The sequence below is a fragment of the Nicotiana sylvestris genome, chromosome 1 (assembly GCF_000393655.2).
Source record: "Nicotiana sylvestris chromosome 1, ASM39365v2, whole genome shotgun sequence".
NCBI classification, from domain to species: Eukaryota; Viridiplantae; Streptophyta; class Magnoliopsida; order Solanales; family Solanaceae; genus Nicotiana; species Nicotiana sylvestris.
Genome location: NC_091057.1, coordinates 100,234,795 through 100,378,973, shown reverse-complemented (window position 1 = coordinate 100,378,973; position 144,179 = coordinate 100,234,795). Strand labels below are relative to the sequence as shown.

Below are 144,179 nucleotides of genomic sequence, written 5' to 3'. Positions count from 1 at the left end.
GTCATTAAATAATATATTTAGTGCAGAAGTCCCCCAATTCTTTTATATCATTTTACAACGAAGAACAAGACTAGGAAGATTATTATTTTTTTTTCAAAAAAAGTTTAAAAATCGACATTAATTTGCTCATAGAGAAGTGGAAAAAGCAACACGGAAAATAAAAACCTAAACCTAAACCTAAACGAACCTAAATCAAAAGAGAGCCTAAACCTAAACACGGATCAAATAATCTTTACATGGATTAATCAAGTCTTCTAAGGTAAGACTATGAGATAAAATCTATGAAGTGCACTGCCACTATATGGCAGAAGTTTAAAAAAAATCCTATGGATAAATTAAAGACAAGTTTCTATAATTAATTATATTCATGGAGGAGTGTAATGGTGCATAGAGGAGTAAAATAAACTATTGGAAAGTATAATGGTTGCATGAAGGAGTGGAAGGGGCTACTGGGATGTGCAATGGATGCATGGAGGAGTGGAAGGGGCTGCTAGGATGTGTAATATCCGTATGGAGGAGCGGATATGGCATTGAGAAGTGTAATGGTTGCATAGGGTCTTTACAAAGAGACTTTAATTCCTATTGGAAAGTGGAATAGCTATTATAATTGAGAGATTATAATCCTCCCTACATATTTTTCATAAAATATGCTAGACCTACATAAAACAATCAAACTGAAAATACTACTACATCTAAGCATAACGATGGATAGGACTCCGACCAAGAAAGCTGTTGAACAACCGCTCCATGGTTCACCAGTTAGTCATAATATTTTGTACCAAGATCTTAAGAGTGACTATAGCAAGCTGAAGCATGAGATTAATGAATTGATTGAGAGGGTGGTTCGTGATTCAAGCATTGATTACCTAAAAAGTGTGATGTTGGAGGAGCATCCCCTAACTTCACTCTATACTATGCTTGACGATATGCCCACACCATTCGTCCAGAATGGAGCTAAGAGCAAATCTATCATTGTTATCACTAGTGATACCGAATCCGCCTCCAAGACCTCAAAGTCTCCTTTCGTGAACCAGAATATTGAGTAGTCCATGGATTATGAAGTTTTATCTCATGTTGTCTTTTTGATTATGGTGATGTTTTTCTAATAGTCTATGAAATTGTCTACCCCTTATGGTGATGTTTTTATTTTTCTTGTTATGTTTTGGTGATGTTATCATGCAATCTAATATTAATGAATGAAATTATTATTATGTTTTGAATCTTTTTTTAATTTTTATATTTTTTATGATCTTTTTCCAGATTACCTGGGGTCTTGTATTAGCAAAAATAGAGTTTGATGATACAACAAAAGGGTATAGAAAACCCTTCAAAAAACAGTGAGGCATAATGATCGTTTGATTCAAGTTAACAAAACAGTCCTATTGTCTTCAATATTGCAACTGTTCGTTTGATGCCTAGAGAAATGAAAGTACTAATAGTAACATTTACATTGAACTACTTAAGTCCTCTAAAATTGGTCAATTTATTTTCCAAATTAATATAGCACATTTAACCTATGACACCAATATTGGACAATAGGAAAATGTATTGTCTATAAATATGAAAATAGTTTAGTACTTCAAGATGCAAAATATAGCACATACTGAACTTATGAAGATAGTTGATGAGTACTTGAAGATAGTTGAGTGCTTATGAATCAATGTGGTACGGATTAAAACAATTTCAAAATGATCACACTTTGGCACTTACAAAGTTCCAACAATATAGACAAATTAAAACATTCAGTTCAGTTCAAAATATATTTTTTTAAAAAAAATTCAAGAGACATATTTTATTTCATTCCAACATGGAGTACAAAAGACAAAGGCTTTGGCATCCTAAATACTCTATTCTACTGAGATTGAATGCGGCAACCAGTAACAAATCAAACTAAACAATCAAACTGATAATAACCAAACTAAACAATAATCAAAAGCTGAACAAAATACTCTTATCAACAATCAAACTGAACAATTTTTTGAAATCTTCATCCCTACAAACAATTCAGCTAACAACACAGATGACATAGCACTTGCTCCAACATCACTTTCATCAACACACAAACTTAAAGATTGTTCTTCACTGTAAACATTTTCTTTTTGGAATTCATTGAATGTTGCTACTGCTTCAACATAAGATTTGTAAGACTTGAAGATGCTTCCTTTGAAACCTATAACCATAGGAGCACATTCACACCAAGAGTTGTATAATCCTAACTTTTTACAACGAAATACCACATACACCTTCGATGCTAATATATTATCAGCTTGGGGTCCATTTCTAAACTCATTAAAAGCTGCTATGGCATCATCATACGTTTTGAAGGCCTTGAACATGCTGCCCTTGACACCAATAACCATAGGAGCACACCGATGCCAAGAGATGTACAATCCAGGCCTCTTACCACGAAACACTACATAAACTTTTGAAGCATTATTCCTCTTCCCGTGGTCCATTCCTTAATCTAACTCTAAGAAAGATAAGAGATGAAGAAAGAGAAAACAAAGATAGAAAAATGGGGGCTGGAAAAGCTTTTTAGGTTTGGCCAAATATATTAAGTATTTAGGGTTAGAAAGTGACCACTTTAATCATAAATACCAGTAGTTTAATTTTTATACGTATTTCCTCTATTATATTATCTGTATATTTTAGTGTATTTTAATTAATTGGTATATTATATGTATATTTTAGTGTATTTAGTATAGTATATGTATATGTGCTTTACAGAAAATGATGAAGCATGCATCTTAGGAAGGTAAGACAATTAAATTAGTGAGAGAGAATTATTGAAAAAAAAAAATTAAAACGAAAAATCTGCCAAAGGGTATATATGAAAAACGAAAATGCACAAATATCCATTATGCCCTCAAAAGCCGTGCGAAGTTACCATTATATCCCCATTCTAGACATTTGGGCCATTCTTGGTTTGTCCAAATATATTTTTCATTTCCCAAAACTAATAAGTAGGCATTTGAATAATTTTTGCATTGAAAAATTAGCATTTGAAGCTAAAATCGAGGAAAACATTATCAAAGTGAAGTTGTCTTTGAACATTAGTTTTACTTGGAAAAAAAGTTGCGAAAGATAAAATTTGGGAGAAAAAACAAACTACTCCCTATGTCTCAATTTATGTGACACTTTTGTTTAAACACAATCATTGACTAATACTTTAAAATATATTTTTTATGATATTGACATGAGAAGAATTGAAATTTATAGTACTTTTTTTTTTATAGTTTTGAATATTTAATTTTAAATTTTAAAATATTGAATTGATCTAATCCAATTCAGTTTCGAAGATTAATTAAACCGACAAAAGCAATTTGAATTGATCTAATCTAATTTAGCTTTGAAGATTAATTAAACTGACAAAAGCGAAAAGTGTCATATAAATTGGGACGAAAGGAGTAGCATTTCACCTAAAATGTATCTTTAAACCAATATTGCATATAACACTTCATATTCGAATTTCAGTATTTGCAATACCGATATACAAACTAGTGTTTACAAATATTGAAATTCGCTATATGCAAATATTAAATTCAGTATATTATTCATGTTCCAACCTGTCTCTTATATAATACAACAACAGAAAAAAGAATGGCTCAACTATGACCAAAATGATTGAATTCTCCTCATTCCATCTCCTTAATACTCCTTTCTTTGACCAAAATGTGTTGAACCTTTTCTGGTAAACTAATTAAATAAATGATAATGAGTAAATTCTAGTTAAATATATTAAATTCGGGATCCAAGATTGGTGGATAGAAATAATATAAAAACCGCATTCAAAGTTATTAAATACTAAGGGGGTATTTAATGATATTGTTATGAATGAATGAGAATATAAGGACAAGCAATAAATATGATGAATGGTAATAAATATAAATAGAGAGAATGATTCAGCCAAATGTTCAGTAAGGTGGATGATTATCCCTCTGACCGTGATGTAAGGTAATCAAACGTGCGAATATAGAAAACTTTATCGGATCTGATGTGAGAAAGCTTGGGACCAACAACAAATCGGATCTTGTGAAAATATATTGTTTGTAGTTACTTCCGAGTCAACTTTTCTAGAGAGAGCTTATCATACAAAATATTACATATCCCTCTCTCTCTCTCTCTCCCTACTTATATGGAACATATCCCTTACCTACTGAAAGTACACGTGCAATTAATATTCTGCAGAATATTCCTTTAAAATATCTTATTGCTAAACTAGCCGTTTTGGCCGATCTGAATGCTCGACCTCGGCCTTAGCTACTCGGCTCGCCAACGTTACTTCTTAAGCATGACCTCGGCCTAATTGATTCTTGATTGTTCCCTTTCAGGCAAGGTCCCCTTAATCAGATTTTGACCTATACAGTTAGTCCCTCCAGCCGTAGGGTTTGTCTTTGGACGAGCTCGATGGGCGAACTTCGCCAGTTGCAATTTTGAGAAATCTGAGCATGTCGGCCGAGAAGTGACCTTTTTATGGTGAGATGATGACATGGAGCTTTAAGAGTCTTATCTGACCGTTACGTCAATCTGAAATGACGTCATTTCATCATGCGTTATTACGACGTATGTTCCTAATATATTACAGCATTTGAGCTTTCTCGATCAGGGTGCCCATATTCTTATAAATAGGGATAGGTATTTCTTACTTGCGTTGTTGCATTTTTTGAAGCTTTTGAAACCCATGCTTTTCCTTCTTTAAATTTCCGGCACCTTTGTTTTCTTTCTCCCTTTAGCGTTTTCTGCCATTGTCATTTTTTTCACTTTTGCATTTCCTTTTCACATACAATCAGAAAATGGCTAGTGCCCCCTCTGATCCTGTAGCTTTAGTTGTGGACATGCCTCCTCGTGAAGAAGGAGCAGCCATGGTAGAAGACAAGAATTTCCCCACCGTGGATGAGATAATTCAACGTTCTGGAAAGGCCAGGTCAGATTTCAAGAACCCACCTGAGGGTGAGCCTGAACCCATCGTTTCTGAGATGGATACAACAACGCTCGTTGCATTTAGGACTAAGTGGCGAATTTCAACCCACGTCGAACTTATCCCTGCTGGTAGCGATGTAGTGCAAGTACATCGCCCAGGGTATGACTCATTTTACGCGTACCCATTCGTTGTCATCTATACACTTCCACTTCCTTCCTTGGCATAGGAATTTTGCCATTATTACGGTGTATGCCCGGCTCAGCTCTCCCCGTACATATACAAACTTCTCCTTATGCTTATCAAGTACGCAAAGCTGGCCAACCATGGTGTTTCTCTCCGCCATCTGTTTCATCTCTTCACCCTAAGTTTTCATAGAGGCACTGATACACCTGCACCACCGTGGGACCAAGGGATTGGTGGTGAAGATGGATGATAAAACCAATCACCATTTTTGGGACAATTTCTTCTATGTGAGAACCGAGCACGTGGTATTAAACCCCAGTGGATTCCGCGAGGAGTGAAACTTTGCTCGTAAGTGTTTTTCTCCCAAATGACTTTGTTGTTTCTTTTTGGTGATCTGATCATTCTCCATTACTCTTTTTGCAGTCGAGGGACCCTCCTTCGTTAGTTGTTGACATTCGCGACTGGGTGAGTTAGATTTTGCCTCACACGGTAGGGATTCACAAGTGGTCGCAGTTTAATGAGAGGTTCGAGCGCAGGCCTGCGACCAGTGAGTCACCTTGCTTTGATCTTATTAATTTCGACCATGGTATCGTCCTTTCTTTCCTTCTGTTTTTAATTTGTCTTTCTTCGTTGGTAGGTTGGAGATCTTCAAGGAGGGCGACACCTCCTACGCTTGATTTTTGCCAGTCAGGTATTTCGGTCGGGCATGTACTCGTTGTGGCTGCAAGTGAGCCTGCTCAGACCGTTGTTACTCCTCGATTCTTGACCTCGCATGGTCCTAGTCGCCAAGATGCTACCCCGCTGGCGGAGGTTTCGGTTTCTACAATGCTTCACTTAGTCGATTAATCGGACCAGGGCGAAGACAAATAGGCTCCGCTGAAAAGACAAAGGATAGAGGTCGATGGAAGGGTGGTTGAAGAGGAGCCGACGGGGGGTGAAACTGAGTTGACCGCAGCTGAGCTGAGGGACAATACAGCCTTGGATGCAGAGACCGTGCCTCCTTCAGACGTGGAGATCACCTCTGTGGAAGAAGGGGAGCAACCAGAAGCGGCTATGATCATTCTTAGGAGAGATCCGTCGACATCAGGGCAGGCCAACATTCCTTTTCGGCTGAGGAGAGGGCAAAGAGTGTGATAGTAGATGATTACGAATCCAGTTCTGCCGTGGACCCTGAGGAAGCGAGCATATTCGACAAAGGGCTTACTCGGGTTGAGGTGAGAACGGATGGGTCCTCTTGTTCGATCGTTATCCCTTTGGACTGTGATCTGTTGGAGGATACGTTGAGCATGGTCCCCTTCTTTGCCCCTCTTTGCTCTATTGCCGAAAATAGGACCCTTCAGGCGCTTCGGGATTCTGACCTGTCATCGGGTATATCTGGGATGGCTTTGAGGGTGAGTTTCTTTCATTATTTCTATGATTTGCATCTTTTTCCTCTTTCTATCTTTACTAATTTTCTTCTTATTCTCTCTTTTTTTAGACTTTTGTTTTGGAGATTGAGAGTTCCTACTGAGAAGAGAGGCGGAAGGTTATTTTTCAGAAGATGGTTTCGAAGTACGTCCGTTATCGTGACAAGTACCGTGAGATGCGTGCATGGTTTAGAGAAGGTGGTAACCTTCAATCCCTTAGAGACAAATTGGGTCATAAGGACGAGGAGCTTGTGCGAACTATTAGTAGATGCAGTGAGCTTGAGGGGTTGCTTAGGCCAAGGATGACGAGCTCGAGGTGAGCAAGAGGGTCGTGGCCGAGTGCGTCGACCTTCAAGCGCAAGTGGCGACCCTACGGGCTGAACTTGAGCAAAGATCAATTAGATTTGTCGGCCTAAGTGGTAAGTTGACTGAGAAAGTGGTAGAGTTGGTGGGGTCGAGGAGGCTTGAGTAGCGGTTGTGGCAAAGGCGGCGACATTAGAGAGCTCTATCCGCGTCCTTAGTTTTGAACGTGCAATGGTTGGGGAAACGGTCGCGCTAAGGGAGATGTGGCTTGATGAGCGAATTGGTGGGCTTGAGAAAGAAGTTCTGAGCCTAAGTGAACAGGTTGCCGCTCTTGAGGCTGAGAAGGCACGGTTGTTGGCTCGACATTCTTCCTCTCATTCTTCTGCTTTCCCCAATGTTACTTGTGATTTACGCGATATGTGGATCCATGATGAGGCAAAGCTAGACATATACAAAAAATTGATGGCGGCGAGGATGGTTCCTGAGGCAAACTTCGAAGATGCCCGTGTTAAAGCACGTGATGCCAGGTGATCGCTGCCAATTCCGCACCACTAATAATTAGAGAGAGAGGGTCGCAATAGCTTTTACCCGATTTGTGGGTCGGGATCGATTTACATAGAGAGCTAGGAATGGAATTGGGTGTCTAATTAGCTTAAGATTGCGTGATTGTTCCAAATTGCACTTCTATTCATTTATGGGTTTTCTTTATACTCTATTATTATCAAACAACAAATTACAGTTGCAACTAGGTTAAGCTAAGATTTAAATGCTACAAGATGTATCTAATGGTTTAAAAGGCACTAGGGTAGTGACTTCCGCCTAGGTGGTCAATTGATGGGTAATTGCATCTAAGGCATGATTGACATGATTGGGGAATATATTATAACTGTTGCTCTATACTACCCACTCTACACCTCTCGGTATAAAGAGTGATTTTGCCCAATTGACTTTCTCAAGACCAATTGGGTATGCATATTTGCCCAAACAACTAGGGTTCACGTCGGGTATTACTCTCTCGAGGTTTAACCCTTTAATTGGGACTATCAAATCTCTTGAGTCCATCCCAATTCCTTGTTGAGTCAATTTCAGAGACTTAGACTCTCTTTCTCAAGAAGAACCCAAGTCAACTTAGCACAAACTAATGTTTGCAACCACTAATTCATAAATTAAACCATGAAATTGACCCAAATAACAAACACTCATAGTCAATCTAGCTCTAAATCACAACACCCATCAATTACCCACACTAGGGTTGAGCCACAACCCTAGCTAATGGGTCTAGCTACGCATGCTTGAAGAGAAAACGGAGATATAGATGAAGATGAACACATATTAATTAATTGCTAAACTAAATACAAAGCTTCAATGATAAAAAGTAAATAAAAATGCCCAAAATGGCTACAAAAGATATTCCCACGAGCGCAGCTGTTGTTCTAAAATGTGTGATACCCTAAAAATCGAAAAAGGATCTATTTATACTAAACTGGAAAATCTGGACAAAATTGCCCCTGCGGGATTAGTGCGGACCGCACAAAATGGTGTGCGGCTGCACTAGGCCCTTGAACTTAAAAAACTTGACTCTCTGAACTCAGACTCCACGGACTGCACAGAATGGACTGCGGTCGCGGAGGCTTCTAGTGCGGTCCGCACAAACTGGACCGCGGACCGCACAGGCTTGAAAGCTCCAACTTCACCCTCTCTGAACCTTGGCTCTGTGGACCGCACAGAATGGTAGTGCGGCCGCATTGCCGTCAGTGCGGACCGTACAAAACCTTCTACGGCCGCACTACCTTAATGCCTGAAATACCAGCTCTCTGAATCTCCCTAGTGCGGACCGCACAAAGTGTAGTGCGGCCGCACTAGGTCTGTTTTTCCTGAGTTTGTCTTATCTTTGGTACTTGTGCAAGTTTCACTCCTTTTGAGCTGATCTTTGACATCTTGTCACTTTGTTGATCCTGCAATCAAGCACAACTTATGAGCCTTTTGGGACTATTTTATATGAATTTATAATCAAAGCAAAAGCAAGAAGGAGTATAAAATGCGTCAAAATCCTAGTTATCAACTCCCCCAAACTTAATCTTTTGCTTGTCCTCAAGCAAATAAAATAAGACCCACCCCTTAAGGGAAAATCCAAGAAATTTTCAGCTGTCCTAAAGCAACCTCAACTAGCATCAATTGAGACTAACAATTGCCCTCAACACACATGAGTCATTAACAACATTTAACCTTTGAAACATCATGGATTAAGTGCGACACAAGAGCATCAAGAGTTGACTCAACACATCAAGGAACTCTTTCAATTACTTTGGTCATTGTGGAACCCAAACTCACACATCCTCAACTCTCCCTAAGCAAACCTTACCTTTAGAATAGTGGCACGCAAAATGAGGTTAATGGAAATTCACTCATCTCTCTCAAGAAAAAGTCACAAGCCCGGCTCTAAGCACCATATGCTTGCCCCTTATGTGAGTATCCACTAATGTAAGCTTCATTCAACTAAAGATCATATAGGACTTTTGTGGAGACATTGTGAAGGCTTTTGGTTCAGGGTAGGAAATGTTTTGGTCTAAGTGGGTTCCATCTTCCTTAAGCACTTCTTTTGATTCATTTGGCATCCATTCACTTGACTCTTTGAGTCATTTTCACTTCTTTCTAAGGGGTTAGAGAGACACATTGTCACTCTTTCTTATGCATTTCAAACCTTTTTCTCCTCTTTCAACTTTCCACACCTTTCATTCTTTGTTTTTCTTGAATCCCTTTTATTCTTTTTCAATTTGAACATTCTTTTTGTCTTTTTGCTTTTCTTTCTTTTTCATTGCCTTTCCTTTTCTTCATTTTTGTGCCCTTTTACCACTTTGTTGCAATCCTCATCCCTCCCCCCAACTTATACTTTTATCATGTGCTAAAGGAAAGATCGGGTGCCAAGAGAGGGTATCTTTTAGAACGGGTATATGCTTGTATCATGGTTCTTGAAAGAAAAAGGTCTAAGGCTCAAAAGGGTTAACTAGGGATCTTATCATTGGTAGGCTGTGGAATTGTTCAACTATCATTTGGATCAAGGAGAGCCTATAATCATGTCTTTAGTCAAAATTCACTTAGGATTTCGCCTCAACAAACATTCAGGGCAAGTTCTAGACCAATGGCTCGGGACTTGGATTTGCAATTCAATTACTTACTACACAAGCTAAGGGATCGCTAAAGACATAGAGTCGGGGGGCCCACAACGACCTTATATACGATTTGAGAACATAATGGTCCTAAAAAATCACTTGATGATTATAGGTCAACATAAGAGTCTCAAGGTCACAACTTTTACCATCCTAAACACAATAATTTGTTTTTGACCATGAGATCAAAGGCAAATGTGCTAGGCCTAAGTGAAGCTTTGCTTGAGGCACCCTTAACTACTAATTACTAAAAACAAAAAGAAAAACAGACTCAAACCCTTAAGAAGGTTATCACGCCATCCATCATTGCGAAGAGCCACCCGGTTCACACAACACTCCACTTTGGAAAGAACCGTGACATTAAGAAAACCAAAGGCTTATTGAAAACGTCCAAAACAAAACAAAAAGCTACGAACATCAATAAGAAGCTAAAAATGAAAACTTTTGCGGAAAATAGAATGAATATATACAAGAGGGGATTTGAATATACAATTGATGGGATGAATATGTACAATGAAACGTAACTTTATATATAGACCCAAAGTAAAATAAAAGTGCGATAAATGTAACTAAATATCAAATTATATACATACCAAAGATGAAAAATCAAGAAAGCATAAAAATGTATCAATATATATACAGTCATCCACCAAATGAATAGTAGGGCCTACCCCCTCAAATGAAAGCTGGCATTGTCCCCAATGACAACTAGTCTAAATAAGCACCAAAAAGATAAAGAAAAAGGATATAGAAGACTCCCTAAGCCATGTCTGTTTGTATAGGATCATGGGTGGCCCCTGGGTCCTCTGTGTGCTTGGGAACCTCAGACTGGTTCCCGGTGGTCTTCTCCTCTGCTACTAGGACCTGGGCCTGGACCTCGACAGGCTCTGGAACTGGTACATCCTGTGGCTGACGGGAGGAAGTCTCCGGTGGGTCCGCCAACTGGATGATAGCTTCATCAGCTCTAGGAATCCTCCTCTTCCTCTTCGGAGGCCTCTGTGACTGCTTCGACTGTGGGTGAGTTGTTGGCACTAGGTCATCAAGCAACAAGTCTAAAGGCAGCTGATCCGCCTTTAGTCTATCTATATCAGCTCGAAACACCTTTACTGACTCTTTGGAGGCCCGTGTCTTCCTTAACTTCTTGTGCTCCTGAGAAAGCTCTTTGAGAGACTTGCTATGTGAATCAACTGCCTTTGAGAGTGCAGCCTGAGTATCGAGGATCTTCTTCTGGTTGTCAAGTATCTCCTTGAGCGCATCCTCTATCGACTATGGCACCTGTGGAGCTGGGGGAACCGATTGAGCCTCTATAGTGGTAGTCAAAATGGATAACTTGGATGAGGCAGACTGCATCCAGTTGTTGATACTTAAAAGTGCCTGGCTCAGACGGTGGGCAGTAATAGGATGGGCCCGGGTAGATGGGATCACCGGGCCTGCTGATGTGGATGGGCCAGGAGGAATGGCTGAGGATATGGATAGACCGGGATGGATATCTATAGATGTGGAGGTATGCTCAGCAGAAGCCACTACCTCAACTAGCTCCTCAGACTGGCCAATTGGAGCAGTAGTTGGTACTTTGTAGTTCTTGCTCTTGGGGTTGTCATCCCCCTTCATGCTATACTAGGAAAATGGGTCTGTTGCCTTGACCTTGATGTCATATGTCCTCTTGTCCACTTCTAGGTCCTAGAAGTACTCAATGAGGACATTGGGGAAAGGGTAGTTCCGGTCATGCTCCGCACCCACTATCGTGATAATCCGGGATATCACATTCCCCACATTTATGGGGTGCCCCGCCATAATCGAAGCAACTAATACAGCCCGGTGGAGAGGAAAGGTGTTGTCATGAGTGGTAGGGTCCAACCGGCTGCAAACAAAAGTCTCCCATCCCCTCGCTTCAAAGTTCAAGGTCCGTCTCAATATTTTGACCCCAGCAGTCAACCAATCGGGGACGGTACCTGGGATTGCCAGGTACTGTGCTAGCCATGGATAGACCTCCTCGCCCATCTCCATATTCACCATATACAGAGTCTCATCCTCCTCATTGAAGCCTAGATATTCATTAATCGACTTTCCATCAAATAACACCTTGAGGTTCCGAACCTTGGTCACTTTGGAGCCCTTTTGATGTGGGCTACATTGCAATAAAACTCCTTGACCAAGTGTTCGTTGGAGTCCACACAAGAATCTAGGAAGTGATCCCAACCCACTCTAGTTCTAAATTATCTCTGCACGTTGGGGTTGTGGGGTAGTAAGTCTGTGTCAATGAAACTCCGCTCCAGTATCAACTTTCTCACCGGCCACCACTCCCTAAACTTATGGTATGCCACTTCACTTACAAACCTATCCTCCCAAGCTTTGGGTTTCCTAGTTCTAGCAACTCCTCCCACCTGAGGCACACCCCCTCCTTCTACTTCCTCATCTCCCTGTATATCCTCCTCACCTCCTCCTGCACCCTCCCCGGATAATGAAGCTGTGGGAGAGGTGGAGTATTCCCCACTACCGACTACTGATCCCTCAGACGACCCAGAAGAAACATGTGTTGGTGCTTGGTATGTGGGTGATGGTGGAAGAGTCTCTCAATCGATGCCTCTCCGGCCAGTCATGGATGTATTCAGGTATAGAATCTGAAGAGATTTCCCGAGAGGGCTCGTACTAACTCCCCGACATGTCAATGGCCCTGTCAGCTGCTTTTATGGCCTTTCTCATATTCTTGATGTTTTGCCTCGCTTGGGCAGTGAGTCATACCATTTTCTACTTCCCACCCCGGGAGGATACACCTCTGCCGGGTTGTTTCGAGCATTATCCTCGTTGTTTAACCATGATCTACAAGCACAATCAAATAAACTTGTTAGTATCAGTTGTAGCATTATAGAAGCAGTGAAAATTCAGTGTTGCAGAACATGGGAACATAGTTGCAGAAGTCCTCAGAAGTCCCCAGTGCGAACCACACAAAATGGAGTGCGGCCGCACAGGAGCCAGTGCGGTCCGCACAAAATGGTGGTGCGGTCCGCACAGATATGGGGTTCAGACTACCCATTCTCTGTATCTAACCAGTGCGGGCAGCATAAAACAGTGGTGCGGCCGCACAGGGGCCAGTGCAGTCCACACAAAATGTAGTACAGCCGCACTGTCCAAGGTTCAGCTTCCCAGAAGTTCATTAGTGTGGTCCGCACAAAATGGTACTGCAGACTATACTAAGGCACCGCGGACCGCACAAAAATGACTGCGGTCCGTACTGAGTGCCCAGAAGTGGCACTGAGTTAGGGTTCATGAGTTTTTTCCTTTACGTCCATTTTTCAACCTAATTAGAGTCCCTAGATGATTACCCAGCCTATTACACTAATTAAGTCCTCATAAATTCAAAATTTAACTACTCTAGCCTAGGCAATTGAAATAAATACGGGAGGAAGAAGAACAGAAGCTAAAAAACAAAAATTAAACAAAATTACAAAATTAAACAAGGAAAAGGAAGATTTTGTTACCAGATTATGAGATGAAGTGAAACTAATCAATGACAAGCAAGTAATTACGATCAAATGCAAGGGATGAACATTATTAGTATGCTCTGAGAGTTAAAATTTCGAAAAGGGAAACAGGAGACCCTCAAGGTCTATTTATAGAAAAGCCCCTGGGGCCCAGTCTCACCTACCAATGCGGACTGCACAAAATGGACCACGGTCCGCACTGAACTGTTTTGTTCAAGTTTGAGAAGGCAACACTTTGCGGTCCGCACAAAATGGATTGCGGCCGTAGAGGTCCACCGCGAACCGCACAAAATGTAGTGCAGCCGCGGTGGCAAACCTTTAGAGAGGCTGCATTTTACCCACACCAGTGCGGTCCGCACAAAATGTACTGCGGCTGCACTGGCAACTTTAGAGACCTGTGCATTTTTTCCACTATGTCTTGCACTGCATCAACACAACACTGTAACATCTCACAACCAGTTAGCCCAAAAATTAATACTATACTTCAAAGAAAATCAAAGAAAGCAAGAAGAAAAACACATGGGTTGCCTCCCAATAAGCGCCTGATTTAACGTCGCGGTACGACGCAGGTTACCATCACATCATTTGAAATGAAGAAGTGCCACCAAGTGGCTGTCATTAATTTTCCCAAGATAATGCTTGACCAGGTACCCATTAACTCTAAAGACTTCACCATTTTTGTTCTTTAAATTAAGAGCACCAAAAGGGGTTACAAACACAACTTCAAACGGTCCACTCCATTTGGATTTGAGCTTTCCCGGAAACAGACATAATAGAGAGTTGAACAAGAGAACTAAATCACCTACTTTTAACTCCTTTCCACGAGCATATTTATCATGAATGTACTTCATCTTGTCCTATACAAGGACGAACTGGAGTAGGCATGGAATTTAAATTCATCAAGTTCATTAAGCTACTCCACACGAAGATTGGCTGCAACATACCATTCCAAATTCAACTTCCTCAAAGCCCACATGGCCTTGTGCTCTAATTCAATCGGTAGATGGCAAGCTTTCCCAAACACCAATCGATACGGAGACATACCAATAAGAGTCTTGAAAGCCATCCTATAAGCCCATAGAGCGTCATCCAGCTTCTTCGACCAATCGGTCCTATTTGCATTGACCGTCTTTGACAATATGCTTTGATTTCCCGGTTGGAGACTTCCACTTAACCACTTTCTTGAGGGTGATAGTGAGTAGAAACTTTGTGATTGATACCGTACTTAGAAAGCAACGTGTCGAAAGCTTTATTGCAAAAATGAGATCCCCCATCACTAATAATCGCACGAGGAGTGCCAAACCTTGTGAAAATGCTCTTCTTAAGAAATGCAACAACACTCCGGGCTTCATTGTTAGGCAAAGCCACGGCTTTAACCCATTTTGAGACATAGTCAACTGCCACGAGAATGTAAGTATTCCCACAAGAGCTAACAAATGGACCCGTAAAATCGATGCCCCAAACATCAAAGATATCCACTTCAAGAATGGTATTGAGAGGCATCTCATCCCTTTTTGAAATTCCACCCGCTCTTTGGCATTCGTCACACCTCTTCACAAAATCACCCACATCTTTGAACAAGGTTGGCCAATAGAACCCACAACTAAGAACTTTCGAGGCGGTCCTCACCCCACCGTGATGGCCACCATAGGGTGAGGAATGGCAAGCGTCTAAGATACTCAATTGTTCTTCCTCCGGGACACACCTACGAATCACACCATCCGTGAAAATCTTGAACAAGTATGGCTCATCCCAATAGAAATCCAAACTATCCCACTTGGGCTTCTTCCTTTGGTCAAAAGAGAGCTCACACAGGATTATTCCGGCCACAAGGTAATTGGCAGCATCGGTAAACCATGGCATATCATTCATTAACATCGCAAGGAGTTGTTCGTCGGGAAATGAATCATTGATCTCAAGGCCATCACAAGGCCTCCCTCCTCCTCCAAACGGGACAAGTGGTCCGCCACTTGGTTCTCACTACCTTTCCGGTCCACAATTTCTAGATCAAACTCTTGAAGTAGTAACACCCACCGCATCAATCTTGCCTTAGAGTCTTTCTTTGCCATCAATTACCTAAGAGCGTCATGATCGGTGTACACTATGACCTTGGCCCCCATAAGATACGGTCGGAACTTTTCCATTGCAAACACTATGGCCAACAACTCTTTTTCGGTAACCGTGTAGTTCCTTTGAGCCTAATTCATGGTCTTGCTTGCGTAGTACACCGGATGAAACATCTTGTTAACCTTTTGACCCAAAATAGCCCCAACCACAATGTCACTTGCATCACACATGAGCTTGAAAGGCAAGCTCCAATTTGGTGCGGTAATGATTGGGGTAGTGGTCAACTTAAGCTTGAGAAGCTCAAATGCTTGCATACATCCCTCATCGAACACAAACTTTGCATCCTTTTCTAGTAGCTTGCATAAGGGGTTTACCACCTTTGAAAAATCTTTTATAAACCTCTGGTAGAACCCTGCGTGCCCAAGAAAACTCCTTACCCCCTTGACGGAAATGGGGGGAGGAAGCCTTGAAATTACCTCTATCTTGGCTTTGTCAACTTCAATACCACGCTTTGAAATCTTGTGGCCCAACACTATGCCTTCCTCCACCATAAAGTTGCATTTCTCCCAATTGAGGACAAGATTGGTTTCTTCACAACGGGCCAACACCCAATCAAGATTCTTCAAGTATTCATCAAATGAGTCCCCCACAACACTAAAATCGTCCATGAACACCTCCAAAATGTCTTCCACCATATCGGTGAAAATGGCCATCATACACCGCTGAAATGTAGCCGATGCATTACACAACCCAAAAGGCATCCTAGAGAAAGCAAATGTTCCATACAAACAAGTGAATGTGGTCTTTTCCTGATCTTCTGGAGCAATCAAGATTTGATTATACCCCGAGTATCCATCCAAAAAGCAATAAAAGGCACGCCCGCAAGGAGATCAAGCATTTGGTCAAAGAATGGCAATGGGAAATGATCCTTGCGGGTCACTTTGTTCAGCTTCCGGTAGTCCATGCATACCTACCATCCAGTAACTATCTGAGTGGGAATAAGTTCATTGTTGTCATTTGTCACCACAGTCATACCACCCTTTTTTGGTACACATTACACTGGAGAAGTCCACGAGCTATCGGAAATGGGATACACAACCCCGGCATCCAACCACTTGATCACCTCCTTTTTCACAACCTCTTGCATTGCCTCGTTCAATCTTCTTTGATGCTCCAAGTAAGGTTTTGCATCATCCTCCAAGATAATTTTGTGCATACAGAAAGCGGGGCTTATTCCCCGAATGTCAGCCAAAGTTCATCCAATTGCCCTTTGAAACACCACCAAAGTGGCCTCAACCTACATGTTAGTAAGGTAAGAAGAAAAAATAACTGGTGAAGTAGAGTGTGAGCCTAAGAACTCATACATGAGGTGTGGATGAAGTGGTTTCAACTCCAACACTGGTGGCTCTTCAATTGATGGTTTTGTTGGTGGAGTTTTCCGGTTTTCAAGATCCAAAGACAATTTTCTAGGCTCATAGGAATAAGAGCCCATCCCATGTAAGGCATTCACGCACTCCACTCTGCTTGCATCATCATTGACATCAAGATTTAATAGCAAGACCTCAAGGGGGTCCTTCACGTTGATTATAGCACTGGTGTCATCCATAATCATAGTTGTGACAAGGTTTACAAATGAGCACACCTCGGTGCTATTGGGTTGCTTCATAGATTTGCAAATATGAAAGACGACCTTTTCATCTCCCACTCGAAAAGTGAGCTCACCCGCTTCAATATCAACCAATGCCTTCCCTGTCTCAAGGAAAGGCCTCCCTAAAATGATAGGGACCTCATAGTCCACTTCACAGTCCAAAATCACAAAGTCGGCTGGCAATATGAATTTGTCCACCCGGACAAGCACGTCATCAATAATGACCAAAGGTCGCTTCATCGATCGAACCGCCATTTGTAACCTCATGGAAGTCGGTCTAGGTTGCCCAATACCCAAAGTTTTGAAGACTGAGTAAGGCATCAGATTGATACTAGCTCCCAAGTCACATAAAGCCTTGGCAAAATTCGCACTCCCAATGGTACAAGGAATGGTGAAAGCACCGATATCTTCAAGCTTCGGGGCCATTAAATGCACTATAGCACTAACTTGGTGAGTCATCTTTATAGTTTCACAATCCATAGAACGTTTCTTTGTGACCAAGTCTTTCATGAATTTTGCATAGCCCGACATTTGTTCAAGTGCCTCCACCAAAGGCACATTAATAGATAAGCTCTTCATCATGTCAATGAACTTTTTAAACTGATTATCATTCTTTTTCTTCGTGAGCCTTTAAGGATAAGGTGGAGGTGGCCTTGGCAAAGGTGCCTTGGTTTTAGGTACAACCGGCTCCGACATGTCAATTATCTGTTCCCTAGACGGGTTCACATCATTTTGAGTTTTCATCTCGACTTCTTGAATATCATTCCTAACTTCATTGTTCATATTTTGATCAACCACTTCTTCAACTACCAAAGGAACTTTGTCATCTTGCAACTCAACATCATCATCTACGACTTGCTTTTGCTTAGAGGCATTCACATCACCACCTCTCCCGCTTCTTGTTATAACCACCATAACATGATTGTTCCCACCCTTTGGGTTCACTACCGTATCACTTGGTAGAGCACCCTTCGGGCGAGAATTCAATAACTGAGAGATTTGGCCTAATTGCACCTCCAAGTTCCGGATAGAGGTATTGTGAGAAGCTAACTGTGCATCAGAATCCGCATTCTTCTTCATCATCTGCTCGAACACCATTTCAATTCTACCCATATCATTACCCGAAGAACTAGGACCTTGAGATGGAAATGGTGGTGGATTGTTCGGTTGTTGGTACATTGGGGTCCTTTGAAAGCCTTGCCCCCGGTTTCCTTGGTTTCTATTGTTCCATCCTCCTTGATTATTATTGCCACCCCAATTATTGTTATTACCATTCCAATTCCCATGGTTGCCTTGATTGTTGTTCTTATTTCCCCAGTTGTTGTTTTGATTGTTGTTCCCCTAATTACCACTGTTTTGTTGTTGATTGCCCCAATTGCCTTGAGGTCTCCATTGTTGTTGGTTAGAAGAGTTGCCCCGTTGGCCTTGATAGTTGTTTACATATTGAACCTCTTCACTTTGGTCATCATAACTGTCATTTTGAAACCCATCACATCCATTATCAAATTGCTCATAATTCCCTTGGTTTTGTTGCCTTCTTTGCCTTCTCTTGTTCACAAGCATATTAACACCCTCCATGGCATTCACTTGGCAAGGATTTTTGGACTTGTTGCAACTGCACCTTAGCCAATTGATTCATAGTATTTGTCAACTCCGCTATAGCTTGCCCATGGTTATGTAATTCCTTGTGCAAATGAATAACCGAAGGGTCACCTTAAGGTACATTGGCTCTACTTTTCCATACAGAAGAAGTGTCAGCCATCTCATCAAGTACATCACATGCCTCATCATACGACAACTTCATAAAGTTGCCCCCGGTAAGTTGGTTCACTATGCATTGATTTTTTGTATTGAAGACCCAGTAGAAAGTTTGTTGGATCATAGCGTCGGTCATATCATTGTTGGGTCATTCTTTCACCGTCGTTCTATACCTCTCCCAAATCTCATGCAAAGGTTCCGTAGGCTCTTGCTTGAAAGCCAATATCTCATCTCCAAGTACTGCCATATGCCCGGGTGAAAAGAATTTAGCAATGAATTTATCCGCCAACTCATCCCAAGTTGTGATAGAATGGTTGGGAAGTCTCTCGAGCCAATCTAATGCCTTCCCCCGAAGTGATAATGGGAAAAGTCTCACCCTAAGAGCATCGTCGGACACATTCGTCTGTTTGCTCCCCCAGCATGTATCCACGAACCCCTTGAGATGTTTGTAGGCATTTTGATCCGCAGCGCCCGTGACGTACCCACGCTGCTCAAATAAGGTCAACATCATATTAGTTATCTGAAAGTTGCCCGCCCAGATTCTGGGTGGGACAATAGCACTTGCATAGCCTTGGTTCGGTAATACTCTGGGAGCCACTCTTGGAGGTTGCAAAGGAGGGTCTGGAATATTGTCATTTGGATTAGCATTGGCATTTCAGCCTCTACGTTGTCCTTAAGGTACAAGAGACACCTCATCTTGTTCAACATCATCTACCTCCTCCCCCATAATCACGTTTCCAAGAGAGTCATTAGCATTGTTCAAAGCCATATTGGTACCCAAATAGTGACACAAACAAGTAAGTAACAAAGAAGGAAAGAAGAACAATACACAAAACTAACTAAATAGATAGCCAAAACCGTTAGCTCCCCGGCAACGGCGCCAAAAAGTGATCGATGCCAACTCTGCACCACTAATAAGTAGCGAGAGAGGGTCGCAATAGCTTTTACCCGATTTGTGGGTCGGGATCGATTTTCACAGAGAGCTAGGAATGGAATTGGGTGTCTAATTAGCTTAAGATTGCGTGATTGTTCCAAATTGCACTTCTATTAATTTTTGGGTTTTCTTTATACTCTACTATTATCAAACTATAAATTACAATTGCAACTAGGTTAAGCTAAGAGTTAAATGCTACAAGTTGTATCTAATGGTTTAAAAGGCACTAGGGTAGTGACTTCCGCCTAGGTGGCCAATTGACGGGTAATTGCATCTATGACACGATTGATATGATTAGGGAATATATTATAACCGTTACTCTATACTACCCACTTTACACCTCTCGGTATAAAGAGTGATTTTGCCCAATTGACTTTCTCAAGACCAATTGGGTATGCATATTTGCCAAAACAACTAGGGTTCAAGTCGGGTATTACTCTCTCGAGGTTTAACCCTTTAATTGGGATTAATGCTGTATGGTGGGTCGGGCTGGGACCAGGATCGGGCCGGGCCCGCGGTCCTAACGGGATAAACGGGTCTGGCGGGCCGGTCCCTAATAGTGCAAAAAGCCCGTGGCGGGCCGGGTATGGCAAAAAGGCCCACGAGCCCGGGACCGGCTGGCGGGCCTGGGCCGGTCTTACCGGGCCTAACGGCTACTTTTTTTTAAAAAAAAATTTAAAAAAAACCAACGGTCAAAAATTAAAATTATAGCCGTTGGGCTGCAATTTTGACAGTTTGGAAGTTTAAAAAATAGCCATTTGGCCCCCAAACTTTATATAATTACACTTTTTCCCAATTCTCAACTATAAATACCCCCTCATTCTTTCATTTTTACTCACCAATTCATCAATCTCTCTCAATCTCTCTACTATAATTGCTTATTTTATTGTTGAAATTTCGTGAAAAATTGTGAAGTTGGTGAATTGAAGTATTCAAGTCTTCAATGATTTTCAATTTTCAAGAAGTTGTTCGGCAATTCGGTAAACGCGTTCCAACTCTTAAGTTTTAATATTATAGTTTTGTTAGTTTTATTTAGTATAATTATAATTAATATGGCATTTTCTTTGAAAAATATTTTTGGTGGTAAGGGTAAAGCTAAAATTGGTGAAAGTAGTGGCCAACCTACTACCCTTCCCCCGGCTCCCCGACCCAGACCTGGTAGACGTCCTGCTGCTCCTATTATTCTTGATAGTGATAACCCCTGTTTTCAATTTTTCGATAGTCAATTTTGCCATAATGTTGCACCAGGTGAAAATTTAGATGATGAAACTATGAATGCTCTTTATCCTAATGAAACTATCTTTGAAAATGAGGATGAAGATGAAACCCAACCGGATTTAGATGATATACCTACTAGTCCTTTTAATAACCCAACTGATGTACCACCCGACCCACATGTAGAAACCCCTAGTTTTAATAGACAACCTCCTAAACGCCTAGAAACATCATTAGTTTGAAATTTTTTTACTGAAGTAAGAGAACAAAATAAGGCTAAGTGTAAAACATGTGGGAAATTACTGGCACATAAATATACTGGAGACCGTAGCGGCACGGGTAGTTTGACTAGGCACATAAAAACACACCCTAGAGATAAAGCTAGATATTTACAAATGAAAGCGCAACTAGAGGGAACACATGTAGATTCTGATGTTAACCCTAGTACAGGTTCAAATCTAGTTCAACCGGGAATTAACACTGTGACCGGAGGTATTTTATATTACGATCCAAATAGAGATCATGAAGAATTAGCAAAGATGGTTACCGTTATGTCCTCATTTTTGATACTCAAATATTTATAAGGCATTAGATCTTTCAAATGAGGAATTTGCTACGCTTGCAGATGCAAAAGCCTCAATTAAAATTAATGCTCAAACAATTTATAATGATTATCAACTTGCCTTAGAGCATGCTAGGCCAAATATTCCAACCCCTACTTCGTCTAGTTCACAATCGTCTAAAAGAGCTGCGGGCTTAAAAACACTTAAATCCTGGACGGAGTTCAGGGGTTCTCAAGGTGATAATTATGATGAAACTTCACATCTAAATGAGCTTCAAGTTTATTTGACGCAGGGACTTGAAAAGGAGAATCCAGACGACACTTTTGATCTTTTGGAATGGTGGAAGGCAAGAGAAAAACATTTTCCGGTTCTTGTAAGGATGGCTCGGGATATTTTATCTATTCAAGCTTCAACTGTTGCATCAGAGAACACTTTCAGTCAAGCAAGACTTCAAATAGGTGATCATAGAGCGTTAATGAGGGAGAGCTTGGAAAAATCTGTACTGTTCAGAGATTGGATCCGCTCGGAAAGAAGAAACTTTGGAATTGCGGAATCACAACCGGCGGTAGATGAAGCTTATGAAGAAATGATGGCAGAACTTGCGGAGGATGCTGCTTCGCCCGGAAGTGGTGATGAACAAGCTTCTTTTCCACCACCACCAACGCAACCTCCTCCGAACCTTGAAGGATTTATAAAATTTGTTAGAGATACAATGTAGATTATGGTGTACCTTGTACTTTTTGGCATATCTTCTTTTAGTTTTTTTCCCTTTTAATGGTGGTATTAGTACCTTGTTGTGCTCATTCCATTGGGGGGAGGAAGACTAAGAAAGATATACCATTTTTGGTAATAAAAATTATAAGACATGCCCTTGAATATCTTTTTGCAATATTTTTTTGTCTTTAACTTGCAATTATTTATAAGCTATAATATATATACATAACATACAATATATACTACAAGAAAATATATAAGGGAATATATATACATAACATACAATATATACTACAAGAAAATATATAAGGTAATATATATACATAACATACAATATATACTACAAGAAAATCTATCTATCTATCTATCTATCTATCTATCTATCTATCTATCTATCTATCTATCTATCTATATATATATATATATATAATAAGAAATTATATTTGGAAATATATATACATAACATACTATATATAGTATACTATACTAGTATACTATATATACTACAAAACAAGATTTTTCAAAATTCAAAATGAGGGCCCCACCCCCAATGACCACCAACGGCCATATTGCACAAATAGCCGTTTTTTTTTTCAATTTACAAAACTAACCGTCTCTAATACTATAAATACCCCCCTCCCTCTTCTTCATTTCAATACTCAATACTCATTTCTCAATCTAAATTTCTCTCAATCTCTCAATCTCCAATTTTCAAGACTTCAAGTCTCAATCTTAATTTTCAAGTTACATCATGCCTCGTTCGGAAAGAGTGCGCTTATTTGTTTCGCACTACTATGAAGTGCTTGAAGAAAATGAAGAAGGCCAAATATTAAAATGCAAGAACTGTGGAAGAGTCTTAAATTTTCGTTCAGGGTGTACCACAGGCATTTTAAGGAGGCATATAACGTATTGTGTTGATGGTATTTATCCGCAAATTCGTCTTTAAGATATTTCAACAATTTGTGTTATTTTACAATTATTAGACATATTTATGCTTCATGTTGTACTTTCTTATTAATTTATTATGCATGACAATTTAGTTTTACTATTGTTTTATTATTTTACTTTTTCGTCAAGCACTTTAATAATTAGATTTCTACATATATATTACATATATATTATTTATATAGCCATGATATGGTTTACAAGAAATTGCCTTAAACAAAAAAAAAATTAAAAAAAAAGCTCGGAAATAAAAAAGCCCGTTAGGCCCGCTAAGCCCACGAGCCCGACCCGTTTAGCCCAGGACCACATGGGCTTAGGCCCGTCACGGGCTGGTTCCACCCGTTGAGCCCACGAAGCCCGGGACCGTGAGGCCCGGGACCGCCAGAGCCCAGGCCTGCTAAGCCCAGACCCGTTAAGGCCGGCCTATTAAGCCTAGGCCCGTTAAGCCCTGCCCGTTTGGCCCATTTAGGCCCGGGACCGACCCAAAATACAGCATTAATTGGGATTATCAAATATCTTGAGTCCATCCCAATTCCTTGTTGAGTCAATTTCGGAGACTTAGGCTCTCTTTCTCAAGAAGAGCCCAAGTCAACTTAGCACAAACTAGTGTTTGCAACCACTAGTTCATAAATTAAACCATGAAATTAACCCAAATAACAAACACCCATAGTCAATCTAGCCTAAATCACAACACCCATCAATTACCCACACTAGGGTTGAGCCACAACCCTAGCTAATGTGTCTAGCTACTCATGCTTGAAGAGAAAAATAGAGATATAGATGAAGATGAACACATATTAATTAATTGCTAAACTAAATACAAAAGTTCATTGATAAAAAGTAAGTAAAAATGCCCAAAATGGCTACAAAAGATGTTCCCACGAGCGCAACTGCTGTTCTAAAATGTCTGATACCCTAAAAATGGAAAAGGATCTATTTATACTAAGCTAGAAAATTTGGGCAAAATTGCCCCTGCGGGGTTAGTGTGAACCGCACAAAATGGTGTGCGGCCGCACTAGGCTCTTGAACTTAAAAAACTTGACTCTCTGAACTCAGGCTCTGCGGACCGCACAGAATGGACTACGGCCGCGGAGGCTTCTAGTGCGGTCTGCATAAACTAGACCGCGGACCGCACAAGCTTGAAAGCTCCAAGTTCACCCTCTCTGAACCTTGGCTCTGCGAACCGCACAAAATGGTAGTGCGGCCACATTGCCTTCAGTGCAGATCGCACAAAACCTTCTGTGGCTGCACTAGCTTAATGCCTTAAATACCAACTCTCTGAATCTCCCTAGTGCGGACCGCACAATGTGTAGTGCGACTGCACTAGGCCTGTTTTTTCTGATTTTGTCTTGTCTTTGGTACTTGTGTAAGTTTCACTTATTTTGAGCTAATCTCTGACATCTTGTCACTTTGTTGATCAAACCTGTAATCAAGCACAACTTATGAGCCTTTTAGAACTATTTTGTTTGAATTTATAATCAAAACGTAAGCAAGAAGGAGTATAAAATGTGTCAAAATCCCTAGTTATCACCAGACTTGCCTGTGATTATGACCCCGCCACGCCGGGGAACGAAGATGATGAAAATACTTGGACAGGCTTTCATATGATTCTTGGTACGACGATGAGTATGTGGATGGCACGGGTGATGGTATAGAAGGTGCTGCTAGGCCGGGTGGTGAAGGTGGCGATGGCACAAGCGGAGATGATGTAGTGTGAGACTTGTGTACTTAGTTTTTGTTCCTTTTATTTATTTTTTTCTTCTTCTCTTTTGTGTGTGTGTGGGGGGGGGGGGGTATTTCTGACCCTCTGTAAGATACTCTATTTTTTGGAATGGAATGACTTTTTACTGTATTTTCGCTTTTCTTCAAATGCTTTTCCTTTGAAAGAGTTCTCGACTCTTAGTTAATTCGAACGAGGTCGAATGTTAATTAATTCGAGCGAAGTTGAACGCTAGTTGATTCGAACAAGGTCGAATGTTAATAACTTCAAACGAAGTCGATCGTGAGTCTGTTCAAGCAAAGTCGTATGTGAGTTGATTCGAGCAAGGTCGAATGTTGATTAATTCAAACGAGGTCGAATGTGAGTCGATTCGAGCGAGGTTGAGTGTTGACTCTTAAGTGATTCGAACGAGGTCGCATGTTAGTCGATTCGAGCGAGGTCGAGTGTTGACTCTTAAGTGATTCGAACGAGGTCAAATGTTAGTCCATTCGAGCAAGGTCGAATGTTGTTTAATTCGAACAAGGTCAAATGTGAGTCGATTCAACCGAGGTCGAATGTTGTTTAATTCAAACGAGGTCGAATGTTGACTCTTAAGTGATTTGAGCGAGGTCGAATGTTGTTTAATACGAACGAGGTCGAATGTTGGTCGATTTGAGCAAGGTCGAATGTTGGTCGATTCGAGCGAGGTCGAATGTGAGTCGATTCGAGCGAGGTCGAATGTTGACTCTTAAGTGATTCGAATGAGGTCGAATATTAGTCGATTCGAGCGAGCTCGAATGTTGGTCGATTCGAGCAAGGTCAAATGTTGATTAATTCGAACAAGGTTGAATGTGAGTCGATTCGAGCGAGGTCTAATGTTTACTCTTAAGTGATTCGAATGAGGCGAATGTTAGTCGATTCGAGCGAGGTCGAATGTTGGTCGATTTGAGCAAGGTCGAATGTTGATTAATTCGAATGAGGTTGAATTGTTACACCCCATTTTTTCGTACGTGGGAGTACGTCGTAAGTCAATTAATGTAAGCTCAGAAATAAGATTATATTTGGAAGCATATAAAGTAAGTTAATTGTGTTACCTTGGAGGTTACAAATATTTAAGATCATGAATAACGAGTACCAAGAGGGTTGGAAAGATTAGAGGCTAAACCAATTGAAGAAAATAAGTTTCGTCGAAAGTCGACAAATTAAAAATGTTATAACATGTACATTAGGGCGAGACTATGGTTATTAACATGCTAAGGAGGTTATGCTATTAGTAATTTTAGTCGTATGATAGTCTTGTGCTATATTTTGAAGTCAAGCAAGTTGTGGAACAAGAGTATGCAAAGGTCACCAAAAGTTACATTCATAAATTTACTGAAAATTATGTCAAATGTAGCCGAGCGTTTCTCCAAATATACTTGGAATTATGGGGATATCTACCTACCAAATTGAATATATACGAGTCTAGTTTCTAAAACATTTAACCGTTCGTCGATATGACATTGGAGTAGATAGATATTCGCATTTTTGCGACACCGCGCAAAGAAGCTCCCATGGGACCCACAAAGTCGGTGTAAAACTTCAAGTTGTATTTAAGACAATTATATGCCGTTTTAACTCATTTTTCTCATCCATAATAGTTGCTAAACCCTCCTAATTCTCTCCAAGGGTTCCTCCATGATTCTAGGGTAAAAACCTAAGATAAAAACATTAACCCAACGCTAGAAATCCCGTGGTGCTTGCTAGATCGTAGTTCTTCATCTAGTGTTGTTTTGGAGGGTTCTTCAAAGGTAAGTAACCATAGATTTCGTGTTTTTATTTATGGTTAAGATAATAATAAGTCCCTCCTTAATATATATTAAAGTTTCAAGGCTAAATACAAGTGTTTACACACCAACTTGAACACAAAAGTTTATTCAAGAAGAGAATACAACTCTTATAGTGTTATGGTGTGATTAAGGGTTGTTGTGAGGACACCAGCTGGGGATTTCAAGTTTTATCTACTACCTAAGGTAAGTAAATCATGTTCTTGGTTGTTCTTAAGGTCAATCATGTGTAAGTTGAGTTGTTTGAGTGAAAATCTACAAGATAGTAATTGACATATCATAAGGAATCATTATTTTTTTGTGGCCTGTGTTAGAGGTTATATATATGGTCTGTTTTGACTGAAAATTGTTATAAATAGTTTTATTATGTTTTGGCTACTGTTGTTAAGCTTATTTATGTGCTAATTCAGTGGATTGAAGAAGATAACATGAAAAATAAGATGTTGACGATAAAGGTTAAGGTGCTAAGTGTGCGGACTATATTTGAAGATTATGCTTACAATGTTTTGGGTTGAAAATGATATGGTAAGCATAGGTATGATGTTATATATGTTGTAGGATGATTCATGGAAAAGGAATTTTATTCAAACCATATTTTGTTAATCGTAAATGGAGTTTGCCGCTCCAAAATGGTTGTTGACTTAATCAGAGAGATTATTGTGAATTATATTATTGTTGTTTGGGTTGTTTGGTGATTTTTGGTAACATATGGGATGTAGCACAAACATGGGAGGTGTTGTCCATTTTCTTGTAGAATATTGGTTTCCAAATATAAGAGTTACAACGTTTATATGATGACGACGAAGTCGGTTTACTCATTGTAGACGTAAGAAGATCATATTGAGCTTGCTTGACGATTGGATAGAAGATTTCAAAGGTATGTTAAGGCACTTCCTTCTTACTTTTGGCATGATCTAGAGTGAAATGAATACGCTATTTCATTACGGATCTACTCCTAGCAACTAAGGTTGTCCATATTATTCTTTCCTTATAAAGTTATTTTAAGCAAGTGTGTATGATACTTGAATCCTACTGAGGTTCATATTGAGGGTATGGATGTCCATAATGTTAATCGAAGGTGCAGCGAACTTAAGTCACTCCGAAAGGTTTAGAAAGTGATTCCATGAGTCTAGCATGCATTATATATAGTATCTATTTTACTCTACCAAGCCGTGCTATAATCGGTCGGGTACGACACCTATTGTACAACCACTGATTAGTTGGGTTTATCGAGCTCTACATGGCCGGGTACGATTCTACTAAGCCCTATGATGGCCGAGTACATTTTTATCGAGTCTTTTTCGAGGCCAGATACGATATGATGATGATGATGATGCCCACAAATGCGTACGTTTTTAAAAGTTTATATATATATGTATCATGCATTTCATGTCAGTAGCCCTTAGAGGCACTCAGATGTTACAGGTTGTGTCTCCTCTATCTCATTTTACATTACTGTTCTTATTTTTTCTTTCTTGCCTTACATACTCGATACTTTATTCGTACAGACGTCCCTTTTTCCTAGGGACGTTGCGTTTCATGCCCCCGGGTCCCGATTGACAGGTTGACAGCCCTCATAGTAGGCTATCATCTCAGCGGAAGGTGTTGGTGCATTCCACTTGCTCCGGAGTTGCCTATTTGGTTGGTATGATTTGTACATGCATTGATTGGTATGGGGGGCCCTATCCCGACCTTTATGATGTGTATGTACTCTTAGAGGTTTGTAGACAGATGTTATGTATATGAAATATTGTATGACCTTGTCAGCCTATGTTCAGTGTACGAGTGTTCATTTTGGTTTTATAGGACCATATGTCATGTGTATAAGTTTGTATTACATGTTGGGTCATCCTATGTCAAGTATTCCCTTATGTTTTATTCTGGTTATATCATGACGGTCCTTCCGGCCCATTTACCCATAATGGTATGATAAGAAAGATACGTTACGTTGGTACTTGTTTAGGTAAGGCACTGGGTACCCATTGCGACCCTCCAATTTGGGTCGTGACAAAAGTGGTATTAGAGCAGTTCTTTCCTAGGGAGTCTACAAGCCGTGTCTAGTAGAGTCTTATTTATGGGTGTGTTGTGCACCACACTTATAAGCAGGAGGCTACAGGGCATTTAAGACTTTCTTCTTATTTTAGATCGTGTGGTAGAACTCAGTTATAAGAATTCAAACTCCTAAATTTGACTTTAGTCATAATACAACGATACCTACATGCACAAAGATAGTTTGTAAGAGATTGAATGTGGCTCTAGAAGAGCTGAGTTAGAGGAACTCGATTTTGCATCATGCTTATGATGAGTAAATGTAAGGTTTTCAGTAGATTATGTGTGTACTAAGACATGTAAGATTCTTGATAAGGTTCCCTAAAGGATGAATATCTATCCACTCATATGGTAAAAATCAATAAGAGAATCAGAAGGTAGATACAAGTTTCAACAAGCAAAAAAAGCAAGGTAAAGAAGGGTACGAGGTATCCAGTTAGTGAAGATTATCAGATTTTACAATTCAGGAAGAGAAACATAAGTATTATAAGTTACCTTCAACAATAATAGAGATCTATACAATTGGCCACACCCATCTCAGTTATGCCCTATGGGAGTTGACAGATATGGTTTAAGAGAAGAAGGGGATAGTAAGATCCAATTGGGGTTAGAGTAACCCAAAATGGTAGATGAATTATTATCATTAACTAACATTTCCGAAGGATATTGAAAATGTGGTAATAGTTCTCCTTGTGAGACACCCCAATAGTGCAATCTAGAATAGTATATTTAGATATGAATACTAGAATGCCTGGAAAAATTTAGAAGATTGGCACTGGAATCCTAAAAGGGATAAATATTTACCTTTGTATGACTCCCGTTCCTAATAAGGAGAGAATGCTAGGTGACCTGAAGAGCCAGTGAGATGAATCAAGGGGAGCTAAAAGTGAAAAAATATTTTGTTGAAGTTATCATAATAAAGTGATAGATAGAAATATTAGTCGGAGAATAAGAAGAGAGTAATTGAAGCATTAAGAGTAAGATGTGATAAATGGATGATACCGGTAAATTAAAATATGAGAGAATGACAGAGTCTATAGTCAAGTGAAGGATGACATGCCTTGAGACGATAAAATAGTATAAGCCATAAAGTCATACCTTCACTTCGAGAAATAAGTTGGTGACTCGAACGTGATTACCGAAAGGAAACGTTAAACCCCCTGAGTAATAGAAATCATCATGGGCTAGTGAGCAAGATATATTGAACATGAATTAGGGATTGGAAGATTTGATAATAGTCGACATCGTGAGAATTTCAGAGATTGAGTTCCAGCAATAATAGAATAGACAACAAAAGAATAACCTTTAACGGTCATTCATGAAGACGCTTCCCTAAATCAAGCATTGTGAGTAGAGTTAAATTTAAGGGACTAATTGTGCCAGTTACACTGGGTGTCACCTTCATGCGTAAGAAATTCAGTTATCCCTAGTATAGAATGGTTACTGCAAGGCAAGTAAGAGCCCATAGAGTCATGAAAAGATGCCAAAAATGAAAAGGTAAAACATTCATAGGTAAATCTTCATAGCATTAAATGTTAGTACTCCCCTAAAGGGGGAAGATAATGTGATATGGTATTAAGTCGGAGATATGTGGTTCAGGTAACTATGGAATAGTAAAGGAAGAATGTGTTAGAAAGGCGAAAGGAATGATATTGAATTTATTCAGACCCTATAGATATGTTACAACTCCAAAACATTATGCAAGCACACCACCAGGGAGAGGCAGTAAGGGTTCCCACACCAGATGTCACTGATAAATAAGTGTGAATGAACATTTGATACATAAGGAGCCAATACGAGTGGTAAGTTACGACAAAGAAAATAACCCAAGAGAGATTACGCGGAATATATATATATATATATATATATATATATATATATATATATATATATATATATATATATATGAGAATGGACCAACGAGTAGTTAGTAGTTGATTCGGGAAGAGTCTATTTATGGAAAGACAAGAATATACAAATTAATCAACAGATCATGCAAGATAAATGCAGTGAACCCCAACACAAGGAATTTAGTCTCACAAATATGACATCGTAATCTTTGAGAAATATTCAGATAGGAGTTGGGGTAGTTAAATGTACCGTATAAGTGTTACATAAATAAAAGAGAGTGCCACTAGGGAGACAGTCAAAAATTTCATTTCAGAAGCAACCCTAGGAGCACAAGGGCGCGAAGGTAAGTAACTAAGGATAATTATAGGCGAGTGAGAACATCAAAATTCGAGTATACAGTGTAATAAGCTTGCAGCTTTACAAGAGTTAGAGGATCTCCCCCAAGTACTACCATGAAAGGCTAGATGAGGAAATAAGGGAGAAGGCTTCAACCTAAGCATATTAACTTGAAGAAGAAATGATCTTGTAACAACAGTCTCACTACAATATTGTCTGTGTGTGTATATATATATACACACACACACACTCCATTAGAAAGTGGCACCTATCATGGCTAATGAACGGGAAGTAAAAACCAAAAGTGATATTTGAGATCATATGAGTTATAGGAAATTCAAGTATTCGTGAGCAATAAGATAAGCCAAATATTCACGCAACAAGTGGTAGAACGATCAGGAAAAGTATTTGCTTACATTTAAAGAAAACTGAGAAGACATAAAATGAAATCTATGGTACTAGCAAGTTAAAGGAAGGTTGCGAGTAATATAAATAGATATGTGTAAGTCGCAAGATAAAGTATCGTAGAGCGACAAGATTTTAGGTAGATAGGTAAGGATAAGAAAATGTGAGTGAGATGGTGACAAGAATATGTAAGGCTTTGAGATTAAGCCCATCAAAAAAAGAGAAATGCTGCCCTGCTGTAAGAACAAGGGTGTAATTGTGATAGATAAGTGGATGATGTTTAGGCCTTTTATTGAGTAATGATTTAAAGAGAATGTATTTCATGAATTGCACAGGATTAGAATACCCCCATAAGATGAATCATGTTAGGATGCTATGAAATACGGTTATTGAAGTTTAGTATCATCCCTAAGTGGATCAAGCAAATCACTTAAGATGTTCCCCGATGAGACGTGAGCCCCAGTGACAATGTATTATGTAAGAGGTTTTAAGTTATGAGTAGTAGATTAAGATCAACATTAAGCTTAATCAATTATGGATGGATAAAAGTTAAAAAGTACGAAAGGATATTAGGTTGTCATTCTTAAGATGAACAATAATGAGGAAGTATTAATGGACATAGATTTATACATACAGGATAAGCAATGAGAGAGTAACCTGAGTTGGGTAGCAGACCTTGGTAATTATAAACCGAAGTAAGAGTTATGGTATAGTATGACCTACCTACTTGTAGTAAATCCATAAGCATAGATAACTGAGGCTTTGAAACAAGATATAGCAAAAGTTGTAAGTTCGACAAAGTACCGTGCAAAGAACTTTAGTACACCTATAGATGCCCAGAGGGACAGCTTGTCATAGTACTATATATGTTCACAAAGTGAGGCCTGGAGATTGGATAAAAGATGGTGGAAAAAGAAGAGAAGAGTCACATAGGCGCACATACAAGGTCATAATCATACAGTCTGCATGAAAGAAGGTACAAAGAGTTACGAGATTGGAAGAATTTCGACCACAAGTCGTGGTGTGGGAAAGATGCCGGAAGGGGGGAATGCCCTAGCCTTTGGATTTATTCGCCGAATAGCTCCCTAGATGGAAAAGACAATATAAAAGTATTCGTAAGAGCTATTGCTTGAGAGACATATAAGTGCATTAATCAACATTCGAGGACGAATGTTCCAAAGGGGGGAATGATGTTACACCCTATTTTTTCGTACGTGAGAGTACGTCGTAAGCCAATTAATGTAAGCTCAAAAATAAGATTATATTTGGAAGCATATAAAGTAATTTAATCATGTTACCTTGGAGGTTAGAAATATTTAATATCATGAATAACAAGTACCAAGAGGGTTGGAAAGTTAGAAGCTAAACCAATTGAAGAAAATAAGTTTTGTCGAAAGTCGACAAGTTTGGAATGTTATAAGATGTACTTTAGGGTGTGACATGTTAAGGAGGTTATGCTATTAGTTATTTAGTCGTATGATAGTCAATGTGCTACGTTTTGAAGTCAAGCAAGTTGTGGAACAAGAGTTGGCAATGGTCATCACAAGTTACATTCATAAATTTGCTGAAAATTAGGTCAAATGTAGCTAAGCGTTTCTCCAAATATACTTGGAATTATGGGAAGATCTACCTACCAAATTGAAGATCTACGAGTCTAGTTTCTAACAAATTTAACCATTAGTCGATATGATATTGTATTAGAGAGATATTTGCATTTTTTGCAAGACCGCACAAAGAAGCTCCCATAGGACGCACAATGTCGGTGTAAAACTTTAGCTTGTATTTAAGTCAATTATGTGTCGTTTTAACTCATATTTTTCATCCACAACAGTTCCTAATACCTCCTAATTTTATCCAAGGGTTCCTCCATGATTCTAGGGTGAAACTTAAGATAAAAACATGAACCAAACGCTAGAAATCTCGTGGTGCTTGCTAGATCGTAGTTCTTCATCTTGTGGCTATTTTGGAGGGTTCTTCAAAGGTAAGTAACCTTATATTTTGTGTTGTTATTTATGGTTAAGTTAAGAATCAGTCCCTCCTTTACTATTCTTATTTATGTTTTCCTGCCTTAATACTCGGTACTTTATTCGTACTGACGTCCCTTTTGCCTGGCGACGCTACGTTTCATGCCCTGCATGTCTCGATCGATGGGTTGACAGCCCTTTTAGTAAGCTATCAGCTCAACGGAAGGTGTTGGTGCACTCCACTTGCTCTAGAGTTGCCTATTTGGTCAGTATGATTTGGACATGTATTGATTGGTATGGCGGGGCCCTGTCCTAAGAGGCTTGTAGACCGATGTCATGTATATGAAATATTGTATGGCCTTTTTAGCCTATGTTCAATGCACGAGTGTTCATTTTGGTCTTATAGGACCATATGTCACATGTATAAGTTTGTATTACATGTTGGGTCGTCCTATGTCAAGTATTCCTTTATGTTTTATTCTGATTATATCATGACGATCCTTCCGGCCCATTTACCCATGATGGTATGATAAGAAAGATACGTTATGTTGGTACTCGGTTGGGTAAGGCACCGGGTACCCATTGCGGCCCTCCGATTTGGGTCGTGACACGAATGTGAGTCGATTCGAGCGAGGTCGAGTGTTGACTCTTAAGTGATTCGAATGAGATCGAATGTTGACTCTTAGTTTGGCTCGATGTATGAATTTGGTAGAGATGAAAAACTCATGTATTTGCGTACTTCACTTTGTTTATACATTCATTGGAAAAGTTTACATGTTTTGACTATATTCATGAATACGTTGAAGAATTTCCATACATTGGAGAAGTTTACATGTTTTTGCTATATTCGTGCATTCATTGGAGAAGTCCAAGTCTATCTAGTCCCTTCATTGGTCGACCTGGAAAAGTAGTTGAGAGGACGAGCAATGAACTTATATTTAACTTCGAGATGCTCTCTTCGTCTCCTCGTTAAAAGCTCCCCGAGAAAACCCAACTGGGACAAAACTCGGGTAAGGGAAAAAAGAGTACGACCCGAGAGACGTCTATCCTTAGAAGTTGAAGTATTCGAGATGGGTGATGTTCCAATTGTTTGGTAGTAGTTTTCCCTCCATTGTTTCTAGCTGGAACGACCCTTTGCTTACCGCCACCGTGATTTTGTATGGGTCATCCCAATTGGTTCCAAGTTTGCCTTCTCATGGGTCTTTGCTTGCTTGTGTTTTGGCTTTGAGTACATAGTCCCCGACTTTGAGTGGTCTGATCTTGGCGTTTTGGTTGTAGTACCGCTCTGCCTGCTATTTTTGAGCTATCATTCTTATGTAGGCCATGTCTTTCTGCTCTTCGGCTTCATCGAGATCTTGCCTTCTGCTTTCATCATTGTCTAGCCCGCTCTCATTTGAATATCTTAGGCTTGGTTCACCGACTTCGACCGGTATTACTACATCACTCCCATAGACTAGTGAATATGGTGTTTCTCCTATGCTCGTTTTTGGCGTAATGCGGTATGCCCATAGCACTTCCGACAGTAGTTCTGTCCACAGTCCCTTGGCATTCTCGAGCTTCTTTTTCATGATGTTCAATATTGTTTTGTTGGAGGATTCTACCTGACCGTTTGCCTGCGGGATGATATGGTGTGAAGAGTATTCTTTTGATGTGCCATTTTTCGAAGAACTCGGGAGTCTATTTCCCAGTGAACTGGGGACCTTGTCGCAACAGATTTCTGTGGGGATGCCAAAGCGGCATATGATGTTTTTCCATATGAATGTAATTACTGCTTGCTCGTGTATTTGGGCGAATGCACCTGCTTTTACCCACTTGAAGAAATAGTTATTTAAAACTAAAAGAAACCGTACATTACCTCGTCCCATTGGGAGGGGTCCGACGATGTCCGTTCCCTATTTGAAGAAGGGCTAGGGCGAGGTGACTGAATGGAGATGCTCGCCCGCTTGGTGGATCATGAGGGCATATTTTTGGCATTGTTCGCACCTTTTGACGAAGTCTGTGGCCTCCTTTTTCATCATGGTCCAATAGTAGCCTGCTCGTATGAGGCATCTGACGAGAGCTCGATTACCGGTGTAAGCCCCGTAGTGGCCATTGTGTACTTCTTCGAGGACGCGCTGCGTTTGATTCAGTCCTAAGCGCTTTGCTAGGGGACCACCAAATGTTCTTTTGTACAATTTGTTATTGGCGATGTTGTACCTAACCGCCTGCATTCGAAGCTTCTTGGATTCTTTTTTATCAGGTGGGAGCACTCTGTCCTGCAAGTTTGAGATAATACGATTGTGCCAGTCCCAAGTCAGGTTTATAGATCATACCTCGATTTGATATATTCATAAATGGAGTAGAGTGACCACGTCCCCCTCTCCGGTTATGCATTTAGTGGCCGCTGCCAGTTTGGCAAGGCCATTCGCTTCAGTGTTTTACGCTCAGGGTATTTGGTCGAGCTGGCATTCGTCGAACTCGGGTAGTAGTTTGCAAATTTCGGCCTGATATTTCTATAGCCATTGCTCTTTAATTTGGAAAGTCCCTGTGATTTGAATGTTGGCGAGTTGCGAGTCGCATCAGAGGATGACTCGTTGTGCTCTATACTTGAGTGCTAGTTTTAACCCTACAATCATGACCTTGTACTCGACCGCGTTGTTAATCATATCAGGGCATCGTATGGACTGGCGAATCATTTCGCCTGTTGGGACCATGTGCACGAGTCCCAGTCCAAATCCTGATATTTTAAAAGCGCCATCGGTATACAAAACCCATTGGCCGTGTATGTTGGCAAAAGTACTGGAGGTTTCCCTTTCGACTTAGGACATTATCTTCGCACTAAAGTCAGCGACGAAGTTGGAAAGAACTTGCGACTTTATCGTTGTTCTCAGCTGATAGGTTATATCGTGTTTGCTTAGCTCTATGGCCCACATGGTCAATCTGCCGGACAGTTCGGGTTTGTGCAGGATACTCCTTAAAGGAAAAGTTGTGACCACCGAGATAGGGTGGCACTGGAAATAAGGTCTAAGCTTTTGTGAAGCTAGGACCAGGACCAAAGCTAACTTCTCGAGGTAGGGGTACCTCATTTTAGCGTCGACCAGAGTTTTGCTAATGTAAGAGATCGGAGATTGCATACCTTTATTTTCTCGTACCAGGACTGCACTCACTGCTACATCGGACACGACCAAGTAGACAAGGAGGCATTCATCGGGTTCTGCCTTAGCGAGCAACGGTGGTGAAGACAGGTAGGCCTTCAGTTCTTTTAAGGCGCCGACGCACTGAGAATTCCATTAGAGTCTGTTATCCTTTTTGAGTACGCCAAAAAATTTATGGCACCTATCAGAGGACTGCGAGATGAATCTTGACAAGGCAGCTATCCGGTCAATCAGCTTTTGCACTTATTTTTTACTGGTTAGATTTTCTGGGATTCCTTCTATGGCCTTTATTTGGTCGGGATTGATCTTGATGCCTCGTTGTAATACCAAGAAGTCGAGGAATTTTCTAGATGTCATACTGAAAGCACATTTCTCAGAGTTTAATTTCATGTCGTACATTCTGAGTATGTCGAAGGCCTCCCTCAAATGGTCGATATGGTCTTCCTTTATTTTTGACTTGACCAACTTGTCGTCTATATATACTTCCATGGTCTTGCCAAGTTGATCTTTGAAAATTTTGGTCACTAACCTCTAGTACGTTGCCCCCACGTTTTTAACCCAAACGACGTCACCCTGTAGCAATACGTTCCCTAGTGGGTGATGAAGATGATTTTTTCCTGGTCTTCCTCTTCCAAGTGGATTTGGTTGTAGCCTGAGTAGGCATCCAAGAAGCTCAGCAGTTCATGCCCGGCCATGGCGTCGATGAGTTGGTCGACGTGGGGCAGCAGAAATGAGTCTTTTGGGTAGGCTTTGTTCAAATATATGAAATCCACGCACATTTGCCACTTACCGTTCTTATTTTTCACCATGACCACATTGGTGCCCCACTGAGGGTACTTTGATTCTCTAATAGAACCATTCACTAACAATTCTCGACCTCTTCACGAACTGCGTCGCTTATTGCAGAGTTGAACTTTCGTCTAATTTGCCTTACTTAGGGTAAAATGGGTCGACGTTCAACTTGTGAGTTTCTATCTCCTTTGAGATACCTGGCATGTACGCATGGGAAAAAGAAAATAGGTCTATGTTACTTTTTAAGAATTGATGAAATTTACATGGATCTTGAAGTTTATGGTCGATGAAAGTTTTCTTGTTGTGGTTGTCGTCTAGTTGGACGGGATCGAGGTCCTCTACGATTGACCCCATAGACTCTACGATTTTAGGGTCGCTGATGACGTCTCTCTTTTCATCACCATCTGACCCCGACTTTGTTAATTGCTATGCTTCCTCGACTTTTCCTTTCAACTGTTGTGTGTATGTGCAGTCTTGGGCGATGCAATAGAATTCTCGGGTAGTGCATTGCTCTCCCAGATGTAGAATACTCCCCAGGGGGTGGGAAATTTAATAACTTGGTATAATCTAGAGGGGACGACTTTCATGGCATGTATCCATAGTCAGCCTATGATGGCATTGTACGTTGTATCCTGGTCCATGATGTGGAAAGTGGTATCCAATGTGACGCTGCCGGCTAGGATAGGCAGTGTGATCTCTCCAGATTTCCGCTCAACTACATTGTTAAAACCCGTTAGTGTGATGCAGCGTGGCACTATCTTGTCCTCGAGCTTCATTTGGGTGAGAACTCGAAGATGGATGATGCATGTGCCGCTTTCATAATCGACCATGATACGTCTTACATCAGTATCAAAAACACGTAAATTAATGACAAGGGCGTCATAGTAAGGAAAGACCAAATCGTGGGTATCTGACTTATCGAAGATGATACTTTCTTCGAGTTCGCCATACCGTTCGTAAGTGATTGAACGCTTGAGTTTGTGGGTGGTGGTGAACTTCACGATATTGATAGATGCGTCGTCGCCTCCTCTGATGATCATTTGAATGGTCTGAGCTGGGGAAGGTGGTTTGGGTGGCCCCTGGTGTTGTTCTCGCCCTCGGGCTAAGTTGGCTCTCCCACGTCGCTCATTAGCTTTTTCCGGTGCCCTTGGTGAAGCATGTTCACGACCTCCTCTTTAAGGGCGAAGCAGTCCTCGGTCCTATGACCTTATTCCTGGTAGAATTCGCAGAAGACATTTGACTTTCTGGTGTTCGGATCGGATTTCATCTCCTATGGCCATTTTACCTTTGGGCCGAGCTTTTCTAGTGCGTAGACTGTTTTTAATGGGGAAACATAAAAATTGTGAGCTGATAATAAGGGGGAATACCTCTTTCATTTCAGTGAATTCCCGTTCGTGGACTGGATGGACCTTCATCGTGGCGTGGAGACGACATGAGGGTGCCTCTAGCATAAGGCTGATGTCTTTCTCAATTTGGTCGGGATTCTGCTAGATCCCTCTTGCTGTCGTTTCTCCGATCTTTTCTAGACTCTATTTGGACCGAGGTCAGATGCTGGGTAGGTCCGTTGAGATCATCCTTGTCGATTCTTACCTCGACATAGTAGGCGTTATGTATCTCATCCCAAGCGGTTGAAGGGTATTTCATGAGTCGGCTCAACAATTTTTTCGTCGCCCGCAATCCACTTCTACTTAGCCTATTCTGGAATGCGGCTGCCGCCATTCCTTCAAATACATTCGAAAGGGTCATTCTTACACGATTGAACTAGGCGAGGAAGTCCCTGAGCCCTTCGTCAGGCGATTACTTAATGGAGAATATGTCGTTCACCCTCGCCTCTGCTACTTTGGCCTCGGCATGGGCGGTGACGAACTTGTCGGCCATTCCCTCGAACGTTTCTATGGAGAGCATAGGTAACTGCGAGTACCAAGTCAGGGCTCCGCCAGTCAGGGTCTCTTCAAACTTCTTTAGCAATATAGATGATACTTGTTCTTTTGCGAGGTCGTTTCCTTTCACTATAATAACATAATGGGTCACCTGGTCCTTCGCGTCCGTCGTGCCGTCATATATTTTCAAGTATGGCAGCATTTTGAAAGTTTTTGGTATGGCGTGTGGTGCAGCCTCGTCGCTATATGGTTGTTCGACAAATCAACTGGGGTCTATTTTTGGCAGAAGTTTTGGGGCACCTGGTATTTTGTCTACCCTTTCTTGGTGCTCTTTCATTTGGATACGGAGCATTTTGTTCTCGTTATCTATCTCCTCCATTTTCCTCAAAATGGTTGTGAGGGTGTCATTACCTGCATCACTAACATTTTGAGTAATACCTGATGCGGGGGAGCGTGTTGTTCGTCAGTCGTTAATGTGACTTCATCTCTTGTTTCTTCCCTACTCGACCTCCGAGTGGGCTTGTCGATGAAGCCGGTTAGCATATTTGTCAATCATGCCTCAAATAACTTTTTCACTGATGGTGGTGTTTCTTCTGTCATGGACGTAGAAACACCCTTTCCGTGCGAGGTCGTGACGCTGTCGGGAGGTGGAGGCGAGTTGTTTCGCCTAGGAGAAGTGTTTGGTGTTATGTCTTCACCCTCTGTTTCGTCTACTTCGTTAATGGTGTTGAGGAGATTGGCGGTGAGATCGGCTATTGCCTTTCTCTTTTCCTCTCCATTGCCTGCCATGTCAGATTTGTGCAAACAAAGAGATACGAGATTTTGAAAAGTTTTGTGCATTCTTTTTTTAGATGTAGAAGAAACTAAAATTTTAATGAGAAAATCCCACACGGCGCTAAATTGTTTGACCAAAAAGTGTTGAACCTTTTTGTTAAACTAATTAAATAAATGATAACATGTAAATTCTAGTTAAATATAATAAATCCTAGATCCAATATTGGTGGATAGAAATAATATAAAAACCGCATTCAAAGTTATTAAATACTAAGGGAGTGTTTAATGATATTGTTATGAATGAATGAGGGGATGGGGACAAGCAATAAATATGATGAATGACAATAAATGTAAATGGAGAGAATGATTCACCCAAACGTTCAATGAGGTGGATGATTCTCCCTCTAACCGTGATGTAAGGTAACCAAACGTAGGAATATAGAAATTTTATCGAATCTGATGTGAGAAAGCTTGGGACCAACAACAAATCGGATCTTGTGAAGAGATAATGTTTGTAGTTACTTCTGAGTCAACTTTTCCAAGAGAGAGCTTATCATATTGAGTATTATATGTCCCTCTCTCTCTCTCTCTCTCTCTCTCTCTCTCTCTCCCTCCCTACTTATATGGGACATATCCCTTACCTACTGAAAGTACATGTGCAGAGAATATTCTGCAGCAATATTCCTTTAAATTATCTTATTGCTAAACTAGCCGTTTTGGCCGATCTGAATGCTCGATCTTGACCTTAGCTACTCGGCTCGCCAACGTTACTTCTTAAGCATGACCTCGGCCTAATTAATTCTTGATTGCTCTCTTTCAAGTGAGGTCCCCTTGATCAGATTTTGACCATACATCCCTCCCTTCGATGTTAACTGATAGGATTTGGAGTATGAGAGTCAAACTATTTAATTTCTAGTGTGAATTCAAACATAAAATTGTTGGGATTTTAAATAACGAAACAATTACACTTAGAATCGCTTCCCTGGACCACATAACGCAAATTTCCCCATATTTCAAATCTTTACCTGGCTTGGCTCAATGTGTATATGATTTGAAAAGAAATTATTGGAAGCTACCCGATTTAGTTGTTTAGAGCTTCTGCTTTACATTTTTTGCTACCTTTGTGTGAAAAAAGTAGTTGATTATGTGGGGAAAAAAATCTTTTTAAATCCTTTGACTATTATCTTTTGGGCTACAGATTTGCAATATTATAACTGTATTATCTAGTTGCAATGTATGCGTATGGATGATAGAAAATTGAAGAATAGAACTCCACCGTTGAAGGCCACTCAAAGCTTCGTGATCACGCCCAATTATGACTTATAAAAAGGAGTAAGCGGTCATTGCAAATATAATCCGGTTTACAAGTTGGAGTCGAATCCCACAGAGAACTAAGGCCTAGCTACAACTGTTCACTATCACCAAGACGACAAGCTTGAACAATTCCTAACTTATAGATATTAAGATTCTTGTGTTTAACTAATTAACTAACAAATTAAAATAGTAAATTAACAACTAAAGATACTAAGGGTTAAAGACAAGATTAAGTAGGTCTAGAGTTATGATTTCCCCTATTGTCGGAATCCTTCCCGCTACGTTTTCTATAAATTCGCCTAAGTAATCTCTACCGATCATGAGCGATCTGACTGTCATAACTCTCTTCCGAATAATTACCACAATTTACTAGACATATTCTCCCGAATTACGCTGGCTGGAATTAATTATGGCTCACTCAGATCGCACTCAAGGTTTCGTTATCCTTAATCCCACCTTTAAACCCTCTGTATTGATCACTCATATACATTAGGAGTGATGTTGTTCAACAACTACCTAAATATGTACTCTCTTCCGAGCAATACCTACTAAATAGGCACAGTCGATTAAGAGCTCTTCAACCAACCACAATAATAACGTAGTTGAACAAATAGAGAAAATACTATGGCAAATCTATATTAACGTAACAAGAAAATCATCCTTCAATAGGTTCCATCAAAACTCTAGATAACAAATTAGTTATTCATAATAGTATGCAAAATTACAATACTAGAACAATAATGAAAATAGGAAGAAGGAAGTGAAAAACTCGTAGAAGAATTCTCCGCCTTGCTCCTAGTGTGTTCTTGCCTCCTTAGGTCGAATTCCCGGTCTCCTTAGCCTCCTTAGGGCTAAATTATGTCAAAAGTCCTCATAATACCGTTTTCCATATATATATATACCAAGTAGGGTTAAGCCCCCAATAAAAACCATTCTCCTACGCGAAAAAGGACACTTTTCCCGGATAGAACTTGCGCGGCCGTGGATCAAACGCGGATGGGCTGCGCATATTGACCAGTGTTCTGCCCCATTTGCGCGGCCGCGCATTTGATGCGCAATTTTCACCCTGTTCTGTGTGGACTTTGGAAAATGTAAAACATGAAAGTTGTATCCCTTTGAATTAGATTTCCAACAATATATTGTGGAGCCCAAATAGATTTCTGAGCGAAAAGTTATGTGCATTTTACTAGACAGTGCACAATATGCCTACTTGATTCGTCGTTTTTGTTGCTCTATCATCTGTTGATCCCCGAACACGATCTCGACTTGATTCCTTGGGCTTTTACTCAGACTTGAAAGCTCCAAATCACTTGAATTCATTCCATAACATCTACATAGCTCGGAATCACTCCTGCAAGGCATAAAACACATAATTAGTGCAAAACACTAGCGATTAAAGCTCAAACTCAATTAAAGTGCAGTAAATTAGAGTGTAATAAGCGAATAAAATACGTAATTATAGCCTATCATCACTTCTCTTTCGAAAATAGTATTTTTTGAATTTATTAGTTGTTGGGTGTTGTTCCAAATGATTGAAAATATCAAGAAGAGTTCAAAATTAAAAATTGAAGTGATTTGGAGTAGATTTGAGCAAAATTTGAATTAAATTTCAGAAAAAGACGCAAGAAAGAAGACGAAGTCAGTATTTATATAATTATGTATAATATTGTGTAATGGTGTATATGGGTATATAAATACCTCTTATACACTATTACACACTTTTATACACCTTTATATAAACGTCTCTAGTCGAACTTCTTCCACGATTTTTAGTTGTAATTTTTGTTCAAAACCATTCCAAATCTCCATTAAATGACTTCAAATTTTGTATACAACTTCCTTATACTATTTCTAATAAGTCTATAGGATACCCACCCCAAATTTCTCACAAAACCAAATTCAAAATTTAAATAAACTTATTTAAGCTTGTTCAACAACGGTGGACTAGTCTAAATCTTTATTAAATGACTTCAAATTTTGTATACAACCTCCTTATACTATTTCTAACAAGTCTAAACAACATCTACTCCAAATTTCTAAAAGACCATATTCGAAATTTAAACCCACTTATTTAAGCGTGTTCAACAATAGTGAATTATCTTAAAAATCTAATTCTTCACCACCTAAATGTATTTGGTTTGTTGAACTAATATTTGAGTCACAATTACAAATCGAAAATTAGATTAAAGCTTGAGCATTTAAAAAAAATGAATACTAATTTCGAGAACCTATTTGGAATTGACTGTTGAATCTTAGCCTATTAGATTTAGGCTACAACATTGCAAAGTTAAATATATGCCACTTAGTTGCAATGTATGTATGTGAGTTGTATTTATATGTAATCCCCCATTAAATAACTCTTACTTATTCAGAAATCACATAAAAATTATTATAAATCATAATATTTAATACTTAATTCAAAATATATAAGAATATTTAAGAATAAAAAATATCTCTAGCTTCTTAAATTGTAATAATACCACATAAAATGTGGAAAAAGTGGAGTACTAATTACTTACTTCCAACATGTTGGTACAAAAGTACCCGCATTGGATGTTTTGGCCAAACCAACTCAACTTATCATACTTAAGTGATTTATATAGTAAAAATATGCATTAAATACCCATGGAAAAATGAGTATTTACCATAGGGCTATCAAATAATTGTTCACGAAATAAATGAGTATTTACCGTAGTAGGGCTATTTCTTTTGCACATGCAAAAAGTACAAAAGTAAAATCTATCCATCAAATTAAAAAATCAGACAAATAAAAAGAATTTACTGTAGAGTTCCAACCCTATGCCATAAGTTGTTGTTACTTCAACGTAATTCTCGAATTAATAGCATTAGCTCAATTTCGGAGAACTAATTTCCATTACCGAAAACAGTAATTCCGGTGAATATTTCACCTAGGGGTGTACATAGGTCGGGTTGGTTCGAATTTTGCAATTATCAAACCAAATCAATTGTGTCGGGCTATTAAATCTAAAGACCGAACCAAAGCAATAAAACTTGGGTTTTTCAATCTCGGTTTTTCTCGAGTTGTTGGGTTATTCGGGTTTTTTCGGATTTTTTTTTCCGGTAAAATCTTCATAGCACAAAACATATAACTTATGCTTAAAATATTTCGTTAATCCTAGTAAGATACAACTATATAAAGTGTTTTTCAAGAAAATAATACAAAATATGAGATGTGTCATGGCATTATCCTAAAATATTCAACAATAAAGACATAAAATTATGTAATATAAATATTGCTAATTAAAAAGCCATAATAAAAATAAGCATAATCTAAAAGTACTAAGTCATGCAAAAATAAGTAGACTAATAAGGGCGTATTAATTACATGACTAAACGCTAAATAAAAAATAAAAATAGATTATGCATTTTTATATGAATTATTACAAAACAAAAATAGATATTCAATACATTGTCGTTCGTAGTATTGAATTGAATGTCTTTGTTAGTATGAGTATTGATTTGATTTTGGTTTGCGTTTTTGTTAGCATTATTTAAGTTGCTAATATTACTGGCTATAAAACTTACTGGAACATTCAAAAGTTCTAAGTCCAACCTTGAAATAATATCTTAAAAGATAAAATTATGAAATTTTTTAAGAAATATTTATAAATTACATTACAATAAGTATATTTATATATTAAATATATCTAAAATTTCTATATATGTAATGTCGGGTTGGTATGGTTTCGGGTTGACTTTCTTTAGTTAAAACCAAACCAAACCAATCATGGTCGTTTTTTTTTCCAATACCAAACCAAATCAAACCAAACCATAGTCGGTTTTTTTTTTCTCGGTTTGACTCGGATTATCGAGTTGGTGCGGTTTGTCGGTTTCCTTTGTACACCCCTAATTTCACCAATTAACTGAGCAATAATTGAAGAATAAAATATTTATGGCTAATAGGATAATTGGTTGCTGTCTTGCTTATATTTCCCCTTAGCAAGCCTCCTGCAGTTTAACGTTTACAATAGTACTCGTATAATTTGATGCCATGGGTAGGCATTGATGAAGCATAACAAATTAGAAAAAGTTTATGATTTATGTTCACTTAATAATTCTAATATGAAGTACTTATCTTTTACACCCAAATTTGATAATGTTGAATTGTTAAAAAATAATAAACAAAATTGGCTTTGAGGCGTGAAAATCGACTGTCCTTAAAGAGTTATCGTCTGTATACTAATTTAGGGAAAATACAAAACGATTCTCTTCAGGATACAACAAAGTCTGCAATAACACTTGTGATTTTCTATACCATTTCATTGGAATTCTTGTGTATTTATAGGCAACCAACAGGCTCTTTCAGAAAAGATGTCTTGTTTCACAAACAGACACGACTATTTATTCGAATTTTGAATTTAAAATTCAAATAAATTTGATTTTTCTGTTAAAAAATAATTAACTTTAGGATCTCGTGCCTGTTGAGTCAATTTCGTGTCTGTTGAGTCAGTCTCGTGCCTATTGAGTCAATCTCGTACCTGTTGAGTCAGTCTCGTGCCTATTGAGTCAATCTCGTGCCTGTTGAGTCAATCTCGTGCCTGTTATGTGCTATTTCATAATGATCAGTTCCGAGGCTAACAAGCACGGTACGAGTAAGGTCGGTCCCGGGGTGTTTCACATAACATGCACGAAACTTCTTTCTTCCGATGTGGGAAGAATCCCACTTCCAACTTGCCAATAACAAACTATCTTACAATAGTACCCCCAAAAAAAAAAAAAAAAAGAAAAAGCAACGATAAAATGAAAATTGTAGGATCATGATAAAATTTGTTACCTTATAAAAAAGAGAGTAGAATCATGAATATCAGAGAGTTACCGTACCTCCAATATAACATCGATAATACTCGTGGGCAGAGTATTATCTACTGGTACGGGTTAGTACAATCCACGGCCTGAAATTTGTTTCTTTTTTTAAAATATGTCCATTTTGCGAGGCTCTACAAAAAAAAGCAAAATAGTACTGATAAAATGTACACATCAAAGTGTTTCTCTCGACTGTATATCTCCATCATGTTTAGTGTTAAAAGTATTCACATTCTTTATTATAGGAATGAAACGTAAAACTATGGCTATTACAGACAAAAAAGAAGAAGAATAGTATTGACTGTATCAACTAAGATATGAAAATGATACTAGTATCAATGACCCTAAATTGAAATCATTAGGTTAATGCCCAAAAGTAATTTAAATTTAAAACTATATAATTAGCTTGATAAACAAGACATGTTTTTAATGGAGGCCGAAAATTAGTGAAACTTCAACTTTGCGATAATATATTTATGGTAATATATACAGAGTAAAAACAAGAAAATTTGAATCGCCAATATTCTCGAAGCAGCTTCTTTCATGTGGTTAAAAAAGGTAAGTTATTATAACCATTGCTTAACAAACTAAATACTAACAGAGGAAACGAGAGTACTCATTTTACCATAGTTAAGTATTCAAAAAAATTAAGGTGAAAAAAGCATGAATTAACCATGGTTGAATGATAAAAGTGTATGTAAAAGCAACGTGTCGTGTTATCATTGGTTCAGTAATACAGTAACTTTTTGCAATAGCAGAGAGGGAAGCTTCATTGCATGTTCCGTTTACCCCTAAAAATGGAATTTGTGTTTGACAGTCCATCCATTCATAACAAAGTTTTCTTTAGGGACTGGAGACGTTTCTTGAGTTTCAAAAAAATTTCAGAGGCAACCTTCACTTATACTGTAAAACCATTTTTCCTTAACTAGAACATGTTTTCGCTTTTATCTTCCTTTTCTTTGGTGCTATTTTGTACGATTTCTTTCTTAGCCTTGTAATTTTGGGGGGTGTGTGTTACAGTGTGTGTGTAGAGAGAGAGGTCAAAGAGAGAAGCGTGAAATGCAGAATCATTTTTCTTAAAACCCTGCAAAGAGCTGTGGTTTCGTCTAAGTTTTGATTCTCTTTTACATGTTCATTTGTATTTCGAAAAAACCAAAAAGGTAGTGCAAAAACCAAAGTTGGAAGAGACAATACTTTACAAATTGCAGAGTCTGAAATAGTTTGGTTACATGGGTAATATGTTTAAAAAGGGGGCTTAGTTTACATTTTATTCCTCTGTCCATGTTTGGTTGCACCAGCATTTTAATGTATCGAGTGGCTGAATGTTGAAACTATTATAACCAAAAAAAAAAAAACAGAATGTTGAAACTAATATCAGTAACTTGCTCTCACTGAAATGATCCTTTATTTTCTTTATTTCCCATTCAGTAGTTGTGTATTCTTGTCCTGTTCAACTTTTGCTTTGTAATTTGTCTACTTGTCCATTTTGAGAAATTAAGATGATATTTTTTTGTTGTTGTTGATAATGTAATGTTGTATGTGCATTTTGGCGTTTAATTTCCTGACTTTACTAGCAATCGTGATTGTCGCAATAGCAGACCTGAGTAGTATTTCTGCTACTCTTTAGTTTGATCTGTTGTCATATGAGCCAGAAGGAAGATTTCTGGAGGTATTCTGATTTAGAGAGAAAAGAGTTCGGAAAAACACTTTGGGATAAGTTAAAACTTGATCTGTACTGAAGAGGAAAAAGGTATTTCGAGCTAGACATCTGCCGGCAAGTTTGTTTGCTTGGTAGCCGTATGACCAGCCTTTTGCTGATCATTTGATGATGCTTTGTATGTGGCGGCTTAAGCTTGTTGAGACTCTGTCTCTTTGTCTTGAATCTCTTGATTGGTATTTTGCTGCCAGTTTTTCTACTGTAAAGTCTGAGTAAAATATATATTATGAGATATCTAAACGGTTTTTCCTTCATAAACTAGAAATTTAGTGATGCATTGTTGAGAATGTTTTATGTTGTAGTACTCTCCTTGGCTATTTTTCTAATAACTACTGTTTTGATCTATTGTTATGAACCTTTTGATGAACTTTTTTGTCTGTGTATGGTGTTGTGGGTCTTGACAACCTCTACTTTCCATGTTAGGAAGATCAAAGAACTGCAATTCTGCAAACATGTGGTACCGCGTCGCAAGGGCATCTGAATTCCTGGTGATTACCGGGATTGGTATTAATGAACTGAAGATCACAAAAAAGGCACTAGTATGGCCTTTGCAGAAATGTCGGGTCATTGATGTTACTCCTGTGAACTATACTTTTGAAGTCAATGCTATAAGTGCTGAGAAGCTGCCCTTCCTTCTCCCTGCTGTTTTCACTATCGGTCCTTGTGTAAATGACCCTGAGGGACTTGTCAAATATGCTAAACTTCTTTCCCACCATCAACGTGATTCACACGATGTGAAGGACCTTGTTCAAGGTGTCATCGAGGGAGAGACTCGTGTTTTGGCTGCTTCCATGACCATGGAGGAAATCTTTAAAGGCACAAAAGATTTCAAGAAGGAGGTGTTTGACAAAGTTCAGCTTGAGCTCAACCAGTTTGGCTTGCTGATTTATAATGCTAACATTAAGCAACTGGTTGATGTTGAAGGCCACGAATACTTCTCTTACTTGGGGCAGAAAACCCAAATGGAAGCTGCAAACCAAGCAAAAATTGATGTTGCTGAGGCCAAAATGAAGGGTGAGATAGGAGCTAAGGAGCGAGAAGGTCTCACACGTCAAAATGCTGCCAAGATTGATGCTGAGACAAAGGTCATATCCACACAAAGGGATGGTGTCGGAAAGAAAGAGGAGGTTAAAGTCAAGACTGATGTTAAGATCTATGAAAGTCAGAGAGAAGCTGAGGTGGCTGAGGCAAATTCTGTCCTGGCAACCAAGAAGGCTCGGTGGTCTCAGCAGGCAAAAATGGCTGAGATCGAAGCCCAGAAAGCTGTGGCACTTCGGGAAGCTGAATTACAGCAAGAAGTTGAGAGGAAGAATGCATTGACTAAGACAGAGAGCCTCAAAGCACAACACCTCAGTAAGGCTACTGTTGACTATGAGATTAAGGCAAGTTGTTATTTCCTAATACATTTCTGTGAGTTCATTTCTGCCTCTTTTTAGAGCCTGTGAAACAAACTTCTGGAGTTGACTTTTTCTTTTCTGGTCTATCAAGAGTAGGTTAGATTGCTAGTGATCATCAATAATTTTGTTATTTTATCAAGGTAGAATTCCGGAAATCAGTATAATGTGATGACTTCAAGTTTAACTGTTATGTGAGTTTGCTAGTGTCTCCAATTACATTCTTTCATTGTGGACTTTATCCAATAGGTATATTTTGTCAGGAGTATAAAGAAGTGACTCTTTTCCTTGTCTATTTTCAGTTGTAAATCTAAGACTTTATGCAGTCATATGAATCCATCCTTTATGCATCATGCTATTACTCATCCAAAGTTTTTCATGTAAACACTTATTCAGGTGCAAGAGGCCAACTCGGTGCTGTACAAAAAGCAGAAGGAAGCAGAAGCAGAGCTTTATGAAAAAAGAAAAGCTGCAGAGGCTAAGAAACTAGCAGCAGATGCTCAGACGTATGCCGTTCAACTAGCTGCTGATGCTGCACTCTACGCCAAGAAGAAAGAGGCTGAAGGACTGGTTGCTACTGCAGTAGCACAGGGAGTCTATGTCCGCAATCTGCTCTCAGCTTTGGGAGGAAACTACAACGCGTTGCGAGACTACCTGATGATTGAGGGAGGAATGTTTATAGACATTGCCAAAATCAATGCTGAAGGGATCAAGGGACTTCAGCCAAAGATCAGCATCTGGACTAATGGTGCCAATGCTGGGCAGATGGTAGATGGAACCAGTAGCGGACAAGCTGGATTGCAAGAGTTGGCTTCTGTTTACAAGGCATTGCCTCCTTTACTTGAGACTGTGCATGAGCAAACTGGAATGTTGCCACCAGCATGGATGGGAAGCCTCTCTGTTTCTGCTGCTGATCCAGCCACATCCAACCAATCTGCATAGGAAATCTTATAGAACTATCTAGTAGGGGACTCCAACTACCAATAAGCTGACATGACTAAACTTTGCACTGAACTATTTTAGAAATAGTTTTAGTAGTATATTAGGCCTTTTTGTCTTTGCACAAGTGATGCTTGCAATGCTTTATTACAGACAGATTAAATATCTTGTTGATGTTATAGAAGACTGATTGTTGAAATTTATGGGTGTGACGGCTCTGTGATGAGTTAGTCTCCTAAATCTTCAATATTCTTTCTCTAACAGGCACCTTTACGGCAGGAATTCTTCGCGTAATGTTTTTGTTATGGGTGCATATATATAATTAATCAAACTATTATTGTAAGTGTAGTTGTTTGATCATTCTAGATCACTCTCTCAGTCTCTCAAGTGTGATTAGATAAATAGTAGAGTATATCATTTGACTCTTTTACTAAACTAGTTTGTTTAACAGCAAATGTGCATTTATTTAGACTAAATTATAACGTAAAAGATGAAAAAAACTTACATTTATGATTTTTTTGATATTTTGAAGTATTTTAATATTTTATGATTTAGATTAGATATAATTTGCGGATAACTTATCCAAAACTTTATTTTAGTGAAACTTTTTATATGAGCGCGAAATATAAGAACACTTTTAAGTCAGTGATCATATTAGCTTGATGAATTGTTATTGAAGCATAAGGATTATGTTTGCATTTCAACCTTGAAATTCATTTCCTTTTGTGGATTATCTAATTTATCCACCATGTAACTAAAATGGGATAATTTCTTTTTTTTTGCTGCTACTATTTAATTGCATAGCAGTAAGAATTTGAGCGTACACAAGTACTCTCAATTTCATAAATCTATAGTTTTATGAAATATTCAAATATAACAAGTCTTTTTTTGTACGTCGTCGTTTTGCCCTTTTTGTTACCTTCTGTTTTCCGACATTTTGACTGGCTTTCGGGGACCGATAAAAACACAAACGTTAAGTTATTCAGTTTCTCTCTACAATGGCACGGAAGTCTGAGAAATTGTTGGAGCTTTATGGTAAAATTCTTAGTTCCATTCCCAATAATTATTTTTCCGTTTTGTTTTGAACTTGTAATTTATTCGTGAAATCAAGTAGTAAGCCTATTGAAACGATCTTCTTTATAGGCTACGATTTGGTATTGGGATCAATTGCTGCATTCTACGTGTTCATGGTACCTTACACTAAGGTAGAAGAAAGTTTCAATGTCCAGGTACTACCTTTTTAGTCTCGATTCATTTACCGGTGATTTATTATTATTTAGATGAATTGGATTACTGCTATTTCTCTTTAAAATCACAAGATTGCGTAATTTTGGTTACTTTTGGTAAATTCCTTGTGTATTATAATGGTTTTAATTAGGAGGTAAACGAACAGAAGAATGTATGAAGGCTAGAAAAAAATATTTATAGTATAGTTTGAAGGCTATCTTATATCCTAGAACTGCATAGTTTGGAGGCTGTATTTTAATTCTTTTCTTCACCGTGCTTGCTGACTATGCTCCCCTATTTTGTTTTCCTTTTTCTGCTGAAAAGTGTTGTACCGTCAAGTGGTGCTAACATTTTCTCCTTCTTTGAATAGGCTATGCATGATATTTTGTACCACAGGCATCAGATAGAGAAGGTAATGATCTTCTATTTTCCTATTTTCCCCCTTTAATTTTATCACTCACACTTCTGGTGAATTTCCTATACTCATTGGGTTTTTCTTTTTTTCTTCCCTATCTTTGTTCTGCACCCTTAGTACGATCATCTGGAGTTCCCTGGAGTTGTACCTCGCACATTTGTCGGCAAGTTTTCTACTTCAGCTAAGCTTATCAAGAGATTATGGTTCTTATTTCTACCATGTGATGATTTGGCATGAATGTCCAATTTGAAATAGTTATCAAAAAAGAAAAAAAGATGGCCAACTTGAATTGTCAAATAACTGCAAAAGATTTTTAGCTTGTTGCTTGTAGATGCTCCTAATGTATTGCTAGACTAGAGATGATAAATAACACTTTAAGCTTTTAGATTGCCTAGTCGTTAAACACTTTATGTAGCCTGTTCAAGTCCTCCTATCAGTCACACACTTGTGCAGATATTGTATGTGGGTTTTCTTATGATCTAGAAGATCCCACCCCAATCCTCACCTCATGAGCTAGCTTTGGGTTGAGTTACCCAAGGTCCATTTTCTTATACATATAATTGCACATTACCTTGTCAAGAAAATAAGAAGAAAAGAACAGGTGCTGATCCTGTTATTCCTTTACTTGGATAAACTCAAGGCGCGATACATGAGGCAAAAGATTTATCTATCAGAAGGAATATGTGTAAAATACATAGAGTGTCTAGTCTTAGATGCATATTTATATTTCTAATACCATTTTAGTCAGTTAAAGCACAGTCCGGTCTTCAGGTTTATTTCCGCTCATTGTCTCCAAAATTTAACTTCTTTTTCTGCAAATTCCATCTATATTGCAGGGGCTTTTCTTGTATCTATTTTGGCATCTCCAGCTGTTCTCTTAATGAATTTGCTACACTTGCCAAAGCTGTATAGTCTCTATGCAGGTATGGTATTGTGAGGGAACATTTGTGTGGTTCGAGATTATAATTGAAGCTTGAATCTAATTTGAAGGTGTCTGGTAGTCTAAAACATGATGAGGTTTGACTCGTCGAAGCGTGATTTTTATGTATGAACTTTTGACCGCGTCTGTTGCCGTGAATGTCTTTTTCATCACTTGAAACTCAAAAACATCTCTGTTTTAACTTGGCATACATAAAAACCAGAAGAAATTTCACATTACATCCTACAATTTTTCAATAACATATTGGTGATCTCCAACTTATACTCACATTGCCTTGGTTTGGATGCCAAACGTAAAAATATGTTGCAATCTTCTGCTTTACCATTGTCTGGGATGTCACCTTTTACACAACGTAACTTACTCATAGCAATTAGCAGGTTACGAGTACAAGTTAACTGGGGTGTTGCTTTGTGGGAGGAGGTTGGTGATATAAGCTGGAACTGTGAATAAATGAACCGTAATCTGAAAAGCTGGACTTGATGCTAAAGTAATTAGCTGCTTATTGTTAAACTCAATGGTTCTCGTGTAGTCATATTTTGATACAAGTAGAAAATGTCAAGTTTAATGAATGACTTTGTTAGAGGAAGTAAGCACTAATAACCTGAGAAATGAGATCACTAATGCGTTTAAGCTAAAATGACAACAGTGAGTTGAGTTATTGCTGGTAACTTAATCTACTAATATCCAATAAATAGGCACGTGTATATTCATTTTCCCGGCATTTGATACACAATGGTCATATGATTGAACATGTTACATTATTAGTGAATAGTCTGGTGTAGAAGTTTTAAAATGGAACAGGGCTTGCACAAGTCTTGGCTACTGTAAAGTGATCTCATGTCTGCTTTCCTTTCTTGGATTCATATGAACAATGAAACACAATAAATAATTAGGATGACATGTTTTCAGTTTAAATTTACAACGTTTAGGCTGGAAAGAGACACTTTCATATGAACATTGAATGGTGTTAATTCTCTATGAGTGCTTTGTTTATTTGACCATTAATTTCTGTTTATAGTGAGCCTAAAAGCATCTGACGTGTTATTCCGTTATCTGCTCTGTGATTTTTGTAGTGACTGACTCCGAGTTTGTTTGTGTAGTACGACTGGTATTGGGTGGTATCGTTCTGTCTACGTTGCGATTTTTTCGCATTCAGGTATCCGATTGTATACAAAGAATATAGCGAATTGCTTTTCTATTGGAACTCTATCCATCAACTTTGACATGTTTTCAGATAGGTGTTGGGCTGAAGTATTTTGGTCTCTTATGAATCTTCCATTTGTTTGTGATAAGTATGAAATTTCATTAAACTGCACCAGGAAAGTGCGGAAATATCTTCAGCAAAAGGATCTTAGCTCCCCTCTAAAACTTTAGGGAATCTATGAAGTCCAGAAAAGTGTTAGCATCGTTTTCAAAAGACATGTTGCACGATAAATTCAGAGTCTCTACAGTATCTAATATGTATGTCCAGGATCCATCTGATCAAATGTAGCAATATTTTTTTTGTATTTTTTTTCCAGCATTATTTAAATTTGTTTTAAGTTATTATTCCCTTTTTTCTGTTTTATATGACACTAGCACTATCTGGGAGTCAAACAATTTTTCATACATTTTTAATGTATTTCGAACTTGGTGTCTGTGCTGGTGGAAGGTACCAGGTGGAATACATGTTGGCCTGGACATCGCTGTCATAAAAAAAAATTGTGACATAGTACTTGTGTAGTTTCAGAATGTAATTTCTTTTGACAAAGGGAATTGTGTTTTTAATTGAGAAAATTGAATGGTTTGACTCCCGTACTCCGAAACTTGCCCCTTTTTTTGAGCTGGAGAAGTAAAAGGTGCCAGCTAATGATGTGATGTTAAATTGGTTCTGCAGATCAAGAAGAAGTTTGGATCTCAAGTTGAAGCATTCTTTGTTATCCTGACAGCATCACAGTTTCATTTGCTGTTCTATTGCACCCGTCCTCTTCCAAATACACTGGCATTTTCTTTAGGTAAGTATTGGTAAATTCATATTTTTCACTACTAAAGTAGCTAACTATTTCTCCTTTCGAATTGAATGTTATCTTTCTTTTTGATCAATCCCAAATTTATGACCATACTTCCTGAAAAGAAAACTAGTAAGCTGCTGCTAGATAATAGAAGGGGCCTACTTCTACGCTTATTTATAACCTTTCCTCTTCAGTCAGTAAGGCCCATGTGTTTCTTTATTAGTATGAAAGGATCCACAAAATTAACTCAGCGCTTAACAATTGTGCAAAGTAAGACTATGCTTGGCCTCTCTGCATGAATGACTTTGGTTTTTCCAAACAGCTTAAATGTCCTGCCATTCTCTGCCCTTCATCACTTGTAGGCTGATGATGGTCTCAAGTTGGATCTGAAGATCCATTCCAAATGCACTAGTCTTGCTGGAAATAGAGAACAATCATGTTCATCAAATTATGAATGTAACAACTCTATAATTTCACAAAACCTTAAAAAAAAGTTTCTAGGTAGTATTAGATTTCCCCCTAAAGCCACAAACCTTAAAGCCTCAAACCAGAAAGGATAATTAGTGGCCCAGGAGATTTCTAATGGTAAGGCGGCAACTAAACTAAGCAGTGGCTTGCAGAGTTTATAATCGCAAGCATTGTATTACACCTTATGTAACAAGGTTCTACTTGTTCCATATTGTTTCTTGTTGATATCGTGCCTATGTTTGTGGTGTCTTGTACAAATGGATCATAATACACACTATTACTGAAACCTTAATACCTTCTACATAGTCACTTCATGCTATATGAGCATTGATTCTACTGTCACTTTACTTCATGCAATTTGCTAGTCTCAGTGAATTTGAGCATTGATTGAACACTTTGTTTTTTTCCTAGTGAATTTGGCATATGGTTATTGGTTTAAGGGGAGTCTATATGCAGCATTAAATTGCATGGTAAGTTTGCCTCACCATTTAACTATCAAATCATTTTATGTGACAGACATATTTAACAATGATTAGTATGATTTCGCTAGAAGCCATGTGTTGGCAGATCTTCATGTTAAATGATTAGTATGATTTCGCTAGAAGCCATGTGTTTGCAGATCTTCAAGTTATGTAAATGTGCCACCTTCAGTACTTTGTACTGTCATTATCTGTTTAAGTAACTTATTCATTGTCAGCTATATATTTTGGGAACAGAAAAGTAGAAAAAAGGAACTAGGAAAAACAGTGAAGTAAAGCCTCCTTCCACATTCTCTAAGTGGTGAGCTTTGTGGTATTTGGTGGGAAAACAAGCTTGCTGGAAACAATGAAAAAAGCTATTTGTTTGTTAATGCAACTTGTGAATGATCCAAAAATTGAAAAAGTAAAAATAATAAAAGAATTGAAAGATGTATTAGGCACATTTATCTGGGCTTAAAATACTTGTGGGTTATTATATAAACAATAAGTGTATTCTATTTTCTCTTTCTAGGTCTTTGTATCCCCTTTCTAGGCTCTTGTAAATATAGCAATGCTCCTGAGTGCTCTTTCTTGTGCAAGTTTCACAATTTTCTGTGTTACCTATTAAAACATCTTAGACACCTGCCAGCCAAACCTGAGGAATTGGCCAAGAATGAGCAAGGCCAGAATAATTAGACAATTGATCACGTCCAACTACACCCTAAAAAGAATAAGCTGTCGCTGCAAAATATAATTTGACTTTTGAGTCCGGGTGTCAATTCCACAGAGCAAGGAATTCTGAGTAAAATATTAAGTTTATACCTAGTTTGACTAGTCCATACGGCTGTAATGATTTAAAAGATGAGTAATTATTCTGTGTTATCAAACAATAATTAAAATTGCTAAGGCAAAAAACAAAATCAACCATAGAGAATGACTATTTGTAGTTATCACATTAACTGTCTGTTTTCTGGTTCAGGTGTTTGCAACATTAGTCTTCAGATGCGACATACTTCTGCTCATTGCTCCTTTGGGTTTGGAGCTCTTGCTGGTGAGCTGAACCGTTGTCTACTTAAGAGTCATTACTTGCTCTTTTGAGTTTTATTTTTCCTTTCTTTTTGGAGCAACACCCGAAATGGCTGGTTGGATAGAGGAATGGGATCATCACCTGAACTTAATCTTGATAGGAAGGAATCTTATCATTTGAGCTCATGTGAGTGATGCATAATGTCATATGTATTGTTATTGTCTGCTCAAATTAGTTTCCACAGGACCTGGATTTTTCCTAAGAAGAATTGTTTCACTTTATAGGAATCTTGACTGCTTTACTTCTTCTGCCAACCCCTATATCGTCAAAGCCCTATCTGACCTTGAAAACTAGCGCACAACATTGAGTTCTATTCGAATGTTGTTAAAACGCTAACTGTTAAATAAATAATTACGACTTTAGAGCACAAGTCAAGCTCATGATAGGCGAGAAATCACGCGCACATGGTTTAGCGGTTTGCTTCTCTTGTCAATTTAATCTCAAATATTTTTGCAATACTTCTAAATATTTCGGTCTCAATTGCTGGCAAAGCTTTCCTACTCTTTGATACTGATCCCTGCTTTTATTAGTCTTTTTCATCTCCTGCATTGAGAATTTTTGTATAAAGACTTATTTGTCCACTTACACCGAGAATATGACGTTTATTTCTTATTATAGAGTTGCATGCACTTGATGCATTCACGTCACACCTGATTGCTTTGACAATTGTTCGTATGGGTGAAAGGTACAAACTCAAATGAACTTTGGATGACCAAAAAGAAAGAAAGAAAAGATATCCAGTGGCGAGTACTGCATAATGAAGTGGATAGATTCTTTCAGAATAAATTTCTTTGTGGAATTTGTTTCGTGACATTGTTTTGTAATTTTTGATAACCTTATGAGGTGTATGCTTATGCAGCTTATTCTGCTTAATATGGATATTTATTTCTTATGTGTAGACTAAATCGGTTTCTTTCTGGAAAGCACTGACATCCTGCTTAGCTGCTGCTTTCCTCTCTATAGGTTCGTAAACTACAATATTTAAGGAATATCAGTTATTTGGTGAAGTAACTTGTGTAATTACCAAGTTTATCTGCTATATACTTTATCAGGAAAAAAGTCTTTTTTTGAAATACGGATGTCATGTTATCTGAAAGTTTGAAACAATAATTTGTCTATATTACAGGCCTTACTGTTCTTGTTGATTCAGTCATGTGGAGAAGGTTGTTGTGGCCTGAGCTAGAAGTTTTCTGGTTCAACTCTGTTTTGAACCGCAGTTCTGAATGGGGTGTATCCTGCATTGGTAAATGTAATTAAGCATTTAGTTTCTATGTATTTCCAAGGTGTTCTACTGGATAACCCATGGTCTTAGTATCTGTCGGCACAAATATGCGTTTTTTCCCCTTCCCAGTAAAGGAGGTCTTGATATAAAGCTTTGCCTGTTCTGGCTAAAGGTTTCTGTGTGCATTTCCTGTGAATTCCGTGATTTGCCTTTTTATTTTATATTATTCTGATAGATTTGATTTTATTCCTGAAGCTTTTATTTGTGGGCAGCCTTTTTTGTTTGATAGATTATGCCATTGATGTTAACTTTTGAGCAGAACTCTTTTAACTAGACTTTTTGTTACCAAAGGTTTCCATATCTTTTGGTGTTCCTTAATAAATGTGAACAGACACATCCTTTCCACTGGTATTTCACATCAGCGCTTCCCCGCTCACTGCTTGCAGCATACCCACTTTTTTTGGTATGTATGTTTTTCATGTAACAATTTCAGCTTATGCATGCCAGTTATAAAAATGGTGGGATTTGTCAGGACCACCATTCTATAAATCGTCAAAGAGAAAGCCAGAGGTATCTGAGAAGCAGCAATTGAGGCCTAAATCCCCTTAAGAATGCAATGATAAAGTTAGCCCCATTAAATGAAGTTCGAGGTAGTCATAGCTCAATAGTTCCTGGAACTTTTGAGTAAAAAGCAGTCTGAAGAGAACCTTTTTTATTCGTCCTCAGAGATGTTTAGCATGTAAGGATAGCCACAAATATAGGGAAATGACCTCTTGCTTCATGTAACAGCAACAGGAAGGTAGCCATCGTGCTGTTAAATTTCTAGGCAGTGCTAACTGCTAACTGCAAACTGTGCATACCATTAATATTTTGGAAGCAGTAATGCTACTTTGCTATTCTAGGACTGAGGTATCAATTATTTCACTTGGTCCGATTGATTCTTTTCTTGAATTTGATCTTACTTTTTTCCAGTTTGGGGTTTTACTGGACAGAAGGGTTTTCTTCTACATCCTTCCAGTTCTCTCATTTGTTCTACTGTACTCGAAGCTTCCGCACAAGGTATAGCTTAGTAGCTCTGTGTTTGAGTTGTATAGTTGATGTTAACATTGTGGTAATTTGTTCATTTGATAATCGTCAATGCTGCAGGAGCTCCGCTTCGTAATTAGTTCCATTCCCATCTTCAACTTCGCAGCAGCTGTTGCAGCTAGCAGAGTGTATGTTGTTTCTTATGCTTAGCATGATCTCACTTTAATTTTTACTGAGTTCCAAAAGACATTTTTATACGAGTATATACATGTGTAGTCGTTCTCTTTAGAGTAGCATATGGCCGGTCCTGTGTGAATCTTATTTCAACCATAAATGATTGGCATTATAAAATATTGAAGAGTGGTTGGTTGCGCCTTCAGAACTTTGGACTTCGTCCTACATCTAGCATTTCCTAGTTGCACTCTGAAGTGGAGATCTAGGATTTACTTAAGCAATCAGTCAACCTGTATTTGCCACCATTGTGTCATTGATGTTAGCTAACATGTATTGTTGACAAAATCTAGGGAAGTCTTTCTCATGGTGCTTCAAGTCTTTGCCTGAACTTTTAGTATGCTGTTGTATCAGAAGAAGTTTTCTTTTCGAATCTCACCAATATTGCATAAGGTTTTTATTATTATTTGTGTAGATCGTATTCTGTTGCATTATCTCAAGTCTCAACTTTATGCAGGTATAATAACCGGAAAAAGAGATTCTGGAAGTTTCTGTACATTACTATGCTGGGATTAATGCTTGGCAGGTATGATGGGGATGGACTTGCTCGTACTGCAGATTTGATTATTTGGGTGTATTCTGACACATTTTTTACTTTTTAGTCTAGCCTGCACGGCAGTTTTTTTCATGGCATCATATGAAAACTATCCTAGTGGTTATGCTCTAAAACCTCTGCATAGGATAGGTGAGCGCTCTCTCTATGTTTTATTCACATTCTTTTGAGATTGACATGAGCCATGGACTGCTTGGTCCTCTTATACTTATGAGGTTCAAACCAATAAAAATCACAAAATAATGTCCTGTTTTTTCCTCTTCCTTTTCATTTGTTTAACTACATTTTTTATTAGGAAAAAAAAAAGGAAAAGAGTGGAAGTGGTAGTCCCTGAAAGTGCCCGGTACCTTAGTGTTGGGGACAAGTAAGATAGCAATGTACAATATAAAGGTACTCAATTTAAAATGGATTCACATGATTATAAACGCTCATGGTGTTCTTGAGGATTGAAGAAATGTGGTCCTTTTTTAATGCAAAAAAGCTGTTTCTTTACTGGGTTCTTTTCCTAACAGCCTTTAAATCTGAACAAGAGATCTTGGTCTTGCATAATTAATCTGGAGGCGCTAACTTTATAGTAATTTTGTAGTTCTCAAGCAGTTAATTGGAGCTCTGTTAATAGCTGGGTTATATTTTTAACTTTCCAGTGATCCTGCAATGCTGATCTATTATGTACCTCTATTAGTCACTACTCCCTCGGTTTCAATTTATATGACACATTTTCCTTTTTAGTACGTTTCAAAAAGACACATTTTAAATTTGGAAACAATTTAAATTTACACTTTCCGTTTTACCTATTTTATCCTTAATGAGAAGCTTTTATAGCCACATAAATGTTATGGCCCCATAAAGCTTTTATCCTTTAAGCTTTTAGGACCATAAGTTTCTTTTTTTCTCCTTAAACTCCCTGCTGAGTCAATCTATGTCACATAAATTGAAACGGAGGGAGTATAACTTATTAGTTCTCTCATTCGTTTTACTTTATGATTTTCTCCTAACTTTTATGTTTTTCTTGCTTACAATCTCGAGTTGAATCTTCACCTAGGTGGTATAACAAAGAACTCGGATGAACTCTGGGTTCATATTGACACTTTCTCAGCGATGAATGGAATATCCCGATTTTGTGAAGATAATTATCCATGGAGGTATGCTTTATCATCTCGATGCAATTCACTTAGTGGTCTTTCCTGGGAGGAGATCTCATTTGAAGAAATCGTTTGCAGGATCTCCTTTCCCAAAACTGTGTACTAATGCATATTTGTATCTGTTGAAAACTCGAGAAAAGACACTTAATTTCTTACTAGAAAAGCTACTCCAGATAGCTGTCTGAAAGTCCTTTGAGTACCTGGGCTTTCTGAAAAATCCAATCTTTTGAAAATGCTTCCCTAGACTAAACCATAAGTTTTATCCCTTTTGATTAGAACTAAAAAGAAGCAAAAATTGGAACATTTTTACCAAAGAAAAATTATTGAATTTAGGAATTGGATGATCTGCTTCACTGATACTCCTTCCGTCCCAATTTATGGACATTCTTTCCTTTTTAGTCGGTTCCTAAAAGAATGATACCTTTCTATATTTAGTAAATAACTTAACTTTAAACTTCTCGTTTTACCCTTAATGTAATGATTTATAGCCACATAATTTTTATGGCTTGTTTTAGACCACAAGTTTCAAAAGTCTTTTTTTCATTCTTAAACTCCGTGCCCAGTCAAACACCATCCATAAATTGCGACAGGGAGAGAGTACGGCATTTGATTAGTAATTGAGAAAATATAGATTTTTGGTTTGCTTAACTGAAGTAATAGCATTTGCAAGGATTATGGCTGATTGATACTTTTAACCTTCAACAACTGCGCATCTTTCAAAGTTTATGTTATTGTTTCTCTTTTTTTCCTTCCAATTTCATTTAGCTTCAAGATTGCTATGTTTTTGGGTTCAGGTACTCTAAAGAAGAAAATATTTATCTGGAAGACTTTCAGATGAGAAATTTCACATATCTTCTGAAGTGAGTTCTTTGCAATTTATTTATCTTAATGGCTGTGATAATTCTTGAAATAGATTGCAAGACAGTGTTTTGGGGAACAAAAGAAACATTTCCAGTTTTCTCTATATCTTAGAGGCTAAGCCCTTATGATCAGTCGTTAGTGGTTTGTTGGCTGATGCATGTAGCTTCTAAGTTAATGAGTTGAAGTGGTATTCTGAGTCTAAATAAAGACAATGTAGAGAGTGTGAAAGAGTGAGGTGATTGTTGGGAATTAGAGCTTGATTTGATCATCGGGTAGCTTGAGCGCTTTGGTCTTCAGACTCCCCAAACACTTCCGCTGCAAGTTCTATATAGCTGTCATCTTTCTTTGATTGCAGAGCTGAAGTTATTTCCAAGTATGCTTGGTATATTTCAGTGTCATCTGACGGAAGATACTTTTGCTTTCAGTGACACCACTGCCCCTCCTCCCCGTTATAGGATCCTCATTAACCCATGCATGATTTGCAAAACTAGGGATTAGTTCTAAATGAGCAATGATGGACCTTAGCATGACCCAAATGGATCACTGTACTTACCTTGGAAAAGAAGCACATATTTGGTGGTCTTTATCTCTGGAAATATGGTGATTAAGCTTCACATACCAAAAGAATAACTCTCGATAAAGGATGACATTGAATTTACAGAACATGATATGATGAGTTCGTTAAAATTTTGAATTGACTTTGTAAATGAGTTGATTATCACCTTGCCAAGGATGACGCTTTATTTTTTTTTCCGGTGCCTCCTTGAGAAATGTTGATATCTATAATGGAGAGGCATTGCTTGTGTGACATTCCGTATTTTCCATCCTGGGACCAGACTCTTAAAAAATCTATCAGACAAACAAATTTGCATCTGAATTAATTGACGTCTCTTTTATGATGCGTAGATGCTTTAAGGGGCATGGATCCCTGAAGTGTAAGGAGGCTATTGCATTATTGTTGTTAAACTAATAGAGTTGGTGTTACTGATGAAAACTAGGTCTGTTACTCTAGTATTAATTAGGAATTTATTTTTTCACTTCTTGGTTCATTGGTAGATCGAAATCTTGCTTTACAATTATATAAATTTATAAGGTATTATGGTTGTCTTGACCATATCTAGTTCGGGGGTTTCGAAATACATGGACCTATATTGCCTCTACATACCTTTGAGCTGTCAATGGGTTTGAATGACTTGACAATATGGATTCAAAGGCTTGTTTTGAGCCTTTCAATATTCTCGTGATTGGTTTTTGGCTGTAAAAACATAAGAATTTTACTCTATGCCAATTGCTGAATCAGAATAGTAGCTGTACCTCGTGTCTTCACATTTCTTTCTATTCTCTTCAGCTTTAAAGGCTTAGCTTTTAAGCACAATCAAGCCTCGTTCTTCACTGATAGCGTTTTAATTAAATGGATTTTACTTATAGTAAGTACATCAGCCTCATCCCTGCCAATCCTGCTGTTACAGTGAGAATTTTTATATCAAAGGATTCAAATGTCTGATGAGCGTGGATGGTTTTTCTCGGCTTCATGTACGAATTGGTTTTCCTTCAATATCACTGGTAAGGATATCTTAGACGATGTCAAATGATAATTGTAATGTTCTGGGAAGCATCCTTCTTACCTTAACCTGTTTGCATCATGTAGGTAAAGGGACCGAAGGTGTTTATTCATGGTAACATAAGAAACACGGATATCACAAATAGAAGCTGGCCAGGATGCCCGGTTATTCCCTGAAAGCATCCAGTAGTGGGTCAGAAAATTTTGATGAGGCATAATATCTAGTCTTATCACGATTCCTTTTTGCAAAAACTGAATGGAGAACGAAGGGTCAGACATCAGCCGTGCTCGTTACATGTTATGTAATGAAGCTGGAAATTTCAGCTGGTTGCTGACATTGGATCATCTTTGCAGAAAGGTGTGTTTCTTCTGGGTGGTCACAACAAAATAGTTGACATGTTCAAAGCTTCAGTATATCTTTTTGAGAAAACTTGGGACGTGGATGTAAAATGTGTTGTCTCTCTGGGAGAAAGTCCAAATTTTCTTATGGCACTCTTTCATTGAAATCCAACATAGAGTTCAAACACTGTATATTCTTGTCACATTTTGCCACTATATGTGTCACTACTCTGGTATCAACCAACCTACTAAACGGGAGAGAAAATTAAAATTTGTTCTTTGTTTCTACAAGAACTTTGAAATCCCCCCCCCCCCCCAACCCACCCCAAAAAGCCTTATTTTTCCTTGACATCTGACGGAGCTCAAACTTGAGGGTAGTTCTAAACCATAATCAAAGGTCAAGTCATGTGATGTGTGTATACCTAATAAGTGATGGTTTTATTGAATGGCCTTGATACAAGGGGTCAAAACAGGTTCAGTCATAGTGGTGACAAATAGTATTATTGCCAACTCAATTTTGCCATGTGTGTAGTACGTACCAATGGGATAAAAGTCATGATATATGACCAGGTCCAAGACTAATTATTCTCGTATTTGATTTTCCAAAGTCTATGCTTAAGTCAGAGAAGAAAATTCATAGTATTGACTTGGACAATGGCTCGTTTTTACCTTATATAATCAAGACTCTTAATCTCCATACTCTCACTCACACATTCATTTCACCAATGGAAAGTTATGGTCCAGTGCAAAGGTCATCAGCCACTTCTGCAAATCCTCCTTCCGAAACCAAACCTTATGAATCAAAAGAAAGCTCGAATCTTGAAAAAAACCAACCATTTTCCTTCCAAATTACATGTCCATTTAGTATCCCTTCCACTCCTGAATCAGCTGCAGCCCGAATTATAAGAAACTTAGGCAAATTCGGGCTCTACTATGCTGAATTTGTGTGGATAGTTCTTTTCATCGCGCTTATTCCTGAACGTAAGGTTTCATTAGTCTATTTAGTTGCCATGAAGGAAGTGACAATCTTGTACTTGTTATTGCTTCGAGCAGTGGCTAATACAGTTCTGTTTCGTTGGCTTTTCGTGTTCGATACTAAGCCTATTGTTCTGCCACTTCTAGCCATTGGGACATCCCTTGCTCTAATTCTTACTGATGCTGGAATCCATCTTTTGATCACTTTGGCTGCAGCTCTGCCTATCGTTTTGGCTCATTCAGTTCTGTGGATAGCTGAGGATTATGGTCTAAATGAGGAGATTACTCAAGAATCTGTACCCCTTATCTGTACTGTGTAAAATAAGGCTAGTTTGCTGATGATTTTCTGAAATAAAGCCAAGGATGTTGTCATGTTGAGTTTGTGAAATTTTTCCCCCCCTTACCATATAGGGAAGATTGGTGCTACATGATAGTTGAAGTTTTTCTTTTGGTCCTTTTAAATGTTGTATTTCTGTTTTGATATATGTTCCAGAAATTGTATGCTACAAACTACAGTCCAGGGGTTCAATCAAATGATGAATGTTGAAAAGAAGCATTTGGAAAAAAGATATTGTGAAACGTAAACACGTTTTGTTGTGTAATTAATCATCTTTGCTAGAGAAATAGTTGCGTTTCTAGGTCTAGCTTGGACTTAGTCGTCTTCTTGTTGTTTGTCTCATTATACTTCTTTATCAAAAGAAGTAGAAGAAGAATGTTGATGCTAATATCCTTACAAATAAAATTGAAGAATTCAGATACATGCGAATTTTTCTAAGATTTTCCTAAATAAAGGTGAAGATCTTCTTTAACTCTTAACTACATCTTAAAACAAAAAGATTTACTATCTAATCTATAAAGGTAGTCACCAACCAGATCCTATCTCCTTCCAGGAACTTGATAAAGTTGTAATTTATGAGCATTAAAGTTGATATTTTTACAGTTTAATAAAAATTCAGAGATGAATATTAGGATTCTATTAGTTTTACGAATTTATAAGGTAATTACAACTAACTTTATATATGTAATTTAATCATTAACATAAAATAAATAATAAGTAAATATGATGACAAGATTTTTACACAATTAGTGAACAAAACCTAAATTCAGTTAAGTTATATGCATTTTGTTTACCTGTAAAACGGTACAATTGAAAGCGAACTGATTTGATCCAAAACGATAAATAAATAAGATTAAAAATAAGACTTAGCGTTAAAACCAAAGGAAATGACAAGCCTAGCTCCGGGAGTGATGCTTCTAAGAACAGAAATAAGAGCTATATAAAATAGAAAGTAATGTTGTATTATTTAGCTTGAGAATAAAATATAGCATAAGTTTTGCCAGAGATTTTCGTGTCCTTCCAATGGTTGTTGAAACCACTATTTATAGATATGCCTAAGAAACAAGATCCTAGGATCAAGCCCCTCTTAAATGACAATAAATGGGCCCATTGATAAACATGTAACGGTAGGCCATGAATGCCAAAATTCTCTGCGACGACTACCTATTTCATATTATAGAATATTCCTCATTAAATGCCATCTAGTGACAACCATTCGACCTGCTCAACATTGGTTATGCTCCCTTTGGGACTTATCCGATGTTAGCTGCAGCTGTTGCTCCCGGTCTTAATTCTTACTTGATTTATCTTCCGCATGTCTCCGGTTTCACATATCACTCTATCATTCGATCATTCAATATAAACTGATTTTACCCTATACAGATAGCCCCCCTGCTTTTTGGTGGCACGTCTTTGTGTCATCGGGATTGGTGAAGATTCCTTTCTTGGCGGAAAATTTTCTGAAGCCTTTTGAGTAATCTCTGACGCTTGATAAAACGTATGTCATCTAGCGTTTAATATCCCGAACAGTGTTGCCCCACGGTTAAGCAATATTTTCGCCGATTTTCGAGGTAATCATAACCATGATTTTTGCCATCTATATCTTTACTTATAATCATCATCTTATCTCTTTCACTTCCAAATCCCTCATAAGTTCATTACCTTCTTTGATCTCAATCTTTTTCTGCTTTCATCTCTTTATGACTTTCTTCAAAACTCAGTCATATTCCAGCTATTATGGCTTCTTTTACTGATTTTTTTTGAATACTCTGGTCTTCTCTTTGATGGAGGCCCAAAGAGAAGCATGGATAAGGAGGTTGATGTTAATGTTGACCCCCTACAGTATGCACCATCACACCTAAACACTTGAGCACTATTAATAATTTCCAAGAGAAGTTCCCTTCTGCAAATCCTCGAACTTGGGCTATTAGCAGGTATCCCTCTTCTATTACCCCGTCGAGTATTGTGAAGGAGGATTGTAACTGCCATGACCTAAACATCATTACCATTGACCTGGTAGAGCGGGTTACCTTTACCAAGAATTTTTTATGCATATCTATACGTACCCCTTCACTTTGGGTCCGTTTTCTTTGAGTGGGGGACTTGACCCCGTGATCTTGGAGTTATGCCACCGGTACCAGGTCTGGTTGGAACAAGTAAGACCTTCTATGTGGCGAACGATGGCTTGTCTACGCCAGCTGTGCACGGAGACGGGAAAACCCCTAACCCTGGCGCATATTATGAACCTCTACTCCCCCAAAATCTTTCATGGGGGAGTTATAAATTTTAGCAAGTGCGTACACCATGCTCTGCTTACCAGCATGGATGATGACAATGATCGTGGGTGGATAGAGCGGTTTCTCGTTATTGCTACCAGGGATATCATCCCGGCCACAACTCTATCTTTTCCCAAATCATGGATTCATTCACGTAAGTTTGTAATCTATCTTTTTCCCCGTAAAAAGACGGTTTCCTGTCATTCCTAACCTTTTTATTTCCAATATTTCAGCCACTCGGTGGACACTACCAAGGATTGAAGGCCTGAACTAATGGATTTAGAAGATTCTAGATATTATTACGCTAGAGACCCGTCAACAGAAGAAGATGGCCCCTAAATACGGATGGAAGGCCAAGAACCGCGGTGTTACATCTCGTGTTTTCGTACGTTAGAAGTTTCATCCTCAGTTGATCGATGTAGACTCGGGGATGAGATTATCTTGAGGTTAACGTATTTATGCTATTTATAATAAGCGATAAGTAAGTGTTATGAAGGATAAAGGGTACACGAATTAAAGGAAACGAGTTTCGTTAAAATTGGCCAATTTGACAAAAAATACGGGTCGAGCGATAATACCCGATAATTATAAACTAGTACATGCAAGGTACCATATGACCACGGTAGTATAATGTATAAAGTATATTAAAAATAAGTAGAATTTTAAGAAATTTTTGGTAATTTTTAAATTATACGGGTAATTGGTTAATTACCAGATAACGGGACATTACCCAATTAAGTAATAAGTGGATAATTTTTTTTTATAAATTATCCCCCAAACACGTGGCAAGAAGCCACCATGTCAAGAAGTGACTAAGTAGTCATTTATGCCTAGGTGGCGACCTAGGCATAAAAGAGCATGGATGACTATCCTAAATTGTCTTGTCACAATCCAATATGAATTAAAATTCGAAGGAACCAAAAGCGTACTCCTCTCAAAATTCCAATTCATTTCATTTGAAGGCTTTGCAACAGACGTTGCTTTCTGAATCTCAAAATTCCAATTCATTTCATTTGAAGGCTTTGCAACAGACGTTGCTTTCAGAATCTCAAAATTCCAATTCATTTATTTTGAAGGTTCTACAATAGAACATTGCTTTCTGAATTTCAAAACAGTAGTAGTGAGGCTTCTTCTATCAAATTCAACGAGAATTATTATTAGAAGCTTAACAACGTAAAATTTTTTGCAATTCTAAAGGAGTACGGTGCAATCTTTTCCAAAAATATCATACGGATTTTCCCTACTCCAAGTATGTGAAGGCCCTCCCTTCTTTCTTTTGGCATGATACAAACTATACTGAAGAAACGAGCAAACGTACAGTTTCCATAAATTACTCTATTCATAGAAATACTCGGGGTGTCTATATTCTTAATTCCCCATGTGAATTTTTATTATCTTCTGTTCATGGGTCTCAGAGTAATACACAGTTGGAAAAGTTTATCTGGAAGGAATATTGAGATTTTTACATATTTTAATGCATTTCACCCATTCATACATGTGCATTGACCTATGACCAGATGACGTTATATACGCGTACATATGTAAATATATGTATATGGGATATGGGAAAAGGTTACGGCGTTATATACGCACCACCACCTGATCAGCTGGTATATGTTGATGATGTTGCCCACGGTGGCCGAGACGATACGATAGGATACCCTTAGTGGCTTGATGATATAATGTACACCCATACTTATGCATGGCATGACATTTATACGCACGTACATGACATTATAAGTGTTTTAGAATTTAGAAAGTTATTTAGATTTAAAAACGTGTTTCTATATTCCATGTTTCATCTATGTCTTTTATGTACTAATTTTCATGCCTTACATATTCAGTACATTTTTCGTACTGACGCCCTATTTCACGGGGCCTGCGTTTTATGCTCGCATGTGCAGGTAGGCAAGTTGACGGTCCCCCTTCTTAGGATCCTTGATCAGCGTGTGTTGGCGTGCTCCACTTGATCCAGAGCTGCTTTTGATTTTGGTACGATACGTTTTTATATATATATAGGAATGACGTAACTCAGTCCCGTCTTTGTACAGTTGTGTTTCCATTAGAGGCATGTAGACAATATGTCTAGTTGGGTTGTATGTGGCCTTGTCGGCTTTCAGTTATTAGATGTATAGTTGTCTATTGCAGCCTTGTCGGCTTTCAGTTATTAGATGTATAGTTGTCTATTGCAGCCTTGCCGGCTCGTCCACTGTATTCTGCATATATACGTACATATGCCTTGTTGTAAAGTTTCCTTCATGTATGTTATCTTCGTAATTCAACAGATATTATACAGGTTCATACCCTAGACGCATGCTTAGGGGTGTTTGACAGGTAGGACTCAAGCACCCGTCGCGACCCATCGGTTTGGGTCGTGACACACGGTATGCTGATTCTTTCTACTTTCCGCCTTTGTATGTACATAAGAAAACTTAGTAACCATATCTTTTTGTTTGATTCACGACTCCCGCAGGGTTGTGTCATGTGCCTCGAAGTTGCAGTTTTGGCCGATCCAGCATATGCTGATCCCTTGTTGCAAGAGGCTCTGAGATAATAGATAATGCCAATTCTCGCTTTCCGATCCCTTTTGCTGTTACTGGTCCTGTGAGGTAGGAAATCGGCCTTCTTCTGCCTTTGGTTGGTGAGCAACCAATAATCAGCACTGCCCCTATCGCAGCTACTTGTCAGCCTAAAACACCATCAACTTCATTCCCCTCCACACCAGTCGCGCCTTTATCACCAACAATAGCTACATCTCCTCCACCAGCCATCAATGTCCGAGAAGAAGCTGCTTCTCCTCCTTAGTCTTTCGATCACGGGAATTTGGGGCACAATTATTCACCCTCTTCTCCGGATCCCCGAGGAAGGTGGAGCGTTATTCTCTCAATTTTGAAGGAGTGCCATCTTCTGTCTAGGCCAGTGGAGCTTGACGATTACCTGAAGTCACTGGCTTCAGAGAAAGATAAGAAGAAGATACATTCCCTTTCTAGGGAGTGTATGTTGAACAACTCCATGCACAATGCAGCAGCAATACCACACTTGTTCTCCTACTAATATTTTTTGTTGATCTGTTATACTGGGGTTTTCTAACTTTGATATACATTTAGCAGGCAACTTCCTTACTTCCGAGGGCCTTCAGAGACTGATCCTCGCTAAAGAAGGACTTATGTCCGAGAGGGATCAACTATTTTCCAAGAGTAACCAAAGAGATTGATCCTCGATAAAGAGGGAATTATGTCCGAGCGGGATCAGGTGTCGTCCGAGAGGAACCAAATTGTTGCTCGCCTCCCGGTGCTGGAAGCAAAAGTTGTTGAGGCGAGTGAACTAGAGGTTCGGCTGCAGTAAAGCGAGCAAGAAGTGATGGCCTTAGCCAAGAACCCACTCAGCTAAATGTACAGTTTCAAGAGGCTAAAGCTAAATGGGTTGAGGTCCAAGATGTTATGCTACTGCTGCCGAGCGCGAGTCTGCCTCCATTGAATGAGTGAATAATTTGGAGGCAGCCTTGAATTCCAAAGTCGAAAAGGTTGCTGCTACTGAGGAAAAACTGTCCTGGGTGGAAGAGAGGTATAAGAAGATCATGGAGAAAAATCGGGTTCACATGTCTACAATCTGTGATCTTGTATTTATCCTTGGCCCACAAGATCCGTGCGAGATGGCCTTTTAGCTGAGGTTGACAGACTCAAGGTAAAGCTCCAACACCAAGGGGATTCTCTCATCTTTGAAAAGACATACTCTATGTATCATATGTAGAGGAAAACCTTGGAGGAGGCCAAAGCAGTCATCATTGATATCGTTGATGAAATCACCAAGGCCCGAGCGTTGGAGTTAACTGCTCAAGAACGTCTCTCGGCTCAGGATGATGCAACTGATTCTTCTAGTACCGGCTCCAAATATTCAGGAATCGAGGAGAAACTTGAAGAAAATATTGATGAAGGCCAAGATCCTGCACCGACGCTAGATCCGCCCACTTCTCCCTGGGGGTGCGTAGATGCCTCTCTCCACCGAGTTTTGATGGCGATGAAGTTGACACTTTTTTCTCTTTTCTTTGTTATTTTCCTTTGTCTTTTGTACAATGTTGATAAATAAAGAAGACCTTTATTTAAATAATGCACAAAGTTTATTCTTTTTGCGTTGAATTAGATAAGGCTTCAGATGTATTTTTGTCTGATAGCTTTTGGGTTCTGGGCATAAATTCTTCTGGAACCAACCCTTTACTATGAGGGTTTCATAAGAGAGGGCCCTCTTATGTTTACGGTGCTCTTGAAGAGGATGTCTCCTGTTAATTCTGACACAAGCATTTGAAGTTTTTTATTAACTTTCAAATGATAAAATAAATTTCATCGTTTGGACAAGAAGCACGATAAAAATAAAATAAATTTATTTTATTCCTTATATCTTTAAAAGTATATAAGCATTTGTTTGCTTAAAAAAGAAATTAACAATACATGTGGCTTACTTGTACAACTTGTTTGTGCGGGGCTGGCTGTGTAGTCCCCGGTCTCGATGAGACATTATTGTTCCCAGGTATTGTAGTTTCGATTTTTGTGGCAATCACGTTGCCGTATTCTCATATTATTCCCTCCAGTATTCAGTGCGAAGTATGCGAATTGGAATACTAAAAGTCTTGCTCCGTTGAGAAAAATACTTGTGAATGGTTGAATAATCTTTAGTTCAATGGCAAGCTTTGCTTCCCATTAGGGACTTTGCCATCGAGCCAAAGATTATCTAACCATCACATAGTGGCTTATCATATTGATGTCTTGTCATTTAAAGGTCTTAACTTTGTTGATGAGGCTCCCGTCGTAGTTTGCTTTTCGTTGTTGTCCTGTTAAAAACTTTCTAGAAAAACCCGATTGGGACAAAAACCGATCGAAGGAAAAAAGAGTAGAGCACATACTTTCGGTACATGTAGGATCTATCAGTAATAATACCATTTGAGATGAGTCATGTTCTAGCTGCTAGGAAATTTGACTCCATCTTGATTCTCCAGCTTGTATGATCCTTTACTGGTGATAGCTGAAACCTGACAGAGGTTGTCCTACATCGAACCCAGCTTCCCAGCGTTGATTTTTTGAGTGTTCTAACTCACTTTTCTCAAAACCATGTCTCCTACTTTAAAGTAGCAGAGATTAGCCCTCCGGTTATAATATCATTCCATCCTTTATTTGAGCCACCATCCTCACATGTGCTAAGTCCCTACGCTCATCGAGCAATTCCAGCATTACCAGCAAAGCCTTATTATTTGCTTCTTCAATTGCTCGGAAGAACCGTAAAGTTGGTTCTCCTACTTCCACTAGGGTCAGAGCTTCTGCATCGTATACGAGAGAGAAATGTGTCATTCCCGTGCTTCATTTTGTCATTGTTCGGTAACTCTTCGGATCACTTTCCTTTAGCTACTTCTAACCTCTTTTTGTGGTTTTAAATAGTTACTTTATTGGTTGATTTTTCCTACCCATTAGCGCTCGGATGGTATGGTGAGGATGTAAACTGTGGTCCATTTCACAGGCAATCTCCTTTGGTATTCTAAACCGGCAAATTTTGTTTTACCATAGGAAGTCGACCACTTCACGCTCACCAATATTTTGGTAAGGACATGCTTCAACCCATTTAGTTAAGTAATCAGTTAAAATTAAAAGGAATCATACTTTTTCAGGACCCAGTGGCAGTGACCCAACTATATCCACCCCCCATTTGATGAATGGCCATAGGGATAGTACCTAATGTAAGAGTTCTGCTGGTTGGTGCACTAATTATGCATGACGCTGATATTTGTCGCATTTTTGAATGAACGCTTTTGCGTCCTGTTCCATTTGGGCAGTAGTATCCTGCCCTTACCATCTTTAGTACCAACGAGTCAGTAGCGGAATGGTTCTCGCAAATTTCTTCATAGACCTTTCTCATCATGTATCCTGCTTCTAGGGCTCTTAAACATCGGGCTAATGGGCCTTGGAATGATCTCCTATATAACTGTCCACCTAAGAGGTTATAGCGAGCTGCTTTAGTACATAGTACCCGGGATGCCTTCGGGTCTTCGAGCAGTTTGCCATGCTGAAGATAGTTTATGAACTCATTCCTACAGTCCCATAATAGGTTGGTCGTATTTACTTCGCAATTGTCGTCCACATCTAGTACCGAATGGAAAGTTGACCGACAATACCATAGTCAGTTCCTTTCATCTCCGTGTATGACCCTAAATTGGCCAATGCATTCACTTCTACATTCTCTTCTCTTGGGATGTGTGTGATCGACTACTCCCTAAATCAAGCAAAAAAAGTTTGAACTTTAATCACATGTTGTTGCATGTGTTCCTCCTTTGTGTCAAAAATCCCATATACTTGGTTTACTACCAGTTGGGAATCACATTTAGTCTCTATGATCTTAGAGCTAAGTCATCGGGCCAGTTCGAGTCCTACAGTCAAAGCCTCATACTCGGCTTAATTGTTAGTTAAAGGAACAATTTTTATGGCATGCCTTAAAGTTTCCCCCGAAAACGTGATTAGGACCACCTCGAGCTCGAACCCTTTCACATTGGAAGCTACGTCCGTGAACAATGACCAAACTTCTAATGTCATTTCTGACACCGTCACCGCTTTTTTAGCAACTAGGGGTAATAACCCCGAACTGAAATTAGCCACAAAGTCGATCAAAACTTGTGATTAATCGCAGTCCTAAACTTATATTCAATATCAAACTCACTAATTTTAATTGCCCATTTAGCCAACCGTCCTGACATCTCAGGCTAATGAAGAACATTCCACAAAGGGAAGGTTGTCACAACGACTATCGCGTGGCAATGCAAATAAGGCCAAACATTTCGAGAAGCAACTACAAGAGCTAAGGCCAGCTTTTAGAGGTTCGGATAACGAGTCCCGCTCCTAAGTTGATTTTGCTAACATAATATATAGAAAATTGCGTACCTTCGTCCTACTGAACTAGAACAACACTTACCGTTATCTCTAAGACTGCTAAGTATATTAACAGTTGTTCACCTTCCCCGATTTTGATAGTAACGGGGGACTTGATGTCACGCCTCAACCTCGGGAGGCGCGATCGGCGCTCAATCGAGTGAACCCAACTGAGCAAGCCTTTTCAACACTTTCTACCCAACTCACTACGACCACGAAAACCATGCTTCCATTTATTTAAATAGTAGGTTAGGCGTACATATAACATTGCTAATTCATTTCATATTACCACATTTAAACCATAGTTAAGTTCCCAAGATTTCATACAGATACAGTTAGAAGAACTAGGGTTTAGAATTACAACATAGTTCATTGACCCGACCATTACCCCTACATAACCCACACAAATATCTACGGACCCTCTAAGGATACAAAAGACAGTTATGATAACGTCGGCAACCTGGCTATACCGCAAAAGTGGAAATTTTATAACAAAAGGTGTACATCATAACCCCTGAAGGAAAGGGGCTCACCAAGACTTCTAAGAGGAGGATACTCCGCTACCTGCGATTGACACAGTCTGCTATAGAACCACCTACATTCATTCAAAAATGTAGCGCCCCTGGCAAAAGGGACGTTAGTACCATGGAATAGTACTGGTATGTATAACTAAACACCATCTCATTAGAAAGAACGATCATACAAGAACAAGGAATTCACAAGTTCAATCAAATAAAAGAATCATATAATTGTCACATAGTTTCCATAGCTTTAGGTTGGGGCATTTAATACTATTCATCATCATTCATAATACCACCGCTTTCTTGTGCGGAGTTCGATCACGACCCGATCGGCTAGGTTGCCTCATTTGAGACATGTATCTCAATCACCATCTCATTCTCATTTTTTGGATTCAATATCAGCACAATACTACCATGTGTGCGGCATGGCGTCCGATCACGATCCGATCGTCTAGGCCGTCTTCCCAAGACATTGTTCCTTTTTCATTAATCATCTCATCTCAATCTTTATTACACATATATCAATTCGTTGGCACTTGGAGCCACAATTATCACATCATACTTGGCACTAGGCCACGTTTCACATTATTTCCACTTTCAGTGTTAACCTTGCAATTTAGGATAATAGGGACATACAATAGCAATTCAAATTGTAAGCATAGATAAGATTTCACATAGTTGGCATGATAATCTTGACTTGAAGTCTAGGCATTTCAACACATGGTTCATATTCTTCACATATCTTTAAATTATCAAAAATAGTGTATTGAACACATTGAGGCATACATTTCACGTATATATACTTGCAAAACAAATTCATGTGAAATAACAATCAATTCGTCAATCCAATTTCAGTCTTACAACATTTGCATATACACCAACGGAGTTCAATTTCTAAAAAGAGGGATTTTTAAGCCATACATACCTCAATAGAGTTTTCCTTAAATTCTTACAAAATTCCAGAACTCTTAGCAACTTTGATCTACTTTATGAGAATTACAAGTTGAACAAAAAATTAGAGACATGATTAAGATTCTAGCTCATTTGAGTATATTATCAAGCACTAAGTGTGCATTGTGATTTTAGGACCCTTTTGTGAGAAATTTTTATCATTTTACACCCCAATTGCTATCTTTTTAACTCGCAATCTCCCCATACCCTATTATCATTTATGCATGCAAGATAATCAATCCTTATACCCATGAACCCAGTTGTTAATCACTTATTTTAATAGAAATTTCGAAATCATAGTTTAGGGCACAAATTCTTACCTCTTAGGATGAAGGCCTAGCAAATTTTACTTAAAAGTCTTCAAAGATTTGGGCAAGGATTGTAGTGACTTGGTGAGAGTTAGTTTTCCCTCTAGAACTCCCCCTCTCACTCTAATTACAGTAAAATAGCATAAAAGGGGTCTAATGGGGTGTTTTTAATAGGATGGGGTCGGGTTTTAAAAGTTAGAAAATAGGAGCCTCGACCCAATCTGCGATCGCATAATTGACATGCAGCCCTCAAAAGGGACCGCAAAATGGCCCCTAAAACACGAACAAACTGCTGGGTATGCGACAAGAATGCGGTCCGCATACCTATTCTGTGGTCGCATAATGCACTGCAAAACTGCCCCTCGCAAAATTCCAAGGAGATTATGTGATGACTATGTGGCCCGCATATTGATTATGCGATCGCATAATTGGCCGCATATTTGACCTCAAAATTAACCATCAAACTGCCTCACTCTGCGGCAACTATGCGGTCCGCATAGCTATTATGCGACCGCTTAATGAACCGCAGAAACGCGCTCTTCTGAAAAATATTATTCCTTAACTTTTTAATGCACATACCAATCCAAAGGGTCCGAACCGCGGTCTAACACATATTCCTAACTTGGCACTACGAGATCTCGGGTTTTTGAGCCAAAGTTTTCACGGGGCCTTACATCTGATAGATAATGTTTCAGGTCTTTCAAGAACTGTTGACATTCTGGAGTACATTCGAAAGTGTTTTTCTTCTTCTTCTTCTTCACTTGAAGAAGTGATGATATTTTTTTGAGGATCGAGAGATGAACCTGCTTAGAGCGGCAAATCTTCCGATTAGACTTTGGACTTCTTTTAAGCTTGTCAGCTGGTCTGAGATGTCCTCGATGGTTTTATCTTATCGGAGTTTACCTCGATCCCCCTTTGTGAAACCAAAAAATCCAAGAACTTACCAGAGCCAACCACAAATGTGCATTTTTCAAGGTTGAGCTTTATGTTGTGCTTCCTTAAGATATCAAAGGTTTCTGGAAGTGCTTTAAATGATCACCTGCATTCAAAGACTTGAACAACATGTTATATATATATATATATATATATATATATATATATATATATATATATATATATATATACTTCCATCCGTTTTACTTGTTTTCTTCTCGAACATCTTGTTCACGAGCCTTTGATAAGTGGCTCCGGCATTTTTAAGCCTGAATGGCATCACATTATAACAATATATGCCAAAGTTCATTATGAACGAAGTTTTTTCCTGATCCTCCGGGTTCATCTTAATTTTGTTGTACCCGGAATAGGCATCGAGGAAACTCATTAACTCATGCCTGGCCGTCGTATCAATCATTTGATCGATGTTTGACAGTGGGAACGAGTCTTTAGGGCACACCTTATTCAAGTCTTTATAATCTACGCACATTCAAAACTTGTTATTCTTTTTCGTAACTACAACTATATTAGCTAACCATTATCGATACTTTACCTCCCGGATTGAACCGATATCAAGTAATCGAGTTACCTTTTCCTTAACAACCCTATTTATGACCTCAACTATCAGGAGTTTCTTTTGCCTTACCGGAGGGACGCTTCGGTCCAGGCATATCTTGTGCACGACCACCTCTAGTGGGATACCTGTCATATTCGAGTGCAACCATGCAAAACAATCAACATTATCTTCAAGGAAATTAATAAATCCTGACCTGAGCTTGAGATTGAGTCATACTCCCAAGTGAAATTTTCTATCCAAGAATTCCTGAAACAAAGCCACTTGTCCGAGTTCTTATGCCGTAGATTTGGTCGCGTGTCTCTCTTCCGATACCTAAAAATATCTCGGAGCCTAGTAGGATTCTGACGAATCCTTGCCTTTATCACTCGGCTCGGGAGCAGGTACCGGTTCCTGTAATTGCTATTTGCTGGGTACTTTCCCATTACTGCTTGAAATTGACACTGCGTTCATTTCTCTTGCTGCCGGTTGGTCTCCTCTGATTTGCTTGATTCCCTCTAAGGTCGGAAATTTCAGTAATTGGTGATATATTGATGGTACGACCTTCATATCATGTAACCACGGTCTACCGAGAATTATGTTGTATCCCATGTCACTGTCCACCACTTCAAATAAGGTGGTCTTCGTAACCCCTTTGGCATTCGTGGTAGCAGGATCTCTCCTCGGGTTGTCACACTTACCAAGTTGAACCCGTCGAGGAGTTTTGTTGCCAGAATGATACTTTCGCTTAATTTGGCTTGTTCCAGCACTCTCTATTGAATGATGTTGGTTGAGCTTCCTGGGTTAACCAAAACACGTTTAGTCTCAAAATCTAAAACATTAAGAGAAATTATCAGGGCATCGTTATACGGCAGAAGAAGTACATCAGCGTCTTCTTCTGTGAATGTAATGTCATCTTCGGCGACTTTCCGAAGTCTCTTGCTGAGAGTCATTGATATTTTTGTATTCTGGGCCGCCAAGAAGGATGCACCATTGGTTTTATTCCCTCCGAAAATTGTGTTAATAGTCAGTCGAGGAGGGTCTTCCCCTATCTTCGAGAGTCCTGCATTATCCCGGTTGTGCCCGTAATTATTCTTGGCTCGGTCACTCAAGAACTCCCTAAGATGGTTGTTCTTAAACAACGTTGTCACCTCCTTGCATAGATGCAGGCAGTCCCCAGCTTTGTGACCATGAGTCCCAAGATATTCACACCATAAGTTGGGATCCCTCTGGCTAGGATCAGATTTGATCGGCTCCGGGTATCTTGATTCTTTGATATTCCTCATTGCTGATACCAACTCCACTACATTGATGTTGAAATTATAATCTGACAGCCTGGATATGAGGAATCCTGGGTGCTCGGTACCTCTTTTTCTTGTAGCTATATGTTCTGGCCGCTGTTAATTCTTCTATCGGGATCGGATCTATTTGAATATCGAAACCCTTTGCTGTCGCATCCCTCGGCCCTCTTGTAAGGAAAGAAACGACCTTTGGAAGATCGCTGGTATGCATCAAAGTCACCCTTGAACTTTTCCTGGTTCTTGTCTCGGTCCATCCCCTTGGTTTATGTCGGGAACCCGAGCTCATCATCTTCTATCCTTATCTTCGATTCATAGCAACTATGAACAAACGCCTATTTGGTCTCTTGGATCTCGAGCAGGATTTCCTTCAACTTTCAGGAGGCGTCGGAGCTCCTTGGGTTCAAACCCTTAGTGAATGCCTCAGCTGCCCATTCGTCTGGTATGACCTGTAGCAACATTCTCTCTTTCTAGAACCTAATAACGAACTCTCGCAGTAATTCGAACTCATCCTGTGCAATCCTGAAAATGTTCACCTTCCGGGATTGGATCTTTCTGGACCCGGCATGGGCCTTTATGAATGTATCTGCAAGCATTTCAAAAGAGTCAATTGTATACTCGGATAAAAGTGAATACCATGTCAAGACCGCTTTCATGAGGGTTTCTCCGAATTTTTTCAGCAGAACTGACTCAATCTTATGTTGAGCCAAGTCGTTCTCTTTTACCACCATTGTATAAGTTGTGATGTGCTCTTGAGGATTTGAAGTCCCATCGTACTTTGGTATGTCCACCATCTTGAACCATTTCGGAATCAGTTCTGGTGCTGCGCTCGGCTTAAAGAGTAACTGGGTGTACTTCTTCGAATCAGGGCCCTTCAAAACTGGTGGTGCAGCTGGAATTTGATCCATTCGGGCGTGAAACTCCTTCGCGTTCTGATCCATCCACTCATTTATTTCCCTCATGAATCTCATGAATTCGGTTTTGAAGGGATCATTACCGTTGTCATTGTCGGATCCACTACTAGTCCCCCCGGCTCCGTCGAAGCCAACCTCACCTCTCGAGGTGTTATTATCAACTCTTTGAGCCGTTTGATTTGTAGAAGTGTTGGGAGGAACTGCACCTCTTTCGTTTGCGTTGCTGGAAGCACCTGATAATGCCTGCTTTAGTTCCGTCATGACCTAGTCCTTCCTTGAGAGATGGCCCATGATGGCTTTTTGCTGCTCTCTCAAGATCCTTACCATTTTCGCAATTTGTTCATCCTCCACATCATCGGGAGTTGGTTCCCGCACATGCCGGGGATATTGTCCGCCATGAATTGGAATTGTCAAGTACCTCTTATTGCAGGTGTCACTGATCGACTCCTCGTGTTGAGGAAAATTTTCATGCGGCTCAACACTGTGTGCGATGTTGACATTGTTACCTGCCATTTTTTTGATTTTTTACTATAAAACAAAGAATCAAACGAGCTAGTAATAGATCCAAGGATCAACTCAATTATGCAACTGCCTAAGCCCCACGGTGGACGCCAAATCGTTTACTTGTAAAACAGTACTGTTGAATTTGTTACGTAGTTTATATACAAGCTGTCACGACCCAAAATCTCACCTGTCGTGATGGCGCCTATCGTGAAACTAGGCTAGCCTCAACTCGACATCTCAATACAGTATAACTTTTAACTAAAGGCGGAAGTAGTTAATATTAAAGAAATCCTTTTAAAAATAGAATATAACTCCAAAATTACTATACAATCTATCCCCAAAACCCGGTGTCACTGAATGCATGAGCATCTAAATGATAACAACATCCGACTGATAAAACACTGTCTGAAAATATAGAACAATACAACATGAAAGGAAAGTAGAGTCAAGGTCAGCGAATGCCATGCAGCTACCTCAATAGTCTCATGAGTCTGACTCCTCAATCAGCAATTGCTGAGACCAGAAATGTCTAGATCTGTACACGAGGTACAAGGGGTAACGTGAGTACACCAACTCAGTAAGTAACAAAAATGAATAAGGAACTGAGAAGTAGTGACGAGCTATGCAAATACAATTATCTCAATAACTTTCAAATAAAAGTAGTCTTACTTTCAATTTAACAGTGTAAGTCACAACAGTACGTACTCAACAAACCAGATATCAAATTTGACTGAGCAGTAAATAATATCTTTCAATAATTTCAAAACAATGATATGACATCTACGATGCAACGGTAATGAAATGTATTTTCTCAGAATAACAGTCACTATGTCCTCCCATTCACTCCAACCTCACAATCACTCATTCCTCACATTCACTCATTCCTCCCAGTCGCTCAGCGCTCGGCACTCGCACTCAACACTCAGTAGGTACCTGTGCTCACTAGGGATATGTACAGACTCCGGATGGGCTCCTTCAGCCCAAGCGCTATAACAAGCTACCTGGTGGCATAAATCATTCAGGCCCTCTGCCTCACTCAATCATAAATCAGTAACAACATGCTGCGACGTGCAACCCGATCTCATAAATATCCTCACAGATCAGGCCCTCGGCCTCACTCAATCATAAACCTCTCAAGCCACTCGGACTATCAGTAAAACAAGATGCTCAGCCCAAAACAACATTTCATATGTTTCAAAAACAGAGTAATAAAGACTGAATTATGAAATCAGTAAGTATAGCATGACTGAATATAGATTTTCAATCAGAACAGTGAGGGGATAATAAATAAAAGGCCCCTAAGGGTCCAAACAGTTCTGGCACATGGCCCAAACTTGACATTCGACCCAATTTATAGAAACTCTTTCCAAAACACATAAGTATCATATAGTTTCAGTCAAATTTACAACTTTATAGTTGCTACGGGATGGACCAAGTCACAATCCCTAACGGTGTACGCCCATACGTCTGTCACCTAGCATGTGTGTCACCTCCAAAATAGTCATACAACACAATGTCTGAGGTTTTATACCCTCATGACAAGATTTATAACCATTACTTACCTCAATCCGAGCAAAATCTTGCTCCCCAATGCCATTTCCGCTCAAATCGACCTCCGAATGCCTCAAATCTAGCCACAATAATTCGATTCAGTCAATAAAAATTATAGGAATTAATTTCATATGAAATTCTACATTTTCCATTAATCCGAAATTGCACTAAAAATTTGTCCGTGGGTCCCATGTCTCGGAATTCGACGAAAGTTACAAAATATGAACCTCATCCAACCCCGAGTCTAACTATACCAAAATTACTAAATTTCGATAATATTTCGACCCTCAAATTCTAAAATCTATCCGAGAGGGTTTTCAAACTCTTCCAACTAAATTTATAGATTTAACGTCAAAACTAATAATAGATTCGGGTAATCTAACCAAAATTAAGTTAAGAACACTTACCCCGTTGTTTTTTCTGAAAATCTCCCGAAAATCGCCTCTCCCCGAGCTCCAATTTGGAAAAACACTTAACATTCTGTCCAGAAAAATTCGGGTACTGTTCACGACTATTCATGGGGGTATTGTTCATGATGTTGTTCAAGGATACTGTTCACGGGTACTGTTATGGGTACTGTTCACATGTTGTAAAAAAATCAGCAGCTGTCCAAAGAGAAAATTCAGCAGCCTTTTTATATCCGTTAACCTTCCGAAATCTACCCGAGGCCCTCGGGACTTCAACAAAATACACCAACAAGTCCTAAAACATGATACAGACTTAGTCGAAACCTCAAATCGCATCAAATAATGCTAAAACCGTGAATCACATCCCAATTCAAGCCTAATGAAACTAAGAACGTCCAACTTCTATATTCGATGCAAAAACCTATCAAATCATGTCCGATTGACTTCAAATTTTGCACACAAGTCATCAATGACATAACGAAGCTATGAAAATTTTCAGAACTGGATTCCGACCCCGATATCAAAAAGTCAACTCTCGGTCAAACTTTTCCAAAAATCTTCTATTTTCCAACTTCCGCCAAAATGCGTTGAATTGTCCTACGGACTTCCAAATCCAAATCTGAACATGCTCCTAAGTCCAAAATCACCATACGAAACTATTAGGATCATCAAAAATTCATTCTGGGGTCTTTTTCTCAAAAGTCAAATCTCTGGTCAAACTTAAGAAATCTTTAGCCTTAGATTTCTAGATTCCGTTAAATGGCGATAATTTGATCTAGGGCCTCCAAATTCGATTTCGGCCATATGACCAAGTCCCAAATCACAATACGGAACTACCGGAATGGTCAAAACTTTTATCCGAGTTCATTTGTTCAAAATGTTGACCAAAGTCAACTCAGTTGAGTTTTAAAGCTTTAGTTCACAATTTAATCCATTTTTTACATAAAAACCTTCCGAAAAATTATATGAACTGTGCACGCAAGTTGAGAAATTAATGATAGCGTTTTTCAAGGTCTTAAAATACCGAAATGATTATTTAATTTAAAGATGGCATTTTGGGTCATCACATTCTCCACCTCTAAAACAAGCGTTCGTCCTCGAACGTACTAAGAATTATTCTGAGGTTTCCAAATTGATGATTTTACTTTTACACATATACTCGCGGTTGATCCCACATTTCCGCATTCGACATAAGTCCGACAACACCATTCCAATTGAGATTATTTCCTTTATCCATATTTGCAAACTTTAAGACCAAATTTCTTACACTCCAATCATTTCCAAACAGGTTCGATTTCACGTCAACACACGATATTAGTCTCGACTGGCTATAACAACTTGTGCCTATGCACCCATCAAATACGGGGTGTTTTATTCTCCCCATTTAGGGTCATTCGTCCTCAAATGAGAAGTAGAGTCCGTCTTCAAACACATAATGTAACTTATCTCTTTCTTTGCACATCTCAATATCCCAAATTTTCTAACTCCCAATTTTTTCAGAAATTTCGGCAGAGTCTCCCCTGTAATTAGGCATGTCCACCTGTCAGAGTAACACCAAAACAACTCCTAACAACGTGTCCGCAACCCAACAAAGAACCACAAGGTATATATCAATAACACTAACCTCCGCATTACAAGCACGACATTATCACAATGATATCTTGACATAAAACGCATCATATGTATGATCATAACCACATCTCTAGTCTTAATAGTTGTTCATAATTGATCACAACTTCGCCAATTAACCTCATGTTAATAAAATCTCGTTTCAAAGCTCCAGTTTTGCTAATAACAAGGCACGAAGATCTCATAATTACTTATCCGGATTAACGAGTAGCAATTTACATCCCCCGGGGCCCGGGCACTCACCTCGTAGTCTAAAATTTAATAATTACAATACAAATCTGGCAAATTATGTACAAAGATATTCATAAAAGAATTTTCAAATGAGTCTCATAGGCATGACTCCCTATAAGTACTATAGTACAAATTTTAATTTCACAAAAGGAGCATTTAGACACATAATTTATTTTTCAATGCAAGGACCTCGTCCTTATATATACCGCAACTTGTAGCTCGGTTTAAATATTTCTCATTATATTAAAACACAAGGATCTCATCCTTAAATCTGTACCACAAGTAATATGCATATTGTGCCAAATTGGAACATTCCATTTTCTTCTTTTGAATAATTTTCCGTTTAACAAAATCACAACACATGTCATGGGCTGCTTTCCAGACACGCCCCATGACCCCTTGGCCGCGCCCCATGGCGGCCTAGCAAGCCTCACAATGCCTAGCGCCATGGTCGGCCCCGTGGTCTTGGCTGCGCCAAGTGACAAGCGAGCAAGCGCCTCTGTCGCCCCACCGATGCCTCTCGCCAGCGCCCAAGGGCTGGCCAATGACAACAGCGCCGCGCGCCCTGACAATGCCGCGCGCGCAGATCCTGATGCCTTGCCAGCGCCCAGCTGCAGGCCCATTCCAGCAGCGCCTTTACCCTGATGCCAAGCACCAGCGCCCAGCCTCAGGCCAGCACATCAAGTGTCGCGTGCGCCCACAGCAACGTGCGCGCAGATCCTGACCCGCAAGACAAAGTTGCTGCCATCGGACTTAGTTTTACCTTGTAATAATCTAAGTCCTTTTCATTGTAATCATAGGCTAGTTTACATCATTTTCATTTCAGTGTGCTTCTACAGCTTTATTAGGACTAGTCTTGTAATGTTGGTTTATTTTTTTTAAGCATTATTAAGGGGGACCAAACAATCAAACATTTTCAAGCAAGAATTTTCTGGTGTCTCTCCCCTCGACACCGCATCATTGTAATCATCATTTTCAGTCATCAATAAAATCATCATCATCATTCAAAACCCAATTCTCTCTCAGCTTCCGCAATTGCTCACGACATTGGTTTTCCCGCACGGCACTGACAATCTAGTCTAGCGTGCGGAGGGGACCTCATTGGCGGACAGCAACCGCACTGACATCGGTTGCTTAGCCTTACGTTGTCCTTCCAAAGAACATCAGGAAGGTGTTGCGTAACACACATAATGATAGACATAGCTATCTCCATCGAATCTCCCAATAGGAGCATTCACATAAGTATATTTCAGAATTACGAAGTTCACTCATAAGTGGAGCACAATAGGAGGACTTGCCTCGATACTTAGAACCAAATCAAGTTAAGAAAATTATTGTTGTATAATAATTCAAGACCGTACATGTAATGACACCATCTAGTGTTGCGACCTCAGCCATACCATAGAAAATATATCAACGGCTTGGGTCTCCACCTCTAGGAGTCTCACCTCCACTCTAACATCCTGACCCCTACATCTGACTGGTCATTTAAGTGGAGTAGTAACTGCAATGTGGCATGTAGCCTGAGTGCTTTGATAAAATATGTTTCTCCTAAGTCTAGGACAATTTTCTCATGATATGCCTAGTATTACCACATTCATAACAATCCCTTTGAGGGTTCAGTTGCTCATACTGAGTCTATGCTAGATAACTAGAATAACCATTATAAGAAGCTCGTGTCGGTAGTGCATTAAAAGAACTTACTAGAGCACCTTGAGTAATCAGATATATTGATTGGGCTGGCCGGCTACCCGAGCCCCTGTCATAATGATTTGTAGTTGTAGAGCAGAATCCGCCGAATCCTTTAAAACCTCGAGACCTATTGGTCTCCTTAGTTTCCTCTTTTCCTCATCCAGAACACATTCTAACATTTTGGCAATTTCTACTACTAGCTGAGATAAAGCATCAGCCTGTAGTTTCCCGAGTTGTACAAAATTTCAATATCATAATTGAGTCCTTTAATGAGTCTTTAGACTCTCTCTCTAGCTTAGGAACCAAAGTAGGAGTATGACGGCTAACTTATTGAACCTGATGACATATTCTGACACTGTCATGGTGATCTGACACAACCTTTCAGACCACATATACCACATATTACAGAGAATCTGGGAGACAAACTCCTTCAAAAACATTTCTGAGAATTGAGACGAGTAGGTGGTGTTGCATTGGCTAGTCTGCCCTCTTCATAGGCTTGCCACAAACACCGACGACTAATTTCTTCTTTTGCTATGTTGACTCAACACTATTGAGCTAACCTATTTATTCATATACTCTTCGATTCTTCTTTGGGGTAAATCTTTCCCCTAATTATGCACAATAATCACAAAAGTATAGCTCCATCAAGATAAATCTTGGCACGACTAATTTCTTCTTTTGCTATGTTGACTCAACACTATTGAGCTAACCTATTTATTCATATACTCTTCGATTCTTCTTTGGGGTAAATCTTTCCCCTAATTATGCACAATAATCACAAAAGTATAGCTCCATCAAGATAAATCTTGGCACGAACTACATAGTCTAGAAGATCGTCAACCACTGTACTTTCTCTGAAGCACTCCAAAATCTGCAACCTTGATTTCCACACTGAGCAAACCTTCTGTAAATGTAAAATTATTTTTTTTTAACTCCTTTGAAACTGAAGTATTGGATTATTAAGGAGGCAGACATACCGCAAGTCCTAACCTTATCCCCTGCATGTCTCAAGCCTTAAATATGTATAAATTATTGGGGAGCCTTTCAGTAAATTATTGGGAAGACTTTCAGTACCATATATATATATATATATACATTTCAGGTCAAGACTGATATAACATATGACCATTCGATCCATTCATTGATAGTAGACATCCCCATTTGGCGCGAAGTTATGGGTCACAACATCCAATAATCCACAATGTTGACCTTTGTAACTCATATAAATCAACCAGATGCCAAGGTCCATTGCTCCCCTACATGATTCACTGGGTGATATTCTCAATACGTCCGTATCTTCAGACAAAACCATAATGGGTCTAGTAAATACGTAATCTTTCCACCACCTTTTGGCGGAACCCGTCATCTGAAACATAGTAAAATCAACCCCCATTGCTTTCAATCAACCCTCAGGAGATAATCCACTTCCTTAGCCTCAAACTGGTATCTCTCTATACTCTTCAATAATCATAACTATTACACAATCACTTAACCCCCCCTCTGAGTCTGAACTCATAACACAACATAAAGATTTACTCCTCTCCACAATTAAACTACACGAGAGGTCCTTCAACACACCCATAGCTCGAGGCCATATGCCAACTCAAGACAGAAGTCAAACACCCAATAATCCTTGCTACATCCTCGACAAACTCTTCTCGTCACATTCGAACAATTTGAACACATCTCGCAATCAAATCATACTCACCCCTATTCATCCAATCACAAATCCTACCAGTAAGGACACAAACGGACATATAAGTCCCAAATGCACGTGCTCACACAATTGAAATCTCAGTACTCAACTCATAGACAAAACCTGGCCTCAAGTCCTCTAGACTGGACCAACATCACACACAGAAATCACATCTCACACCTCATCCAGGGAATTACAAGCTGTCAATGCACAGCAGATACCGAGCGCTCATGTGCGCAAACGAATGCGTGGAAGGAATTCAAGGAATTACGCTTCAAGTTTAATCAATGTCGCACTATAAGATTTCAAGAATGTGGAATTTCCTAAAGGGTTTTGCACCCTCTCGAAGATAAGTACAGACGTCTCTGTACCGATCCGCAAGACTCTACTAAACCTGCTCATGACTCGTGAGACCTATGTAACCTAGTGCTCTGATAACAACTTGTCACGACCCAAAATCTCACATGTCGTGATGGCACCTATCGTGGAACTAGGCAAGCCTCAACTCGACATCTCAACACAGTTCAACTTTTAACAAAAGGCGAAAGCAGTTAATATTAAAGAAATCCTTTTAAAAATAGAATATAACTCCAAAATTACTATACAATCCATCCCCAAAACCCGGTGTCACTGAATGCATGAGCATCTAAATGATAACAACATCCGACTGATAAAACACTGTCTGAAAATATAGAACAATACAACATGAAAGGAAAGGAGAGTCAAGGTCAACGAACGCCATGCAGCTACCTCAATAGTCTCCTGAGTCTGACTCCTAAATCAGCAATAGCCGAGACCAGAAATGTCTAGATTTGTACACGAGGTACATGGGATAACGTGAGTACACCAACTCAGTAAGTAACAAAAATAAATAAGGAACTGAGAAGTAGTGACGAGTTATGCAAATACAGTTATCTCAATAACTTTCAAATAAGAGTAGTCTTACTTTCAATTTAACAGTGTAAGTCACATCAGTACGTACTCAATAAACCAGATATCAAATTTGACTGAGCAGTAAATAATATCTTTTAATAATTTTCAAAACAATGATATGACATCTATGATGCAACAGTAATGAAATGTATTTTCTCATAATAACAGCCACTCTGTCCTCTCATTCACTCCAACCTCACAATCACTCATTCCTCACATTCACTCATTCCTCCGAGTCGCTCAGCACTCGGCACTCGCATTCAGTAGGTACCTGCGCTCACTGAGGGTAGTACAGACTTCGGATGGGCTCCTTCAGCCCAAGCGCTATAACAAGCTACCTCGTGGCATAAATCACTCAGGCCCTCGGCCTCACTCAATCATAAATTAGTAACAACATGTTGCGACGTGCAGCCCGATCTCATAAATATCCTCACAGATCAGGCCCTCGGCCTCACTCAGTCATAAACCTCTCAGGCTATCAGTAAAACAAGATGCTCAGCCCAAAACAACATTTCATATGTTTCAAAAACAGAGTAATAAAGACTGAATTATGAAATCAGTAAGTATAGCATGACTGAATATAGATTTTCAATCAGAACAGTCAGGGGATAATAAGTAAAAGGCCCCTAAGTATCCAAACAGTTCTGGCACATGGCCCAAACTTGGCATTCAACCCAATTTATAGAAACTCTTTCCAAAACACATAAGTATCATGTAGTTTCAGTCAAATACGCAACTTTATAGTTGCTACGGGACGGACCAAGTCACAATCCCAACGGTATACGCCCACACGCCCATCACCTAGCATGTGCGTCACCTCCAAAAATGTCTGGGGTTTCATACCCTCAGGACCAGATTTATAGCCGTTACTTACCTCAATCCGAGCAAAATCTTGCTCCGCAATGCCTTTTCCGCTCAAATCGACCTCTGAATGCCTCGAATCTAGCCACAATAATTCGATTCAGTCAATAAAAATTATAGGAATTAATTCCATATGAAATTCTACATTTTTCATTAAAAATCCGAAATTGCACTAAAAATTTGCCTGTGGGGCCCACGTCTCGGAATTCGACGAAAGTTGCGAAATATGAAACTTCATCCAACCCCGAGTCTAACCATACCAAAATTACTAAATTTCGATAATACTTCGACCCTCAAATCCACAAATCTATTCGAGATAGTTTTCAAACTCTTCCAACTAAATTTACAGATTTAATGCCAAAACTAGTAATAGATTCGCGTAATCTAACCAAAATTAAGTTAAGAACACTTACCCCGTTGTTTTTTCTGAAAATCTCCCGAAAATCGCCTCTCCCCGAGCTCTAATTTAGTAAAAATGGAAAATTCAGAACTTAACATTCTGTCCAGAAAATTTCGGGTACTATTCACGAATGTTCACGGGGGTACTGTTCACGGATATTGTTCATGGGTACTGTTTATGGGTACTATTCACATGCTGTAAAAAATTCAGCAGCTGTCCAAAGAGAAAATTCAGCAGCCTTTTTATATCCGTTAACCTTCCGAAATCCACCTGAGGCCCTCGGGACTTCAACAAAATACACCAACAAGTCCTAAAACATGATACGAACTTAGTCGAAACCTCAAATCGCATCAAATAATGCTAAAACCGTGAATCACACCACAATTCAACCCTAATGAAACTAAGAACGTCCAACTTCTATATTCGATGCAAAAACCTATCAAATCAAGTCCGATCGACTTCAACTTTTGCACACAAGTCATAAATGACATAACAAAGTTATGAAAATTTTTAGAACTGGATTCCGACCCCGATATCAAAAAGTCAACTCTCGGTCAAACTTTTCTAAATATCTTCTATTTTCCAACTTCCGCCAAAATGCGCTGAATTGTCCTACGGACTTCCAAATCCGAACATGCTCCTAAATTCAAAATCACCATACGAAACTATTGGAATAATCAAAATTCCATTCCGGGTCTTTTTCTCAAAAGTCAAATCTCCGGTCAAACTTAAGAAATCTGTAGCCTTAGATTTCTAGATTCGTTAAATGGCAATAATTTGATCTAGGGACCTCCAAATTCGATTTCGGGCATATTACCAAGTCTCAAATCACGATACGGAACTACCGAAATGGTCAAAACTTTTTCCTGGGTTCGTTTACTTAAAATGTTGACCGAAGTCAACTCAATTAAGTTTTAAAGGTCTAGTTCACAATTTAATCCCTTTTTTACATAAACCTTTCGGAAAATTATACGGACTGTGCACGCAAGTCGAGAAATTATTGATAGCGCTTTTCAAGGTTTTAAAATACCGAAATGATTATTTAATTTAAAGATGACATTTTGGGTCATCACATAAGCAAACTAATTTGATCCAAAATGATAAATAACTAAGATTAAAAATAAGACTTAGTGTTGTCACACCTCCTTTTTCCCGAGGGCATATGGAGTTTTTTCCAATTTAAGTGACATTACGCGAAATGAGATTATTTATTTATTACAGAATCACCACTTAGAATAATTTATGGTGTCTCAAGTCATCGGTTTATTTTAAATCTCAAATCGAGGAAATTAACTCTGTTTTAAAGTACGCGAAACTACAAGACCAGGTAAGGAATTCTGTTAATCCGGGAGAAGGTGTGAAGCACTTTCGAGTTTCGTGGTTTTAGTACGGTCGCTTAACTATTAATAATTTGCCTAATTATATGATTTATTATATGTTTTAAACCTATTGTGCATTTTTAACTTTATAACCGCTTTTAATTATTTATTCAACCACTTTTAGTTTTTATGGAATTTGTTTGAACAAGCCGCAATGTTGCTCACTCGTTTATTTTTGTACACATTGCGAATCGCGTCACGTGAACCGTACTCACGATCTACAACATGTGTATTTTTAATATTAATTGATTTGGATTTATAGTCGAGTCACGTGAAACGCACACTTGAATTGGGATTTACATTTCATGACCATGCTACGGAAACCGTACTCATAGCCACGATGATTTATTAATCGCGAATACTAGTCAGTTGCTATTTACTCCTCCTGTCTCAAGATATTAGTCACTTTATGCTAGTTCATCACATTTATATCCCAAATACTAGTCAGTTGCTCTTACCAACGTTTGTTACAAGTCCTGACGCTAAGGTTTATACATATTTTACTCCTACACAGTACAATCATATCACCAACTCGTCAAAGACTCAAAGTTAACACCACTTTTATCTGTGCTGCTTTGATTCTTCATATTAAATCAAGCAACAAAAGGTCTAGAATAAGATGTAAAATTACATGGGTAAGACAAAAAGGTCAAATGAATTGGGTTTCCAACAGCAATAAGAACTAGAATCTAGGATAAGTTACCCATTAGCAGATTTAAACAAAACTCAGCAACGAACTTCTCATAAACAAATACATATATTTAAAGAAATAAACATCATCATTCATCCAAATCTTATAGCAGAAACTACACACGAATTTAAAAAGGGCAAAAATAACAGAGAGAGGATTGAGAATGCACCTCAAGATGACACTTTTCTTCAATTTAAAATGAAACTTCACATACAAAAATCAATAGCTACTAGCCATATCTTGAACAGACCTCTTCGATCGAATCTCTGTCAATACCCACTCGTCGGATGCCGGAAAAACTCGAAGTCGACTCAGAAAAACTCGACTAAACTCTGGCTGATTTTAAGTTCGTTTTTTGCTATTTTTGAGCTGAATTTTGGACTGAAACAGTGTTGTTTTGGAGGTTGTTTGGCTAATTTTCGAGCTTGAATTTTGAGATTTCTGGGTAGGTTAGGGTGGCAAATCGCGTGTTTTAGAACTGAGTGCGGCAGATTTTCTAGTAGAGGAGGCCGTCCTTGAAACTCTTTAAGATAGGAAAGAAATGTCTCTTGTTCTCTTTCTAAATATAAAGAAATTTTAATGTAGTTTCTTGGCTTGGTTCCAAGATGGTGGTACAGTCAGTTCTGGTACTACGCTTATTGGCTTTGCCTTAGTGGCTACGTCTAGCCAGCTGTGACATTAAAGCCCGCCGAAGTTGTCAAAAGGGTTATCCTTTTCACAGTTAGAACTGCTAGACACATGGGCTCAATAAGAGTATGTATCGGACCTAGACAGGCCCCTTGCTTGGGTAAAAGGATATAGATCCTTCCATACAGTCATTAAAACTATAATAGAATTCCCGTATATTTCGAATCATTAATGGTTGTGCGGACTACCGCCAACCTTTAACGAGTACTTAAGCAGCTAGATCTGGATGGCCGTGCGGACTACCGCCCGCCTACCCTGATCCTGGTATAAATGGTATCAGAGCCTAGGAATTTTCATGGTAAATGTGTATTAGATATGAAAGATTCAACATAGATATGAAGCTTTTGGAATGGATCTGGGAGAAACAAGTACGAAAAGTACTAGACTTGAAGAGGTAGATATACCTCAAAACCTTGATTTATTAAATAAATGGACAATTCCTAAAGTTTCTATAAAAACCATCTATGATTATAGTTGGTTTGATAAACTTTCTTCTAAACAATTGATAAAAACAACTTAGCAGTCTTTAGCATTAAATTCGTCTGAACAGACTATTCGTTTGTTAAACAAACATGATATAGATTTATATAAACATCATTACCATTATGTGCATATTGGTATGGTTCAAATTGCATTTAAACCTTTAACCCTTAAAGGATTACCAGAGACCTTTTTAGCAGCTCTTAGAGATGCTAGAAATCTGAATTTCAGACAGTCTCTAATGGGTTCGATAGAATCTACAGTGGCCTATGGTCCAGTATATTTTAATACTCAACCCAATCTGCAACTATCTCTTTCTGATGTTAATATTCTTGATGCTTTGACTTTAAATGTGAAAACGCATGGTTATAATTATGCGCCTGGTTCTGAACTTATATGTCTGTCCTATAGGATTTATTTCAAACTATTATCTACTTTGAATCCTAGATGTAAGTTATACGATACTTCGGATCAGACCATATTGGTCGAAACCAATTTTGCAAAGTCCAAGGTTACCACTAGGAGACCTATCAGGTGGGAGGAAATTAATTTTCCAACTACATGGACTTTAAATTCAGTCATATCCCCAAGTCAGATTACTAACGACTTGTCAAATACTGAATTTTCGCATGTTACTCAAAATCCAGATGGTAGGATTTGTATTCAATTTGATGATAAGTCTACTATTTATAATAGACATTCATTTTCTAATCATAGACTTCTACCTGCTATTCAACATATTTCCCCTGTTGAACCAGTTTACGGTCCAGCTCGCAATCGTGCGGCTTCTTTACACACTATTGCTAGTGATAAGCCTGAACAAAAGGTTAAGATGGTTGGAAGGGTTAAGATTAACCCTCAAACAAATATTGTTCAAGATAATGACAATATTTCTGATAAGGATATTCCTTCTATATCCGAGATGGATTTCGGCCCCAATAATATTTAATGATTCCACACCAAATTGATTTTAGCCCCGGTTCTCGGGCACGTAATTATATTCAAAAAGAATTTTTTAGTGAAAAATGGAACCAGTTTAAAACATGGTTTTTTGACACTTATAGCAAAAATGATTTGAACAATATATCTCAAGAATTTTATGAAACTTGTGTCTTGCATAATCAAATTATGTATTTTGTTCCTTGGTTTATAACAACTTATTTACCTCTTTATATAAAGGTTTTGGAAATATCTTACAAAGACGGGAGTGGTAATATTACTAAAGCAATTTATCCTCCTCAGGCTCCCTTTATTCTACCTAATAATACTGGTATTACTTTCACTGCCTTTCAGAAATTTATTGATGATAACGTGGCAGCTATTAGTATTGAAGAAATTAATAAATTGATTTCTCAAAACAATTATTTGGGTTTGTATGTAAAAATTTTTGGAGAACATATTGGTTCTCTTGATAAAAAGCTTGATGATTTGACTATTTTAATAAAAGAAATGAGTACTAAAAAGGACCAACTGATATTGCCTCCACTTCATGAAGTAAAACAGTTGATCAAGCAATTCCTACTCATATTCAAAGACCTCCTGAGATTCAGGATTTTAAATTTAAATCTCTTGATGATTTAGCCCAGCTTTTAGATAAAAAGCTTTCTGGTTTGAATATTAGACCAATTGATTTATCAAAAAATTTTGCTGATAAAATTGAGACTGTTTCTGATTATAAAACTGAGACATGGTCAGAGTTTAATAAACTCAAAGGTATAGTTAAACGAAATCATAAGTATGCTGACAAACCTAGGATGCAGACTTATTATTATCCTCGTCCTACTCCTCAAGATGTGTTAATTGAGGAACGTGATTGGAATCAGACTAATACGTCTTATAACGGTTCCGAAATTTATGAATGGAATCTTGATGGTCTTACTGATAGACAACTAACCATTCTCGTACACAGAATGCTTATGTATTCGACTATCTGTAATAGTGTTAAAAATACAGATAGAACTATTTGCAAAATGATTATTGCAGGTTTTACTGGCCAACTTCGTGGCTGGTGGGATAATCATTTATCTGTAGAAGAAAAGGCTTTCGTTATTAATGCTACAGCAACCGACGAAGGTGTTGATAACATAGGTATGGCTCTAGTGGTGGGTAGAGAAGATGCAGTTTATACCCTTATCCTTACAATTTTAGAGCATTTCAATGGTAGATTTACCTCAAATCATCAGACCGTCCGAACTTTACTTAATGGGCTTAGATGTAAGACCCTTAGTGAATTTTGATGGTATAAAGATACTTTTATGAGTAGAGTTATGGAACTACCCGAAAATAGATATGAGCACTGGAAAGCCAAGTTTATAGAAGGCCTCCCTTCCTTATTTGCCGAAAGAGTAAGGGATGTGTTAAAAGGTAGTTGCGGTGAGATTCTGTATAATAATTATACCTATGGTAAGCTTATAGGAGTTTGTACACAAGAAGGATTGAAATTGTGTAATGAGCTAAGACTTTCTAGACAGCTTAAGATTGATAAGCTTAAAGAGAAATCCCAATTAGGTGACTTCTGTACCCAGTTCGGTTTACCCGGAACTTCCACTCTAAGTAGGAAGAAGAAGAACAGATATCATAGGTATCCTTACCCGGATAGCCCGTATAAGAAAAAGAGGTCTCGATATAGGCCTAAGGAAGAGCGTGATAATAGAAAAGCGCATCGGAAATCTACTCGATTTGCGAAGAATAGATCTAAACGAGATCTCACTGATATTAAGTGTTATAAGTGTGGAAAATTTGGTCATATTTCTCCAAATTGCAAGCTTCAAAAGCTAAAAACCTTAGAACTCGATGATGAGTTACACGAAAAGGTTTATGGCTTGTTATACACTTCAGGATCAGAATCTGACTACTACTCAGAGACTGAATCTGAAGATGAAGTTGAGTTAATTGATTTTTCTGATAATAATAAAAATGTTGATACTTCATGCACTACTTGCAAAGGTGATATTTGTACTTGTGATAGTGACGAATTTTATAAATTGCAATCATAATTTGATAATCTAAATATAAAAACTATTACATCTGATAATGTAATAGAACTTTTAAAAGAAGTTACTGATGAAAAACTTCATGAAATTTTTTTTAGTTTAGCCGCAAGTTCTAGTTCAAATAGTTCAAAATATGTTGAAAAATACAAGAACGAATTTGAACATTTTGCACCTTATTCTTTATCTGAAATTAATAGACGGCTTCAAAAGTCCAGTACGCCTAGTAGAGATACTTCTTTTGATGATTTAAAAGGAGAAATTGAGAATTTGAAAAGGGATATTAAGTCTCTTAAGCAAAATCAAATGGTTTGCGATCACCGAATTACTCAAATTGAGAAAAATAATTCTCTACCTGAATTTTCGACTAAAGAAATTTCTGAATTTTCTAATGATAAAGGAAAAGAAATTTCTGATCTAACTGAAGAAAAATCTGATTTGTTTTTAGGTATGATGCAAATTATTACTGCACATAAATGGTATATTAAATGTACTATTTTAATCGATAATAATTTTTCTATAACTGATATAGCTATGATTGATAGTGGTGCAGATGTAAGCTGCATTCAGGAAGGGTTAATTCCAACTAAATATTTTCAAAAGACCACTCATTTGGTTAAATCCGCTTCTGTTCATGCTTTAGATATAGAATACAAACTGCCTAATACTCATATTTGCCAAAATAAAGTCTGTTTTCCTCATTTCTTCTTTTTGGTAAAAAACCAGTTATACCCTCCAATTATACTTGGAACCCCTTTTATTAATGCTATTTATCCGTTCAATAATATAGATGAACATGGGTTTTCTTCTACTTATCAAGATAAAAAGATAAGTTATTCTTTTGTTACAGATCTCGTAACTAGAGATATTAATGCCTTGATTAATATGAAACAAAGGCATATTGATTCATTGCAATTAGAAATTCTTAGCATGAATATATTCGATACTTTACAGTCTGCTAAAGTTCAGCAAAAGATTAAATTGATTGCTGAAAAGATGGCTGTTGATGTTTGCGCCGATCACCTTAATGCCTTTTTGAACCGGAAAAGGCATATTGTAACTCTTCCTTACGAAGAAAACTTCTCTGAGGATGATATTCCTACTAAATCTCGACCTTGCCAGATGAATGCTGAACTAGTTGAATTCTGCAAAAACGAGATTGATAGTTTGTTACAAAAGGGTTTGATAAAACCCTCAAAATCTCCTTGGTCATGTTCTGCCTTTTATGTTAATAATGCGGCAGAAAAGGAACGAGGTATTCCTCGCTTAGTTATAAATTATAAACCATTAAATAAACATCTAAAATGGATTAGGTATCCTATCCCTAATAAAAGGGACTTGCTATCTAGGTTATATGACGCCAATATATTTTCAAAATTTGATTTAAAATCTGGTTATTGGCAAATTCAAATATTTAAAGAGCATACTTATAGAACTGCTTTCAATGTTCCATTTGGGCAATATGAATGGAATGTTATGCCATTTGGTTTAAAAAATGCCCCTTCTGAATTTCAAAAAATTATGAATGATATTTTTAACCCTTATTTAGATTTTATCATCGTTTATATTGACGACATATTAGTATTTTCTAAAACTTTGGAGTAAGCATCTTGATATTTTCAAAAAAATTGTTATACAAAACGGTTTAGTAATTTCTAAACCAAAGATGAGTCTATTCCAAACGAATGTTCATTTTTTAGGTCATAATATTTGCCAGGGAAAAATTACCCCAATACAAAGATCAATTGATTTTGCCTCAAAATTTCCTGATGTTATTACTGACAGGACACAATTACAAAGATTTTTGGGAAGTTTGAATTATATATCCCCTTTTTATAAAAGTTTGTCACGTGACCTAGCTCCTTTATACGATAGGCTGAAAAGGAATCATAGACAACCTTGGACTAACCAACATACTGAGTTAGTACAAAGTATTAAACAACGTGTTAAATCTCTACCTTGTTTAACCCTTGCTAATCCTACTTGGCAAAAGATTATAGAGACAGATGCGTCTAATATTGGCTATGGAGGGATTTTAAAACAAATAAATCCCAACAATAAGAGTGAATACCTAATAAGATTTCACTTTGGTAAATGGACCGAAGCCCAGAAGAAATATGCTACTGTGGCGCATGAAATGTTAACAATTGTTAAATGTGTTTTAAAGTTTCAAGACGACTTGTATAACCAAAAGTTTTTGATAAAAACTGATGCTCAATCTGTTAAATATATGTTTGACAAAGATTTTAAGCACGATGCTTCTAAATTAATATTTGCTAGATGGCAGGCTCAGCTGGCACCTTTCGATTTTGAAATACAATATAAAAAAGGAATTGATAATTCCCTTCCGGATTTTCTATCCCGGGAATATTTAGAATAAAATATGAATTATTATACCATGATATTAGATGATAAAGTGTTAATCACTATTCTTAAAGTGATTAATTTAAACAGAGACTTAAAAGGTCTCATACTTGATAAAATTATGGTTGACATTATTAATAATATTGAAGAAGATTGCTCTAGTATTAATGAAGTTACTAATATTCTTCAGTTAATTGAAAATGAATTCCCCAGCCAAGATTATATCGGCGATAGAATTATGATATCTTTTTTAATTACTAATGACTTGCTATTTATGCAGAATGGACCCTTCATGGGCCACCAGGGGCAGAGGTAGGGGAAGATCTTCCCCTAATAGGACTTACTCTCAAGGATCCTATTAGGGGAAGATCTTCCCCTAATAGGACTTACTCTCAAGGATCGTCATACGGATCCTCATCAAATTCTCCAGTAATACAAAGAGGAAAAAAGAGTTTGATAAACTCAAAGGTACATCTTACAGGCGAATCATCAGGACATTCTATACATCTGGAAGATATTCCAGAAGATAGTCCTCTATATGGACATCTGCAGGCTTATTTGGCATCCAAAAAGCAAAGTGATACTTTTGCTTCAATTGCTAAAGAAGAAGACAATGATGATATCAAATCATACGAAAAATTACCAAAGAGAGAAATGATATTTCTCCTTGAAAACTCTGAGATTCAGAGAAAAGAAGAACCATGGAAAATATTTCAGAGATATCTGATTAATGGATTATACTACCCGGATGAATCATATAAAACTCGCACTTATTATGAGACTATCCTAATCAGTACAGGAAGTGCACAATTCCAGCACTTTTCGGGTTATAACACAAATGAAAACGTTTATAACTTTTCAAAAGTCATTATCAAACAGATTATATCTGTTGAAGAATGGGGGATTTCAACAATGAAAGAAAGGCAGATAAGCCTTAATAAATCTCCTATGAATTTTACTTATTGGGATTATATCCAAGCATTTGATAGGGTGCTTTATTATAATAATGAGAGACATAAACATACTTGGTTTATCAAAGTATATGCAAAGGTATTTACAGGACCTATCCCTAACTGGTTTTTAAACTGGTGGTCATACCACGGTCCTACTACAAAGATTCTGCCTGAACCATTCCTTAAGTTATACAAAGAATGGGCAAAAGTTTCGCCGTTCCTAACTGAGTTATATCACGCAGATCATATCTGTTATCTAGAAAAAATTGATCAAATCTACTTCTTTATTGAATTCTCTATCCCCTGGATTCATAAATGGACTCCTGAACTAGGATATACGGAAGAACAAATCCCTTGTTTATATAGGGTATTCTACAACAATTTTTGGGACAAATTGATGAAGACTGATCCCAAAACAAAAACACTATATGGTCAAGAATTATTGGATTCTATTAAAACACAAATCCAATTATATATAACGACCCCTCAAAAGAAGATGATAGAAGAAAGCACAGTTAAACATATTGCTCGAAGAATCTCAGTTCAAGAAGGAGATAAAATTGATTTGATAAATCAATACTTAGAAGAAGTGAAAAGAAACTTGCTTCAGTCACTGGATCAATGCGACAAATCAGACACTTCAATGCGAAGTGAAACAAGTGGTGATGACCTCGTGGAAGATACACAACCAATACAGCCAGAGGTAATATTATCTGACAGAGATATAGAAAACGTGGAAGATTTCCTCCAACAAATGCATAATTTGGACAAGAAAAAGACTTGACAGCTCACCAGCCGCCAGGACCCACTCAACAGTAGATACACTGTTCATCCACAGTAGAAACACTGTTCAACTACAGTAGAAACACTGTGTAGGGACCTAGATGTGGGACCCAATTTACTATTTTAGATTCTTTTTTTGTTATATAAGGAGGCTTCTTCATTTGAAGAAAGAGGAGCCGGAACCCCCCCCCTCTCTCTTAGTTTCTCTCCCCAGCCGTGACTATGTCCGGCTAAACGGATTCATATCTATGTTGAAGAACTAATTTCTCTTGCACATTAACCATGAAGAATCCAGACTCTTTTTAAATATAAAGAAATTTTAATATAGTTTCTTGGCTTGGTTCCAAGATGGTGGTACAGTCAGTTCTGGTACTACTCTTATTGGCTTTGCGTTAGTGGCTACGTCTAGCCAGCTGTGACATTAAAGCCCGCCGAAGTTGTCAAAAGGGCTATCCTTTTCACAGTTAGAACTGTTAGACACATGGGCTCAATAAGAGTATGTATCGGACCTAGATATGCCCCTTGCTTGGGTAAAAGGATATAGATCCTTCCATACAGTCATTAAAACTATAATAGAATTCCCGTATATTTCGAATCATTAATGGTCGTGCGGACTACCGCCAACCTTTAACGGGTACTTAAGCAGCTAGATCTGGATGGCTGTGCGGACTACCGCACCCAAAAAATGAAATTTTAGTCAAAGCTGGAATTTAGAAGAACATGGGTTACTGATAATCAAAAGAATGTATAAAAGGAAGTAATTTTAGGTAGTAAGAGAGTAATCAAGAGAAAAACAAGTAAACCAAAGTTTATTCCAATAGTGTTTTGTGTCCTTACAATTGATCAGATATCTCCCTTTTATAGATATCTTGGAAATATATGTTTTGCCCAAATCATAATGAGACTATTATGAGTAATTAAAGACATTGAATGCTACGTTACATAATCATTACATTCAATACAAATTCTCTAACGTATTCCACATTTAATGCCTACTAAATGTCGTACATGCACTCTTTTTTATTGTCAGATTCATTCCTTTTGATTTTCGGACATAAATGACTTAGATAAGTACGGGCGCTGAGTTATTTGAATAACTGGGCGTGCCTCTTCCTCTGTCATTTGCTCGTATCTGTTGCAACTCGTGCCTCTTAGCTAGTTGTAATTCTTTGACTATTTGACCAGTCTACGTGTCTCGACACGTCACCTTTATATTTAAATATAATTTTTCCCAATATAAATAGTCCCCCCACTTTCCATTTATTCATCAATTGAATATTTGGGAAATGGATTTCATTAAAAGAGAATTTTTGTCACCATTAGTGCTATGACAAAATTGATGCTTCAATTGTCGCTTCCATTTAATGCTCTGTCATATGTCATTTTTCCATTGATTCTGCAGTTTTGCAGCCCTTTTCAAGGCTTTTTTATGGCTCGACTATTCACAAAGTGTCAGTTATCATTATTATGGTCCTTCCATCACTGCACGTTTACCTTTGGCGGCTGCTTATTAATATAAATATAACTTCTTTCCTTGTCTTTTACCACATAAAGCTTATTGAACACTTAATTCCTCAAATCTCAATTCACTTCTTCCTCACATTATTCTTCTTCGTCATGTCTTCACCAAACCCGAATCCTAGGAGAGTTCCCATTGTTGATACCTTTATGAATGCCCCTATTAGGCATAGAAGGGAAGGTAGGCTTCGTAGCTTAGGGTCTACTCGTGGTGGTGGTTCGTCTATACCTTCTCCTAGTTCTGGTCCTTCTTCTAGAACCAGACGTTCCCTTTCTCACAAATCTTCTTCTAAGGGAAAAGAACCTTCTGAACCATTACGTGAGCCTTTAGTAGAGGAGATAATCCCTACAGAACTATCTTTTTACCATGATAGGGAATCTCTTAGAAACCAGGTTTCCGCTTTAGATCGTGCTGAAGCTTACCCTACTCAAATTACATAAGTTTTAACTCCTGTAGTTCGCAAAGACTGGCATTGGAGTAATGATTTTCCCATTATTATCCCTAATCCAAATCAAAGAATTACTTTTTACTTGACTGGATTATCTTTTGTTTATACATACCCTTTCACTTTAGGGTTCAAACCAGCTATTGACCCAGTCATTCTTGAATTTTGCCATTTCTTTAATGTCTGTTTGGGTCAAATTGGCCCAATTATATGGAGGGTTGTTGCCTGTTTGAGGCATTTAACCAATATGGTTGACGTTTTCTTTACTTTCCCTCACCTGATTCATCTTTACTCCCCTAGGCTTTTCCGTAATGGTGTTTTTACCTTAGTGGCCAGGAGTAAGAGGGTTTTGGTGAGCCTTGAAGATGACAAAGACCGTGGCTGGTATGCCCGGTTTATTGCTGCCCCCACTGTTGGCTTAGTGGGTGAGGCTAACATTCCCTTCCCTGAGAAGTGGAATTTTGCACGTAAGTCTTTTATCCTTCTCGTGCCTTTTTTCTTCAAGTTTATCAACTTCTCTAATTTTGCCCCCCTTTTTTAGCAACCATGGGAGTTGTGGAGGATATTCCCAATTTCCGTGGTTGGGTAGATAAATTTCTGAAGACCGCACCAATAGATGGTAGGTCTTGGCGAACACTTCTAACCATTACAGTTTGAAAGTAAAGACTCATGGTAAGAGTTTTATTTCATCTTTCACGCATATATATATTTTTCTTTATTGATCTAACTCCCATCCTTCTTTTTATTAGGATTTGCTATTCGAGGAGTTACTGCTGAAGCAGTTGCGGCCTCTCGTGTCTCTTCGGGAACCCGTACTCCTTCGGGGACCCGTATCTCTTTAGAAAGAGCCCGAGAAATAGTCTTGGGTTCTTCTTCGAAAAGGAAAGTTGTTGAAGAGAAAGAATCTGAAGAAGAGGAAGATGGGGGCTCCCTGGTGACGAGGCCACGAGCTAGGAGACGCATCGTCTCTGATGACGAAGCTGAAGTTTCCCCTCGTCTTTCTGTTTCTCTTACCGAACTTGTTGAAACCCCAGTAATAATTCCTGACGATGACGTCACTCCTCATGATACCCGTGAGTCTATTAATCAACTTTTCATCAATGGTTTTGGTAGTAGAAGTTTAGGGCCTGTTTTAGATGAAATACCCTTATCTTCTTTTTCAACTCCCGTGCCTGTGATTCCTTCCTTACCAGCCCCAGTTGTTTCTATTCCTTCTTCTACTGTTTTCACTTCTTCTACCGCTCCTCCTTTGACGATTCCTCCTCCTATCGTTCATCATACGGAAGTGGGCTCTTCAAGTAGAAGTGCCGCTATGAGGAGGGCAACTATTGAAGTTGTTGCTGCTAGCAGCCTTTTTGAGGAAGTCAGGTCAGGCAGATGTATGGCTGGAGCCTTTAATTGGCCCAATTGAAAAAGCAAAGCTAGAGAGCCATAGTTCCCTGACTCTAATGAATGATATTGTGCATGCCACTTTGAAGGTATTTTCCTTCTCTCCCTTCTTTTTTTAGGCCAATCTTATAGGCATAGAAATGATGAACAGAATCCCCCTCTTGGAGAAGGTAGCACGTGATTCAGAGAAGATAGTACGTGATTCTCAGTTGGAGGCAATCAATTGGAAGGAACAATTTGAGAGTGCACAAATTGATATGGAAGATTTACAAGAGAGCAAGAGTACCTTAGAGCAGCAGGTGCGGGCTTTAACTTCAGAGTTAGCGGTTGTAAAAGCTTCCTCAAGCCAAGCAGAAAAAGAAAAAGAACGTCTCGAATCCTCCTTCTCGGAGCAACTATCTAAGGCCAGTGAAGAGAACAGAGAGTTGAAGGTTCTTTTGAGTCAAAAAGAAGTTTACGTTGGGGAGCTCGTGCAAAGCTTAACTCAAACACAAGAAGACCTTCGAGTCTCTGTTGATAAGGTGTGTGCTTTAGAGAGCTCCCATGCCTCTCTTCAAGCTTCTTATAACTCCGCCTTGGCTGAAAATGAAGAGCTAAAGAATGAGATTGCTGATTGAGAAAAGGATTATGAGATCCTTGAAGAAAAATCTGTTGTTGAGGTAAGTTGGGCATTTTTGAATTCACGTCGTGATACCCTAATTGAAGCTGGCCAAGAAAACTTCAACCTGGAGTCGGAGTTAGCTAAGATCAATGAAACCATTGAAAAGGCTCAACAAACTCAGGACTCCTGCTTCAGTTCCACAAACTTCTCAGTGACCAGTTTTAATCATTTGAATGATTTTGTTTTTGTTTTTATTTTGGAAAATTGTAATCGAACCTTTAGCTTCATTTGAGGGTTGGTTTTGGAAACGCAAGTCACCAAGTCTTTTATGGGTTAATTTGTATAAACAATTTCATAGTTTTATGATTAAGTTCATACTTAGTCTTCAGTTTTTAAGTATTAAGAAGTTTTTCATGTTATTATCTTAAACTTTTGTCTGCTTTATTTTTGCCTTTATTTTTAAGGACTTATAGAATAATTTGCATTTTTGTTCTTCGAAAATGCTTCTGTTAATCTCATGACTAACTAATTTAAACGTGAGTTTTATAAAAGAGGGTCCTTTTATATTTCGACACTTAATGAAGAAGACGCCTTAACTTCATAATGGTGTTATCATACAATAAAAGAAATAGGAACACATATGTTTCTTTGAAATAACTTTGACAAGTTCTGAATAATACTTTACATGTATTTGAATTACATCTATAACTTTCTCGTAACTGTTTTTCTTGTAACAGATTTTTACAAAAGAAGAATAATAGACACGGGGTTTTTCCTTATAACCCGTTTTAGTACATAGCCTTTACCCTAACTATAGTGAAGTTTTTCTTTGGCCTTAGCTCGTGGCTCCATCTCGTGACTTTGTGACTTTTACTCTGCACTTGACTCTTTTAGGCTTAATTTTTCCTCAATCTTCTTTGCCTTCTTTATACACATGTCCGTGTATATTATGTAGTCCCCCAAGTGTTTGAGTGTTGAAGTATGAAGCCTCGAGCACTTGATAGTTTCTCTCATTTGGTCCTTTTCCTGAAAAGGAAAAACATACGGGTCTCGGAGGTGCGATTATAGATGAAGACTGCTTACCCCGTTTGAATTTCTATCAGAATAATTGTAACCCTAGGCCAGGAATTTTAGGTTATTCCATGTGCCTTACAGGTCGTGACTCGTCATTTAGTACGGGTTAGCTTTTTGCCTATCATCGAAAATCGTTAGTAAAATTTTAACAATTCAAAAATTAAATTTAAAATGGTTATACCTGACCGTGGGTATTCTTCAGAAATAGTATCTCTTCAAATGAATAGCATTCCAATGTGAAGGTAGTATCTTGCCATCCATTGTCACCAGTTTATATGCTCCTTTTCCTACAATATCACGAACTTTATAGGGTCTTTCCCATGTTGGACTTAATTTACCCGTGTTAGCTGCCTTTGTAGATTGAAAAACCTTTTTAAGCACGAAGTCCCCCACTTTGAAGAATCTGAGGCGTGCTTTTCGGTTGTAATATCGTTCTATGACTTGCTTTTGTGCTGCCATTCTTATTAATGCAGCTTCTTTCCTCCCCCCGAGTAAATCTAGATTGACTCGCATCTCCTCGTCATTAGATTCTTGTGTCGCATGTGTGAACCGTGTACTTGGTTCCCCTATCTCAATTGGAATTAAAGCATCAACTCCATAAACCAATGAAAACGGTATTTCTCCTGTACTTATTTTTGTAGTTATGCGATATTCCCATAAAACTCCAGGTACCACTTCATGCCAGTTACCTTTTGATTCCTCTAATCGTTTCTTTAAATTTTTAATAATAACCTTGTTCGTTGATTATGCTTGCCCATTAACCACCGGATGATAAGGTGTTGACGTAATCTTTTTAATTTGCCAACTTTGAAAGAATTCCGTGATTTGAGCTCCAATAAATTGAGAGCCATTATCACACACGATCTCCTTTGGTATACCGAATCGACATATGATATTCTGCCAAATAAAATCTTTGACTTCCTTTTCTCGCACCTGTTTAAATGCTCCTGCCTCCACCTATTTAGTAAAATAATCAGTGAGTACGAGCAGAAACTTTACCTGTCCTTTTGCTTGTGGTAATGGACCCACGATATCCATTCCCTATTTCATAAATGGCCATGGTGCAATGACTGGATGTAATAACTCCACAGGTCTATGCATATTGTTACCGTACCTTTGACATTTATCACATTTGGCCACGAAACTTTCTGCTTCTTCTTCCATTTTAGGCCAGTAATAACCTGCCCTAATTAAGGTTCTTACCAATGACCTTCCTCCTGCGTGATTCCCGCAATGTCCCTCGTGTATTTCTTTCATTACATACTCTATTTGCGAAGGTCCGAGGCATCTTGCTAAGGGACCACCAAACATTTTACGATATAAATTGCATTGCTTTAAGCAGTACCGAGCAGCCTTCTTTCGAAGCGCATGAGCTTTTTTCTTATCATCAGTGACGGTACCATACTGCAAAAAAGCAAAAATCTCGTTCCACCAATCCCAAGTTAAATTATTAAAATTTACCTCATTCTTATCAGGATCGAGAACAGAATGAAATAAATGTATAACTGAGGCGTTTGCATCGCTTGCCACATCAGCTGCAGATGCGAGATTAGCTAGGGCGTCTGCTTCAACATTTTCATCCCTTGGTATTTGTATAACTTTCCAGGTCTGAAATTGCTTTACCAATTCATGTACCTTTTCTAAGTATTGTTGCATCCTTGCTTCGCTAGCTGTATAAGTCCCCAACATTTGATTAACCACGAGTTGCGAATCACTCTTGATTATAATCTGATTTATGCCAAGCTCTCGTGCCAATTTTAGACCTACAATCACAGCCTCATACTCCGTTTCATTGTTAGTTATAGAGTGACATTTAATAGCTTGTCGAATGGTTTTACCCGTAGGTGGTACCAAGATAATCCCTAAACCTGCACCTTTTTACATTAGATGAGCCATTAGTGAACAAAGTCCAAGTTCCCGGGTTAGCTCCATTGAATACCTATAATTCTTTTTCTGCTTCTAATTACATCCCCTGGCTAAAATCAGCCACGAAATCAGCTAACACTTGTGATTTTGTAGCAGTTCTAGGTTGGTATGTGATTTCGTATTCACTTAACTCTATTGCCCACTTAGCTAACCTACCTGATAACTCATGCTTATGTAATATATTACGTAAAGGGTAGGCAGTTACTACAGCGATAGGATGATACTGAAAGTAAGGTCTTAACTTTCTAAATGCCATGATTAATGCAAGTGCAAGTTTTTCTAACTGAGGATACCGCGTCTCCGCATCTAACAAAGATTTACTAACATAATAGAAAGGGGATTGTTTACCTTGTTCTTCTCAGACCAAAACAGCGCTTACCGCAACTTCCGAAACAGCAAGGTAAATGAGTAGTCTTTCCCCAGCCTTTGGTTTTGCCAGCAAAGGTGGATTTGATAAGTACGTTTTCAAATTCCTAAGTACCTGTTGACATTCCTCATTCCATTCAAAAAGATCCTGCTTCTTAAGGGCTGAGAAGAATTTAAAACACTTCTCTGATGATTTAGAAATGAATCTTCCCAAGGCTGCAATTCACTCTGTTAATCTTTAAACTTCTTTCTTGTTTGAAAGTATATCAGGGATTTCTTCAATGGCCTTAATCTGTGCATGATTCACTTCAATACCACGGTTAGAAACAAGAAAACGCAAAACTTTACCTGATGCAATGCCAAATGTACATTTTTCGGTATTTAACTTCATATTAAATTTGCGCAAAATTGAAAATGTGTCAGATAAGTGTGATATGTGATCTTTTGAATATTGAGTTTTAACAAGCATATCATCTATATATACCTCCATAGTTTTTCCTAAATGCTCTTGAAATATTTTGGTAACTAACCTCTGATACGTTGCACCTGCATTCTTTAGATCAAATGGCATTACTTTATAACAGTAAGTCCCCATGTCTGTTATGAATGAAGTTTTTTCTTCATCTCCCGGATCCAGTTTAATCTGATTATAACCTGAATATGCATCTAAAAAACTTAATAGTTCGTGACCTGCAGTTGCATCAATCAATTGATCTATGTGTGGTAGTGGAAAAGAATCTTTAGGGCAGGCTTTATTAAGATCTGTGTAATCTACACAAACCCGCCACTTACCGTTCTTCTTTGGAACTACAACAGTGTTAGCTAACCAGTTAGGATACTTTACCTCACGAATGGAACCAATTTTTAGCAATTTTTGGACTTCTTCTTGAATCACCTTATTCTTGAAAGTTCCTTACTTTCTTTTCTTTTGCTTGACAGGAGGGTATGATGGATCTTCATTTAGTTTATGAGTCATCACCTCTAGTGGTATTCCTGTCATGTCAGATTGGACCAAGCAAAGCACTCCACGTTAGTTTTCAAAAATTCAATTAACTTACCTCTCATACCTTGGCTAAGATTGGCTCCAACATAGACTTTTTTATCGGGCCATTGAGCAAATAACACGACAGACTCTAATTCCTCTATTGTTGTTTTGATGTTTTCATTCTCTTCTGGTTCTTGAATGGTATCAGGCCTTGAATCTACATCTATTTGCCCTTGTTCAATTGAGGTTTGTGTTGTGGTGTCCTCAACTGCCTTCTATGATTGCTATTTACCTTCATTTCTCGTGCTCGTATCTGCAACAGAGTTAATAGCCCTGGTTATATGTTGATCTCCACGAATTTGACAGATTTCCCACGGCGATGGAAATTTAATAACTTGATGCAAGATTGAAGGAACAACATCCATTTCGTGGATCCATGGTCTCCCAAGAATCATGTTGTAAGCCATCTCCATATCTACCACCTGAAACTTTGTATCTTTGACGACTCCTTCAGCGAATGTGGTGAGTGTTAACTCTCCTTTCGTGAGGACACTAGAATTATCAAATCCAGATAGAGTATGCACCTTTGGTATCATTTTATCTTCAGCTTGCATCTCACGTAATACTCTTAGCAATATAATATTCACGGAACTACCTGGATCAATCAAAACTCGTTTCACATTAGTATCATATAAAATTAAATATATTACCAGTGCGTCGTTATGAGGGGTTAATACGCCATCTGCATCTACGTCATTGAATGTAATGTTGTCTTCCTCTAAAACATGCCGCACCCGTTTCCCTTGAGTAATTGTTACTTTGGAAATTTTGTTAGCTGCAGTATATGATATACCATTGACGTCTTCACCCCCACTTATAACGTTGACAGTTCTTTTGGGAGAAGGTGATTTTGGAGGCTCTTGCATGTTCTTCATGTAAGCTTGCTTGCCTTTCTCACTGAACAACTTAGTAAGATATTCTTATTTTAATAAATGATCAACTTCACTTTGTCAAAATCTGCAATCTGCTGCTTTATGTCCGTGATCATTATAAAACTCGCACCAATGGTCAGGGTTGCGCCTGTTTGGATTCGATCTCATTTCCTTTGGCCATCGAACCTTATCTTCCATGCTTCTCAAAACAGCTACGAGCTCGGAAGTGATGAAGTTGAAGTTGTAACCACCGAATCTCGCTTTTAAATTTCTATCATCATCTTGTGACTCATAGTTGTTTCGCTCGTTCCTGAATCTTGATGAAGAACCTGATTCTCTGTTTCTTGATCTGTGATAGTACCTTTGATTATCCTACTTTGACCGTGAGTCCTTTCCCGCAGGTCCCATGTAAGACTCGTACCTATTTTTACCGGATCTTTTTTCGATCTCTGCACGTCTCGAAATTACCTTTTCTTCTTTTTGAAATCGTGGAACAGTATCATCATCAATCCTCAGCTTCGTGTTATACCTGTTATAATATCATTCCACGTTGTAGCTGGGAATTCTCGAAGGCTTTGCTTGAGTCTCCTCGTAGCTTTCGAGCTTTTTTCATTCAAATTACTTGTGAAAGCTATAGCTGCCCAGTTGTCAGGTACACGTGGCAATGTCATTCTTTCACGTTGAAATCTGTCCACGAATTCTCTAAGCAGTTCTAAGTCCCCTTGCTTGATTTTGAAAATATCCTTCATTCTTTTCTCTACTTTTTGAGCTCCCGAGTGTGCTTTGATGAAAGAATCTGCAAGCTTAGCAAAAAAATTTATAGAATTTTTGGGTAAAATAGAATACCATGTAGTGCTCCTTTGGTGAGCGTTTCACCAAATGTTTTGACTAATACTAATTCAATATCCTACTTAGTCAAATCGTTGCCTTTTACGCCCGTTGTGAATGCAGTCACATGATCTCGTGGGTCTGTTGTTCCATCATATTTTGGAATATCAGGCATTTTGAACTATTTTGGAATTGGGAGTGGAGCAGCACTTGGCTTCCAGGGTTGTTGCGAATATCTATCCATATCTACCCCTTTGATTATGGGCGGCACCTCGGGTATCTGTTCTATGCACTCACTTTGCTCCTTGAGCTGTTTCTGCAAGGTTAGTACTAAATTTTGTAAATCAGAATTAATTACATTACCTGGTTCTCTCTCCTGTGATTCACTGGGAGTTCCACCGTTGCCTGAGTTAACAAGCCCGGAACGAGGGTTTTCCAGAGTGTTATTATTTGGAGTAGGTGTGGGTGTTGCAATAGGTAACTGGTTAACAAGTGCCTCAACACCTTTGTTGACCTGAGCAGCAATTAATTTCTGCAAAGCTTCATCAACAGCTTCAGCATTTTCAAATTGAGCATATTCGTTTATTTGAGACCCATCAGGAGTACTCTCACGAGATTGCTGTGGAGAGTCTCGTGGAGTAGGAACTTGAGTGTTAATATTCTGTGGATCTCCCTGATTTTGTTGGTTCTCTTGGTTTCCTTGAGTGTTGTCATTGTTGTTCGACATAATTGATGCAACAAGGAAAGTTAAGTGAAAAGAAAATAGATTATCAGTTTGCCGGTAACGGAACCAATTTGTTTAACCAAAAAATGAAATTTTAGTCAAAGCTGGAATTTAGAAGAACACGGGTTACTGATAATCAAAAGAATGTATAAGAGAAAGTAATTTTAGGTAGCAAGAGAGTAATCAAGAGAAAAATAAGTAAACCAAAGTTTATTCCAATAGTGTTTTGTGTCCTTACAATTGATCAGATATCTCCCTTTATAGATATCTTGGAGATATGCGTTTTGCTCAAATCATAATGAGGCTATTATGAGTAATTAAAAACGTTGAATGCTACGTTACATAATCATTACATTCAATACAAATTCTCTAACGTATTTCACATTTAATGCCTATTAAATGTCGTACCTGCACTCTTTTCTATTGTCAAATTCATTCCTTTTGATTCTCGGACATAAATGACTTAGATAGGTACGGGCGCTGAGTTATTTGAATAACTACTCATGCCTCTTCCTTTGCCATTTGCTCGTATCTGTTGCAACTCGTGCCTCTTGGCTAGTTGTAATTTTTTGACTATTTGACCAGTCTACGTGTCTCAACACGTCACATTTATATTTAAATACATTTTTTTTCTAATACACTTAAATGCTTAGTCAAAAAAAGCTGCAGATTTTGGGAAAATGTAACTTATAATATAAAACTAAAGAATTAGAGTACTTATTTATTAATGTTTTGGACTTCATGGACATTGGTAATGGTGGTTGTAATGTTCACACTAGCCAAAACCCAATACCCATGAAAGGAGATAGAGAGACATGTCAAAGATGAGAAGCGGTTTTTCTTTTTGCTCTCCTTTGCAAGTTCTCTCTTGTGTCTGATGCGGCTGGCTTAAGGTCTTAGAATTAGAAAATGAGATATATAAAAGATGTAGGGTTTTGGAAGGAGGAAATCTGATAGGTTATTTGTTATTGGGCTTAGGTTTGGCCCAATTTGTACCATGACCTGAACATTTGAATCAAGCAAGACCTTAGGAGAATTAGTCCAAATTAAATCTTCTTTCTTTTTAAGTGATTTTAATTTTTCTTTTATTGATTAATAATGAAAATAAAAATACTACTCCTAAACTTGAATAGCAAGATAAAATACTAATCACTCAAAATTTATTTATCAAACTAATATATTTTTTGGAAAATCTTTTCTTTATTTATAAATGAAGATAAAACTTATAAAAAAATGCAACTCTTTTTTTAATTATTTTTAATTTTCTCTAAGTAAAATATATAAAAGGAGAAATAAGAGCTAAAATACATAGATTAAACTTAAAATATATTTACATACTAAAAGGTGATGAAAAACTCAAATATAGTAAAAAAAATTAGGTACTCACAGCTGCCCCTTTTTGCTAAGAAACATGAAGAGTTTTCAGGTAAAGACAAAGTGAGTCGTGTGACTAATTTTTGACCATATCGTTATCCAAAAGAGGAAGAAAATAATAGAAAAAAGTGCAACCGAGTCCTGCTTTTGGACAACCTACATATCCCGGGTTATAAGGGAATCAGGTCGCGTATAGTTCAAAAAGAATAATGGAGTGATGAGTTCGAGAGTCGAGTGAGGTTCCGTCGAGGCTCCGGTTCGTGATCCTATTATTACATCAAAATTAAAAATGAAAAAGATTAACTAAGTCTGTCAGCTATGAGTCACAAGATTCCTATCTATAAGTCTTCTGAAACTTGATCTTGAGTCTTGAATGGTTCTTCATGCAGAATTTGATCTGAATCTCGATGTTTGCTAGCTGCAAGTGCTAGTTCATTCTTCTTCAGCTTTTCGGATTAAGACGGGACATGCAAAGCTTGTGACTTCAGTCATGTATTGAGTAGTCCCTATTTTTTTCTCCGCTTCTGCATTATGCACTTCTTGCTTTTCTTTTCTTTTATTTTGAATTGAGACTTCTTCTTTTGGTTGTCTCGAACCCTGTGCCTCGAGGTATAACCTGCTCAAGCATCAAAACAGAGGAACGAAATTTTCTGCCCCAATTTTCACTAGGAAAATTTCGTGAGTTATTGTAACAAAACTCTATACTGCTTTATTATTGAAAGCAATAAAAGGGCTGGAATGGTGTATCCTGGAAAAAGAGACTGGGGAGTAGTGACCCTATGTCTAAAATGAAATCAACTAGGGAGTGGAGACCCTATGTTGGAAAAACGACTAGGGAGTGGAGACCCTATGTCTAAAATAAAATCAACTAGGGATTGGAGACCCTATATTGGAAAATCAACTAGGGAGTGGAGACCCTATGTTGTCAACAACTAGGGAATGGTGAGACTATGTTGGCATCAAGTTATGTTGGCATCAACTAGCGAGTAGAGACACTATGTTGGCATCAACTAGGGAGTGGTAACCCTATGTTGGCATGCATCAACTAGGGAGTGGTGATCCTGTGTTGACATCAACTAGGGAGTGGAGACCCTATGTTGGCATCGACTAAGGAGTGGTGACCCTATGTTAGCATCAAGCTATGTTGGCATCAATTAGGGAGTGGAGACCTTTTGTTGGCATCAACTAGGGAGTGGTGACCTTATGTTGGCATTAAGTTATGTTGGCATCAACTAGGGAGTGGATACCCTATATTGAAAAAACAACTAGGAAGTGGAGACCCTATGTCTAAGATAAAATCAATTAGGGATTGGAGACCCTATGTTGGAAAATCATCAACTAGAGAGTGGAGACCATATGTTGGCATCAACTAGGGAGTGATGACCCTATGTTGGCATCAAGTTATGTTGGTATCAACTAGGGAGTGACAACCCTATGTTGGCATCAAGTTATGTTGGTATCAACTAGGGAATGTAGACCCTATGTTGGAAAATTATCAACTATGGAGTGGAGACTTTATGCTAGCATCAACTAGGGAGTAGTGACCCTATGTTGGCATCAAGTTATGTTGGCATCAACTGGGGAGTGGAGACCCTATTTGGCATCAACTAGAGAGTGGAGACCCTATGTTGGCATCAACTAGGGAGTGGAGACTCTATGTTGGCATCAAGTTATGTTGGCATCAACTAGGGTGTGAAAACCTTATATTAGAAAACGCAGCTAGGGTTTGGAGACCCATACTACCATGATTTTGAACTTTTTTTTTAAAATCATTTTCATCATCATTTTTTTTCTTTTTTTTTTTAAAGAATGAGAAAATGCGGGAAATAATTTTGGAGGAGACTTCTCTTTTTTGGGGTTGTTGATGCAAAGCAGTTTCTAACCCTTATGTAGTTTCTTTTTGGTTGCACCTACTTTTTGCAGGGTTGCTTTTGGATTGTACCTGTTTCCTTTTTTCAAGCAAAAAATAATTTGTCAGTTTGAAACAATAGTTGGTTTTGTGGCCTTGATTATTTCAGCCACTTGATCTCGGCCCTTTCAACTGCAACTAGTTGCTTCCTGAATACAGTTTGCATTTCTGACCCTGAAGAAGCTCTATTTTTTCCAGATTTTTCCATGACGGTTGGTCGGTGGGATCAACTTTTTGACTTTATTTTGCCTTTGTAGGCCTTTCCCTTCCGACTTGTTATTTTTTTCCTTTTTTAAAAAAAAAAAACTTCGGAGCATTAGGGAAATTTTGGCTCCTCAAATTTTGTTGCAATGGCTAGTCGCATGGGACTTAACTTTTTCCAACTTTATTTCGCCTTCATAGGACTTTCATTTCTGGCTTCTTTCTTCCAACTTCAATTTCAGAGCATTTGGGGTACCTTGGCTTTTCAAACCTTTGCCGAAAGGGTTAGCCACGTGGGACTAATCCTTTTCAACTTTATTTGCCTTTATATGCACTTCAATTTGATTTTCTCCTTACAAGAGTTTTGATTTCGAAGCATCGGCCTAAATGGCTAGTCGAGGTCGACTTGATGCCCCTGACGAGACAGGGTGCCTTTTTGCACATTAGCTCGTGTCAAACGAAAGCCCTGTAAATCAGTCTTGCCATCCCTTCTTTGTCTCATTTTCGGAATAGAGTTAGACTGAAAGGGATTCAAAGAAAAACAAACAATAGAATGGACAAATGAATTTAGACAAGAGGTATCCCTTTCGGGAAAAGGAAAGAAAGACTTATCTGGAGTTATGCGGACTTCAATGAACATGACATGCCTTTTGGAATGGATGTCTGATCTGTGTAAACTGTTGACGCTCAGAAATTCATCACGACTTTTGCCTCGAACCCAAGAAAAACATCGCCCAAGACTTTGTTGATGCCAATAGCTGTGAGGATCTTCTTTTTCGATCAGTGGCGTCCTTTACGAGTTTTCAACAACGGACCTCTCTCATTTCTCTTCTCATCGTCGCCTTATAGTGCTCTTTGCGAGTTTTCACTAGCAAGACTCTCATTTTCAATTTCTTTACTTTCCATCGCCTTACGGTGCCCATGAGGGTTTTCACTTACAAGACTCTCTTATTTCATTTCTCTTATTTTGGTCGCATCAGATCCTGTGACTGTATCTTCCAATTCTTGAACATTCTCGTTGATTGATCAGAAGGACTTTGAAAACGGGTTTGGGTGAAAAGGATTTGGATGAAATTACAACTTTGGAACCCTTCGGGCGAAACCATTGCTGAACTATTATAACTTCTTCCCCAGTTTCAACTTTTGGAGAAATGTGGATTTTTATTTTGGTGTGATTGAACCCCATATAGAGGTTGCTTACGTATCCTTTCGGAATCAAGTCGAACGTAGTTCAAGGAACTTTGTTCTTATTTTGCTTTTGTTTTTTCTTTTCTTTCTGTTTTGTTTTGTTTTCTCTTTCTTTTTCCTTTCCTTTTTTCTCTCTTTTTTCATTTTTTATTTCATTTTCTTTGTCTTTTTTTCTTCTTTTTTTAACACTTTCAGGTTCCAAAGAGGGTAATCAAAGAAAAATAACTGGCTCAAAGGGTTTAGAAAAGGGTTATTGGTGTTTGGGTAGCGAAAATAAAAGTCTTCGTTATCTCAATCGGAGCATTAATGCTACATAGATGATCAAACATAGTAGCTTTTGACTACACCTGCGTTGACAGTTGTTTCAAGGATATTTACTTCGATGTTTTTCAGGTACAACGCTCTCTTTGGCAGTATTCTTGTTATCGTGTATGGATCTTTTCAATCTGGAGTCAATTTTCCTTTAGCTGTTCCGATTCTTTGTTTTATTTCCTTAAACCTATTTTCATTGCATTCTGATTCTTGATTCGTTATTTCGAAGTCTGACAACATTTTAGGATCTGGGCATGAAGTCCGCAAGCATGTCAAGTTATTGAAATCTGCATTTAACAGAACTGAAAAGAGAATAAGAAAAGTGACAAGATTAAGAAAAGAGACATTCCTGATTTGATTATTTTTTGATGTTTTTTTTTTTTGAATTTTAAAGATAGAAAAGTTTACATCGGAAAGTAAGACAATAAAGTAAAACATCCGGATCATACCCTGAGATAATCCGGACGCAGAAAGGATAGCAAGACTAGCTACCGAGACTCCCGTCTGATTGGGAACTTTCAGGCTTGGCGACCCTTTTTTGGCTTTTCCTCTGTCTCGACAATGGCTGCAATGACCTTTAGTGCCGGATCAAATTTCTCATCTTCACAAATCATTCCGACTATTGGCCCAGTGTTGTAAGCAGGCAACAGATTGTTCGTCACATCATAAGCCTCTTCGTCCCGAAGAACGATTCTTTCAGCTTCAATCAAATCTTCAACTGCCCTTTTGAGGGTCCAACAGTCATGTGTATTGTGTCTCACTACTCCAGAGTGATATTCACATCTAGCATCAGCTCGGTGCAAGGGGGACTCAGGGTTCGGCCGGTTCGGGGCCACTGGCTGCAGTAGACCTAGCATGATTAGCTTTTGGAAAAACCTTGAATATGATTCACCAATAGGGGTGAACTGATTCTTTCTGAAAGACTCTCTTGGGCGAGGATTGTACTGGGGGACATTTGGTTGGGGATTATTTGGAGCATGGTAAGGATGGGCATTTCTGGGAGGTGGAGCTCGATTTTGTGTATAATATTGTGGCCGCGTGTAAGGTTGTGCGTTCATCACTGCATAGGAAGGCAGTGCCACGGTATAAGCAACATCTTGAAGGGGATAATAGTATGGTGGGACCAAGGCCATAAGAACCATGCCTTTGGATCTTGTGAAGTAAAGATGGAAAGTCAGATTACCAGCAAAACCAATCACCTAAATAGAACCTGGCTCTTTTGCACACCCAACAACCTTGTTAGTTTTGAGACGCTTAACAGATAGGAAATCACACGCTGGGATGCAATGCACCTAAACAGTTAAACGCTTCTACCATGTGTTTGAAAGGTTGCATGTTTCATTCCGTCCTTAAACTAACCCTTTTTCACTTTGTACCTCGTTTTTTATTTATGTCTTTCTTTAATCACTCTTGATCTTCTCGTTTTGTTTCTGTCGCTCCTTTATTTTTGTCACTCTCTTTTTCACTTTTTTATTTGTCACTCTTTTATTTTTTGTTGCTCCATTTTTTCTTTTTTTTGTCTCTATTTTCTTTCTTTTTCACTCAATTTTTTTCTCTCTTTTTTCAGTTTATTTTTCACTCAATTTATTTTATAGCTATGATCGAATCCAATGGGGATTACCTACGTATTATTATACCGCATGAATCAGATCATTACGTAGTTCCAGAAAAATCAGGAATGAGATAAACAAACTAACCCTCTTTGTTTTTCTTAACTTTCTTATAACACTCCATGAAAGTGTTTAGAAAAAAAGAATATAATTTTTTTTGCATTTCATTTTTCATTTTTTTCTTTTTATTGAATATTCGAAAGAAAGACGTTTAAAGAGGAAAGAAAATATTTTTTGGATTTTTAATTTTGATTTGATTTTTTTTGAAATTTTCAAAAGAAAAACTTCTAAAGAAAAAAATATTTTTTTTTGGATTTTGATTTGTTTTCTGGATTGTCGAAAGAAGAACTTTTAAGAAAATATTTTGGATTTCTGAGTTTCTTTTTTTTTCTTTTTTAATTTACAAAAGTACTTCTAAAGAGAAAAGGAAATATTTTTGGACTTCAATTTTTCAATTTTTTTTATGAAATTTATGACAGAAAGACTTTTAAAGAAGGAAAAGAATTTTTTTTGATTCTTTTTTTTATTATTTTTTGAATTTTTGGGAAAAATATTTCAAAATAAAGGAAACCCGTATTATGGAATTTAATTTTTATTTTTATTTTCTTTTTTTTCGTATGAAAGACTTCAGAAAGAAAGAAACTACTTTTTGAGTTTAAAAATCTTTTTTTTTTAATTTTCTAAGGAAATGCTTCTAAGGAATTAAAGGAAAATATTTTTGGATTTTTTAAAAAAATGGGGCTGCAACCGATGAAGTTTGCCTACATATTTCACATCTGGTTAGAATCAGACCCGCGTAGTTAGGTAAGTTTTGACGCAACAAGAGAATGTGGCTTACTTGAAATGACTTTTTTTCTTCTTCTTTTTTTCAAAATTTCGGCAAAGTTTTAGGATATTTTGAACACCAGGGTTTTCAGAAACGGATGATTTCTCTCTCCCACATCATTCTTGATTTTTCTTCCCTATTCTAGAAGTCGGTCAGCATGCAAGACGAAGCAAATAAATGCACAAGTAGCACGTAAAATGCATCAGAATGGTCTTTTTTATTTCGGGCACATCTGTCCTAGACGGACTCAACCCCTATGTTGAGTCCCCAAAGTCAAATTCACGTGATGCAAATAAGCGTTCCTACTAAGGATTCGGTATGAGGCTATGTTATTCTTTTTTTTTTTTTTGGCAATCCGCTAGGCAAGTGCCTAGGGCTAGTTTTTTATTAATAAAAGAAAAGAAAAATACAACAATTAGGAAGAGTACAAATAAAGGGTACAACAGCACCTGCATTGTTACCCATATGTCTTGGCTATATAATCACTCCTCTGCGCCTCACAATGCCTTATGATGGCAGCCTCATGTAGAGGATTCATGGGGTAGCTGCTGGCAAAGTCTCACGAGGGCGTATAATCTCATAGTCGTGTGGATATTTTCCAAAGGCATAGGACCAAGGCAACACTAACCGGGCTAAACCTTACCTTACTAATCCTATTGAGACAAAGAAAAGGCCTCACCTACTAACAAACATGTAAAAAATAAGAACTGGAGAGTACCAAATATTCAATGATCATCACAGAGTTTATAACATAATCTGTGATGATATTACAAATGATAATACTTATAAAATGATAAAATAGAATGTAGTATTCTAGGTTTAAAACCTGGGTGTATTGTTCTAGACCTGGATTACCCGAGCGGATAAATCGAGCCGGGGGCAGGTAACCAAAAGATCATCCGGCTTTGTAACTTATTAGAACCTCGTTCTAAATTAAGGATATGACACTAACAAAAAAGAAGTCACGCTAGCGTGCACTTCCCCGAAGAGTTAGAAGATTCAGAGAGAAGAAGAGTTTCGTAATAGTTTTATATACAGTTCAAGCAATATCAAAGCAGTAAAAAGCGACATTTAGCACATTAGGCTTAAACACATAAAAATAAAATAATAAATAAAAGCCAAGTATAACAGTTAATCTAAGCTCGAATTCTAAACTCTGAATCAGATATTCTGGGTATCATCCCTAGTAGAGTCGTCAGAGCTATCACACCTCTTTTTTTTCTGAGGGGGATATGGAGTTTTTTCCAATTTAAGTGACATTATTCCAAATAGGATTATTTATTTATTTCAGAGTCGCCACTTGGAATAATTTATAGTGTCTCAAGTCACCGGTTTATTTTAAATCCCAAATCGAGGAAATTTAACTCTATTTTAAAGTCTGTGAAATCAGAAGATCGGGTAAGAAATTCTATTAACGGTGTAAGGCACTCTCGAGTTCTGTGGTTTTAGCACGGTCGCTCAATTATTAATAATTGGCCTAATTATCTGATTTATTACATGTTTTAAACATATTGTGCATTTTTTACTTTAAACCGCTTTTAATTATTTATTCAACCGCTTTTAGTATTTATGGAATTTGTTTGAACAAGTTGCGATGTCGCGCACTCGTTTGTTTTTGTACACATTGCGAATTGCGTCACAAGAACCGTACCCACGGTCTACAACAAGTGTATTTTTAATATTAATTGATTTGGAGTTATGGTCGAGTCATGAAACGCACACTCGAATTGGGATTTACGTATCATAACCATACCACGAGAACCATACACATGGCTACGATGATTTATTAATTGCACCTAAAGATATTTACTCCTTATGTCTCAAGATATTAGTTACTTTATCCTGGTCCATAACATTTATATCCCAAATACTAGTTAGTTGCTCTTACAAACGTTTGGTACAAGTCCTAACGCTAAGGTTTATACATATTTTACTCCTACACGGTACAATCATATCACCAACTCGTCAAAGACTCAAAGTTAACACCACTTTTATCTGTGCTGCTTTGATTCTTCATATCAAATCAAGCAACAAAAGGTCTAGAATAAGATGTAAAATTACATGGGTAAGACAAAAAGGTCAAATGAATTGGGTTTCCAACAGCAATAAGAACTAGAATCTAGGAATAAGTTACCCATTAGCAGATTTAAACAAAACTCAGCAACGAACTTCTCATAAACAAATACATATATTTAAAGAAAAAAACATCATCATTCATCCAAATCTTATAGCAGAAACTACACACGAATTTAAAAAGGGCAAAAATAACAGAGAAAGGATTGAGAATGCACCTCAAGATGACACTTTTCTTCAATTTAAAATGAAACTTCACATACAAAAATCAATAGCTACTAGCCATATCTTGAACAGACCTCTTCGATCGAATCTCTGTCAATACCCACTCGTCGGATGCCGGAAAAACTCGAAGACGACTCAGAAAAACTCGACTAAACTCTGGCTGATTTTAAGTTCGTTTTTGGCTATTTTTGAGCTGAATTTTGGACTGAAACAGTGGTGTTATGGAGGTTGTTTGGCTATTTTTGAGCTTGAATTTTGTGATTTTTTGGGTAGGTTAGGGCGGCAGATCGTGTGTTTTAGAACTGAGTGCGGCAAATTTTCTAATAGAGGAGGCCGTCCTTGAAACTCTTAAGATAGGAAAAAGATGTCTGTTGTTCTTAAATGCGTAGTCAAAAGAAGTTGCAGATTTTGGGAAAATGTAACTTATAATATAAAACTAAAGAATTATAGTACTTATTTATTAAGGTTTTGGACTTCAAGGACGTTGGTAATGGTGGCTGTAATGTTCACACTAGCCAAAACCCAATACCCATGAAAGGAGATAGAGAGATAGGTCGAAGATGAGCGATTTTTCTTCTTGCTCTCCTTTGCAGGTTCTCTCCTGTCTGATGCGGCTGGCTTAGGGTCTTAGGATTAGAGAATGAGATATATAAAAGAGCTAGCTTTTGGGGAGGAAGAAATCTGATGGGTTATTAGCTATTGGGCTTAGGTTTGGTCAAATTTGGACTATGACTTGGACATTTGAATCAAGCAAGACTTTAGGAGAATTAGTCTAAATTAAATCTTTTTTTGTGATTTTGATTATTCTTTTATTGATTAATAATGAAAATAAAAATAGTACTCCTAAACTTGAATAGCAAGATAAAATACTAATTACTCAAAATTTACTCATCAAACTAACATATTTTTTGGAAAACCTTTTCTTTATTTGTAAATGAAGATAAAACTTATATTAAAAATACAACTCTTTTTTAATTATTTTAAATTTTCTCTAAGTAAAATATATAAAAGGAGAAATAAGAGCTAAAATATGTAGATTAAGCTTAAAATATATTTACATATTAAAAGGTGATGAAAACCTCAAATATAGTAAAAAAATTAGGTGCTCACAAGCATTAAAACCAAAGGAAATGGCAGGCCCGACTCCGAGAGCGATGCTTCCAAGGAAAGAAATAAGAGCGATACACAATAGAAAGTAAAGTTGTATTACTTAGCTTGAGAATAAAATATAGCATAAGTGCTGCTAGAGATTTTCATGTCCTTTCAATGGTTGTTGAACCCACTATTTATAGTTATACCTAGGAAACAAGATTCTAGGATTAAGTCTCTCTTAAATGACAATAAAGGGGTCATTGATGAACATATAACAGCAGGTCATGAATGCCAAAATTCTCTGCAACGAACATCTATTTAATACTAGGGAATATTCCACATTAAATGTCATCTGGTGGCAAACATTCGACCTACTCACATTGGCTATGCTCCCTTCGGGACTTATCCGATGTTAGCTATAATTGTTGCTCCCAGTCTTGGTTATTACTTGATATTCTTCTGCCTATCTCTGATTCCACATGTCACGCTATCATTCTATCATTTAATATAAAGAGCAAAAAACATAAGTAGGCAAAAAAAATAGGAAAATTTCCACTGATGTAGCACCATTAGGTATTTTACACATAAGGCCACAAAATAATTATATTCCTAGCCAAAATCCTTTAAACCCTATACCTTAATTCACACATCCAAGTAAACAGACTTTCAGTTATACTGGTTAACATCCTTAGCTCTAATTAAGATGACTAACCTCCTTAGCGTCAGGCAATTGATATTTGTAATGGCCGTATATAATATATATTGGTTACATATTTTGATATGTTTTTATTTTTATATCAAGTATCTTTTTAACGTAATCAGGTTTATACCGCATATAATTTACAATTATACCATATATTTTTGCATTTCGAGTGTTTGACATATGCAGATCAATGATATATTTCTAGTATAAGTTTATGTCAGGTATAAACAAATGGAACCTAATTGCTGACATGTTTATCATTTAAGTTAGTATTTTACTGATTTGCCCACTTTTTTACTACTATACATTATTAGTATAATAATTTAATATATCTTGATATACGCAAAGTCTATCTAAGATGCTGATGTTGGCACTACAAATTCAGCAAAAGATCCTATGGAAGAATATTATATTAATGTTCCCGAATCCCAGATCATTAAATATACAAACCCTGCAATAGCTCGTAAGTATGCTTGATATATTGTATCATTTCAGTAAATATGTCATAGATATTCCCATGTTTTATTCCTTAAATCTTTCCATATATGTAGTATTACTTGGGTATATTTTTATATCCTCATGAATAATTTTGACTACACATTATATTCATGTTATATATTTTTTTTATGAGTACGTATTTTTCACTTTTCATGTTATGTATAACTTATTATACACATTCTACGTGTATTAATTTTCTCTGGAATATGTATTATGTTTATAATACATAATACATATTGACATGCCCGGAGGAAAATTATATTGACTTCCCCGATTCCCACTTCATATGTTTCGAATATTGTGAAATTGATTGAGTGAAATCTCAATAACTGTAATGGAATCCCGCTGCTAGATCGAATGATCGGAGAAAATAAGACAAGAGATTGAGAAAATACGAAGAGAGAGGAGAAACTTTGAGTTCTTTTGAAAAAGACGATGTGAGAGAGAGTGCTTTGCAACTATCCCATGATTTGTGCCTTTTTCTCTGTTCATTAATTATTTGCTTATTTTTACAATATGCCATTAATGTAAAAAAAACTTCCCTATACATAATAAATAAAGATTGTTAATATTTTTTAAAATATTTTTTAAGAAGTGCTCTACCATGTAGATTTCTCTAATAAATCAATTTTACCTTATACACATTTATGTTGCAAAGAATTCTCTCTATCAATGAATTTTAATTGAATATATTATTATTATTATTATTATTATTTGGGTCAGAAAGATAACATATATTAATAATTAGGGAATGCGTACAGAGGGTTGGGGCCTAACTAGCTCTCTATCACAAACCATTGATCTATCACAAAGTCGTAAGTTGTTACTAGTATTTACAGTTGTCATGGTCATTCTATTGGAATTATCATCATGAAAACTAATTACACATGAGGATAATTGATCCATATTGCCACTTTGATTTTGCCAAACAGTGACATGGCCTGATTGAGGTCCTCCCAAATATGCCTTGTCTTTTCCAAAAATTTGCGCAACAAAAGTGGGAACAACTTCAAAAACCCTTGGCATCCATCTCCATTTCCAGTGGCCTTATGTTATTTTCATATGCTAATTTCAAACCTTGTGTCAATGCATAGAGCTCTGCAAAGGTGGATGATTAATGTGGTGCAGATCCCGTGGAACCTAATATCCATTCAGCTTTGGAATTTCTAATTATTCCTCTTATCCCTGCAGTGTTGTCTGAATATGCTCCATCTGTATTGAGTTTATAGAAGTGTGTATTTGGTGGATTCCATTTAATATTTTTAATCTTTGTTGTTTTATGATTAATCTTATATGTAGAAGCAACCAAGTATGCGTATTCCGCTGCTTGTTGAGTTGTAGTTTTAAGGAGAATGTTATCCCTAGTCATATTATAAAGATTGTTATTTCGTGTAGTCCAAATATTCCATAAACTAATTGGTAAGTAGGTGTTAGGGTTTATGTCGAAAGGTAGTTTGAAGTTCTTATAAGTAATTAGTTTACGTACCCAAGTTTGTGTGGATGAAAAGTTGGTAATATGATTAATAAGGTGCGTAAATCCTAATTCTTGCCAATATTTCATAGCATTACACATTCAAGGAAAATGTGTTTGATTGATTCATCCTCCCTTTGACAGTAAAAGTAAGTTGCATCCTGGATGATTTTAGTATTTTTTAAGTAAAGTCGCGTTGGTAACCTATTGTGGCATAGAAGCCAAATAAAGCTTTTGATTTTTGGATGGATAGGGAGTTTCCAAATCCGTGAAAAAGTATTTAAATGAGTCGTAGGTTATTGTGCCTCTAATTCTAGTTTGGTATGCATTGAATGGACTGTAAAGTTGCCCGTTTGCGTCAAACCCCAGTAGATTTGATCTCCATGATTGTGTAATTGAGATACATATGTAGCTGTAATCAAAAGTTTAATATTATGGGCTAAGTCAAAAGTGATCTTTTCCCAATTCCATCCCGTGTCATTTAGCAGTTGCGAAATTGTTAAATTGCTTTGTTCCAAAGTTAAAGGGCCTTGGATCATAGAACGCAGTGTTGTACCTAGTTTTATCCAAGGGTCATCCCAAAATTTAATAGGGATTTTTTCCTTCCTATACCATAGATGAAACTTTATTACCAAATATGTGCATAGTATCTAAATTACCCGCCTAGTCCACATTTTTTCCTACAATTTCTGTACCATTCGTTTATTAGAAATTAATAGGGCGGAATCTTCCCTTAATAACGCGCGAAAAATCAGGAAAGAATCTTGAGATTGATTGATTCTACATTAAATACAAGTTTTGAAACGGAAAGGAGATTTCGCATCTGCGTAATTTACTCTTAAACTACAATTCAAAATTTTTAAAAAAAAAGTACGAACAGCTTCAACAAACTACGAACAACTTCAACAAACTAAATTCAAATTGAAGAATTCAAATCTTCGAGATTCAACAACTCAACATTGCTATATTCTGTTCTTCGTCGTTTTCAGAAATTAAATTGGCGATCATATATCTGTTCTTCATCTTTTTTTCTCTCAATCTAGAAATTCAAAAAATCAAAAAAATTTAGAATAATACATCAGCAACTACACGCAATCATGTCCAAAATCGCAATCATGCTACAATTGAATGGTAATTGAGATAACTATGGCAGATTTAGAGATTTTGAAGTTGATGCCATTGTGGTAGATGAGAATGCAAGCTACAGTATTCTGATTTCTACAATTGTAGGACAACTATCGATTGATACTTCAGAAAAAATTATAGAAATCAAATACATGGTGAACGACAATTGTCCCCCAATGGAGATTAGGAATGATATGGGGGTTCGTGTGTATATGGAGACCAAAAAGGAGAATAAAAACTTAGGTTCATATCCATTATGTATAGGTGTACGAGATTTCAATATGGAATTGGCAATCACCACGATAACACAAGTGCAGGTTTGTGTAGTTCGAAATTGCATAAAATTATGATTTTACGGTATTATCTACAAAATTACTACATTTACCTACAATTAAACTACAAATAAGTTTAATGAAAGAATAAAGCAATGTTGTTTTCAAAATTATCTACAAAGTTACTACATTTATACGACAATGTAAACTACAATCTATGATTAGAAATTGTTGTTTCAAAATGTTGTCTTTAAAAATAACTACAATCTATGTTTAGAACAAAATCTAGCCAAATAAAATACAAATCAGTTTAATTATGTACGAAGCAGTATTGTTTTCACAAATTTCTACAAATTGCAACAGTTATAGTACAATTTAACTACAATGTCTGACATCCTAAAATGGATGACTACAAAATTTTCACTATATCTACAAATTATCTACAAAGATTCTACAAAATTATAATGACACTGTTTATCTTTATTTTGATGCAGGTTCGTCTGGATGCCTAAAGTTACTTGATATGCCATCCTCTCCAGCTATAGAGAAATATCAAAGTGAAATAATAACAGAATCTACGCAAACTGTTATTGAAGAAGGACAAGTGTATCAGGACAAACAAATTGTAGCTGCTGCAATGAAGCACTTTTTTGTGATGCACAAGTTCCAGTTCGGAGTTAAAAGATCTAGTCATAGAAGGTATGGAGATATTTGTGGATAAAAGATCATTAAAAGTAGTGTTTTACTCAAGATATGTATTTTTTAAACATTATAGATAAATTGTAGTTACATTGTAGTTTATGTTACTTTATGTTAAAACAGTCATTTTGTTGCATCTACATTTATAATCTGTATTAAATATTGTATTTTTTTGTAGCTACCCGCTTGTATGCGTTGGTGAAAATTGTAAATGGCACTTCAAGACAACGTCAATTAATAATTCCGCAATGTTCAAGATAAGGAGTTTCAACCGACAACACACATGCTCGTTAATGGACGAAACATTCATACAGCGCAAACGTACTGTAGCTGTAGTTGGTAGCATGGTCATTCCAAAGTATTGTGATCCTAAGACTGTTTACACACCAAATGACATACAAACTGACATGTTATCCTAACACGGAATGAACCTAAGCTACATGCAAGCATGGAGAACAAATGAAAAGGCTTTACGATTTTTGAGAGGGAATCCGGCTGACTCCTACAGCAAATTACCCAAATATTTTTATATTCTTGAGGAGAATTATCCTGGTTCGGTTGTTAAATTGAAGAAGACAGCAAATGAATGCTTCTTATATGCATTTGTTGCTCTTTGTACATCAATAAGTGGTTGACAACATTGTAGGCCAGTAGTAGTGGTTGATGGGACATTCTTAAAGTCAGCCTGCAGGAGGATTATGCTGACAGCAAGCACCATGTACGCAACAGGTAAAAAGTGTAAAAATTTTGTAGTTATTTTGTAGGCAGTCTATAAAATGTAGATACATTGTAGTAATTTTGTAGCTATTACATGAAATGTAGATAAATTCTCTATATTATGAAGATATATTGTAGTTGTTATGTATTTATATTTTTATATACATTTTCAAAGCTGCCAATTAATATTTTATGAATTAATAATGTAGGTACAATATTTCCCTTGGCATATGCTGTGGTTGATTCTGAAAACGACGCATCTTGGAAGTGGTTCTTTGAGCAATTCAAGCAGGCATATGGTGAAAGACCTTCAATGTGTGTTGTTTCAGATAGGAATGAGAGTATACTGAAGGCAACATCAATTGTCTATTCGGGTATGCCACACTGCTCTTGCATGTGGCATATTTGGACAAATATAAGGTCAAAATTCAAGAAGGGTCATCTACAATTACATGAATTGTACTTTGCTACAACACGATCATACACTCTGGATGAATTTAATGAAAGGATGTCGAAGATTGAAGAGGTAGACCCGCGTCTGAAATCTTACCTATATGATATTGGCTATCATAGATGATCAAGATTACATGCAACAGTGAATAGAACGTGGACAATGACATCAAATATTGCAGAGTCGTTGAACGTTGTAACAAAAGATGCAAGAGAGTTGCCGATATTTGACCTTTTAGAGTATATGCGGATAATGCTAGAACGTTGGACCAACGAGAAATTATTGAAGGCGAATGGTACTTTCACATTTCTTGGGTCCAAATTCAACAAAGAATTAGAGAACAACAGAACATTATCTCAGAAGCTTTGGGTAAGATCTGTTTATTTGGTGCAGAAAAAATAAATTACTTAATATGTAGTGTTTCCAGATTGTAGATAAATTGTAGTCAAATTGTAGATAATTGTAGGTTGTAGATAAGGTGTAAATATTTATAGATGATTTGTAGATAAGTTGTAGCTAATATATTTTTATGATTGTGTGTGTGTGTGGGGGGGGGGGGAGTTACGGGTAAAGGTAAAACGTGGGGAGGGGGATTGAGCTGAAAGGAAAGAGAAACGTGGGAATATACGGTCCTATAATTATGCCTCATATAAATGCCCCATTAATTATATCCCTGTTTTAAATTATGATGTATAAATGGTAATTTAGTATACTAAATATAATTATCTCTAACCTTAAATATTGAGGGTAATAAGGTTTCATATGTGGATATTTTTTTTGCCTAATTTTTGAATACCAAGGCCACCAATTTGTTTTGGGGTTGTTACAACATTCCATTTAATAAGGTGCATTTTTTTTCGTTATTGAGCGCATTAAACTCAACTACTTTAATCCATTTCATAATTAGTTTTTGGACTGGAATGCAAACAAATATAAATTTCAAGGACTCATTCGAGATAAAAGAAACACAAAAGTATCACTCTGTCTCTACACTTTCACCCCGCCTGCATCTTATCTTTAAGAAAAACCAGAGCTTACAAAAAACCTCTGAAGCTCCCAAAACCCTGAAACCCGCAAAAGAGAAAGATGCTTCTACAACCCACCACCACCATTAAACCCCCACATCAAAACCATGTCTCCTTTTCATCATCCCTCTGTTATTCACTCTCTTTCCCTTCCGGGTTTTGCAATTTGGGTGGTTTAACGTGCCCAAAAAACCATACAGTTGTTATTAGCTGTTCCTCAATATCACAGGTACATAGTTATGGGACTGTTGACTACGAGAGACGGCCGATAGTGAAATGGAATGCTATTTACAAAAGAATATCTATGAATGATGGCCCAGAGAGAGGCAGTGTTAGTGTGTTGAATCAGTGGGAGAATGAAGGGAAAAAGGTTACTAAATGGGAACTTTCTAGGGTTATTAAGGAGCTCAGGAAGTTTAGGCGTTATAAGCTTGCTCTTGAGGTATATTAAAGTTTGAATCTTTTTTTATCAGATTATTGCTTGGTGTTCTCTAGCTACCTGTGCTTGAATTTCTAGGTTGAATCAGTTAAAGTATTAGTTTTTGTTCTAAGTTGATTGGTGATTAATTGTGTTCCCTGTGTTGCTTTGGTTTGAGTTAGTTTGATTTTAAAATAGTTGATATTATGTTTATGCTGTGACAAAGGTGGAATCTAAGATTTAAACATCATGTCTTGCTGTTGTTACGTCAAAGTGAATTTCATATGATTTCCAATTTAGTGCTAAATTATTATCAGTGGCATGTAGAACATTCGATTAACAACACTAGGAGGTAAGTAGAAATTACCATCGTCCTAATAATGTTATGTGCATGAGTTGCCAAAGTCACGCTTTGAATAATATATTTCCTGCAGAAAATTTAGAAGCTTGTATGAGCTGTCTAGTGCAACATGTGCTGCTGAAGTAGAAAGATGCGATCCAGATAGAGTACTCGAGTTTTCTTGGAGTATATCTGTGGATACCTATTCTTTGAAAGTTTTTCTTCAGCACCAGGAACTCCCTCTTTGCAAGCTACTTGCTTATTTGAACCCTCTAGTGACAGATGCACAAATTGCACTGTTCATTGTGCACAATACCCTATAATGTTCTTTTTTAATATTCGGTGACCAAGTGAAACTAATGATCTGAAAGAGTTCACAACCTGAAACATGTGTATCACTCTGTCTCAACAAAGGGCGAAACTTGAAAACTTTGAATGAGTATCAATAGACTTTTTGTGGTCAAGACTTGTCAACTAGGCTGATTACAAATTTTAATTGGTATACTAGAGAAATGTGCAATTTTTCTGTGAGCCCTATGATTAAACTTGATTAATTGTCCTTATTGTTCCGATAGCACGATTTTGTACGTAGTTCAGTTGAATCTGTTAAGTACTCATTTAACTCACTGAGACATTGAGTTCATTATATATCTCCAATGTAATTCAGTTCTGTTGGGGCTCAACTTTATCTTGTATCCTGCAGGTGTATGAGTGGATGAACAATAGAGCAGAGAGGTTTAGACTAACCACCAGTGACACTGCTATCCAGTTAGACCTGATCGCAAAAGTACATGGAATCTCAAGTGCTGAAGAATACTTTGTAAAGTTGCCAGACACCTTAAAAGATAAGCGGATATATGGTTCTCTTTTAAATGCCTTTGTGCGGGCTAGAAAGAAGGAACAAGCTGAATCTTTAATTGATAAAATGAGAAATAGAGGCTATACTGATCATGCTCTTCCATTCAATGTGATGATGACACTCTATATGAACCTTAAAGACTACGATAAAGTTGAGTCCGTGGTTTCAGAAATGATGGAAAAACAAATTCCATTAGATATATATTCCTACAATATCTGGTTATCATCATGTGGATCTCAAGGATCTGTAGAAAAGATGGAAAAAGTGCTTGAAAAAATGAATCTGGACACTGATATCAATCCAAACTGGACTACATATAGCACTATGGCTACTATGTACATTAAGCTGGGGCAGTTGAAAAAAGCTGAAGACTCTTTGAAAAGTGTTGAGAGCAGAATCACAGGTCGTGATCGAATTCCATACCACTATCTTATCAGTCTTTATGGTAGTCTTGGTAAGAAGGAAGAGGTTCTCCGCATCTGGAAAACCTACCAATCACAGTTTCCAACAATCCCAAACTTGGGTTATCATTCTGTAATATCTTCTCTGGTGAGGTTGGATGATATTGAAGGTGCAGAAAAGATATATGATGAGTGGCTACCTGTTAAATCGCACTATGATCCTAGATTAGGAAATCTTTTGTTGGGTTATTATGTGAGGAAGGGTTCTGTGGACAAGGCTATTGCGTTCCTCGACCAAATGGTTGAAGCTGGAGCAAAGCCAAACTCTATGACTTGGGAGATTGTTGCTGAAGGCCATATCAGGGAACGGAGATTATCTAAGGCTTTATCATGTTTGAAGGATGCCGTTTCAACTGAGGGATCGAAGAGTTGGAGACCGAAGCCTGCAAATGTATCTTCCATTCTCAGACTTTGTGAGCAGGAAGAGGATACGCAAAGTAAGGAAGCCCTGATGGAGGTGTTGAAGCAAGTTGGGTGTCTTGACGATGAAAAGTACATGTCATATATTCCATTATCAAACGGTACATTTACCGGTGATGAGCCAGAAATAGATAAGGATACATCTGATAATGATGAAGGATCTGAGATACTGCTCAACCAATTGCAAGGAAGCTTGTGAGACTTTTTCACTCACTTTGAAATGCAACATTTTTCCAGGTAGATGCGTAGGGGATAACGCCTCATGAAATTGGAGTTTCGGCATGTGGATGCTCGACAAAAGCAAGAGTCTGAGTGTGTAGAGCTGAGAAGCAAGATATTCATGATAAACACATATCTACTGATTATGGTTTCCTTATTTAGGTTTACGCAGATCCATTTTGCTATATACTCCTATGTAGTTTATTAATCATCTAGTAGAAGTCTATTGTTTTAACTTTGCCCATCAATACACATGTTTTATCAGGGATGTCACAGAAATATACTGCAGGTTTATATGTAAATATGATGAATTGTGCATTACTTTATTTGAGTTCAACTAGAAGTTTTCATTTTCTTGCTGTGCATTATTGGTCATTGTGTACTCTTGAAATTCCCCCAAGAACTTTCATCCCAAATGTTTTACTTTGCGCCACTGCATCAACAACAACAACAACAAATGGGGTGTGGGAAGGATAGTGTGTGTGCAGATCTTATCCATGCCTTGTGAATGTAAAGAGGTTGTTTCCGATAGACCCTCGACTTAAGAAACACTAAACATGAAGCAACCAACAATAACAACAACAAAAAACAAGACACTATGTGTAATAACAAAGATCCAGAAATAAGAAATACAAGAATAGTACTCATAATACTGGTAAGAATAGCACAACATGGAATAACAAAGATCTAGGGAGACGAAAATGCAAGAATATTACTAGTAAGATTAGGAGAAACTCTCGACAACCTACCATGCTTCAATCCTATTTCTCGACCTCCATACCTTCCTATCGCGGGTCATGTCCTCGGTAAGCTGGAGCAATGTCATGTCCTCTCTCACCTGCTATCCAGGGCATCGATATCTCTCCTCGTTACTTTGCACCACTGCAGTCTGCATATTGGTTGCTTAACAATTCAACTGGCATTCTGACAAGTTCGACATATTCCGAGGTTTCTGATGGTCAGTAAAACATAAACAACTTCCTCTTCTGAAAGGTAGCTAGTTCCATTGTTTTCGTGAATAGTATTTTGAATATAGAAGAAATTAGCATATGTTGCTGGTTATCCTTTTTTCTTTGTTTCGAGAATAAAAATAACAAATGCGGTGAGAGAGGCTCGAACTCTCGACCTCAGGATCACTCAGAAGCTATGAGACCTACGCGCTAGCCAACTGCGCCACCACCCCAATATATGAATTGGTGGTTATTTTCAAATACTTATTAAAAACAACTATTCAAGTAGACCTAGTACAAGATTCTCTTTCCTTTTTCTTATGCAGTGAGTGGGCTCCTCTAAAGGACACTTTGTTCATGCTATTTCATTTGCTACAGAGTTTGAACTACGTAAATTATCATATACTGTAAATGATTCTTATAATGAGCTAAATGTTTGACTTACAGTTTCAGGCAGACATCATAGACAAACTCCAAGGATCCAGTTAATTAAAAGTGGGAGTTGCAAGAAAGAACTAAGTTGATGTACTATCTTTTTCAGTATACAGTAGAAAGATCAAACATTCAAGCATTCCCAGATGCCAGACTAGCAGCATTTGTTATCTCCAGTTTTGAGGTAGTGAGGACTAAATTTACTGGCTACTACAGCTGTCATTGTTTGATATTATTGTGTTCAATACAATTGAAGGCAAAGACTTACCCATGAGTGCATGCAATAAATCAATAAGTGCATGTGCCTTTTATATGTTAATTAACACTAGGTCTAATACATATTTTCCCCCCTTAGCTTGAAAGTAATTAAATTCCTTTGACACATTCCAATTTTCCAAAGCTTTTAGACCAACTGTCATGAGACGATTTGTTAGTAGATTAATAGAGCACTTCCCTTTGACCATATAGGTGTTTATTTAATTATCAATGTTCCCTTTTTTGCATATAGAAAAAATTTAAAAAAAAAAAGAAAAAAGAAATGCCACTGATATGTTGGCTCAAGCCACCATCACCGACGATTTCTGTATCTCTTCTATAAGCTACTACAATATGTTCAGTTCGAGTGAGTCCAAATAAATTGTGCCTTTAATGCTTAGTTAGGCCAGAACATAGAGCTTGGCGTGATGTCCCAACTTGGTTTGTTCCTTTTGGTGGGGGCATGGGTTTGGTCTTAAAAAAAACATATATCTTAATGTTGCATTTTTGTCGTTGACATGAAAATAAGGTGCTACCTACATTTATTGTGAAACAAATATATATGATGGAAATAGATAAACAGGGGTTTTAACTTGAATTTCCATCACCGTAAATTGCAATCAAACCAATTAATATGTTAAATCACAATTGAACCAATTAATATGATCTGCTAAAAATGAAAAAAAGATTGTAAATTAGAAAAAAGTCCCATGACATTCAAATTTGATTGTCGAAATAAAAGATATTAAACATATGTTGAAGATGGAGCCGCAGGAAAATTTACATATGTGGTTTTGGCGGACTTTCGTGAAGTATTACTCTATGCTGACACATCTTTCCGAATCATTATCGACCCGATATTACATATATAAAAATTTTAAATATATTTAATATATAAATATACTTATTGTGATGTAATTTATAAATATTTCTTAAATTTTTTCATAATTTTATCTTTTAAGGTATTATTTCAAGGTTGAACTTAGAACTTTTGAATGTTCAAATAAGTTTTATAGCCATTAATATTAGTAACTTAAATAATGCTAATAAAAGCCCAAACCAAAATCAAATCAATATTAATGCTAACAAAAGACATTCAATTCAATACTGCGTACGACAATATATTGTATATCTAGTTTTTGTGTTTGCAATAATTTAGATAAAAATGTAACCTCTTTTTATTTTTTCTTTAGAGTTTAGTCATGTAACTAATACTTCCTTATTAGTCTACTTGTTTTAGCATGACTTATTACTTTCAGATTATGTTTATTTTTATTATTGCTTTTTAATTAGCAATATTTAAATTACATAATTTTATTATTGTCTTTATTGTTGAATATTTTAGGATAATTCTATGACAAATTTCATATTTTGTATTACTTGAAAAATATCTTATATAGTTGTATCTTACTAGGATTAAAGAAATATTTTGAGCACAAGTTATATGTTTTATTCTACGAAGATTTTACCGGAAAAAATCCGAAAATACCCGAAAACCCGAGAAAAACCGAGATTGAAAAATCCGAGTTTATTGGTTTGGTTTGGTCTTTAGATTTAATAACCCGGTATAATTGGTTTGGTTTGGTAATTACAAAATTCGAACCAACCCGTCCTATGTACACAATTAAAAGGGAAATAATTCAACGTTAGTAGGAAAAATTCACAACTTGTATACCTTTATTTTGCATGCCGCATGTCCCAGGTCTCAACATCAACACTAATAAAGTATTGTTGCAGATATTTTGTATGACAGAATTCTTGAAAATAATTATATTTATGCATCTAATGATAGAAAATATCAAATCATCATTGAAGTTGTGATGCTATAATTAAGATTCAGATTATTGCCTCCTAGTAATATTTTCTATTGCATGCATAGATGAAAATTTTGGCCCTCCCCTCGCAAAATCTTTTGTTTCTGATATGTTTATCTGCAACTGCAGTTTTGAACATTTAAATTCTTCTAACTTGTGCAATGACACCTTTTTTTCATTTAGAAAAGAACAACACATTTTTATTTATTTATTTAAATATCATAGAATTTTAATTGTGTACAATTAAATACCGTTGCATAAGAATTAAGATGGAAGAGTCCGAAACCAAAATGGCAAGTTTTTGGACTCTAATTACGTTTTCACAGCAATAAAAAAAGTTACATTTGTACCTAAAACACAGTATTATACTGCGTTTTATGTTAACGGAATTTTAGCCGTTAACGTAAAACACAGTATAATACTACATTTTACTTAATAATTCGTTTTTCTTATGTAAAATGTAGTATTATACTGCGTTTTACTTTCTTTTTGGGCCTACAATAAGTGTTCTGTCACGACCCAAAATCCACTAAGGGTCGTGATGGCGCCGGACACCATTGTCAGGCAAGCCAATACCAAATAGCTAGTAGTTTCTCGTTATAGATATTTCTGAATTCACTTTTTTTATACATTTAAACAATAAGGAATAAATTTCCACTGAATAAATAATGATATCTTTAACAATTTCAAAATACTGACTACTTCCATAGACATCCCAGAACCCGGTGTCACAAGTGCATGAGCATTTACTAGGGAATGGAATAAAATACAGTAACTGTCCGGAATACAAGTGGACAGAAATGAAAATACAGTACAATACTCTGAAGGAGACTCTGCTGGCTACGGTCGTCTCGATAAATGCAACTCACCTAAGTCTCTGTATCAACCATGCCGTTATGCCACTAGCCACACATAAACCTGTGCAACAAAAATGCACAACAATGTAGTATGAGTACGAAAACAACGTGTACCCAAGTATCCCATCTAATCTCGAAGAAATAGAGACGAGAGGTCGACTTCGACACTTACTAGTGGTCCAATAGTAATATATTATTAATGCGAGTAATCATGGAGTTATTAAGAACAATAGTAAATTCAAATAAGTCACGAAACATGTAAAAGTTCCTTTTTATTAAAAGTCTCCAGATTCATAATCCATTAATTAACAATTATCTCAAGTCGGGGAGAGCAAATATCAATATCAATAAGTCTCAAGGCAAGCAATACAAGCATGCACAAATCATGTCGAGGTCGTACGACCCGATCCAACGTAAATGTAAAATGTGCACTGCCGAGAGTCGAACGACGCAAACCATAGATGCATCTATTTAATCTGCCGAGGCGTTCGGCCGTTCCGAAATTAAACACATACAGACAGTCAATCAAGAAGTCAACAGGGAACAATTATCCCAAGAAAGCCAATTCTCTTTTAATAATTTTATAAAAAAAAGAAGTTCAATCCTTTTAGAAATTCATTTACCAATTTGATAGGATTTAAGTAATTTATCTGTCAATAAGGTTATAAATATTCCAAGTATAGCATGCTTTTGGGTCCTAGACTACCCGGGCTTACATATAATAGTAACTACGCACGGGCTCTCATTACCTCGTGCGTACGTAGCCCCTACAAATAGGAGCACATAACCAATTATTTCATATATGAGGACAATTCCTTCTTACAAAGTTAGAAAGGAGACTCACCTCGCTCCGAAGATCCATAACCGGCATTCCACGCTCTTCCGAAGACTCGAATCGATGCACAATGCTCCCAAAACTTGTCGTTGATGATGAAAAACCCCACTTGAAGCTCCCCAAAATCGTCCACACCAAATGAAAATGGGGGAAAATGACCAACCCCCCGATTTTTAAAGATCTTACTGCCTCCAGTACTTCCGCACCTACGGTCATACGACCGCTTCTGCGGTTTTGCAGGTGCGGCCCCACCACCGCATCTGCGGTCCTTCCCAGGCCCCCTATTTCCACTTCTGCGCTCCTTCTTCCGCAGGTGCGGTCCCGCTTCTACATCGACTTGACCGCCTCTGCGGTTCTAGCCTTCTCCCTTCTCAACCGCATCTGTGCTCCTTTGGCCGCTTCTGCGGCTCCGCACACCTACGGCCAAAACCCCGCAGGTGCGGTTACACCAGATACCAGCTGCTGAAGCCCTTCTTCAAACTCCAAATTTGATCCGTTAACCATCCGGAATCCACCTGAGGCCCTCGGGACCTTAACCAACTATACCACCATGTCCCAAAACATGATACGAACGTGCTCGAGGCCTCAAATCATATCAAACGACGTCGAAATCATGAATCACACTCCAATTCAAGCTTAATGAACTTTAAAATTTCAAACTTCTACTTTCGGTATTTAAACCTATCAAATCACGTCTGATTGATTTCAAATTTTGCGCACAAGTCATATTTGACATTACGGACCTACTCCAACTTCCGGAATCAAAATATAACCCCGATATCAAAAAATCTACTTCCGGTCAAACTTCTCAAAAACCTTCAAATTTCTATCTTTAGCCAAATGATTCCAAAATGACCAGCGGACCTCCGAATTCACTTTCGATTGCGCTCCTAATACCAGAATCACCATACAGAGCTATTCCTATACTCGAAATCTCAAACGGACATTGATAACCCTGAAATGCACTTCAATCCAAACTTATGAGTTTTTTTCAAAAATGCTAACTTCCACAATAGGCGTCGAAACGTTACTGGGTCTTCCAAAACCCTGTCCGGACATACGCCCAAGTCCGAAATCATTATACGAACCTGCTGGAACCTTCGAATCCTGATTCCGAGGTCATTTACTCAAAAATCCAACCTTAGTCAATTCTTTCAACTTAAAGCTTCCGAAACGAGAATTCTCTTTCCAAATCAACTCTGAACTTCCCGGAATTCAATTCCGACCGTGCGCACAAGTCATAATACCTGAAGTGAAGCTCAAAACGAGCGGTCATGTCGTTACATGTTCTGCGGATAACTAACATAACAATAATTCAAATACATAAAGCGTGGTATTATAATGCATTTTATATAAAAAATTCTGCACCCCAAGCTAGAACTTTCCTTATTTAAAGGCGTTAGGATTTTATGAAAATCCATTCAAAACTTTCCTTCAAACTTCCGTTCATACTTTTCTTCTTATTATCAAGCATTTTTTATAATGTCTGAAGAGCCAAAAATAAGGGTTTCATTATATTTGGGGAGGTGAGGTTGTAATGGACAATAACTTTGTGAGGTATAGTTCACCTCCACAGTGTCATGTTAAATTGCCGCTTAAATATTGTACGATAAATTGGTATCGTTGTTATGTAAAAAAATGAGTGTGAGAAAACGTTCGATGAACCTTAAAGTAACCGGTAGATTTCTGTATCTGTGACTCCGTAGGGGTTTGCTTATTATTCTAAGTTTAACATCGAAGATGATGAAACTCTTAGAGATTTTTTGCGGATTCTGGATGAATACATGAAATTTATTGTAATAAAATTATTGAAAATGTACGTTAAGGTTGAAGACGTTCCCAATAATGCAGTATTTACACAAAATACAAACAAAAAGAAATCAATGAGTCCCACAGCCTGTGTGCTTCAGTGCAGCCGCTGGCCTGAGGCGCATCCCCTGTCGCCTGGGTACACTATCAGGATCATCCTCATCAAGTCTCCTCTTTATGTGAGGATGCGCAGCAGCATGATCGCCATTACAGCTGGCAGGATCGGTAGAAGGGGTCGTCGGTCCGTCAGCAACCTACAAAACAATTACTAAGCTTAGCATATGAAAATGTATATTAGTAATGTACATGTTAAGTCAAAAACCTTTTCTCACCATGGTCTTATCGGGCTCCTGAGTATAAGCATCCGTGGTGTCCTCATCATCGCATACAGTGGGCTCCGTAATGGACTAGGACGAAGCCTTAATAAGAAAATTAAAAATTAATTTATGGCAAATCATTAAGGAAAAGAAAACAAATTAAAATTTAACAGTAATACAAACATACCTATGCCTGTGATAGATCCGCATCAACCACCGAGGATGAGCCAAAACTCAACCTTTGCCCTCCATCCACGTCTCGGGTCAGCCGATCCTCAGTTGCGGTAGATGGTCCTGAAAAGAACTGCTCTACATCTCCATCGAATGTACCCGTGATCAACAATGGATATGACGGGGTAACCTGCGATGCTGGCAGATCCAGCTGAAGCCTGTATGGTGGCATGCTGCTGGAAGGCTTGTCTAGCTAAGGGAAATAACCTGGATAATCATCTCCAAGATCCTCATCAGGTGCCTCAACAGGTGGGTCAACAGGTGCCTCAACGCCCTCTTGCTAGGGACCACCTCATGGCCGTCCCCCACGACCCTATGGGGCACCTCTGCCTCGTGGGACAGGCCTACCTCGATGGTGCTGCTCTGGCGCCACATACTCAACCACGTCATGTAACCTCTCATCCTCTCTGGCTCACTGTGAGCACGTGATTTTTGCCCTATATGAATTACTCCTACAAATTCAAAATAAAATAATTTTTTCCATTGTTTGCAATTTTGTGGATCGTTGTGGTATTTTCTGTTAATTGTTTGCATTTGTTTGTGCATGTTTATTCTATTTAATTAATGAAAATATAAAAATATATTGCATTTGAATTTAGGATTCAACTTTGCACTCTTGAATTTAGTAGTAAATTAGTCATTTTATAAGAATTGGAAAATCACAAAATAGTTATTTTTGCACTTTTAATTTTAATTTTTGAACTTTGGTGGTTTTTCCTTTAATTTGGTTTTAATTAATTGTGGTAATTATTAGAGTTAATTAATTCAATATGGTAGGGTTAATTTGATTTAGGATTTAGTTTGGATTTTATTTTATTTATTTGAATTTTTTTAATTAAAAGAGTTTGAAAATAAAAGAATTAATTTGGAAAGAATGAAAAGAAAAAGAAAGAAATTAGTTTTGGGCCAAATCCATACAAATTCCATAAGCCCAAACCTTCTGCCTTGAGACCCGTCCAAAATACCCTTTACCCAGCCCAACCCGCGTCCAACCTGGTCTGGTTTCCCCCCTATATCCAAACGGTGTCATTTCGTTAAGCTTTGATCTGAGCCGTTGATTGTGCCTAGATCCAACGGACCAGAACTGGCCTTTCCCCCCGTATAAAAGTGTCTGAACCCTCAGTCCCCCCCTCTCTCGTCGTCTCCAACACCCTTAAAGACCCTAACGTAACGCCACCGTGCACCGCCGCTGGAAATCGCCCTACGGCAGTGGTAGGTCTCCGATGGCCACGAAATTTACACCCTAGCTCCCTCTCCTTCTCCTCATTCCAAATCCACACCCCTTTTCCCTCGAATCACACCTGAATTTCTCGAATCTGGCTCAGAAGCTCCAAACCCTAAGCTGCCGCCCTATTTTTCCACCGCCTCAACCGGTGGCGCCACCTCCAACCACTCCTAAAATAACACCCCATGACCACCAAGATCCATTCATTCCAAACCCCCACTCCGTTTGCCTCGAATCAAACCAGAACGATTCGAATCTTTGAATGAAGGTCTGGCTAAAAACCCTATCTCCTCTAAAACTCCATCATTTTGTCACCCCAAACTTCCCGTTCCTTCCTCATACCAGATTCCCAACCGGTTTCCCAATAACTTCCATTTACTGGTCGGAGTTTTAGATCCAAAACTCAGAAGACCCGGTTTTCCCTAATATGTTCACTTTGGTCTCTCCATTTCAGTTTTCTTTCAAGGTTGAGACTCCCGGGAATCCTTTCTCTCACAAAGACTCAGCCGAAGCCATGCAAGGCTGGGTCTACTAGAAGAAATGATTTCTTGGTCAAAGCAAAGTTGAAATCTAAGGGGGCTTGATATCCGTTCGTCCTCTTAAGTAAGTTTTCTCAATGGATTTCCTTGTCCTTCTTTTTCTTTTTGTCCCTGCCTTCTTTCTTTTATCCTCTTCAAAATATTGAGTCCAATTTGATCTCTGCGTTTGAAAAATTGATTGTTGAAACTCTGTTTTAAGATTAGTGTCTTAAGTGCCTCTAAAATTGAGTTGTTTTCAGAGTCCTTTTATTTGTTTGTCTGAAATTGCTTAGTTTGTTAATTAGTTTTAATAGCTTAATTAACTCCCTTCTTATGTATGATCGTTAAATTAGTCAATTTGCTGGGTTCTGGTAAGCTTGTTTTCTTTTGAATTTGTTTTGGTTTCACTTTTCTATTTGGGCTATGAGGGCAATACAGACCTCGTTCTCAGAGAGTCCTGTTTGGCCTGAATTTGAGGCTATGTCTTTTGAGACATTGAGCCCATTTGGAGCCCATAACCCACACCCGTTTGACCCAGGTTGGTCTTCAGGGTAAAAACAGGGTGCTGGGAGGGTAGTCTAGGGAATTGGCATAAGGAATCTTTAGTGTAACTGATTTGGAAGTTTCTAGTGAGGGCTTCTCTGTAAATTTCAGACTTTTAACAATATAACTTGAGTAACAAGCCAATAAATGAGAGACTTTTAAGCTAAAAGAAGATTTAAAAAAGGACTAAAAAGGTAAAAACAAATCTGCAAGGCTGCCCTAGTAACTTGCCTATAAAGGCATCATTTCTTGCCTTTCAAGCAGACCGAAGAGCTAAGAAATCCCAAAAAATCCTAGACGGTGGAAAAATATAAAAATCATTGTTCTATTGACAAAAATCCGTGGAAATTCTTGTGGTATTCATTCTGAGATAATTTCTGAGCAACTGAAGGTCGAGATGAGTTGAATCAGTTGGTGTTCAAGGTTTTTTTGGTTCATTTCTGGTTCGATTTTGATTGCTGGGCTTTATTGAATGCTTTGCTGGTTTGAAACTGTTTCCAAGTTGATCAATCCTTATTCATTCCTGGTCTGAAGTTGTTTGGTGAGCTGACCCTGGTGTTGAAACACCTGCTGCTACTATTTTTACTTGGTTGACGCCTCATCTTTCATTTCTGTTGTGATTTCCAGGTACTCATCTCATCTTCCAATGTATGAAAATGGATGAATGTGAAGATTGGTTCACTTGAATGAAGATTTACACTAATGTAGTTGTTATTCTATGTTTTGCACCTTTGAAATTGTTTAGTTTAGCTTAATTTCCTTCTACTCCTTTCTAGTCGTTCTGGATATAGATTGCTGTAGTAATATGATGTTGTTGATGGACTTTACCTCTTCTTCTTTCTGTTTTATAATCACCATGTAGCTTTAAATGTCTGGATTAGTGTATTTGTCAAAGAATGGTTGTAATTGAGAAATTAGACAGGTTAGTTTGCTGGATTTCCATCTGTGGTTCATCTTACGGCATTGTTTCTCTGTTGATGTCGTTAAAATTGTGGATGACGATTTCGTCGAGATTGAGTAGACGACAAAGTCATGTCATGGAGTTGTTTTCTTAATGATTCAAGTTTAACCATACAATATAATCTGCTACATGTTAGTGGCTAAATATCATCATGGTTGGAATTGCACTATTAATTGAGCACTGAGTAAGTTCACAAGAGTTCTGAATTAGATTGTTTGTTATTGAAACGCTCACACACTGAAGATAGAGGTATGAATGTTGAGACCAAGCATGAACTGATATGAATCATTTGTTTAAGACTTGTTGGCTGCAACTCGTATGGATTTTATTAACATTATCAATTGGAGCGTAAACTTTAGTAAAGAAAAAGCTTTAAGAAGTAGCTGACTTAGATTCGTGGCCCTCGCTTAATTAATATTTTAATTTCTTTAGAAATCGAGGCGTGCCACTTAGTAAATTTCTATGACCCTTACAAAGTTAAACACTCGTAGTTTGCTTTAGGCCCGATTTAGTTTAGTATTGCGATTATATATACGTTCGCGTAACATAATTGCAAATTAAACTTTTAAAAGACTCGAGGTATGCGTTCGCGCAACTTCAACCAATTTTTTCTTAAATCAATGAACAAGCGTTATTAATTGTGGACACGTTCGCGTGACATGATTTTTGACGTGCCAAAAGAAAGGAGTATACGTACGCGTAACTCTGTTCTTTAATTACGAATAGATCAAGTGATCAGAAGCGGTTAAAAAGAGGTAAGTGCACATAGGTTCTAAAACGAGTAATTAAACAACTTTAATAAGCCAAGTATGATTAAAGCGACCGTGCTAGAACCACAGAATTCGGGAATACCTAACACCTTCTCCCAGGTTAGCAGAATTCCTTACCCGTATTTCTGTATTCGCAGACCGTAAATAGAGTCAACGTTTCTCGATTTGGAATTTTAAATCGGTGACTTGGGACACCATAAATTATCCCAAGTGGAGACTCTGAATCTTTAAATAAAGAAATCCCGTTTCTATTGTCTTTTAATTGGAAAAACTCCCTTATACTTATACCCTTTACGGGGTGTAGTAAAAAAGGAGGTGTGACAGCTCTGACGACTCTGCTGGGGATCGAACCTAGAATCTCTGGTTCAGAGTTCAAGAATTCGAGCTTGTTAATGCTTTTTACTTGGCTTCATTTATTGTTAATATTACTGTATTCTGTGAATCTTTTGTGCTAAATGTTATTTGTTTACTGCTTTATTATTGTTTGAATTGTATATAAATGTTTTCTTACGCCACCTTTTTGAGTCTTCTGAAAATGGTGCACACGTTCGCGTGGCCCGCATTTTTTGTAGAAATTATACCAAATAGAACGAGGCTGGGCGAGCGACAAGGCCGGGTAGACTTCAGTTCTCCCGGTACGTCGCCCTCTCTTCGGTCCCAGTTGTCCGCTCGGGTACCCAAGTCTAGACCAAAACCCCAGGAGTTAAACCTAGAAAAACACAGATCCATACCGGATCCCTAATAGGAGCGTTTGTTTGCATCATGTGCATTTGACTTAGGGGACTCAACACAGGGGTTGGGTCCGTCTAGGACAGGTGTGCCCGAAACAACAGACCATCATGATGCATTCTACGTGCTATGTGTACATTTATTTGTTTTGGCTTGCATGCTGACCGGCTAGAGAAAATAAAGCAAAAAGAAAAACCAAGAGTGATGTAGGGACGAAAATAAAGCCCGGTCCCAAAGAAAACCCCGGTATTTGAAAAACGTCCCGAAGCTTTGCCAAAAATTTTCAGAAAAGAAAGTTATTTCAAAAAGAGTCAAACACTGTGTTCTTTCAAATGTGTCAAAACTGACCGAACTATGCAGGTCTGATTCTCACTGGATGTAGGATACGTAGGCAACCTACATAAGGTTTGACCTTATTTTTGAAAAAAAAGAAAGAAAAACAAGAAAATAAAGTCGGTGGTCGAGTGAATACAATCTGGATTCTTGGTCAAAATATGCCGATCCAGCTTGGGCAATGTCTCAAACCATTCTTGCCGAGATAGCCTCAGAGTATTTTTCAGTTGTCGAAAGGCTATTTTCGTAAAAGAATGGACAAGTTTGTGAAGGGCCATAAAATAATCCCCCCCCCCCGGCCTCAAAATTCATGTGAAATTGGGAATGGGCCGCATTTGCAAAAACAGTCACTTGGCTAAAATTGGCATATAAGGGAAGAAATCATGGTCCTTT

General features: G+C 37.9%; 5 protein-coding genes and 1 long non-coding RNA gene across 14 annotated transcripts; 4 read left to right on the top strand and 2 right to left on the bottom strand.

Moving 5' to 3' along the window:
• Positions 1–1,961: 1,961 nt before the first annotated feature.
• Positions 1,962–2,456, bottom strand: LOC138872583 (uncharacterized). The gene has a single exon (XM_070150865.1). It carries the CDS (start codon positions 2,454–2,456, stop codon positions 1,962–1,964), a length of 495 nt encoding a protein of 164 aa, XP_070006966.1.
• A 44,514-nt stretch (positions 2,457–46,970) lies between these two features.
• LOC104216945 (flotillin-like protein 6) lies at positions 46,971–50,369 on the top strand. 6 transcript variants are annotated; one of them, XM_009767079.2, is made up of 3 exons: positions 46,971–47,059; positions 48,295–49,253; positions 49,662–50,369. In XM_009767079.2, the coding sequence occupies exons 2-3, from the start codon at positions 48,324–48,326 to the stop codon at positions 50,205–50,207; spliced, it is 1,476 nt and encodes a 491-aa protein (XP_009765381.1). In that variant the 5' UTR covers positions 46,971–47,059; positions 48,295–48,323; the 3' UTR covers positions 50,208–50,369. The 6 variants fall into 6 exon arrangements, with proteins under 6 accessions (XP_009765381.1, XP_009765382.1, XP_009765379.1 ...); XM_009767080.2 differs by having other exon boundaries at positions 46,981–47,059; positions 48,299–49,253; XM_009767077.2 differs by lacking the exon at positions 46,971–47,059 and adding an exon at positions 47,066–47,314 and having other exon boundaries at positions 48,299–49,253.
• A 770-nt stretch (positions 50,370–51,139) lies between these two features.
• Positions 51,140–64,019, top strand: LOC104216946 (dol-P-Man:Man(7)GlcNAc(2)-PP-Dol alpha-1,6-mannosyltransferase). Of its 3 annotated transcripts, none has more exons than XM_009767083.2 (20): positions 51,140–51,239; positions 51,348–51,433; positions 51,802–51,843; positions 51,964–52,009; positions 52,683–52,769; positions 53,887–53,942; positions 54,663–54,780; positions 55,657–55,715; positions 56,683–56,754; positions 57,690–57,753; positions 57,917–58,020; positions 58,404–58,475; positions 58,985–59,071; positions 59,159–59,226; positions 59,727–59,795; positions 59,872–59,954; positions 60,865–60,964; positions 61,759–61,824; positions 63,295–63,388; positions 63,474–64,019. In XM_009767083.2, the coding sequence occupies exons 1-20, from the start codon at positions 51,203–51,205 to the stop codon at positions 63,561–63,563; spliced, it is 1,500 nt and encodes a 499-aa protein (XP_009765385.1). In that variant the 5' UTR covers positions 51,140–51,202; the 3' UTR covers positions 63,564–64,019. The 3 variants fall into 3 exon arrangements, with proteins under 3 accessions (XP_009765385.1, XP_009765384.1, XP_009765388.1); XM_009767082.2 differs by having other exon boundaries at positions 53,860–53,942; XM_009767086.2 differs by lacking the exons at positions 60,865–60,964; positions 61,759–61,824; positions 63,295–63,388; positions 63,474–64,019 and adding an exon at positions 60,118–60,858 and having other exon boundaries at positions 53,860–53,942.
• A 10,565-nt stretch (positions 64,020–74,584) lies between these two features.
• LOC138880147 (uncharacterized) lies at positions 74,585–92,199 on the bottom strand. 2 transcript variants are annotated; one of them, XR_011402737.1, is made up of 5 exons: positions 91,843–92,199; positions 89,217–89,284; positions 81,763–81,830; positions 80,674–80,735; positions 74,585–74,840 (listed from the first exon to the last, which is right to left on the bottom strand). It is a non-coding gene; the product is annotated as an uncharacterized lncRNA (long non-coding RNA). The 2 variants fall into 2 exon arrangements; XR_011402736.1 differs by lacking the exon at positions 74,585–74,840 and having other exon boundaries at positions 80,544–80,735.
• Positions 92,200–125,298: 33,099 nt separating this feature from the next.
• LOC138872582 (uncharacterized) lies at positions 125,299–127,591 on the top strand. Its single transcript, XM_070150862.1, has 6 exons — positions 125,299–125,332; positions 125,432–125,569; positions 126,093–126,297; positions 126,476–126,706; positions 126,944–127,026; positions 127,224–127,591. The coding sequence occupies exons 1-6, from the start codon at positions 125,299–125,301 to the stop codon at positions 127,589–127,591; spliced, it is 1,059 nt and encodes a 352-aa protein (XP_070006963.1).
• Positions 127,592–128,451: 860 nt separating this feature from the next.
• Positions 128,452–131,561, top strand: LOC104224171 (pentatricopeptide repeat-containing protein At1g02150). Its single transcript, XM_009775756.2, has 2 exons — positions 128,452–128,932; positions 129,952–131,561. Exons 1-2 carry the CDS (start codon positions 128,552–128,554, stop codon positions 131,185–131,187), a joined length of 1,617 nt encoding a protein of 538 aa, XP_009774058.1. The 5' UTR covers positions 128,452–128,551; the 3' UTR covers positions 131,188–131,561.
• The last annotated feature ends 12,618 nt before the right edge of the window (positions 131,562–144,179 follow it).

Bases quoted from the DNA above. Each gene is read 5' to 3' on its own strand.
- LOC138872583 (XM_070150865.1), bottom strand. From the start codon at position 2,456: ATGGACCACGGGAAGAGGAATAATGCTTCAAAAGTTTATGTAGTGTTT.
- LOC104216945 (XM_009767077.2), top strand. From the start codon at position 47,283: ATGTTCATTTGTATTTCGAAAAAACCAAAAAG. The intron at 47,315-48,298 runs GTAGTGCAAAAA...CATGTTAGGAAG, and splicing joins ATTTCGAAAAAACCAAAAAG to ATCAAAGAACTGCAATTCTG. The intron at 49,254-49,661 runs GCAAGTTGTTAT...ACACTTATTCAG, and splicing joins CTGTTGACTATGAGATTAAG to GTGCAAGAGGCCAACTCGGT.
- LOC104216946 (XM_009767082.2), top strand. From the start codon at position 51,203: ATGGCACGGAAGTCTGAGAAATTGTTGGAGCTTTATG. The intron at 51,434-51,801 runs GTACTACCTTTT...TTCTTTGAATAG, and splicing joins AAGAAAGTTTCAATGTCCAG to GCTATGCATGATATTTTGTA. The intron at 59,072-59,158 runs GTATAGCTTAGT...TCAATGCTGCAG, and splicing joins ACTCGAAGCTTCCGCACAAG to GAGCTCCGCTTCGTAATTAG.
- LOC138872582 (XM_070150862.1), top strand. From the start codon at position 125,299: ATGTCCAAAATCGCAATCATGCTACAATTGAATG. The intron at 125,333-125,431 runs GTAATTGAGATA...CTACAATTGTAG, and splicing joins AATCATGCTACAATTGAATG to GACAACTATCGATTGATACT. The intron at 126,707-126,943 runs GTTATCCTAACA...ACAACATTGTAG, and splicing joins AATGACATACAAACTGACAT to GCCAGTAGTAGTGGTTGATG.
- LOC104224171 (XM_009775756.2), top strand. From the start codon at position 128,552: ATGCTTCTACAACCCACCACCACCATTAAACCCCCACATCAAAACCAT. The intron at 128,933-129,951 runs GTATATTAAAGT...TGTATCCTGCAG, and splicing joins GTTATAAGCTTGCTCTTGAG to GTGTATGAGTGGATGAACAA.